Genomic DNA, 128,691 nt, shown 5'->3' on the forward strand with positions numbered 1-128,691 from the left:
GGAAAACTATTTATTGCCCAGTATGTATTGAAGAATAGACTGGTCTCGGGGTGGGAGGAGTCAGTGCTGACACTACTCTTCCCTCTGTACTGGACTGTACAATAAAACACACACTACACACAATACACTCCGGTTTATACAGAACTCTCAATACACTCCGGTTTATACAGAACTCTCAGTACACTCTGGTTTATACAGAACTCTCAATACACTCCGGTTTATACAGAACTCTCAATACACTCCGGTTTATACAGAACTCTCAATACACTCCGGTTTATACAGAACTCTCAATACACTCCGGTTTATACAGAACTCTCAACACACTCTGGTTTATACAGAACTCTCAATACACTCCGGTTTATACAGAACTCTCAATACACTCCGGTTTATACAGAACTCTCAACACACTCTGGTTTATACAGAACTCTCAATACACTCCGGTTTATACAGAACTCTCAACACACTCCGGTTTATACAGAACTCTCAATACACTCTGGTTTATACAGAACTCTCAGTACACTCTGGTTTATACAGAACTCTCAATACACTCCGGTTTATACAGAACTCTCAATACACTCTGGTTTATACAGAACTCTCAGTACACTCTGGTTTATACAGAACTCTCAATACACTCTGGTTTATACAGAACTCTCAATACACTCCGGTTTATACAGAACTCTCAGTACATTCTGGTTTATACAGAACTCTCAATACACTCCGGTTTATACAGAACTCTCAATACACTCCGGTTTATACAGAACTCTCAATACACTCCGGTTTATACAGAACTCTCAATACACTCCGGTTTATACAGAACTCTCAATACACTCTGGTTTATACAGAACTCTCAGTACAGTCTGGTTTATACAGAACTCTCAGTACACTCTGGTTTATACAGAACTCTCAATACACTCTGGTTTATACAGAACTCTCAATACACTCCGGTTTATACAGAACTCTCAATACACTCCGGTTTATACAGAACTCTCAATACACTCTGGTTTATACAGAACTCTCAGTACACTCCGGTTTATACAGAACTCTCAATACACTCTGGTTTATACAGAACTCTCAGTACACTCTGGTTTATACAGAACTCTCAATACACTCCGGTTTATACAGAACTCTCAATACACTGAGATTTGCACAGAACTCATAAACATGCAGTTTTTGCACATAACAGTTTTTGCACATCGAATCGGTCTGTAACCTTAAACACTTGTCTTGCACATTACTTGTTTTTCATCTCATTCTCCATATTTATTCCTAAATCTCTGTATTTAGCATTTTTCTGATATATTTTCTTATATTGTTGTATTCTGCTATATTTTGTAATATTTTATATTTTGTTATTTGATATATTTTTGTTATATTCTATATTTTGTTATTTGATATATTTTTTGTTATATTTTGTACCCTAATTTGGGTATTTTAGTATTTTTGTTAAATTCCTTCCTATTTTATTATTACCTGTGTTTGTGGATACTCCTGGAAACTGTGAATTTCCCTTTGGGATGAATAAAGTATCTATCTATCTATCTATCTATCTATCTATCTATCTATCTATCTATCTATCTATCTATCTATCTATCTATCTATCTATCTATCTATCTATCTAGGACTGTTGCACATGCACATTGGCACAAGTAACTTATTATTATTAATAATATTATTGGCACAAGTAACTTATAAACTATTATTATTTTATGTAGCTTATTTCTGTATTTATATAGTTAATGTTTTAATATTTTAAGGTTTGTTTTGTGTTTTTATGTTTATTCATTGTATATGTTTGAATAGTTGTTTTATGTAGTTGTATAAAATATAATTAAAATAAATTTCTCAAATAAAAAATGTTGTTCTTACAATTAAAGCTTATTTGTATATGTAGTTTGTCTGTGTGGCAGTGGGGTTGTGGTTAAGCAGCAGCTGAGGACTAAAAGGTCCAGGTGCATTATAGATCCCCAGACTGTTATATACAATGAAGAGACACTTTACTCAGGCCTCCAGGGAATTCTGTTCCCGCTGTGATTTCAGTGTAAGAGACTGTTCTATAGCTGAAACTTGTTACACATAATAAATGTATTGAACTTTTTTTAGATAAACAGTAAAGCCTAGTGCTTAACTGATATGAGAAACCTAAAATAACAACACAAACTGCATTTTGTCTACAAATTAAACACAAACACATTCATAATAATAATAATAATAATAATAATAATAATAATCTGTCCAATCAGGATAATGTTCCTAAAGAGCTAGGTATTTACAGTTTTAATTGGAATATATTATGTTTAGTTCATGAAATCTAGTTTAGTTACAGAAAACTGAGCCAAAGCTATAATTATCAAATATATTTGAAGCAACACTTCAGAACCAGAATCAGCCGTGTACCTGTATCTCAATGACAAAGGACACATATTTGAGAATGATAAAATACACATCTGGGACAGAGCATACCAAAGGTTTGATAGAGAAGTGAATGAAGTCAAGTCAGCCATATATAACTGGGGCAGTGCATAGTGAAATGAAACAAGGTTTCTCCAGGCTTGAAATTATGGGATGAGGTAGCTCAGTGGTTAATGTGTTGACCTAATGATTGGAAGGTTGTAAGTTTGAATCCTGAAGCTGCTGTTGGGCCCTTAATCCTCAAATGTATAAAACAAGATAAATCTAAGTTGCTCTGGATAAGGTGTCTGTCAAATGCTGTAACAGTAAGTTGTCCTAGCCACATAAAGTGTATTGTGTGAAGTCATCTATATCCTGATGAAAAATCCTTGTGGTGGAGGTCTCAGGCATAAACTGTCTCCTATTTTTCATGGTGATCTTTCATCCACCCCCACGAAGATCAAGACCTCTTCACAGGTCCACCAGGAAAGCTATACCTAAGGAGCCATCCACTCTCACGTTCTCTGATCATTACTCCTAATATTTCAGTACTCTCTCTCCCTGCTCTCCTTCTATGGGGTCGTTACATCAGAACGATTTCCTAACTCCCCTTGTTCCCTTAAAGCAGGGGTGTCCAGTCTTATCTGCAAAGGGCCGCCGTGGGTGCAGGTTTTTATACCAATCAAGCAGGAACCACACCTGATTCCACCTGCTTAATCACTTGATATTGGCTTTCACTAGACTTGGTTGGTATAAAAACCTGCACTCACACTAGCCGCACCTGGGTATGTTTGGACACCACTGCCTTAAGGCTATCCAGGGAGGGGAGGGAATCCTTGACACTGAAGGATGCAAGTTTGTGGAATCCTGCCAACTTCCCTCAGACTGAGGAAGCTGATCAGATGAGTAGGGAATCGTTTTGATATATCTAGAAAGAAGTCCAGCTGACATGAATCAACTTCCAGATAACTGCGCCTGGATGACTGAGAATCTTCACAGACAAGTATATTTGACTGGCGATTGAACCTCTTATAATAAGACACTGAAGTCTTGAGGAACTTTGAAGTATATAATTATGTAAACTATCGAACAAAGAACGCAAAATATACCTTTTGATAGTATAAAATACGCAATGATAACAACAAAGGTGCATGAAAAAAAAAAACCGAACGTCACGATTTCGCGCATGCGCACTAAAGGGGAAACAGGTGCGCTGAATTCTCTGGCACACCTGTATACCGTACAGACCAGAGAAGACATCATTGTAAGAATCGAGGATCACTCTAAACCACGCTGAATCAATACTGGTCTCGCAAAAAAAAACAAGATGCAGCCAAGATGGATCCTAGTTCCACTTCTCTGCGCAGGATGGAGTTTAATGATCATGACCGCGGAAGCATTAGACCCAGTCTCGACCAGCCTGGGTGTTGGTGTTGCATCTGCCTTAACCGGATTTCTAGCTCGGTTTCCAGATGTGCTGTGTAACTATCAGGAGTGTTGCAGACCAGAGTGGATCTCTTACAACAAAACAGGTGTGTAAGTTATCTGTCAGGTAAAGGCACTTAGTTTATGTATGTACAGGAAGTTCTAGTATGGCATTCTTGTATTGGATGTCATGACTGCGAGTATTTATTATCACCTAAAATCATTACGTGTTTTCAAAACATGTCTTTAATCGCAAATCATTTATTGACATGGGCACAGTGAGGAAAACAAGTTCCCCTGTACAATGAAATTATTTCTTTGCTATCTACAGTGAATGTCTGAACAAGTGTACAATATTGACTTATGTGCAAAACAATATTACAGTAACATGTGCAAACTGAATGCAACTGTAGATAATAATAGCAGCAGAAGTAACATTAACAAATGGGCAAAATGAGAAGGAGCAATTTCTGTTTGCAAGCTGATTCTGTTTCCAAAACAATCTTTATGTATGAGTTCATTTACAATGAAAGAAACAGCCCCATTGGTGTTCAATTCAAATCAATTCAATTTTATTTGTATAGCACTTTTAACAATGAACTTTGTCTCAAAGCAGCTTTACAGAACATAAGAAACAAAAACATAGTGCAAAAAGTCCTAGATGTTAGACAAAATCATCCCTAGTGAGCAAGCCTGAGGCGACTGTGGCAAGGACAAAACTCCCTTAGATGGTATGAGGAAACCTTGAAGAACCAGACTCAAAAGGGAAACCAGTGTATGTAGAATGTTAGTGTGTGTATTAATTAGGAGGTTGTTGTCGTCCTCGAAGTCCAAATATGGTTGGTATCGTTGCTTTGAATACCCAAAACCCAGCTGGAGCTGGTCCATCTCTGGATGCCTCAGGATCCTCGCAGGGTTGGCCTGTCTCCTAGAGCTGGCACAATCTACAGATGCCTCGGGATGGGTTGAAAAAGGTACAGGTGGAAAGGATTTAGTGTAGCTGCCATTCATGATATTAGCAACACTAGATGATGTGCATTTAATCAGATGTACTGGAGTACAAGGTTATGGGATGTATTGAGTGTATGCCTAGCTAAAGAGATGTCTTTAATCTACTTTTAAACTTGGAGACTGTGTCTGAGCCCCGGACACTGTCAGGAAGGCTATTCCAAAGCTTAGGAGCTAAATATGAAAACATTCTAACCCCTTTTATAGACTTTGATATTCTGGGAACTACCAGAAGTCCAGAGTTTTGTGATCTTAAGGAGCGTGGTGTATTGTGACATTTTAGAAGATTGGTTAGATACGTGGGAGCTAAACCATTTAGTGCCTTGTACATAAGTAGTGCTAGTTTATAATCAATTCTAAACTTAACAGGTAGCCAGTGCAGGGATGATAATTGGGGTTATATGATCACATTTTCTTGACCTAGTAAGAACTCTGGCAGCTGCATTCTGCACTAACTGTCGCTTGTTTATTGAGGATGCAGGACATCCACCTAGTAATGCGTCACAATAGTCCAGTCTGGAGGTCATGAATGCATGAACCAACATTTCTGCATCGGATACAGATAAAATGTTCCTAATATTTGTAAGGTGGAAGAAGGTGGTTTTTGTAATATTGGACATATGATTTTCAAAGTTGCTGTCTAATATTACGCCCAGGTCTTTCGCTGTTGAGCTAGTAGTAATAGTACATCCTTCTAAATGCAAGCTGAATTGCGAGAGCTTCTGTGTACTGGTTTTTGGACCAGTAAGTAATATCTGTCTTATCTGGATTTAGTAATAGAAAATTATTGATCTTTTATCTACCAGTCTTTGATATCTTTGACACACACAGTTAATCTTAAAATTTAGATTTGATCTGCTTTTGATGAGATGTATAACTGGGTATCGTCAGCATAACAATGGAAACTAATCCCATGTTTTCTAATGTTATCCATGGGAAGCATGTATATTGAGAACAGCAGAAGTCCTAAAACTGATCCTTGTGGGACCCCGTATTTAACTGGCATTACACTGGACAGATCTTCATTTAAATCTACAAAATGGTATTGATCAGACACGTAGGATCTAAACCATTTTAATGCCTGTCCCTGAATACCTGTGTGATTTTGTAAGCGATCCCCAAGAATATTATGATCTATATAATGCACCAACATTATACACCAATGCAGCATTAACAAGTAAGACTAATATTGAGATACAGCCATGGTCCAAAGCTAAAAGCAAGTCATTTGTGATCTTTGTGATTGTGAACTAATGCAGTTTCTGTGCTATGATGGGGCCTGAAACCTGACTGAAATTCTTCAAGGATATTGTTTTACTGTAAGAAGGAGCATAGTTGAGCAGACACCACCTTTTCTAATATTTTAGATATAAACAAAAAGTAGGGTCTAATTTAGTTTTTTTTAAGAAGAGGCTTAATGACTGCCAAACATTAGAGATTTAGGGACGTGACCTAAATATAGCGAGGAATTAATGTTCTATCAGCTGTATGTATCACTACTTTTAGTAATCTAGTTGAAATTGGATCTAACAAACATGTTGATTTAGCCGTGGTGATATGTTTATACAGCTCTTCCTGTCCTATACCTGTAAAGCATTGTAGCTCTAGATGTGGAGCTTTAGTCTGGACTGGATCACGGGGTGCTGTCAGAGGTTAAACACCCAATATTTTGTTCCTGATACTATCATTTTTTTCAGTAAAGAAATTCATAGTCCTCACTACTAAACTGTGATGGAATACTCTCTCTAGATATCTGAGGTTTTGTTAGCCTAGCCACTGTACTAAATAAGAATCTGAGATTGTTCTGGTTTATTGCTATCAGTTTGCTCAGATGCTTGCAGCTTTTAGAGCCTGTCTATAGCCGGACATACTGTCTTGATACACAATTCTAAAAACCTTCTAATTTAGTTTTTCTCCACTTTCACTCAAGGTTACGGGATGCTCTCTTGAGGGCGGGGTGCAGGTGTGTTCTGCCTTACCAAAACCTGGCTTAATGCATCAAGACTATAATCTGAGATCATTTCATTAACAATAAGTGCTTTAGGTGCAAGGCATCTAATATTGAGAAGCCTTTAGATTTTAGAAATAGTTTTTGGTTGCTTATTTAGCCTTTTTCTGGTTTTGTGGTGATGAGGTTATTTCGAGAGCTTTTAACAAATTTATTCTTTGATTTCACTATTCTGGGAACACAGTTTCTATAGGATGAGCTTTGTGTGCACTTGTATCAGTATGGTGAGTTGAACGGTAGCTATTATAATTGTGATCTGAGGTATGACTTACCAGTCAGATTGTGCGTAGTGTCCTGGAAATGTTGTCTGAGAGGACTGCTGCACCAACTAGGGTGCAGGCCATCAGTATGGTAGAGCCTAGGACGCTCCCAGAAAACATTCTGTTATCAACAAAGGCACCATGACTGTAACCATTCATTAAAAGCCTACTGAACCTCTCAATTTCTTGCTGGAACGTGGGAAGTGGTCCTGACACAATGATCCTCGTCATGGGCAATGTGCTGCTACCTTCTCAACCAGGCTCCTGAAGTCCTTCTCTGTCTGCCTCAGCCTGGTGTCGTTGGTGTTGCATTTTATCTTGATAACGGGCGTTATTGTACAGGCTTTTGAACCTATAAGTACAACCATTCTGACTGGAGCTGGCATGGCCGCTTTGGGAAAGAAATTGTACAATTATTTAGTTGAGACATGTAATGAGCACTGGGTCGGCTTCAGACTGGTAAGCACAAACGCATGATGTTATATAATTGTGTGAGTGTAAATGTTTTTCATTTGCTGGAGGTTTTTTGGTTTGGCTAGCTTTAGCTTATCTGTTTGTTTGGGGTGCTCTGGGTAGTATAGATTTTCTTTCAGTTTACTCTTCTCTTTACAATTAGGAAACTATTCAGGATTAACACCTAAACTTCTACATCGATCGGCCTTAACATTAAAACCACTGATAGGTGAAGTGAAATTGAATAGTTCCCTAAAATAAGGTGGAATATATTTTGCTATAAGTAAAGAGTCAGTTCTCAGTGTTGGAAGCAGGAAAAAATGGGCAAGTGAAAGAATCTGAGTGACTTGAGGCTCATTGATGTGCTTGGGGTGTGAAGGCTAATCCATCTGGTCCAGTCTCGCAGATATACAGAACTAATATAGCACAAATAATGCAAGAGGCATCACTGTATCACTGTTTAAATCTGCAGTGACGGAGCTTAGAGTATAGGAGACATTTACAAAAGACATCATTTACTTAGTACACGCACAAGGTAAGTATGAAGATGAATCAACAACGACCATCTTTTTCTAGAATATTCCATAGATTCCATCAGGTGTAGCAACCATGTTTCTTTCCTTACCTTTACATTTACAGCACTTTGCACACTTGCTTTTCCAGCACGATGTACGTATGTATGTGTGTTTTTGAAGACTCTTTCAGGAAACACACTGATACTAGTTCACTCTGTCACAGTTCAAAGAATTTTCCATGAATTTAAAAGCAGATAGGAAAAAATAAGTGCTAGTTTTAGTATTTCAGGAAGAGGTAGATCATCTCATCTATTGTGGTGTTGCATAATGGCCCATTCTTCATTTGTTTTCAGGTCTTGAAGCAGATCTGCAGAGCAAGCTGTTTGGCCAGCATTTAGCATCTCGTGTCATCCTCAAAGCTGTGACCGGCTTTATGAACAATGAGAATCCGAAGAAGCCCCTCGTCCTCTCATTGCACGGTTGGACCGGCACAGGCAAAAACTTTGTCAGTCAGATAATCGCAAATAACATTTATCAGAATGGAATGAAGAGCAGATTTGTGCACTTGTTTGCTGCCACTGTACACTTCCCACATGAAGCTGAGCTGAAACTGTACAAGGTACTGCACGAGTTACATCCTTTAAATCTGACAGACAACACTATAAGCTACACTAGCCTGGATCACAGGCTTGCGGTGTTCTGAGGTTGAGGTCAGGACTCAAGTTCCTCCACACCAAACTCACTCATCCATGTCTTTATGGACCTTGCTTTGTGCACTGGTGTACAGTCATGTTGGAACAGGAAGGGGTCACCCACAAATTTGGAGCATGAAATTGTCCAAAATGTCTTGGTATGCTGAAGCCAAGGGGCCAAGACCAACCCCTGAAAAACTACCCCTTGTATTCAATGATTTGGAGGGTTGTCCCAAACCTTTGGCAATATCGTGTATAAGTAGACTAAAATGTGTTTGGAGTATCCAAAATGTACCGAATGGAACACCAGTAAAATGCACACTCTGACATAGCCTTATTTATCGATGTACATATTTACATATTTATCTGCACTTGTTCATTTGCACAATTTCTACTATTTGCACTTCTGGTAGATGTTAAACAGCATTTCGTTGCTATGTACCTGTACTTTGCAATGGCAATAAAGATCTATCTATCTATCTATCTATCTATCTATCTATCTATCTATCTATCTATCTATCTATCTATCTATCTATCTATCGCTTTCTAGGCACATGGTGATATAAAATGACCATTACCTTTCTTCTTACGATTAATCACAATATTCCTATTAATTAATCTCCAAATTTATAATCCATGTTTTTACTTCTTTTCACGTGTGTGTGTAGTCCCAACTGCAGCAGTGGATAAAGGGCAACGTTTCTGCCTGCCCACGGTCCATGTTCATATTTGATGAAATGGATCAGATGAACCCGGGCCTGATCGACAGCATCAAACCCTACGTAGATTATTATGAAACTCTAGACGGAGTCTCCTACCGCAAGGCCATCTTTATCTTTCTAAGGTCTCTAACATCATCATTGGGCAGTTAAATAATACATTTTGTTGTATATTTACATACAAATAATTACATTTGTTGTACATTTAATTACATAATATTTTAGTTTAATGTAATGACGTTATTGTTGGCTCCAGGGTCTGTATGGATTCAGGCAGAACAAACTCATGAACTCTTTATGCCAAGATTCATATTTTCCATGTTTATGGCATTTTAAACAGCATTTTTAATCGAGTATATGAGGGACACTGACCTGCACCAGAAAACTGTTAATTGTAATGTAAATTGCTTGAATTTCATCATCTTTATATTTTCCCATAGCACAGCTTGCTTTGAAAATCCATTCAGATCGGATTTCATGCTGTCTGTCAAATTAGCCTGTACACATACACTACTCTCTTGTCACCCAGTATCTAATGGGCTCAGATTTAGGTATCAGAACTGTTTTAAGATAAACATAAATGAGTACAGTATTGGTCCAATACCAGTAATGATATAAATGCATCCCTACAGTATGTATAATCAGATTTAGAAATGTTTAATGAAAATAAATTGTAAAATGATCTGTTATCAAATGGAACAGGTTTAATGCCCCCTTTATGTTTTTGTTTCTACTTCATAGTAACATCGGTGGTAAAGAAATCGTGCAGGTGGCACTGGATTTTTGGAAAGCGGGAAGGGCTCGAGAAGAGATTGAGCTGAAAGATTTGGAGAAAGCCGTGTCACTGTCTGTTTTTAACAACAAGAACAGTACGTAGAGCAGGATTCCTGAGTGACATAACACTAGCTTGTGAATTTTAACAAAGCCACAATAACCCATGGGCAGAAGTCCAAGAGGCTGTGACTATAAAGCTATATTCATACATACAGTGATTTTATTACTACAAGTCTCTGTATTAAGTCAGCAGGAGGGCGTTCCTGTTACTGGTCGTCAGTGATGAGCAGTGGCGGCCGGTCAATAGGGGGTGCTGGTCAGCCACCCCCTTAGTTAGCCAAAGAAGAATGCTTCTTTAACATGTTAACGATAATTATATATTAAAATAACGAAATAAAATCATTTAGTCGTACTATTCCACTGTTACTCATATCTTTTATTTAAAATAAAAAAAAATCGAAACTGTATTTAGTTCATTTGTGTGTGCAGGGCGCCGGACAAATGAGTGTGTATGTAGGTCTGTAAACTTTTGAAAAGCATGTGACTTGAGGCTGAGCTCTGATTGGCTTGTTTCAAATTGTCCCTGGGCTGCAGCACTCTGCACCCCAAACCCTCCCACTTTTGTTGTCAGCAAATCAATATTGGTTTTATCTATTTGGCCTCATGTGATTGGGCCATTCTCATCGAGTCTCATTACTGCTCAGCAGATTGTCAGTTAACCGGCAAGTACTGATTAATGTTGAAGCAAGCGAAATATCTCGAGATAAAAGAAAATTTGGTTATACCTTTACAAAAATACCCTTTCAGGTGTTCAGATGAGGAAAAGAATCAAGGAGCTTGGACCAGATCAATCCAATCTGCAAATGCAGCAGCAGTCAGTTGATAGCGTTTGAGCTAACACTTTTCCAGCACTTCTTATTGAATGCATGGGCCATGCTGTCAGTGGGAAAAGAGACTAGTGACTGAGATGACTGACTTTAATCAGAAGGTCATTGAGAAACTTGCAAGCCAGAAAGAAGGAGAGCAAAAGTTCTTTTCAAATAGTGCTAGTAAATCTACATCATATCATACGAGATGAAGGAGAAGCAGCGTGTGCTCGTTGCCACAGATCACGATGCCCTCTTCTGTCTTCACTCCCATTGCTAGTGGCTGCACCGAGTCGCTCCACATTTGCGTGAAGGTCATGCTGACAACGGTCTCACTGAGATCACCAGGTCTTACTGAAAAAAATGATCAGCAGTTGGGGATTAGCTTTGACAAAACTAGGAGTGTTTCTGTAGAAAAATTAAGTAAAAGTAACCCTCAGGAAAAAATACACAGAATTAAGAATAATAAAACACTAAATGAACATCACTGACATTAAATTAACTAATTAAAATCACAAAATTATCAGTTTAAAAATAGATTGTTAAACATGATTGAGTCATGTATTTCAGAACGTGCACACGAGTGCAAACAGCCATCCCGGTTTAACAAGTTAAAATTGTCTCAACTTTGAGGCATCGCCGAACACGCCCTTGCATCTCATCGCAAACTTGTCGCTCATATCACTGGAAGTCACCACCTTTCACAGAAAATGAATGATCTCCAGTCACTTTGTTGCTGTGAATCACTGTATGTGTGTGAAAGTAGCATTAGAGTATGCTCAGCAGTTTTATTTTTCATATTTTCATGCAATGTATCATAAACAGGAAAGTAAGTACAGATGCTCTTTATTCATTCGGAAGCCAGCATCATGTATCCCTATGCCGAATGCAATTGCTTTATAAGTGAAGGCAATTCAACAAACTTCTTTCGTTAGTGAGCGCTCTTTTAACACACTTAACTTTAACTTTACGAGATGATGCCTTTAAAAATACAGTTTATAGATGGATGCTGACCTGAAAGTGATGTAGAATTTTACTAAGTTTGTGTTTGAAAGCTTTAGGAGGAACAACACATTTAAGAACATTCCACTCTCTCTGTCTCTGTTTTTCTAGGTGGGTTTTGGCACACAAGCCTAATAGACAAGAACTTGGTGGACTTCTTTGTGCCCTTTCTCCCCCTGGAGCTCAAACACGTTGTGCAGTGCGGCCGAGCCGAGATGATCAGCAAGGGCCTGAAACCCAACGAAGAGGCTTTGGAGCAAATGGCACGTGACATGAGATATTTCCCTCATGACGAGCGTGTCTTTGCAGAGCGGGGCTGCAAGGTTATCTCCAGCAGGCTGAACTACTACATTTAAAAAAGACGGAGAGACTCAATGCTGTGTGTGCTGTCCCTGAAGAAGTGCAGTGGGTTCGGAGGGAACCGTATCTGCCGTATCCAAGCAGGAAGTCCACCTGATCACTACTCTGATGTCATTCATCACATGTAGAAGGAAGGAGCAGGGTTTTTTTAATTAATTGCAATGGTTTATAATATTTCTGTTTTTAACATGAATCACTGATAAATGATGCAGGCTTGACCTCTTGGAGATTCAAGTCTCATTATTAATCTGGTGACTGCATGAATATGTTGAACCTTAAATGGTCAAAATTGTCATGCACTATTAATGAACTATATACTTTTAGTTGTCTTCATTTTTATATGTACAGTGTATATATGTATAACATTTTTAATGTCAAAATCCTGCAATACCTGTGTTACCTGTAAGTGCTGCTTTGCATGTGTTCTCTCTCCCTTTTTGTTCTTTTGGTGTCTTGCTCTGTTGCCTCTGGCTCCCTGTGCTCTGCTGCAGGTGGACAAATGGACCAATCAAGAACAGGAATCCAACCATAGGGGGTGGAGCCTACTGTTTATAAGCAGCCTAAGAAGCACTGGAGGGGAGAAAACGGCTTTGTTAGACTTTAGTGGTTTCCCCATCTGTTGTTACCCCTGAAGTTGGTGGTGTGGAGAATGCCTATGCTGTTTCTGGGACTTCAGGTGCAAAGCAGGTTGAGGTCTGTGCCAAAGTGCACATTGCACGTCTCCAAATTGAGGCTCAAGAAAAGCCAGAGACACGTGAAACAGAGATAGAGTTTAAGTTGGCAGTGAGCAAGATGGAACTCGAGGTAGACCGGAAGGTTTGAATACGGCGAGTGGACTTGGTAGATCTCTTCAATGAATTGTACCTCCTGTAAGACCAATCCCAAGGCCATATTCCATTTATAACACTCAGGTTGTTTTTGAGTGCATAGCTATAGTCCTAAATTGGCCAAAAGATGTCTGGTCCTCCTTGCGTCATTGTAAGCTTGTAGGAAAATCTCAGGAAGTGAGCTCATCATTATCCCTGCAAGACAGTCTACAGTATGCGCAAGTAAAAGCTGCTATACTACATGCTTATGAGGTCTCTGAAGCCTACCAGCAAAGATTCAGTAATTTTAAGAAAGTGCCTACACAAACATTTGTAGAGGTTGCAAGAGAGAAGGAGACCTTGTTGGACAAATGGTGTGCTGCAAGTTAAGCTAATGATTTTGACTCTTTGTGGGAGCTGTTATTGCTTGAAGAATTTAAGAATGGTCTACCTGATCGTGTCGTGGTCTGCCTGATCTGAATGAGAGAGAGAGTAAGAAGGTGTTCTAACAGACCAAGATGGAACCCCTTTTAGTAAATGATCAACCGTCAAAGGTGTAGCCTAGTCTGTAACAGTAACCTGATGAGCTTGATCTTATTCTTTACTGGTGTTCATGAGCTTTTCTTAATCTAAACAGAAACCAGAGCTCAGGAGTGTGTGTGAGTCAGATTGGTGACGGGCGAGGCAGCAGACCCATCTTTTTTCTTCTTTTTTTTTTAACCCATATAAAACTTTTAATAACTTAAAGTTTCTAATTAAGGTTTTAATGATTCTAAGTCATTAATTTCTAATTCTATTTAATTGAGTTGGAATGTTATAGCTGATTATTTCACCAGACTGTACTTCTGCCGCTGTGTGAGACAACACAAACGTTTATTTATTGTAATAAAAACTCAGACTGTTTGTGCAGAATTTTGAACAAGCGTTATGTCATCATCTGCTCATTAGCGTTCCTGCTGGGTCAGTGGAACAGAAAAACAACCCGAAAGAGCAATGAAAAATCATGTTCCTCTGTATATGTGTGCATATTTGTTTCACAGGTACAGATATGAGATATTTTTACACAACAATAATCAATAAGTCTAAATCTTTTTTCATGGTGTTAGCAGTCTCACTTACCTGGGTTAGAGAACTGGACCATGGTGCAATGGAAGAACACTGACTGGTCTGATGAACTGTGTTTCTTTTACATCATGTGGACAGGGAGAAAGAGATGGCACCAGGATAAAGTATGGGGGAAAAGGCAAGCTGGTGTGATACTATGAGCAGATGTTCTGCTAGGAAACCTTGGGTCGTGACATTTATGTGAACGTTACTTTAATATGTACCACCTACCTTAACATCTTGTAAGCCAAGTGCACTATATTGCCAAAAGTTTTGGGACACCCCTCCCAATCATTGAATTCAGGGGTTGGGTTTGGCCCCTTAGTCCCAGTGAAAGGAACTCTTAATGCTTCAGCTTCATACCAAGACATTTCGGACAAATTTCTGTTGTGGGAACAGTTTGGGGATAACCCCTTCCTGTTCCAACATGACTGCACACCAGTGCACAAAGCAAGGTCCATAGTTTGGTGTGGAGGAACTTGACTGGCCTGCACAGAGTCCTGCCCTCAACCCGATAGAACACCTTTGGCATGAATTAGAGTGGAGACTGTGAGCCAGGGCAAAACTGGGACATCTGCTTTTACATGTACATGAATTTAATATGGAGTTGGCCTGCCCTTTGCAGCTATAACAGCTTCAAGTCTTCTGGGAAGGCTTTCCACAAGGTTTAGGAGTGTGTTTATGGGAATTTTTCCTCTAGAAGCGCATTTGTGGGGTCAGGCACTGATGTTGGACAAGAAAGCCCAACCCCTGAACCCTGAAGGGGTGTCCCAAAACATTTGGCAATATATTGTACATCCTATGATGGAAATGGTATTCCCTAAAGGGAGTGGCCTCTTTCAGCAGGATAATGCACCCTGCCACAAGGCAAAATTTGTTCAGGAATGGTTTAAGAATTGACGCAGCATGTAGTGTACAGTATATACTGGTGTTCCACTCTATGCAATGGTGTCAGCATGCAAAGCTCCACTGATGTCATATGCCACTGGCTTGCAGCATTGGTGTGATGTATCTACATGCTGTTTTTTCATTTTGACAATGGAAAGGGAAGTAATTACGAACACTTTCAGTTCTCTTAAATGTAGAATGAGACAACATCATGCTTTTTCTGAGCAGGGTACTCTATTTAGCATTCAAATTTACTACTAATAAAAAAAAAAAAAAAGCTTTTTACATGAACCATGCCAGTTTAGCCTTAAATATATCCAGTTAAGCCTTTAAATTATAACCTGTACATTTTGAATCCAAAGGTAATGTGACGTTCTTGCATTATAATCTTTAACAAAGCCTAGAACATAAAAAGCTACGATTATTCTGTATATCATTACATATTTACCGAACAGTTTCTTAGTGTTTTATTCGACTTAAGTATTCTGTAATCAGATCATAGCTTTGAACAGATGCATGAAATCCCACAACATAAAATCTTTATTTCAAAAGATCTTTAATACAATCCACTGTATGATTTATTAATACAATGTTCCTCTGCACGAGCATAGCCCAGTATAGGGTTTTTTTTCCATATTCTAACACACCACTGAAAAATCTGCTGAGTAGAAACAATTGTGTTAGATCAGGAAAAATCAATAATAGGTGTAGTTTTGTGGCCCTTCAGGACTGCAGTCCAGACTCTTTTGTTAGCCAACGAACAGCAGTTTGGTTTTTGTTTTAGTTGTATCTCCTGCACTTTGGAGAAAATGTTGATAATCCAGCACCACTGTGTATCCAATGCTGCACATTTAGGCACAGTCCATTAATTCCCCAATCACACCAAGAGCACAGCGTTAATGCAGCCGTCGTTTTCTGGGTTATTGGTCACTTGTGCATATTTACCTACAAAAGAAACACATTACACACATGAATAGTGCGAGATTATGTTAAAACGCTCATCTCAGACATCACTATGACAATACATCATGATAAAGAAACCTAGGGCCAGAAGTAACAAATATTTCCTTGTTTATGTTTATATTAAGAGAATACAAATGACCTCATTAAATACAAATATTGTAATTGGAAAGTATTTAAAATAACTAAATAAATAAATAAATCACTCACCCCAGATGACCTTGCCACCTTGTGTGACCAGACCAAGCTCACTGATGTTGACCTCAATGACTGTTCCCTTGGTGATGACTCCAAGTGTTGTGTAGAGAGGAGAGGAGGGGTTCTTCTTCACACCCAGGATGGGCAGGTGGAATGTAGCCTTCAGCTCGGGGTGAGTTACGTGTGCCTTCTTAAACCTTAGACCCTGCGAGAAGACACAAACAGAAAAGGGTGTTGGGGTGAATTTAACATCGACACTACTCAAACTATCTAAATGATCAAAAGTGTAACTCTCTAGTAAAACTATATTGGCGTCTTACCATCGGCCTGATGAAGCGTTCGTATTTTGGTGGTTTGCGAGTGAAACCGTCTCCAACAAAGCACACTTTGGTCACCATTCTCTTCCAGGCTTTCTTTTGGCGCTTTCCAGTGCGAATCACCTTCAGGACCTCCGTCTCACCCTGAGCACGCACTTTGGGAAGAGGGACCTCCCACTTTCCCTACAAACACCACAAAAATATTGTCTTTAACAGATCACAGACTGTAAAAATACTATAACAGACATGAAAAAAAAAATTCAGTGTAGGGTTTAACAGGAGCTTATTGTAGCACAACATAACTATTTCAGCGCTACTTGTCTCAGTATACTGTCTAATGCTATGTTTGCACATACAGCAGATTGCAGCAAGGCGACTGGATTCCATTCAGTTTGAATGAGATCAGGCGACTTCCAGCAGAGAGTGACCGCTACCCTTGGTAACTAGATGTGGGTGTGTCCAGAAACATGAAAATGCTCTGTAATAGTTATTGGCCATAACTTACAGCTTTCTCTTTCCTCTTCTGTTTGATCATGTTAGACAGAACTTTGGCACGAGACTGGCCCTCTCTGTCCAGCAAATAAGCTGGCACTGCTCCTTCAGGTGTCTTGTCGTCATCTTTCTGTTTGGTTCTTCTTTGTTCGTGCATCTTAATTCTGCAAGCAGGGAAAAAAAAGCAGAATCCAGAAAAATGAGTAAACATTATCCATACAGACCTTAACACACAGCTACATGAATAAACCCCATACACTTCTCAACAGATTTCTCAAATATTAAGCACCTTTCCCCCCCCCAAGTCAGGCAAAAGAAAATGTGAATTTGTTTCAACAACATCGTGAAGCTTTCTCGACTAATTTTCATACTGGTGAAATACTAGTTTTCAGTAAACAAGTCTGCTTTTGCTTATTTTGAAAAAGGATTCATACTACGCACACATAATGCTATTTCAGACGCAGCTCAGGACAGTTTTCTCCAGCTAAACACTTGGTCCTTAAACCAAGTGGAACTATGGAACATAAAATCATAGCGTTGGATAAAAGAAATGTCATTTCTCAGTGACAAATTCAAGCATTTGTACTTGGATACAACAATGTGTCTATTCCTCCATCTTCACTGTGACCAATGAACACTGTACCACCACCTACCCCCCCCCACACACACACACATGAAGTGGGGCAAGTTTATGGAAGAAAAGCCACACTGAAAAGCTCAATTCCTGATTACTGACCAGATGAAAACAAAATGTAAAATGAATGAACGAGTGTGGGTGGGTCAGCGCTCTATGGGCTGTCTCACTTAAAATTTGTCAGTGATTCATTTGCACAGAGCATTTTGGACCCAGAGAGGATCCACTGCAATCTTGGCAGCAATATTTTATACTACAAAAAAAAATCTTCAGGATTTAAGCCACTGTATAGAAATGTGTCATTAAAATAAACCATCGAAATGTATACAAGCCTTCATTTATAGACTTCTGTGACAAAAATGTAGCTCCCAAAATCTGCTAAAATACTGTCTTTTTTTTTTTTTTTTTTTGGATTACAGGATTAAAGAATCATGAAGTTAATTCTAGGCCCAAATATTGTGCTTTTTGTGCCCCAACATCTCCACAGTCGAGAAGGGAGAGATATTGTGTATAGTGTACTCACGTTTTCTTCATCTGGATCTTCTCAGCATGCCTCTGTTTGTGGTACAGTTTGGCTTTCAGACCGATGAGCTTCTTGGCTTTGTGCGAGCGCTCGTGCGCCTCACGGCTCTCCTTCTTCCTTTTTCTCTCATGGTGGTCGAGCCGGTAACCGTGACGCTTACGGTGAAGCTCGATATGCTCGTTCTGCGGCTGTAGAATACGTAACACAAAAGGTCAGACGCTTGCTAAAAATACTTCAGTTTTTAAATGCTTCATTTCTCTTTGGTTGTGTAATAATGTCACTGCCTCAGAATGGGAGACTAAGCGAGCAAGACTTTACACATCTTTAGGCAGACCGAGTGTATTTATAGAAATGGCTCATTGCTCAACATGATCCTTGCAGTCAGATGCCATTGTTTACACTGTGGCTGTAAAATGTATGGATGTTGCCATAAAGTAGAGAAGAAAAACAAACGGTTTCCTTTACTTTTCTGAATTCGGACAGTGAATTCCGGTCTAAAGGTCCGATCAGTTTTCCTCAAACCTTCATCTGAGTGAACATTCAATTCCAGTTTTATATTTAATTCTGATTAAATATTTCTGATATATTTTTTGTTTTACTTTATGGGTGGGAGAGCAATACACAAGGTCACGTGATCACAATACAGCAGGCTTACGTCACAGGTCAGGTGTAAAGACCTGAACCTATTCACTCACTCGGTCTCGAAAACTATTGCTTAATTCACACAACTTTAAAGCACTGAAAGTAAATTCAAGTTATTATATAAAAAGTATATCCGCAGTTCACACATTACAGCTGAGTGTAAACTTTTCCATACTTTTAGGCTATAATGAAGACACATGTCACAGATGTTCCTTCATTATAGCAAAAATGGCCAAATTGTGTACGCAAAGATATTAACAGTGATAAACAAAAACGTATGTCATAAAGCATAAAAGGAACTTGTACAAAAACTACCGTGAGCTTGTTGGCATCAACATATCGCCACCATATGCGCGTGCTAACCATTAGCCGACCAAATAGCGTTAGTTCTTCTTGAAATTCACGAGATAAAAGACAACCTTTTGCTTCTTACCATGTCGTTTGTGGATGTTTACGTATTCGAGAAGCTGTAGAAATGTTACGTGGACTGTTTGCTGTGGTTAAACAGTTATTATAGGGTCTTGATCGAGCCGTTTGGGTTTCTGATGTTATTTTTCCCCCAGAGCTCGTGCTTGAAAGGAAGCGCAACCTCTAAAATCGTCCGTCTTGACATCTTTAAATATTGTAAAATTATAAACAAAACCCAACCTGGACTGATTTTTCTTCAAATATCCGTGAATATTTATGTGAATTATTATTGTATAAATGTGTTAAAGATCCAGAGACGTGTTTTGTTTGTTTGTTTGTTTGTTTGTTTGTTTTATTTCCGGAACTAAATACAGCACATTTTTGTTCTTTAACGTGACATTTGGAGGCGGCACAGTGGTAAAGCATGGAAGGTTCGTCAAAGAAAAATAAACTCTTCTCTGGAGAGGTTTGTACTCATGTTTTTTCTTGAGCAGGTATATGATTGATTTATAGCTCATTATGAGTCACATGTTGATATTAGTGCACATTTTGGACCTGGTCTTCATGATGTAGACCCGTTTTAGGAAAGCAACAGTGTAACATGAGGACTGATTACAAATACTCCCTTATTCCCTACGTACGAGCCCTTAAAAGTGTATGAAATATTGCACTTAGTATTGCGTTATAGTGTCCTATAGGAGACCATTTGGAATTGATCCGCTTGTTCTGTATATATGGTCATTCTAAAGGGCACAGGGTCCTGGGCTTGGAAGAGGAAAAAAAAATAGGTACTACATGGTACAACTGAAACAGGATATGATGTAATGGCTATTACACCTTATACTTCACAAAATGACAAAAATGATGGAATTCAGCATTCATGTAAAGATTAGACTTATGTTTAGGACTGATGTCGTAATCACGTATCACGTGTTTTTGTGTCACGTCATCTTGTGTCCTTTCATTTCAGGGTGACGAAAAAGTCAACTGGAAAAAACGGAAAGCAGAAAGTAGGTAACGCTTTGGTACAGCTGATCATTTTGGCTAAGTGAAAATATTTGACCTGGCGGCTTTCTGGTTTGCACATTTATCTCGCCTTGAGACTCGCTGTGTGCCTAGTGTTCCCTGGATAGATTCCAGGTTCCTTTAGAGCCTGAGAAGCAGTACAGAAAACAGATGGATAGATATTATCTGTGAAAATAAAGATGCAGTTACAAGTGAAAAAGTTGCATTATTCTGGTTTGTGTTTTGTACCAAACCAAAACCAAGATGCCAGGACAGCTGTGTAAGCTTAATCATATGAGATGATGGGGTTTTTTTTGTCAGTGCAGATGATTATATGTGGTCTACTTTGTGTGCAGAGAAAGAACAGAAGAGGAAATGGAAGGAGGCCAAGCTGATTCAGCAGCTGGAGAAACAAAAGCAAAAGGAAGAAGAGGCGAAGCAGGAGGAGCAGGAGGAGGAGACGGAGGAGATGGCGAAGACTAAAGGTATTCTGACATCTCTTGGTAAAGAGGAACTTCGGATTTAATAGTGGTTTATCCACCTCCATATTTTACAGGTGTGTATCAGGTGCTCTTTTCTATTTGTCACCAAACATGCTGATGGTATGCATGACCAAAATGGTATTCTGACCCACACATCATGCCATTTGTAGTTCTAATGATGCTTGGTGAAGTTCTAGCACTGCATTTTTTTTTGTGAGAATGGCTTCTCAGAAAACTGATCTTTGGGCCCTCTTTTTTCCTCCTTCACCAGCCTTCTCCAAATTCATTGTGCAGTCTTCTCAGAACATTATTAATATAGCTAGGTAAACAAATGCGTGCTGCAGCGAGTTGAAATGAGTGTGATTTTATTTGCTTTATTACGTGTTATGTGGTGTTGAACCTGAGGAAAGGATTATATTATTATTATTATTATTATTATTATTATTATTATTATTATTATTATTATTGACATCTTTTAAAGGGTGTAATATGTATATACATTCTATATATATCCATAAAAGGCAGTAAATAATGTAATGTAAATGGCAAAAGGCAAAATATATGCTTAAAAATCAGTTATAATTGGACCATCAGCTTCATCATTGCCTCTGGTTTGTTCATTAGGAATAAATTGTTAACTTTACCATATTTATTCTGAATTTTTATCTTCATGTAAAGCTTCTTTGCAACAAAAGCACTGAAGTTCACAGTTTTATACATAGACAGACATAGTTTATCAGGCATTCAGAGGTATTTGAAGGTGCTGTACTAGAAAAATATTTAAAACCTGGTTATCCAATTTTCTAGTCAGTTCTAATGATTCAGTACTTGGGATTCGATTGAATCAGTTTCTCCGTCTCCTCCTCAGGTCGTTTGTACACAGTAAGTGTGGCTCTGCCGGGCTCTGTGTTGGATAATGCTCAGTCACCTGAACTTCGCACTTACCTGGCTGGACAGATCGCTCGTGCCTGCGCCGTCTTCTGCGTGGACGAGGTGGTGGTGTTCGATGAGCAGGGAGAAGACACAAAGTGAGTCCTGTAGCATGATGACGGTGTGTCCTGTACCAAGTCACATCTGTGCTTTCTATGAGTTATTTATTACCTTTCGAGATCTGTTTAAAATAAAAAAAATAAATAAAAGATACACACATCTCATGATGCTTATTATTCCAGAGTATGATATTTAAAACTTTTTGCTCTTTGACAACTCCAGACATGATCCAATCCAATATTTCTAACCCAATAGGTTTTTTGGTATATGATAGTGTACAGAAGTGATTCTTGATGCTGCGCTAAGCCTTTTGGACTCGTCTATAATTTCTTTAACTTGTTTTTTGTTGTGGGATTGTAGGGGAACTGTCGAGGGAGAGTTTAAAGGAGTTGGTAAGAAAGGTCAAGCGTGTGTTCAGCTGGCCCGGATCCTGCAGTTCCTGGAGTGTCCACAGTGAGTGCTGTTTCCTCACAGTAACACAAACAATACATTCCTGTAGGCATGGTAGTTGTAAGCTCTATTTTACCTCACAGTGCTTTCATAATTTTGGACTGTAACAGTACATTTCACATAAGATGTACACATTTTAATGAACATTTAAATCACACATTGAATGTCAAATCCAACCATCAGATTTAAAACCACCTCAAAAAAGTGGCAAGTGGAATGGGACCGGTGCATTCATAACGAACTGCACAAAATCATCCTGGCATAACATTATGATCAGTGAGAGGTGCCGTGAATAACACTGATTATCTCCTCATCATGGCACCTGTTAGTGGGTGGGATATATTAGGCAGCAGGTGAACATTTTGTCCTCAAAGTTAGAAGCAGGAAAAATAGACAAGCGTAAGGATTTGAGTGAGTTTGACAAGGGCCAAATTTTTATGGTTAGATGACTGGATCAGAGCATCTCCAAAACTGCAGCTCTTGTGGGGTGTTCCTGGTCTGCAGTGGTCAGTATCAATCAAAAGTATCCTTTAAGTTCTGTAAGTCCCATGGAGGCTCCACCTCGCAACTTGCAGGACTTAAAGGATCTGCTGCTAACATCTTAGTGCCAGATATCACAGCACACCTTCAGGGATCTACTGCCTTGATGGGTCAGGGCAGCAAAAGGTGGACAAACACAATATTAGGCAGGTGGTCATAATGTTATGCCTGATCGGTGTACACCTATCTAGACATAAATGTAAATAACTGCATTGTGTGAGGCATGGTGGTGTAGTTGTGGTTTTGCATATTCTGCCCTGACTCCAGTTTCCAGTTCCCAATCCAAAGACATAGTGATTGTCATCTCTAAATTGTCTGCGTGTTTGATTGTGCTCTGTGATCAGTTGGTTCCCCCATCCAGTCTGTAACCCAAGCCCCTCTGGAATAGTCTCCAGGCTTGCCATGTCCCTGTGTAGGATAAGATATACAGAAAAGGGAAAGATTGGTTGACTGCAGTGTTATTTTTGTGGAATGTTGCTTCTTCTATGTAGAAAATGTAGAATTTACATACTTGATTCACTCACACTGAGATACTGAGTAAAAAGAATTTCTTTATTATTGCGTAGATATTTGCGGAAAGCATTCTTCCCCAAACACCATGACCTGCAGTTCGCTGGTAGGTGCTGCTCTGCTTTTCTCTCTCCATGTTAAAGATCATTATTATGATTACGTTGTGTTATCTAAATATGGGTTGTGTCTGTGTGTGTTTTCAGGTCTTTTGAACCCTCTGGACAGCCCACATCACATGCGTATTGATGAGGAGTCAAATTTTAGAGAGGGCGTGGTTGTGGATCGGCCATGTAAAGCGGGAAAAGGGTCTTTCGTCAACTGCGGGATGAGAAAGGTGTGTGTGTGTGTGTGACATTGTGGGCTTGATGAGCACAAATCATCTCATTTTAATTTTCTGCAGTATAAGTAGTTGCAGAGTAAAGCCTGCGGATGGTTTCTTGTACAGAAGGAGATGGCCTCACTGTATTCCTGTTTTTAGGAAGTTCAGATAGATAAGCAGCTTCAGCCTGGACTGAGGGTGACTGTACGACTTAATAAAAACCAAAACACAGGTAATGCCCACTAGCAAAAACACACATACACAAATTATTGAACTGTACTAAGTACAACACAAATTCTTGCTCAGTTTTAGATATATCTAAAATAATACTTTTGCCAATCTACCACAGTATATTGAAGATAAAATTAAATCATGACTCAAAGTGCAGCTGTAATTTGACTGTATTTACATTAGATTCAACTTTATTGTCTTTGTATAGGCAACAGAGCTAGTTGCAGTTAGCATCGAACCAGAATTGCACAAAGTAATATGTATATGTGCATGATGATATAGATATGGATATGAGAGACCAGCTCAATGCAAATTATTCTGAACACAATACAAGGTGCAAATGGAGAAGTATAAACACAGAGCGTATTTTACTTTGTGAAGCCAAAACTAAAGGCGAAATGTCACAAAAGCAAGCATCACTAAGGAAGAAACCAGTGTCTGGTGATGTTCTTGGATCTGGATTAAGGCAAGACAGTCATTAAGAGCAAATGATTTGAAAGTATTAAAATTAAATTTTTTATTTGTTCAATTACTTCGGGTCCCTTAAATGGGGTGTTTGGTGGGGGTGGGCCTGGAGTGCTGGTGTTCTGACACGTTTTAACTATGATTTGTATTTAAACCCTTTAAAATAAACCTGAAGCTCTGGACTTTGAGCTCATATTCAAGTATGTTGCAGTGAATTGTCATATTGGCTATTACTGGGCTTAGAACTATATCTTTAAAAGCAGTGTTGAAATGTTTTGTTGAATATTCACGGTTTATGTGTGTTTGGTATGCAGAGAGCAGGGTGTATAAAGGAGTAGTCGTGGCTCCTCAAGTTCCCAGGACAGAAGGTGGGCTTTACTGGGGCTACAGCGTACGCCTTGCTTCCTGCCTCAGTGAGTAACACGTTTCATTTTATTTTTTTAACAAAAAGAGCCCAATGTCAAAGGAGTCCTGTGTATATACAGCTGTTTATAACTGTGTTACTATTGAACCAGTGTTTAGTATATTTATACTGTGAACTTTAGGACATAATAATACCCAAATTATTTGAATGGCTTAGAAATGTTAGTAGTTTTACCTGAAATTTTTTACCACTAGTAACTGTTTTTTAATAAATAAATATAAAACAATAAACAATACATTTTTGAAAAATCCATAATCAACTGGAAGTGTGTGTGTGTGTGTACGTACCCTAGGTGCCGTAATGACTGAGTGTCCATTTGAAGATGGCTATGATCTGACCATTGGGACATCGGAAAAAGGCAGCGATGCTGACGATACGACTCTTCCTCCATTCAGGTGTGTAAGAGCTCTGAGCTTTCCAAGGTTATAATCACTGGTGTTTAGTTTGTTGTGCCTTTGGTTTGAGTTTGGCTTCATGTAATGAAGCTTTTGTGTTGTGTTCCTGTATGTGTATTATCACTGTAGTAATCACAACATCAGACCTAGGAGCCTTTATGCATTTTGAGGTAGAAGCAACACCTTTATGCTAATGTGTGTTATGCGCAATAGCAATAGCAAAAGCAAAATAGGATGCACAATAGCATCCTATTTTACCCCAATTAAACTGCGAGACGAGACGACTGACTCCTAAATGTGGACACACAAATCTTGATACAGCGGCTTCACTTTCACTTGATACAGCGCCATCCTCTGTCCAGGCCGATGCAGAATGTTTTGAGGATAATATAAAATAAAATTCATTAATGAATTTTCAGTTTGACATTAGACAAGTATACAGTTATTGTCAGTTCAGTGTATTTATTATGGACGTCACCGAATAATTTCAAATTGAAAGCAGTAACAAACAAAAAAACCTTTTTGGTCCAACAAGACCTATTGATGGGAATTCATAAAATCCTTAGAATTGTTATACTTCTGTGAGTTCATCAATAATTATATGCTGTGGTACTACAGTGTGTAAGGTTCCGAACCACATTCATAGTTTCCAGTCCCGCTTGGTTACTGTTGCTGTGTACAGTAAGCATTTGCTGCATGTCAACTAAAAATAACTCCAAGATGATTACAAGCATTTAATGGTTGTCCTTTAGCATGCAAGGTTTGTGTGTAACCGCTGTCTATTTTTCTTTTTCTTTTTTTTATTAAATATGATTGGTGTCTGCTAATAAACAGATGCAGACCTTCATTAATGTTGTTTATTTTTTTTACATTTTTAAAACTGATAATGCAACAATTATTAATCCAGATCAGATACACATCATCTCCTGAGGTCTACTAAGGCTTAAATGAGGGATAAGAACAATATACAGTCCCTACAGGATTTCATGATTTTGCACTCACAGAAATAAAAGCAAACTTTGTGATGTTCCAGGGGATGTTTCAACAGATTTCTCAACAGATTTGGGCCAAGATGTGTCACGTGAGATCATCACAACATTCATCCAACCAAATCCCTCCTGCTTTCACCTACACCGAACATGAGTACGGTTATCATAGGGTACAGGGTAATACATGTGTCTTCACTGGTAGTGGTTTAAAAGGAAACACTCTGTTCTTGCAATTTCACCGACTCAAATAGTTTTCCTCAAAAAAAAAAGCCACAAAAAAACTCCCTGAAATCCTTGAGGGACTGATTATACCAGAAACACATCTGCAAAATTGATATGGATATAATAGGGCTGCTAGAATCTTCCAAAAATGGAGTAATGCATTGATCCAGTAACACAACCATTTGCACAGACTACTCTGACTCCATATCTAATGAACCAAAGGTCTCTGTATCTGCGCATGTGTCAGTAGCTACCAATGTCTTCACCGGCAAGGCATTTGGCTTCTCACTGAGAGAGACAGACTTGCGCAATACCACAGACATATTGAGCTTTGCCTATTGTAAGCAATTGCTCTGATCTACTGGTACTGTCTCCAGTATCATACACACACCATAGCACCCTAATGTAGGCCAGAAATAATGATGTGCCTAGTTACAGTTGTTACACTACAATTAAAATATGTTTAGGGGCAAAGGTTTGATTAGATAAATATGTTAAATGATAACCTATTTGCCTCTCTCTCATCTCAGGCATCTGTTAGTGGTCTTTGGTGGACTTCAGGGTCTGGAAGCGAGTGTGGACGCTGACCCAAACCTGGATGTAACAGACCCCAGTGTACTATTTGACCTCTACCTCAACACATGTCCTGGCCAGGGAAGCCGCACCATCCGCACCGAGGTGAGAGACAACACAAGTGACACATATTCAAAATCACACTGAAATGAACATGCTTGTATTCAGGGTTTAATCACTTTTTTTTCACCCCTCTCCAGGAAGCCATACTGATCTCCCTGTCATCATTGCGACAAAAAATCGCCACTGCTATATCTGACCAGGCTAAATGGTAACTTCAGGAAGTGACATCACACACATGAGCGCACTAATGAAGCTGTGCGGAAAAGAACATTTCATCTGCAAATGTTTTAGACCCAGCCACTGGATTTGAGGAATATTCTGGACTGTACTATTGCATCTTTTATTCTGTAATATTGTTAATATAATTATTTTGTCATTCCACACACACACACAAATATTTCTAATACAATTTGATAACAAAAAAAGACGCTCAGAGGCTTGTTTTTTTTTTTTTTTTTAAAGATATATAATGCTTTAAACCATTCAAAGTACAGAACATTCATAAAGACACAAGAACACAATTTGGTGCAGACACCAAAAAAAGTGTCAGAATAATAATAATATGGATCATTTTATATTCATTTATTCATTTCATTTCATTCCTGTCTCTCAGGTCCTATTCACATGCCATGCATTAGGCAAGGTTTATTTTTGTTCACACATCCAATGAAAAACTGGAGTGTGTAAGAGTAGGGGGACATTGGTCATTTGTTCAGGGTTCTGGCAGCGCAGTATTGGAGGTCATTTATTTAAAGGTCATTTCAAGCGTATCGCATCCTTATCTCTATCTGTAGTAATACAGAAACATCCAACTGCCAGAGACACAGAGAAGGGTTTATAGTGTATGAAATAGAGACAGTGTCTGTGCAAATACTGAGAACCTCAGCTACTGTTATAGTGCAAATTGGAGTTGCTGTGCATCAAGCAAACCCTGAAAGTGTGTTTGCTGGAGATTGGGTTGCCAACCAAGACTAGTACAAAAGCACAAACTGATTCACAAACAGTACCGGACACGACTCCCCACCAACCAATAAGCATTTAACCTGTAGGACGGTTGACGCACAGCACCATAGAATCTCCCAATGCAGTTAACTACCTGGAAAAGGAAACCCCCAATTTTTGTCACACTGCAAATAAACACCAACGCTGAAGTATAACCAAGGTAAACCTACAAACATTCCCAATACTGCTAGATCTAAGGTCATGGGTCATTAGCAGGTGGGGAATATCCACAGCCAGGGAGATGGCTAACCCTCATCCAATCAGATAATTGCCAAAGCTCAGCAATAGTGTTTTGTGTAGTCAAACCCATTTAGTTTCGAAAGCTAATCCAAATAATGGTGAAGGACAGCAGACTGCTACAAACTCCAGGCTTTTACACACTCCTAATGTCCTGGACTGATTTCAAATGTTCTTTCTTTACTACACATGTTTGAAGAAAAGATACTTTAGCAAAGTTTTGAACAGAATCTCGGCTAGATGAAGCATCTTGTGAATAACACTGTTCTAGCTCTAGTGCTCTAGTTAATAAAATTAGAACTGGATTAAAACACTTGGTTTTTCAATGTCTTTGAATGTGTTGCTGGCACAATATACTGTAGGTGGGCAGTGATTGCAGTCTGTCTTGAAATACTGAAACATGACAGAGAATTTATCAGTCTAAATACTCTTAAAAAGGAATGCGGTAAAATAAAATAAATACAAAGGATAGTACACATAATAGTGGAAAGTAAAGGCTTGGTTAAATCTAAAAAATAATTAAATGTTTTTAACTCAAGTGCTTTTGGAAATGTTGGCAACAAAACATAAAATTCGACATGTGCATTCTCTCTCTCTCTCTCTCTCTCTCTCTCTCTCTTTCTCTAAACATCTTCTGCCCAGAAACATTAAATTGGGTGTCAGTACCAATTCCTTCCCCACATTGCAAATTTGTCTCGTCTTAAAATACCAATCACGGGAAGTTTTGTTTTTAAAATACGCATATGTAGCAATACTTTAAAATAGAATTTTATGATGCAAATGTTTACAAAAAGAGAAGTGCTCAGCACCATTTTGCTGATTATTGCAGTGTCATGAACTCAATCATAATCTTCACAGTCCGTTTGATTTTTTGACATTTTTAAAATCTAAAATCTGTTTTTAAGTAAAATTCTGAGTATATTTGCCAGGCTTTAGAATGACCTATATGTATAATAAAGAGATCGTATAATAAAGACACTCCCAAAAGTCTAAGCAGGCACCATTTTCAAAGCTCAGCCAGATTTCGAAGAAGGTCTGAACATTTGTCTGGTCTGACAGAAAAAACGGTGTGAAAAACAGCAGCCAATTTGTGCTTCTGCAGGTAATAAGTGTGAACCCAGCAACCGTTTTAGTTTAATCTCTCTTTAGGCTTTAGGGTAAAATAAGAAGCCGTTTTGAATTGATCTCAACAGCTTGGCCATTGTTAAAGCAGTTTCTCAGTTTGAGGCTGGACACCAGTTTGGATAGATATTGTCATTTGTCTGAGAGTGAAACATTTTTCCTTATATGGAGATTGAAGCTGTTGGCCATGTTGGACCATGCTCTGAAAGTGAGGCTGGCTGTTTACCACAGGAAGGATATTGTGGCTGGTGGTCATTTTCGTTCAGTGTCAGTGGCAGCCTCTCACCAAGTGGGGTACACAAAGCTGATGTTATAGAGTTTGGCCCAGCGAGCAAACACTTGTTTTTCGGTGATGAAGCGATGGTGATTTCCACGGCGACCCCTCTCGTTCTGCAGGTAGGTTACACACTCGTCCGGCCCTCGGGGTTTATAGTAATGATATGGCATTCTTTTCGGCTGAGGATGCCTCCTATACCACAGAGATCCCAATTACTTACAGGTAACATTTCATCACAATTTTCTAACAGTTGCCACCTTTCACATTTCACAGCAATTGACCTAAAAGTCACACATCATTTGCAAATGCTGAAGTACAACTGCAACAGCAGCACATGACCGTAATAACAACGTAGCCTCAAACAAGATTATTTTGAGAGGCAATAACACTTGACCTACATTATAGGCTACTAACTATTGAATTTAACCTCAATATGGGCAGTTTGCAAGATACAGTCATCAAGCACACACTTTAGTTTAGGTTTCAGTAAAATTTCAAGCCTAACTTTAATCAGCACAAAAGAGCATAGAAACTAGCCCAAATAATTCAGGTGCTGGAAAACTAAGACACATTTTCTCAACCTTTACTTCCTTAAAGAAACAAGGGCTCATATGTCAGAGCCAGCATAGGGCATTGTGTTTCCTGCCCCAACGGGTCTCTAAATGTGGTTGTTGCAATTCCCTTCTTTTAACCACTGGCTTACATCTGACATATAGCAACATACACTATATTGCCAGAAGTTTTGGGACGCCCCTCCAAATCATTGAAGTCAGGTGATATTTTTCATGGGTTGGGCTTGACCCCTTAGTTCCAGTGAAAGGAACTCTTAATGCTTCAGCATACCAAGACATTTTGGACACTTTCATGCTCCCAACTTTGTGGGAACAGTTTGGGGATGACCCCTTCCTGTTCCAACATGACTGCACACCGGTGCACAAAGCAAGGTCCATAAAGACATGGATGAATTACAGCAGAGACTGTGAGCCAGGCCAAAACTGGGACATCTGCCTTTACATGCACATGAATGTAATATGGAGTTGGCCCACCCTTTGCAGCTATAACAGGCTTTTTTTTGGGAAGGCTTTCCACAAGGTATAGAGAAGGCCTGGCTCGCAGTCTCCACTCTAATTCATCCCAAAGGTGTTCTATCAGGTTGAGGTCAGGACTGTGCAGGCCGGTCAAGTTCCTCCACACCAAACTCATGGTTTTATGGTCCTTGCTTTGTACACTAATGTGCAGTCATGTTGGAACAGGAAGGGGTCATCCCCAAACTGTTCCCACAAAAGTTGGGAGCATGAAAATGTCTTGGTATGCTGAAGCATTAAGAGTAAGCCAACCCCTGAATTCAATGATTTGCAGGGGTGTCCCAAAACCTTTGGCAATATAGTTTATATAAAATATAGATGTTATAGTATTTTAACAGGATTTCAAAGAGTTGTAAATGTGGACTTTATAAATAATGATTTTCTGACAATATTGAAATTCTATAACTGTATTTGGACAATACAGATTGCAGTGCATTGTGGGATTTATATGCTTTCACGCCACAAAATGGTAAATTGTCAAAATGGTGTAAATAGCGAATTAGCCAGATTTCTAGACATTTGAGGGAAAGAAAGTTTTCCTCACCCGCAGTAGCTGGGAGGCACCATCCCATAAACCTTAATTTTGTCACAGATCTCTATAGCGATGACCATGGTGAACCAGCCAGTGCTCAGCCAGGACTGAGACTTCTGTCTAAGAAAAACAGAAAACACAGTTCAGAGTTTCATAGATGGAGCAGCTTAAGCAATGTGTTGAGGGAAAATTAAATTCATATAGATTTCAGTATTACACTGAAGCTGCAAGTCGAAAGATAAATAAATAAAAGCTTCTGACCTCGAGTTGCATGATACAATCAATATCCTCACAGCAAACAGTATTTATGATTGTGATACAGTTTATCCTTAACATCATTTACATCTAACCTGCATGAAAAGGTGGTAAGGGTTCTACTTTGAAGGAAATATTTGAACATAATGCCATGATTGTTTCCCCAAGAAAAATAAAATGATATCTCACCCTTTGCTAGATGTTGCTTTTAGTTGTAATGTAGTCATTTTGTTTTGATTTTAGTCAATAAGCGTTTGATTTCTAATAATGGGAATGATTTTAATGCCTACTTGTTTGTCAGGATGTAACAGAGGAGTCTAATTCTAAACCTTTAATCCAGCTACCTTTAATCCAGCAGCCTGTCTTATCATTCCAAAAACAGTTAAGAGTTGCCGGAAGGTTTGTTCTCTCTCTCTCTCTCTCTCTCTCTCTCTCTCTCTCTTTCTCTCTCTCTCTCAATTTGTTTTTATTGCTAGCAATTGAAATCTTTATAATGCATTGAACTAAACACATTACAACTGACATTTTATAACAAACTGAGCAATTCATTTGCAGTAATATCAAAACAGATGGCCTAGGTCACATTCACTGATAGGTAATAACCCCAACAGTACAGTTTAAGTTCCTACACTAGCCAAAGACATAACTTAGGTTTGAAACAAAGATAGTACAATTTTTCCCCTCCAATCTCTCTCAAATTTGGTCCTCAAAGCTAGTTCCCAATAATTAGCCTGCTGCATGAGCTCATCGATTCCCAGGATCAGCTAGTGTTGCTGTGATTGACAGGGGAGAGAGTATTCCATCCCTTCCCACCCTGAGGCAAATCATTTTGCTCTCTTGGAGTCCCAGCGACAGATGCCTATGGCCATGATTAGTTTCTGTTGTGCCACTAAGGAGCGATAAATATGTGGCATTTTGATATAGTTAAAGTTCTACATTCCGAATGACCCGGTGTTAAAGAAATATGTCTTGCTTTGCTAGGAATATAACAGGAGGGTTAAAAGTGCTAGTGTGAGCCTAAAGGATACCTGTCTCGGCCTGTCTCTCTTTGAAAGAGTGTGTCGAACTTGTGCATTTTGCCCGGTGTGACAATGAAGGTTGAGAGATTGGTGTATGTGGCAGCAACACGATGGATCAGCCTGTAGAGAGCACCATTGGCATCACGTCCTATCTTTGTGGGTGGACCCCAGAAAATGATAGATGGGCAGTCAGTGCAGTTGAGGAACTCTTGGGGTTTTCGGACGAGACGAATCACACTGGAGTGAGCAACAACGCGAAGGCTAGTTTTATTACCCACATCTGCCTCAAACCCAGATGTAGGTGCATCATTCATGCGGATCACACACTCAGCACGGTCAATCTCTGCTCCAGCGCCAGTGCCCAGTACATGGCTTGAGCTCGTCACCAGGGCACACTGCTTATAATGTAAGGTCAGGCTCTGAAACACACACACACACACACACAGACAGATATTAGGCAGGATACTGGGAATTGTATTAAGATTCCCCTTCTTCTTTTTATTATTATTATTATTATTATTATTATTATTATTATTAGGATCCTTACCTTGTTGCCAAAAACTGGAACGTAGCCATCTTTTCCTGCCCATTTCTTCAGGTCAGTGTTTTTGGTGGCACTGTTATACCCTATTACTTTAAAAGCCTCATAAGACTCATTTACACTGTTGGAGTTGTAGAGAATGAAGAGGGTGGTGATGAGAAAGATCGCCACAAATACAACCATCCGCTTGCTGTGGTTCCCCTGTTTGTAAAAACAAAAGTTGGGTACAGAATCCCTCAGATACTTTCATTTTGTTTCATAATGTTTGTAGAAATGTTTGTATGTAAAAATACAACATTTTTACAAAAAACACTGACAGATTTTATCCAAAGTACATGTGTAAAATTACAAAAAGCTTTTTTCTACATGAAGAATTCCGTCTTCTCCACGGAACTGCACACAGCTCACTGTTGTATAGCCTAGCATACTTACATTTTATTCATACTGTTGTCAGATTTGATCAGGTTCAACAAAATGCACTTACACAGCAAATAAACAGTTGGAACGAAGATTGGATGGCTGCCATACAGTAATGTCAAGGGCACCCCAGAGTCACCTAGACTCCAGATTATGCAAGGTGAGCTTATTGTAACTCTGAATTGAATATCTCACTGAAGTGACTGGTAGCAAGAAAGCAGGTTTCACTGACACTCACTTTAAGTGAATCTCATGTAGGAAATTTCTATGAAACCGTGGTAGGTGGAGGAATCTTTATCACTTTAGAAAAGTAGTAATATCCTATGGCACACTAGACAGATGCCATCCATGGTGCTGTGCTGTGCTGTGATGGCTTACAACATTAGTGTAGGGGAACACCATTTGAAGAAGAACTTCCAAAGGACATAAGACCGATATCCTAGATACCCTTGAATGCAAAAGTGTCTCCTAGGCTGCTAGATTACAGTACTCTGCTGGCAATTCAGTCTAAATAGTCACAGGTGACCTGCCTGAGGGTAGCAAATCTTGCTGGCCATCTGGGACAGCAGATATGTTTGGGAAGGAAGCCGCCTGGGTGTTCTGAGAATGAATAACATGCATCCCCATGCTCCCTGTCTCTGGTGTCTCTAATGAGTCTCTTTGGTACTGAATCACTCCCAACTGGATTCCTGAGCTCAGACCAGGACATGTTTCAGTTTGTGATATTTGGATTGTGATATTTGTGATAGTTTGATAAACCACACCTAGAATAACCCCAGTTCTAGAAAGCCTGGGTGGGATGACGTTGTCACTGATGGTGGTGAATATGACTAGCAAACATAATAAAATACATAATTGGGGTGATGGTATGGGCACCCTCAAGAGGATGTGGTAGCTTAGTGATTAAGGTGTTGACCTACTGCTCAGATGGTTGTCAGTTTGATTCCCAGGTTCCCCCAATTTGCCACTGCAAGGCGCTTAACCATTTATTGCTCAGTTTTATAAAATAAGATAAACTGTAAGTCACTCTGGATAAGAGTGTCTGTCAGAAATGTAAATTTATTTTAACATATTTCAAGCCAAGAAACAGAGTTCTTATCTGCTGGAATTGAGAGAGGAGAGTACTTGGGACGCTCCTTGTTGGAAGCATTATCCTGGGTCCATTAAAGGAGCCATCTGTATACATCCTGAAAATACACATGGTGCTAGAGAGAAGCCAAAATGCAGTGAATCATTTCCTTTAACTTTTTAAAGGAAAGTTTTTTGAACATGAAAATCAGAACTAGTATCTCTATTGCACATCTGTTCAAGAGGGAATAAAATTCTTTTGGCCAGAGCAAGAATTTTGTTGGGGTTTCAGATGAAGGTTTGAGCCCAGGACCCATTGATCTGATGTAGTCACGATCTAATGAACGAACATGCTCTGTGAATTTGTGAATGTTTTTGGTTGTCACTATGGGATAAAGTCAGAAGGTGTGGCCCCACCTGCCTTAATGGCAGTATCTTCCTGAGGCACTGGAAGACAGAACCAGTGAGTGGCATACTAAAGGTGCTATACAAAATAGCCAAACCTGACTTGCTCATCACACCATAGTGCCCAGGCTTGGATGAGCTGCGGCCTTCCTGAATTCCCAATTCAATAAAGTCAATAAAGTGTCTGCTCTGAGGTAAAGCAACTCCTGCTGTCCCAGGTGCCATGCAGAAGAAAGTATATGGTATGGATTGCATTGTCCAAACCAACCCGACCCAAGCCACAACCATCTTCATGGAGACTGTCACAGTTTCCTTATTTGCCATGGCCTCATAAGACCTATCAAGGGCAGACCCACACCCTCCCATGATGCTGCTGAAACTGGAGTTAAAAGTGGTATATTACAGGAAAGGTCATTATCAGCCTGAAAGTACCACCCAGGCAGAGCTGTAATACTTATCAGCCTCATAAGGGCTGAGAAGAATAACTGACCACGAAGGGATCCGCTGAGAAGCGTAAACCTTGGACTCATCTCCTGGAACGTAGATTATTTACTTGTTTATCCCCCAAATATTTGCTCTAGAGAGTAGTTCAGACTTTCTCTGAGCCAGGAATGAATTGCCTGAATCGGACAGGCTGTGCCAACACTGGCATCGCCACTCAGTCGGGGCAAAGTGTGTCTGAAAGAAACAAAGCTCTCTTGACACGGTCAAATCTAAACCATGTATAAAAAACTGGATGTTTGTGTAAAGGGAATACCCTCTCCAAACAAAATGCTGCAAATAAACATAAATCCAGTTAAATATGTATGTGGTATATTAAGATAAAAACTGAGCAAATATAGAGCTAGCAACATCTCAGTTACCGAGTTGGCAAGGAATGTGGATTATTCAAAGTAAAGAAAAAAATTAATGGAATGTGCAGATAGGAGAAAGTCAGCTAACGGTCAGGCACTAATGCTTTATTTAAGTTAAGATACTATAGAACCAAATGCCATTCAGTAAATAAGGATTATAATAAAGATGAACAGAGAATGAGAAGAGGCTTTTTCAGGAGGAAGTAGAAAGGGAATTGTTTATGCATGATTGTGGTGTTTTTACTGAATGCTGGTGGTTAAATAGAGTATCCTTCCATTGGACAGATCATGTAATTATCCATTTTTGGTAGATTTCTTTTTTAAGGGTGTGTAGTATGAGCTAGCATGATTTTAGGAAATGTTAAAATCTATTTAAAATATATCTGTATGTAATAAAATAACAAAAAAAGACCTTTGTAAATCTCCTCTTACCTTTTCCACCAACCGTAGCCCCATTCTCCTGTTTCTGATTAACTTTCACATGATTTATTTGAACCTTTATGCCTAGAGAAAGACAGAAAGAAATAGCTTATATATAATTTTGAATATAATATATAATTTATTGGCTGAGTATAATGGTTAAACAGAGGCTAGGTTTGTAGAACCACAACAGTGTCATAATTAGTAAGAGACACCATTGCAGTTAAAGCACAGGATTTCTGCAGATTTAGCTTATCCACATTTAACTATCCGTACATAGAAACTGAAGATTTGAAATGTCCAAATGCAAAATAATTTCTGTACATATAAACTACATAATTGTACCACTGTGAAGTGACATTTACAGTAATTTACCGTCAACCTGTAAGGTAAACAATCATAAAAACCTATTTAATAATAGTATAAAGTAACATACAACCCAGTACGTTTGCTCTTTTCACCAATTAAGGACACTTGACTTGAATGAGCTGAAGGTTGATGCTCTTGCTCATAAATATATAAACAGTACATGCAGATGGTTGTGTAGTAGTGTGCTCATCTATCTAGCTGATGCAGGTTACAAGTGAGCTGCAGGTAGAGGGTCTCGCTTAACCATGGTAATTTACCAATGCTGGGATTTGAACACACAACCTATTGTTCTGTAACTACAGGCCCTGATTACTGCGCTACGACAACTGGCGTGACTTTGCTAGCACTGATTCAACTCATGATCGGAAATGTTGAATCAGTGCGAGCAAGTCACGCCAGTTGTCGTAGCGCAGTAATCAGGGCCTGTAGTTACAGAACAATAGGTTGTGTGTTCAAATCTACCACTCAAGTAACTTTTCTAGAAGACTGCACTGAATCAGTTGAGTATGTTGTGGTGACTCACTGGATAAGGCTTTGGGTTATGATTCAGACAGTCATGTGTTTGAACTCTAGCATTATTAATTTGCTGTGGTTGGTTCCTTGAGTGAGACTGTTAAACCTCAGCTGCATCAGCTAGACAGATGAATAACAGACTTCTATACATACTATTTGTCATATATTTGCTGTTTTTGTAGCTCTCTATCTATCTATCTATCTATCTATCTATCTATCTATCTATCTATCTGTCTGTCTGTCTGTCTGTCTGTCTGTCTGTCTGTCTATCTATCTATCTATCTTTACACTGATCATGCATTACATCATGCGCACTGACAGGTGAAGTGAATAACACTGATCATCTCCCCATCATGGCACCTGTTGGTGGGTGGGATATATTAGGCAGCAAGCGAACATTTTGTCCTCAAAGTTGATGTATTAGAAGCAGGAAAAATGGGCAAGCATAAGGATGTGAGCAAGTTTGACAAAGGGCCAAATTGTGATGGCTAGACATCTGGATCAGAGCATCTCCAAAACTGCAGCTCTTGTGGGGTGTTCCTGTTCTGCAGTGGTCAGTATCTATCAAAAGTGGTCAAAGGAAGGAACAGTGGTGAACCGGCGACAGGGTCATGGGCGACCAAGGCTCATTGATGCTTCGTGTGGAGCGAAGCCTGAGCCGTGTGATCCGATCCAAACAGACGAGCTAGTGTTGCTGAAAATGCTGAAGAAGTTAATGCTGGTTCTGATAGAAAGGTGTCAGAATACACAGTGCATGACGGGCCAGAGCAATTTCGGCAGCAAAAGGTGGACCAACACAATATTAGGCGGGTGGTCATAATGTTATGCCTCATCAGTGTATATTACAGATGTTAATGTACATTGTATAGTACTGTACTGGCAATTCCAGGACATGTTCAGATCAAATACAGAGATACGTAACTCACATATTCATTTCTAGTTTAACAGACCTTCTAACCCTGAATATCACAATATTAAAGCAACAATAAATAAATAAATAAATAAATAAGTAAATAAATAAATAAATAAATAAAACAGTACACCATATACTAATAAACATTATTATTGTTGTTGACCATGTGAACCATGCTGTCATTCAAAATGAATTAAAAATAATAATATGCTCTTAATAACCAAGAAAATGCACAATATCCATGATAATAACAATAACAATTACATACTGATGTTAAATAACATGGTGCAATAACATTAAGTACAACTTCATCATAATAAACAATATGTTAACCAACACATTTATGCGCATTTTACATTTATTATTATTATTATTATTATTATTATTATTATTATTATTATTAAATATTACAAAAGTAACATGTATTAGCACTATTAAGATATTGATCAAATATACTTTGGTGTCATAAATGATGAAGACTAGTATTAAACGCAAACTATAACAAAATGAACGGCCTTTCTCCAGCCAGCGCAGACAGGACCGGAGAAAAATAACGGGTTAAGGTGACGCTGTTACAAATAAATTAAATAAATAAACAAATAAATAAATAAACAAACCAAAAAGTTCATCCTCTGCTTCTCTCCGGAGCTTAAATATATATAGGCTCCTACAGACTACATGCCTTATGATGCGCTCAGTATAACGTAAATACAGAGGAATGATTTACAGATCCTCAGGTCAGAAAAACAAACCGTTCGGCTTTAGCCTTCAGCAAATTCAGCCCTGACAAACAATACAGCATTGTAACGTTAAGCTCATATCGTCAGACTCACCGATATACCGCCGTTTTTGGTGTTTATTTGGCGCATCGTCGCTGTTTTCTGCGCGTTGAGGTGCACGGGTAGTTAAGGCGTAGCTATGAGGAATGCGTAGGGACGTGAAGGGGGAGGAGGGGTGGTCGCTTATTGCGTCATCAGCCTGGGAAAAGACGCTGGACTCACTTGTCTTTTTGGTCAAAGACGGAACTTAATGTGAAGTTGGCCTGGGAAGGCTTTCCACAAGGTTTAGGAGTGTGTTTATGGGAATTTGTGACCATTCCACTAGAAGCACTCCATTTGTGAGGTCAGGCACTGATGCTGGACGAGAAGGCCTGGCTCTATCGGGTTCAGGTCAGGACTCCTCCACACCGAACTCGCTCCTCCATGTCTTTATGGACCTTGCTTTGTGCACTGGTGTGCAGTCATGTTGGAACAGGAAGGGGTCATGCACAAAGTTGGGAGCATGAAATGGTCCAAAAATGTCTTAGTATGCTGAAGCATTAAGAGTTCCTTTCACTGGAACTAAGGGGCCGAGCCCAACCCCTGAAAAAGAACACCTGACTTCAATGATTTGGAGGGGTGTCCCAAAACTTTTGCAATGTAGTTTATGTCACCCCACTCCTTCTCTCAAGATCCGAAAGGCTATTCCTGCTGGTGGTGAGATTGTGATGAAATTTATGGTAGATGACTTATGTCTTTATATATACACTACTAGTCAAAAGTTCTAATATCTTCTAATTCCATGGTCTTTCCTGATGCTTATTTCTTTCTACATTGTAAAACAATGCTGAAGGCGGCCGAAATACACAATAATGTCGTTGATATTGAGATATGTCTGCTACTGATGCTCTGTAAAGCCTTCATAACGGCTCTAATCTGAGGTGCTGTTAATTGGTGATTTCTGAGGCTGGTCACTCTAAATGAACTTCTCCTCTGCAGCAGAGGTAAGTTTTGGTCTTGTTTTACTGGGATGGTCTTCATGTGAGCCAGTTTCATCATGGGGCTTGATGGGTTTTGCAAATGCACTTGACAATACTGTTCTTGCAAGAACTATTCCAGAACACCTGACCTTCATGTCTTAAAATAACAACTGACTGTTTTTTGTTGTCATTACATATGGATTACTGAAGTCCATGTGTGTTATTTTATAGTTTTGAAATCTCCAGTATTGTTCTAGAATGTAGAAAATAAATCCCTAATCCCTAAACAAAAACATTGAATATATATATATATAATAGAAACCCTATCACACACACACACACATAATGATATATAACTATATTCTTCCTGGCAGCAGACAGTAATCTTTTTCCTCAGACCTCTCTAATCAACAAGGTGTTTCCCCTTCACAGACCACTTTTTTACCCAATGTTTTTCTTTCTACAATTTGCCGCTGTGTATGCAAATGAGCACTTTCTGAAATACTCAAATCAAAAGAGCAGGTGTACAGGGTTTCCTAATAAAGTGGATAGTGAGTGTAGTTTAGAGTGCTTTAATTAATAAATAGTATACAATCCTAGATAAATGGTTCCTTTGGGGTTTCTTGGATTAAGTGTTCTAGGCTCTAATGTAAAAGCTTATAAAAGGTTTCAACAGAAGGCCAAACAAATGGTGTAGAGTGCTAGATGAAATCTTTCTGAATGTGGAACTACATGGACTACTATTATACATTTATTTCAATTTTCATTTAGCTTTGTAAAGGTACACTGTGTTGCTAAAGATTTAGGACACCCCTTGAAATCTATTAAGTCTATTTTGAAGTCTATTATCAAAAGGCCTATTAAAATTGAATAGAATTGAGGCAATGAATTAAATTACTACAGAATGTATCTACAGTTAACTGGTATTTGCAAACACTAGTGACTGGGGAATAAACAGTCTGTTGATTCGGCAGAAAAAAAATGAAAAATAATATTTTGGCCAGAAATATATATATATATATTTTAGATATATACCAGCTAACAAAATTTCCACAAAGCATCTATACTGGTCATAATAGACTCTATAATTTACAATACTCTCTGATTCTAAAATACATAAATGACAAGAGCGAGTCAAATGTAAATTCTTTTTTTTTTTATTTTGCATTGTTTTGTTTTTTTACAAATAGGTATCACAAAAACGTATCAGGTTGAAGGTAGCAGTAGAAGGTGCTATTGACAATGAACCAGTTCAACATTTTTACTTTTGCATCTACAAACTGTTTCTTTTAATGAATAAAAATTCTCAAAACATTTGACCATATGAAGGCTTTTCCCATTCCACCACAACATAAATAATAAAAAGCTTTTCTAACATCATTTCAAGCAAATAAAGTGAAATGTTTAAAGGGACTCCCTGTAACTGAAAAGTGCAATGAATAAAACATACATGCAAATTCACACAAATTAGCTGATGCTCTATCCCAATAAATAAATAAAATCTTAGCTCAAAAAAAACTGTGAGTAACTCATAAAGTGGCATTAAAACAACAGATTGTTCTGTGGTTTGTAAAACGACACACATTCAGTAGGCATGATAGCATAAATAAAGAGTATCAGTGCTTTTAAAATAAAATCACACAATGTTTTAGTCCAAAAGAAGCTGAAAGGAAAAAAAAAAAAAACACATCCATAGAAGAAGTTACAGCTGAATAGTTAATAATTCATAAAAAGCTTAAAATTCTAGTGAAAGATCCATGACTGAGATCCGTGGCTGTGATCGCAGTCGGTACAGGTAAAGATTTTAGCAAGCGTATTTCCTGTTGAGAGTTTCATATGTCCACATGACAGCAATGTGAGGCAATGAATTAAACATTGAAGCAGAAGTAAAAGAGCAGCATGTTAATGGATTCCTTTGGTTTGACTAGAATGCATATGCCAATATGAATTTTTTTAGATTTACAATATTATCAAAATGATTAACTAAAAAAAAAATCTGTACCTGTCAATCAAGACCTTTTACCTGCAAGAAACCTGTGTCTTATTTCATATTTCATATGTTGAAGAAGTCTTGGACTGACTGGCACAGGTCGATTAAAACGGCTAATGCAAGTTAGGAGCTTACATACACTATATTGCCAAAAGTATTGGGGCACCCCTCCAAATCATTGAATTCAGGTGTTGTTTTTCAGGGGTTGGGCTCGGGCCCCTTAGTTCCAGTGAAAGGAACTCTTAATGCTTCAGCATACCAAGACATTTATGACAATTTCATGCTTTGTGGGAACAGTTTGGGGATGACCCCTTCCTGTTCCAACATGACTGCACACCAGTGCACAAAGCAAGGTCCATGAATAAAGACATGGATGAGTGAGATTGGTGTGGAGGAACTTGACTGTCCTGCACAGAGTCCTGACCTCAACACCTTTGGGATGAATTAGTCTTCGTGTCCAACATCAGTGCCTGACCCCACAAATGCGCGTCTAGTGGAATGGTCAAAAAATTCCCATAAACACACTCCTAAACCTTGTGGAAAGCCTTCCCAGAAGAGTTGAAGCTGTTATAGCTGCAAAGGGTGGGCCAACTCTATATTACATTCATGTGCATGTAAAGCAGATGTCCCAAAACTTTTGGCAATATAGTGTATTTTACTTCCAAAACCAGTTTATGATTGCGAGCTCATTTTCAACATGAGGATGAGGTTATGAAAGCTATGACATATAAACTTATCTTTTGTAAACATTTTCCTAAGTCAGAGCATCAGTTCTGGCAGGAATGGGATGTGACAGCATTTTAAAGGGTCTTTAATAATCGTAATAATAAAATATATTTTATATAATATATAAAGTATATTTTATCATATATTCAGACCTGCAAGACAGTCATCGGTCTGTAAACATCATCACACTGCAAGTGTCTGTATACAATTCAAGGATCCAAAATCAGACTTGCCAACCCCGAAGAGGAACAATACACAGTTCCAGCAGGGATGGTGTTGTTTATAAACACAAATCGCTTGCATATGGAAGAAAATGTAGTGTATAAATGGGATGGAGCAGCTGCTTGCCTTCTGATTACAGTAAAACTTTAAGTTAGTCTAAACAGACATTAGGGGTTTGATTACAACCTGTGTGTGTGGAGTTCTAGGCTGATGGGCATCTCTAAAGTTTCCACAGTGTGTGAAAGAGTGTGTTCACTATTGTCCCCTACAGTAAGTCCAGGGTGTCCACCACCTTGAACCTCCAGGTTCCCTGTGACTCTGTGTAGGATAAGCATTACAGAAAATGTATGGCTGAATAATCAATTATTTGTAAAGCGCGTGGTTTTACACTGTAGACATAGCATACTTTTTCGTTTGTTTATCTTCTCCTCTGGCTGAAAATGAAAATATTGGAACACTTTTGGACTAAATTTTAACTACACCGATCAGGCATAACATTATGATCACTGACATTTGAAGTGAATAACAATATCATGACACTTGTTAGTGGGTGGGATATATTAGGCAGCAAGTGAACATTTTGTCCTCAAAGTTGATGTGTTAGAAGCAGGAAAAATGGACAAGCGTAAGGATTTGAGTGAGTTTGACAAAGACCAAATTGTGATGGCTAGACGACTGGATCAGAGCATCTCCAAAACTGCAGCTCTTGTGGGGTATTCCCGGTCTGAAGTGGTCCGTATCTATCAAAAGTGGTCCAAAGAAGGTGGCCAAGGCTCATTGATGCATGTGGGGAGAGAAGGCTGGCCCGTGTGATCCGATTCAACAGACGAGCTACTGTTGCTCAAATTGCTGAAGTTAAGGCTGGTTCTGATAGAAAGGTGTCAGAATACACAGTGTATGACGGGTCAGGGCCGTTTTGGCAGCAAAAGGGGGCAGAAAATGGTCCTAATGTTATACCTGGTTGGTGTATAGCTGTTGTTGGCTATGTTGAACAAAACTTTGCACTTTAAACATTCTCCATTGTCTAATGTGAGATGGAGAAAGGGGGCGGGGCTAAACCTGGGGAGTGTTTAAAACCTGCAAAACTGTCAATCACTCCGTATTCCTATTTATTAAGAGGAAACATCCTATTTTTCTTCGCACGTTTTTTGCCATGTTAAAATGTGCCTGTTGAGGTATCAATTACATTTCAAACAGAATTTTACTAATAAATTCAGCACTCAATTAATGCACTGCTTGTCTCACCAATTCACATCTGACAGCGAACTCTTATGGATACACACAGGTACCTGATCGTGGAACAGACACATTTGGATTCAGATTAGTAACCATAACGATGGGTCAAAAAACTCATGACTTATCTTCATGAGAGCATCTCTCACAGAATCATGTGTCCTGTAACATGATCCAGTCGCATGTGACCTCACATGGCCAGAAATAAAGTACTATGAAAAGGAGTATTAATATCTGATTTCCTCTTTGTGTGTCCTAATGAAATCAGGACCAAAACAAACAAATAAAATAAAAAACAGACCAGCTGTAAATTCAGTAAATCAGAAGCCTAACTAGTTTCGAATGAATGTAACATGACCTCAGTTCTTATGTCGGCTTCCGTTTCTTCTATTTTTTTTGGATGTCTTACAGCCATCTGAGGAAGGAGGCGTGGTCTTCCTTAGCACAGAGGTGTTCGGGGTTCTTGTTCAATTCACCAGGCTGGATACTGGAATTTTAATTTTCCCTGTGATGCCCAGCGTCTGTAGATCTGCTTCTCCGTGATGAAGCGATGGCCGCCTCTCTGCACACGCTCGTGCACCCTGTACATGCCACACTCGTCCAGACGATTCGACTCGTAATAGTGATACGGCACTGAGGAGGAATTGGTGAGGCTAAACACACACACACACACGCACACACACACACGCACACACGCGCACACACGCGCACACACGCGCACACGCGCGCACACGCACACACACACGCGCACGCACACACACACACACACACATGCACACACACGCACGCACACGCACGCACACGCACGCACACACGCACGCACGCACACACACACACACACACACGCGCACACACACGCACACACACGCACTTTAGGCACAGTAGGTTTTTCATTTCCTTCAAAGAGCAATTTTCACTTCCACAAATGAACAAAAAACACATGTTGTGTATTTTCCGTTTTGTTTGTCAACAGTTTTACCAATTGTAGGAGTTATAGACATATAACTTCTCATATTTCCTGGCTGTGCATGCCTAATTTCTTTGTAATATTTCTAATAATTATTACAAACATTGTTATTATCATTATTATTATTATTATCATCTCAATACAGAATATAAAATGAACTTTTTCAGAACAATATTCAGACGTGTCTTCTCCAGGTTTTGTTTATCTCACAGATCTCACAAAGCGTAATGCACATGCCCACAACCTCACCTGCAATACGAGCCGTCAGTCATCCCGTAAACATTAATACTGTCGCACACATCCAGCGCAAAAATCATAGTGAAAAAGCCGGTGCTGAGGAACGCACCCGACTTCATTCTGAGAGAGAGAGAGAGAGAGAGAGAGAGAGAGAGAGAGAGAGAGAGAGAGAGAGAATTATGTGTCATGTTATACATGCAGCTGCCATTACACTCTGTACACTTGCTCTGTAGCTTAATCCATTGGAAATGGTGATTAGGATACACCATAATGGTGCTTGTTGTTGCTGTACATTTACATTTACCACAACCTCTGATAGTTTTGGACAATTTGTTAATGGAAAGGATCTACTGTTAGATATAGTTTGCGTGCTGGATAATTCCCCATAATTCCCTTGATATCTCAGTGTTCACATCAAGCAGGTTCTGTCACGATCCTGTCACATCAGCACTCCGATGAGGAAGAACCATCAGCATCTTTACCACCTTAGATACTTAAGAAACTGCCCTTTAGAGTGCTTTTACTTCTTTTTTTTTAGTGCAATGAGTTGAGCGTACCATTTTCTACGTTTCTCGTCTTCACTTCTTGTAGAGGGCAATTCTATTTTCATCACAACGCTACTCTTATTCGAGTTGAACTAAGCATGTCACCGCATGCCATACAGTGTAGGGTTGATTTGAATTAGATCCATTTTGCAAACTCGTGCACGTTTGTACGAATGATCTTATACACTACACCAGCGGTCAGCACCCATGTTGACTTGGGTGACCTTCAGGTCCACAAAAACCTCCATAAGTACTAACATGGTCAGAATCACTGCTGTGTTGAGAATTGTCCATCACCAAATATATTTTCCATTCGGAGCCGTTCCAATGTTCCCTTTCCGCTGACGAACAGAGTAGTTTGGAGGCCTTACTTGATTCTAGCGGGACATTCATTTTAGACATTGTGTTTTTCAGACATTTTAGACGTTGTTAGACACTTTATAATAACAACTTCAACAAATACAGAAAAAAATGGATATAGCGTAATTTTAAAAATGTGCAGAACTGGACCCTTTTTATAGTAAAGCTTGAAATGAGTTCTACATGTGCCTTCACAAAGTACAGACCACTAGCCTTTTTACAGAGTTATGTTATAACAACATTAATGTTATAGCTACCTGTTCTTGCCAGTCTCGTTCTGGAAGACGCGATCACACTGCTTCATCTTCTCCCTGCTCACAGCGTAGATGCGAGCACCTGGGTATTTCATTGTCAGTTTGACCAGCATGTTGAATACTCGGCCCTTGCCGTCTTGCCTCATGTTCCGCTCAGGACCCCAAACCACATACTGTGTGTTTGCCTCTTGGTTGAAGAAAAAGGCCTCACGGTGTAGCAGACGTCGCACGCTAGAGTGCGCGACCACACGAACTGTCGTTTTGTTGCCCACATCAGCCTCAAAGCCTTGTGTCGGCGCTGCGTTCATGCGGATCACACATTCATGACTGTCAATCTCACGCCCACGTCTGCTGCCTAGCACCTGACCCGAGCTGGAGACCACGGCACAGCGGGCACAATGCAGCGCCAGGTACTGCTGCAAAGAAATTTAAACAGTTAGTTTGTTTAAAAGATTGCCTCTTAACAACACACACTGATCAGGCATAACTTTATAACCACCTGCCTAATATTGTGTTGGTCCCCCTTTTGCTGGAGGCATGGACTCCAGTAGATCACTGAAGGTGTGCTGTGGTATCTGGCACGGAGATGTTAGCAGCAGATCCTTTAAGTCCAACTTTACAGGACTCAAAGGATATTTACCGGACTTACAGGATTTAAAGGATAATTTTGATGGATACTGTCCACTGCAGACTGGGAACACCCCACAGGAGCTGCAGTTTTGGAGATGCTCTGATCCAGTCGTCTAGCCATCACAATTTGGTCCTTGTCAAACTCGCACAAATCCTTATGCTCGCCCATTTTTCCTGCTTCTAACACATCAACTTTGAGGACAAAATGTTCACCTGCTCTCTAATATATCCCACCCACTAACAGGTGCCATGATGAGGAGATAATCAGTCTTATTCAACTGTCAGTGGTTATAATGTTATGCCTGATCACATTATTTTATCATACCTTTTTTGCCTTTGTTACCATTTCAATTTTTTTTTTTACAATAACTGTAAACATTTACAGTACAGTAGAGATTATTTTCAAATTCTCGCACACTTTAAAGTTGTACAATAATATTTTAGCTATTTTAGACAGACCTTTCCAGCCATAGAACCCATAGATTTGTAATAAAAGTGTTGTTGTTATTTTTATAGGCATAATAACTTTAAGGATTGATGGGCTCTGATTTCCACCACTAACACAAAAGTAGAAAATCACAGACAAAAATAACAATAAATCAGGAAACCTACTTGTGAACTTGACCTGAACCTGGGCGAAATTCTCACGTAGGCACGAAGTCCCAGAACGGCTTCTCCTTTTTGGGTTATGTGATTGTACCAGAGCAGCAGAGAGACGGTGATCAGGAGGAGGAGTATCCAACAGCACCTCTGTATGTAGATAAGAAAACCGGAAAAAAATGATTCATTTACAGAAATCATTATAATTAGGTAGCATTGACACTTTGGCATTCATCACATTAAACTATCAATAGCACATAAGGTTAGTTGATGCAGATCTATCAGGAAGAACATCCCTCAAAATCCAGATGTTTATATATTCTGAATGATACCATACTTATTATCTATATTCCCAGATTTCAGAGCAAATATAGAATATCATACCAGAGACTTCATATCCTGCTGGAGCCTGAGGGCCTCCCACCAGGTTGCAAACTGTTCTCGCTCAAGTCATCCTTTGATAAGAATACAACACACTGAATAATCAGCAATCATTATTAAACAGTAAGGTATTCAGAATAACAGTGGCTCATTATTTGTAAATCAGGATTTCATGCCTCACTTTAATATATAGTACACTATAGGAGCCATTATTCCAAACCCTATGTAGTGCCCCTATGTAGGGAATACAGAGGCGTTGTAGATACAGACAATGCTAGATCGTGACAGCAACAGGCGAAGCAATTCCGTATAAATCACAACAAAAACGATACGCAAGCCATCGTAGTTTTTTTTTTAGTATGTTTTGATATGATACGATACATTTCTGGATAGTGTAATTTTTTTTATCTCTTAAGTAATGGCAGATTAACATTTAATCATAAAAACGATAAGCTAGCTAAGGAAACAAGCATTCTTACATGTTCCTCAGCACGCTCATGTTTATGTTCCGGAGTGAAAAATTCACCGAGATACATAGTTCCGACATCGCCGTCATTCCGTGTAGGTAAATTAAAACGGGTCATGTTTGAATAACAGATGGGGAAAAAAGTTGAAAGAATATAAGGAGCGTGTATGCGATGGGAAGCTTTGTAGAAATTTAAAAAAAAAAAAGATGTGTATGTAAAGAGACGAGACCAGTATTCTCTCACCATGTCCCGATAGCACATAGCGTTGGACAGTCGCATTCCACGCGCTCGCGTCGCTTCTAGCAAGCGATTGGGTAACGCTTAGCAAGCCTCTGCGGCTATTGGTGGATTTGGTTGTCAATTGACTCCACAGCCCCGCCCTTAGTGACGTGGGACTGTGCGCGTGAAATGCGGCGTCGAGAATGTCCTTCTCCAGCGGTCCTTTAGAGTGAGTATGGTAATGGCTATGTTTATGTATTTTTTCTTCTTTTCAAAGATACTTCAGATAATAGGTTGGTATTCGTATTTGCATTTCCCCCCAATGAGACAGGAAGCAATAGTGTTAGCTTTGGAAGCTGCGGGTTGTTAGCAGTGCTAACTAGCTAGCATGTTGTGTTTGACAGGGGTGTGATGTCAGACTATCAGCCTGCACACAGTGTCACGGGAAAACTTCACAAAAAGTCCACTGAAGCTAACAACTCTCCTTTTTTTCCCCTTCTAACAAACCGTTTCCAAATATCTGCAATTGATAGCAGTCAAACTTCTGACATTTAAAGTCATGGTAGACATTAGAGGGTTTTTCTTATCTGGTCAGTTATGCAGTGTAGTTAATGATAATGCCCTTCTGTGTCGATAGTGTCCAGCTCTCTGCTGTTGTCTGAAAAGGGCTCTTCTACAATGAAATGGGTAAATAATGATTCAGTCCATTTACCAGGTTTTTGTGCAGATCAGATATCTCTGGGGAAAAAATATGGACGTCTTCCAATATCCTTCACTCATTTTTGGTAAGCGCTTTATCCAGGTCAGGGTCATGGTGGAACAGTGGACACAAGCTGGGAATAAACCCTGAATCTGTCCATGACAGGGCATCATGAACTGGGGTCATTTAGTGTATCCAGGTCACCTACTGGCATGTGTATTTCGGAGGTTAGAAGAAATCAGAGCATTGTGCAGAAACGTAGAGAGAGAACGTGCACACAGACAGTAACCTGAGCTCGAGACCTCAGCCTGAGCGTCGCTCCCACTTATTTCCAGACCTGGACAAATATGGATGTTCTGTTGTGCTATAATGTATTATTGATTCAAAAAACACTAATAGTCTAAATCCATTGCCTTTGGAGGTGGACGTTGCTTTCACTAGTGCGTGAAATTTTTTATTTCCTTTTGTAATGCTGTTTGTTCACAAAACTGAATATGTTCACTTTGTTTCAATTTGGAAAACAAAGACATGTAGTATTCGTGGTTATCTATATAAAACTAGCCAGTATGCAGTTCAGTTCCCTCCACAGTGATGCTGAATTCTTAAAGCCGATTTTTTTTAGAAGGTGTTGATTAACTTTCTATAATCACATGGCTATGATGTCTTTAATGTCACACTGTTCCTTTAAGTTTTCCAGTTTCAGGACAGAGGATTGAGGTTTCTAAGCTACAAGAGAGAGTAAACAGACAGGGAATGAGTGGCGAGGGAATGACTCCTTATAGCTGCTATAACATTACTTACAAGACGGAAGCACGTTGTCTTGTGTACGTGGCACAATAATTTATATAACTGATCGACCTGTTTGTAAGTAAATAAAATCTTGTAATAATCGGCAGTTTGCTGTGTAAAATGCCTACAGATGTGCTGTTAATTAATAATGCTTCACATCAGGCCATGACGCACCATCTCTTTGTTGAATAAGTTTCTAGAAACAGCACACCCTGAAGTTTTTCATTCATGATTTTTTACACATTAAATATATCCTGGATCTGTAACTGAATCAAGAATGAGTGTTCTCTTGGAAACACCATTAGATCATGATGTGAAAAGGTGCGATTGAAACGACTTAACCAATTTCAAATTGCCCAGATTGAATAAATATGTCTAGATTATACACCGCCCAGGAATAACATTTTGACCACCTGCGTAATATTGTGTTAGCCCCCCTTTTGCTGCTAAAACAGCCCTTACCCGTCATGCACTGTGTATTCTGACATCTTTCTATCAGAACCAGCATTAACTTCTTCAGCAATTTCAGCAACAGTAGCTCGTCTGATGGATCGGATCACACAGGCCAGCCTTCGCTCCTCACATGCATCAGTGAGCCTTGGTCACCCCTGACCCTGTCACCGGTTCACCGCTGTTCCATCCTCGGACCACTTTTGATAGATACTGACCACTGCAGACCGGGAACACCCCACAAGAACTGCAGTTTTGGAGATGCTCTGATCCAGTCATCTAGCCATCACAATTTGGCCCTTGTCAAACTCAAATCCTTACTCTTGTCCATTTTTCCTGCTTCTAACACATCAACTTTGAGGACAAAATATTCACTTGCTGCCTGATATATCCCACCCACTAACAGGTGCCAATGATGAGGAGATAATCAGTCTTATTCACTTCACCTGTCAGTGCTCATAATGTTATGCCTGATCGGTGTACATAAGATTGGCATTTAATATCTGCAAAGGTTTTGAATGCAGTGTTTGTTAAACATGATCTTTATTTATCCCCAGCTTGTTTATCGCCTGGTGTTATGTAAAAAATATCTTCAAGAACCCTGTTGCTAGTCTTGCTGAGTTCCTGTGTTTTTTAAAATGCATGTTGTATCATGTGGCTGCAGTAACATGGAGACCTGTTTATTTAACCAAAGCCACTGTGCACTGTTTTCTTGTCTCCCAGGCAGCATAAATGAATGCCATGGACCTGAGATGCAGGAAAGCTGATCATCAACCAGCAGCACCCCTATGATATTAGAAAAAGGGCAGATCTGGCATCTACGCTAATCAGAGGTTGGTTTGAAGGCAGGGTTGTTGGCTGACCCCAAAACAGGGAGCCAAGCTCTGGATGTGACAGCTCATTAGAAGGGAGTTAAGATGTCAATGAGGCATACGGAGGGCGTGTCCATCATGCAGGCCTTAGCCATGACCGTGGCTGAGATACCCGTGTTCCTGTATTCCACCTTTGGGCAGGTACATATGTGTGCATACACATACACACAGCACAGACATGCTCAAATCAAGTTTTTGTACTCTTACTCACATTATCATAGTTAATTTGATCTTGCCTTTTTACCAGCTTTATTTCATCATAGCACAGACAAGATAGAACAGTTATCATGTCCATGTTTCTAATGGTCTTATCTGTCAACTTTTCCTCTTCTCTTAGTCTATTTTCTCACAGCTTCGACTGAACCCAAGCCTGAAGAAAGTGCTGTTTGCGACAGCTTTGGGTTCTGTGGCCTTAGCACTCACTGCGCACCACCTAAAGAGACGAAGCAGAAAAAGGAAGCAGGTAACGGAGAAGGCAGCACCCAAGACAGTGGGCGTCCCGGAGCAACTGGTACGCTCAGGAAGACCCACGTCACTGAAGAGAGGTCAGAAACAGCATCGGAAAATGTGTATTACACACGTAACACACACATTCACATACACACCGTCCACAGTTCAAGCTACAGCATGTAGGATTTTTTTGCTGTGCAGTGACAGGTGATACTTGGTGGAAAAATAAGCATACCAAACTGCTTCCTGCTGTACTGTTATGTATTATGTCAGTACACTTTCAGCTTCATTTCTTAAGGTCGTCTTAAGTGCGGCATCTTAACTAGTGCATAGTGTGGGGCTTGGGACTTGAATTCTCTGTGAATGTATGAATATATTTTTATAACCATATACAAATTTATGATAAATGATGCATTTATTAGCTTGCCCACTGCTCAGGTAAAAGCTCCAGTGTATAGTGATCTAGTTAAGTGCATTAATATGGAGTAAGGGTAAGAAATGTGTATATGATCATGTAGCACATCATTTTTCCTCCATTGACAAAAGCAACCATTGGCCAGTGTCCAGCTGTAGGATTTAGCGTTCTGTTCTTGCGTCACCGGTTTAAGCTGTTTTTCCAGTTTGGCTAGCATCTTTATTTTCTTTAGATGTGTTTCACTCTGAGGAGATTTGAAGCAGGAGAGTTCCAGTATATGTCTGCTTGTTCTTGGTACTGAACAAATGGGTTATTATCTGTGCACCTAATCAATCCGCCTAGTGAAAACCGTGAGAATGATCACACCTGAGCTGATGTGTGTAGTCCAGTAGGGGGTAGGATTTGAAGTAGTAGTGTGCACTTTAGTTAAAGCTTTGAGGCCTGACACACCACCATGAAGCACCTTCAGACTAAACATAGCTAGCTATTTGTATATTAGAATGTTTGTCGTGTTGTGTTGTCCAATTGGTGTGTGTTAAATGTATTGGGAAAAATCCCATATACACCAGGCATAATGCCTGTCCTAATTATGACCACCTGTGTAATAGTGTATGACCACCTGTGTAATAGTGTATGACCACCTGTGTAATAGTGTATGACCACCTGTGTAATAGTGTATGACCACCTGTGTAATAGTGGTCCCCCTTTTGCTGCCAAAACGGCCCTGACCCGTCATGCACTGTGTATTCTGACACCTTTCTATCAGAACCAGCATTAACTTCTTCAGGAGTTCGAGCAACAGTAGCTCGTCTGTTGGATCGAATCACACGGGCCAGCCTTCTCTCCCCACGTGCACCAATGAGCCTTGGCCGCCCATGACCCTGTTGCCGGTTCACCACTGTTCCTTGCATGGACCGCTTTTGATAAGATACTGACCACTGCAGACCGGGAACACCCCACAAGAGCTGCAGTTTTGGAGATGCTCTGATCCAGTGGTCTAGCCATCACAATTTGGCCCTTTTCAAACTCGCTCAAATCCTTACGCTTGCCCATTTTTCCTGCTTCTAACACATCAACTTTGAGGACAAAATGTTCACTTGCTGCCTAATATATCCCACCCACTAACAGGTGCCATGATGAGGAGATAATCAGTGTTATTAACTTCACCCGTCAGTGCTCATAATGTTATGCTTGATCGGTGTATATGTAAATGTAAATGGCGAATCGAAAGGTTTAGATTCTGATATCAAATGAAAACTTTTGTTTTGCTAAGTGGTTGTTTGTCTGCAGGGCAACACTCAACAAAAAGATTAGATGAATTTGACATGGGATACATTTTGTGGCATCAGTTATTGAACATGCTGTATGGTTTCTGGAGCTTGACTGTTGAAATTCAACTTATAATGAATTACTACTGGCCACAAGACTCTAGCTGTATTGCTGTGTGGACTTTTTGCCCATATCATAAAACCTGAATATCTCAGTGCATTCTTTTATTTATTTATTAGTTTTTTTTATATTATATGAGAGACATTTTAAAACGAAAAGTAAATTTTTCAATGATTATTATTTTAATAATATTTTAAATCTGGTAATGTTTGTCTGTAGGTCCCTTTCCAGGCCGTCAGATGTTGAGCCCAAGTACTCGCAGCAACGACACCATGAGTGGAATCTCTTCACTTGCCGCCAGCAAACACTCAAGCTCTTCACACACATCCGTATGAGGCCCACACACACACACACACACACACACTCCAGTTTCTCACACAGACTTTTTACCTGCTTTTTCTCTTCTTTTATGCTAATGCTAATTAACAACATTGTAGACTCTTATTGAATGTCTGTTTGCCTTTATGTTTTTAAGGCGCGACTCCCTGCATCTCCCAACCAATCAGCCGCTGTAGCCTCAACGTGGGAGGCGGAGCCTGTGGCAGAGGAGCCAGGGGCAATGGAAGATGCAAATGCAGAGAACCTATACCTCATAGGTAATTAAATCTATAGAAGTGTTTGTAAAGAGGAAGTCTGTGTTTATGCTGCTTTAGATTAGATTGTGGGTTTGTAAAGTTCTTATCAGTAAGGTGTACAATAGAATCAGTTTCCTCATCAGTTCAGTCAGTTATTTACATGTTATGTCTGCTAAAAGGCTGACTGAACCCAAAAGCTGGCAAACTTAAATAATGCCTTTTGGACTTGCTTTTGTGCTAGAGAAGAAACATTAGAGCCAGAGCATGTGCTGTAGAAACTAGAGGTGTGGCAGTATGTGCATGTGATGCTCACTCACATTTATTATTGATAAAACTCTTAATGTCAGGAGTGCATACACTTACGCACTTACTAAGAATTTTTAGCACACTTGGCTTACTGAAGATTGGTTGCCTTGTTCCCAGTGAATCAAAACATCAAATAAGTGAAATGATGCTTGGAACATGCACTGAAATGATGTCCTTTTCTAAAAACTGGACAACGTACAGGTGACCAGGAATGCCAGATGAAAACCATAAAAACAGTGACAGTTATTGGGAGGAGGCTTCCACACAGGACCATTGACCACACTATCAAGTTACATTTTAACCATACAAAAACACATTTATACATTTGTTTGATATTGAGGATAAGTGTCAATATATTCTGTCAGATGGTGAACTTTGCTCTGTTGGTGTCAAATATTTAAAGCTGCCAGGTAAATAAAAGTGTCTGTGCATCCATAATTCAAGACAGTTTATCTGTTAAACTATAAATTTCCTAAACAACAAAATGGGTGTGAGACAAATTTATCTAAATGAGAGGTTCAGATTAAACACAAATGCCAGAAACTGACTGCCCATATACACCAATCAGGCATAACATTATGACACGTGAAGTGAATAACACTGATTATCTCCTCATCATGGCACCTGTTAGTGGGTGGGATATATTAGGCAGCAAGTGAACATTTTGTCCTCAAAGTTGATGTGTTAGAAGCAGGAAAAATGGGCAAGCGTAAGGATTTGAACGAGTTTGACAAGGGTTAAATTGTGATGGCTAGACAACTGGACTCCAAAACTGCAGCTCTTGTGGGGTGTTCCCGGTCTGCAGTGGTCAGTATCTATCAAAAGTGGTCCGAGGAAGGAACAGTGGTGATCCGATGACAGAGTCATGGACGGTCAAGGCTCATTGATGTACGTGGGGAGAGAAGGCTGGACCATGTGATCTGATCCAATCCTAATGCTGGTTTTGATAGAAAGGTGCCAGAATAAACAGTGCATGATGGGTCAGGGCTGCTTTTGCTGCAAAACAATATTAGGCAAGTGTTCATAAGGTTATGCCTGGTCGGTGTAACTTCAGGTTAAATATTACATTACACCCAGCCACTAGAGGGCATCAGAGACATTCTTTCTTCACTTTTCAACTGCTATCATGCACTCCACATTATATAGTCAGTGGTAATAAACTGTCACTCCCTGTAGGTATGGAGCTATTTGAGGAAGCTCTGCAAAAGTGGGAGCAAGCACTGAACATCAGACACCAGACTCAGTCCAACTCTTCTGCTAACAGTCTCACCCGACAGGGGGCGGCACTCACGGTAAAATCCATAAAATCCACTCATCTCACCATTACTCTGGTTTTAATGGCTCATAGGGATATGTGATAGTGTAGAGTTTAACATTTGATCTTTTACAATATGGCAGGGCTATTGGACTGATGGAATATTTGAAATAGTTGAACATAAATGTTACCTTACCTTGGTGGGAACATTTTAGTATTATATTAAGAATTTCATTGCTTCAGTTTAATCTGCATTTTAGGAAGCAGTTAAGTGAATGCACAAGATTGCAATGTCTTTTGAATAAGTTTAGCTCTAATTATTGCAATGCTATATTTCTAGAAAAAAATCATCTTTGTTAAATAGCACTATTAACTGATTAAGGTGTGTGTGTATATATATGTGTGTGTGTGTGTGTTATGATCATAACAGCCAGAAACCCGTAATCGAAAATTTGCAGAAAAACTGGAGTCCCTTCTGCACCGGGCTTATCATTTACAGGAAGACTTTGGCAGCACAATACCAGCAGATAGCCTGCTAGCTGACCTTGGTAAGCACATTTCATTCTGCAGTGAGTGGGGCAGCTGTGGTTTTATGTTTTTTGGATACAATCCTCCCTTTCAGGATGCATTTACAGTTAGTCCTGTTGGATGTGATTCATCCATCACGGTGATATGTCGACATGACCTTGGATAACGTGGCTCTCAAAAGCCTTATTGTCCTGCTCACAGATGTACCAGCAAGATGTGCACCAACATTTTGTCCTTTTTTAGAGCCTCCATTATATTGTGTGGATTACAATGTTTTATGTGCGGTTAGTGCTATTGCTCTGTGCCTGTGTGTTTCATTTCATTGTCCAACCCCTATATTATTTGTTACTGATTGATTGATTGTGTGATTAAGTGTTTTCAGTTTATTTTGTAATGCAGAGAGTGAAGGCACATTGATTCTGCCACTTGTGGAAAGCTCTCATGGTGTCCGGGATGATGATGCCGCTACCATCACGTCAGACGATTCCTTTTTCTCTGCCGCTGAGGTTGGCGAAAATGTACACCCACACACTTTTTTTTTTTTTTTTTTTTTTTTTTTGCAGCCCAGTGTAGTAAAGTATAAGAAAGCATTTTATTAATACAGAAAGATGAAAAATAAGTACAGTACTGTACAGAAATATGGCCTACCGGTATTTATTGTTGGTTATTTGGAGGCAAACAATAATGATGGGAAATTGTACAGTACAGTCACTCAAACAGTCAGGGAATTCTTATACAGGACAATTATTACAAATAAAGTTTCCATACTGTTTTTACTGTTGAATGTGTGTAACAGAAAACCATACAAAGGTCTTCAAATGCAAGCAAATCCCAATTACTGAAATTTCCCCAAATCATTTAAAATCATGAGCGCTAAATCTGGATTCTCTCTCTCTCTGTCTGTCTCTCCATGCTGTAGCTGTTTGATACGTTCAGTCCCGATGAGGTTTATCAGCCCCTAAAACCTGCAGCTCTGTATGAAGAGGCACTGAGTTTAGTGAGAGAAGGGAAAGTGGAGTGCAGATCACTCAGGTACTAAATGCTGAACAGTACACAGTTGTGGCTCTAGACATTTTAGTTAAAAGATTTTTAGAATTCGAAGTGTGCATGTGTTTGTATCCTCTTTAGAACAGAGTTACTGGAGTGTTACAGCGATCAGGACTTCTTGGCTAAGCTGCACTGTGTCCGACAGGCTTTCCACGTCAGTACACACGCGCACACACACACACACACAAACTATTTTCGCTTCTTCTGGTTTGGTTTTTGTGGTTTCTTCTCTTTCTTCCTTTCAGTTTTCACTCACTATCTGTGATGTTTCTTGTAGTCTGTAGGTTTTGACTGTGTGTGTGTGTGTGTGTAGGTGTTACTGGTGGATGAGACTCACAAGAATTTCTTCATGGAAACAGGCAAACAGATGATCAATGGACTCATGATCAAAGCCAACAAGGTAATATCAGGAGCCTTATTTATAACAACTTGTGTAAAATAATTCTAGAAATATTAATAAGCTTAATCCATTATTTTTTAAAACCACAAAGATGTCTCCTCAAACTGTCCCAATTGTGTCCTGTTTAGTAATTGTTAAACACTGTATAATAATATCTATATTTTAATAAGTGCATCACCTCCTTTTTTACGTGTTAAGACAGGAGTGGTATTAATGACTACATAATTAGTCATGGAAAGTAGTTAAATGACTCATTGGAGCTACTCAAAAAAGTAACAAAGCAAGTACACTCAAGAAAACTGATGAGCAGGAATGTGGCATTAGAATAGTAATCACAGCACTTTAATTTGTGGTTAAAAACACTGTCATATCTTAATTAACTTATTAATGTCTTCTTTTTACGTTCTTATTGTTTAATATAATATTTAATAACTTGCTCTTCCTCTAGCTTATGTCAACTTAAATGTATGGGTTTTAATTCTTTCGACTTCCAGAACATATTTGTAATCCATGTTAGATCAGCTGCACTTGTTTCCTAATATTCCTCACTGGCACAGACTGACCACCTCTCAGGGAAAAGTGTGGACTGTCCCTAATTTCCGGAATAGTTGTACTTCTTGAGTAACAAACATTTTTAAAATATTTTTGATCCAGTCAGGTCGGGAAACTTGAAAACAGCCAAAATTGTGAGTAGAGTACTATAGGGACTGTGGGCTTTGTATAGTTAATGAATATACGGAGCTTTACTATACGCTGAATTAGATGTATTACAATGATCGGCACAAAAAAGCGTATTTTTATAGGCTGAATGGTACAACAGACAATATGTAGCATTTTCCTAAATTACTCTGTGTGTGTGTGTGTGTGTATGTGTGTGTGTATGTGTGTGTGTATGTGTGTGTGTGTGTATGTGTGTGTGTATGTGTGTGTGTGTGTGTGTGTGTGTGTGTGTGTGTGTTTAGAGTCCAAAGGCATTTTTGGAGAGCTATCAGGACATGTTGCTGTACACTCAACGAGAGGAGACATGGCCAACCACCAAGATGGAACTTGAAGGCCGAGGGGTCTGTGTCTGTTCTGCTCTCTTTTTCACTTTTCTTTTTCATTTTTCTTCTCTCTCTCTCTCTCTCTCTCTCTCTCTCTTTCTCTCTTTCTCCCCCTCTTTATTCTCTTTGTGCCTATATGTCTACTTGACTCGCTTTTAAGGATAACTACATCTACAGATGAACATAAATGAACATTCTTGCATGCAATTGTTGGTTTTATCCCTAAACCTGTTGCTTGCATTGCAGGGCTTAGGGATATATCTGAAGGTTATGTGCAACTTTTATAAAAAAAATTGTCTAGTAGTGGTGACCTCTGGCCATTGATTTCTGCACAGGTGGTGTGTATGAACTTCTTCGACATCGTGTTGGACTTCATCCTCATGGATGCATTTGAGGACCTGGAGAACCCACCTACCTCCGTGGTGGCTGTCTTACGGAATCGATGGCTCTCAGACAGTTTTAAAGAGACGGTGATTTCTTTCTTGCAAACAGTTTATGTGGTAGAAGTTTCTTCCGAAGAAGAAGCTCTCGGGGTCTCTGGGGTTCCGATGTCGAAAGTAGATTTTATTGAAAAACAAAAAATCTTGGTTGGTCAATGGAGCAATTGTTAAACTCAGTCTTGGCACATTCTTATAAACAGTTTCAGAATGCTTATCTCAGCAGGTGGGGGTTATCTTTGCACAAGCTGCTCATTACCATTATCTCTTAAGTCAAGGTCCTTCCTTCCAGTACTCCTCCAAATTAAATGGTGGCACAACCTAAGCCTTAGTGTCTAATAGCATATTGTTACAGAACATAGTGGAGTAACTGAAACGCATCGTGTCTTAATTATTATGATTAGTATACACCTTTTTGTTTTTATAAAATATTCTATATTTGCTGCTAGAATTTTGAAGTGAATTACACAGTTGTTCCCTTTACCACTACTGGTGTGCTTGTCTGTAAAAACACGGAACAGATCCAGCAACAGTGGCAGATTTAGTCAGCAGTTGTCCAGACATCATTGAGAACGACCCGTGATTCATCGTGGAGTGAATCAGGTTTTTAGACGAGACTGCTCTGAATGTCCAGTATTTCTAAAGCAACTAGGTTTTGATTCAGTAAAGACTGAATGAGAGTTCAAAACAAGACTCTGATATTGAATATTGGAGATCCATTTGTAGGGATATTTACACACAAGACGCCCTGATTTGGATTTCATTTAGCAAAAAGGCATTGTTTCACCATGCACTTGACACATGGTTGCAAGATCGCACAGGATTTATACATTGAGATACAATATCGTCACATTACATAATAACTTCCCATCTTTCCATGTAGGCCGTCTGTCTGGACTTATTAGTATTAGTGAGTTTCCTGAATGGGCTGGATGTGAAAACATTTGGCCTTGTGTGCAGATCTCTTGCATCCAGTGCATGTTTCTATAGTGCCTTATAATGTTCAGCGTAGTGTCCTCAGGATTGACAGTTGCCGCTTTATGTGTAATATTCTGTCTGCTAGTGATGTTATTTTACTGAATAATTCATGCATCAACCACTTAACAACTCTCTTTACCTCTCAGGCTTTAGCTACAGCATGTTGGTCAGTGCTGAAAGCCAAAAGAAGGTTACTGATGGTAAGCTATTATAAAACTTAAAAAGCCACTCCTCAGGTTTCATACACCTTTATTTACAGTCTGCCTGTTGTCTGTTCACAATGAGAAAAGAAAAGTTCATTATCCTGTTGTTATTCTTTGTTTATGTAAGATAATTGTGTGCCACCTTGTATTAAAACTCTGCTAATTACTAAAACTGGAGAATTTCCAGAGGTTTACTCTGCCACATTTTTAGGCAATTCAATCAAGCAAATTGATGGAGAAAGATGAATGAATGAATATGTAAATAAACATTTGTTCCTTTGTTTAGGTTCCAGATGGGTTCATATCTCATTTCTACGCCATCTCGGAACACGTGAGTCCAGTTCTGGCGTTCGGCTTTCTGGGGCCCAGACAGCACCTGACTGAAGTGTGCACTATTTTTAAGGTAGGATGTGCACTTCAAGTCCAACACCTTTTTTAAAGAGAGAGAAAAGCTCTACACCTCATCATCAGGGTATTGTGAGTTAGAATCCTCACAATTTGGTAGTGCTATCTGGATCTGAGAGATGGAGATTCTCTTACCAACATTAGACGGCCAGTTGTGGATGTCTGTGAGATGGTGTATGTGGATAACACTTTCCTCCATGGGTGTTATTCTGCCCAGTGTCACAGCATCAGTTTGAAACAATGCCTTTGGCTAGTTTTGTATGTCTTTGAGGAAGCATGAGCAATGTTCTAAAAAAAATAAAAATAAATAATAAAACTCAGAATATATACATTTTTCCAATGACTTCCAATGCTACTTTTAGTGCTATGTGTAAACCCCTCTTTCTCTCGTAACAGCACTGTGTCTTCTGCTAGAATTTTTTGATGAGATCTAGATCTTCTCTTTTAGACTCCCCTCTTCAGCTCACCCCAGAGAAGAAAAAAAAAGTCCCACATCACCATAGATCCTCCACTACACCCAATAGTAGCAATTAGGTGCTTTTCTGTCTAACCGTCCTTATTTTAATGCCAGAAACACATTCATTGTTTGCTGCCACCAAACTCTATTTTTGTTTCATCTGACAGTTGAAGTTCCAGTGTTGTCTAGAGAACTTCAGACGTATATGTTTGTGGTTAGATGACAGAAAAGGCTTCTGTTTAGCATGCCTTCTGTATAATTTGCTGGCACGGAGGTGGCGTCTAATTGTATATTTGAAAATTTGGTGACTCCAAAACGGCACCATCTTCTCCAAATACAAGTCCGACCACAATCCTTAGAGAAATGCTTGCCTCTCTTACCTTAGTGCCAATCTTTTTTTCTTGTTTTAAACTTCATCATTATCGTCATCACTGTGGATATGGCCATTTTTTATTTGTGCAGTTATTTTGCATTGTTAGATTTATAAAGGGCTTTGTCTGATTTTATTTATTTAGTATTTTCTGTAATCTTCCCCATGTTTCACTACTTAAAAAAATTAAAATTGCTCCAGTTACATTTTGTTGATAGGATTTTCTAGTGGTGCCAATATTTGACACATGGTATTGTGAAGAAAAATAAATATTTAGTAAGGGTTTTTTTTTATTTTCGTAAAAAACAAATTGACTCCTAGATAAAGATTCCTCTCATTTTGAGGGCTAATATAAGCTTTTATCTTTGTAAATTAATGCTTTTTCTTCTCCTGTGTTTTAATAGCAACAAATTGTGCAGTACCTGAAAGACATGTTTGACCACGACAAAGTGCGCTTCACATCAACTCAGTCACTAGCCGAAGACGTTTTGAGTTTATCTCATAGGCGTACCGACATCCTGCTGGGCTACCTGGGCATCGACAGTCTGCCGGAAGCTAACGGGGCACTGCCTGCTAGCACGGGCACACAAGACTGATGATGGTATACATGGAAATTTCTATTAGAAAAAAGGAAATATCTTCAACTTCTTCAATTCCAGCTCCAGAGGCACATCTAAGTTCACAATCTTTAGCAGACTGAAATGTAAATTATTAGTAAACAAGACCCGAGTGCTTGAATTCAAAAACAGGCGCAGTTTGCAGAACCACAATTTCTCTGCAGACATCGACACTCGGTCTGGATTCTCTGGCTGAAACTACAGATCCGGAAGTAGCAGTTGGCGGTAACTCCTGCATATGATATACTGTATTAATCAAATTGTCTGGCTGAAATGGATTTTATAGGAGTCTCCGTGTTGTATCTGCACCATGCAGATCTAATTGATTCACAGCTTGGCACCTGGCACAACTGAAGACTTACAGTTTCTGTAGCCCGACTGATGAACTCTAGAATCAATGAAGTGATGTTCAGATCTACAATCAATAACTGAAAATCTTCAGTGCATTGCAAGATATTCTATAGTAGGGGGACAAGGTGGGTTAGTGGTTAGCAATTTTTGCCTTGCACCTCCATGGTTGGGGATTTGATTTCTACCTCCCCCATTTGTCTAGGGTTTGCATGTTCTCACTCTGCTTTGAGAGTTTCCTCTGGGTACTCCAGTTTCCCCCAGTCCAAAGAAAAGTGTTGATTGGCATCTTTAAATTGTCTGTGGTGTGTGTTCGAGTGTGCCCTGCGATGGGTGTGCAGCACGCCTTGATGTACGCTCCAGGTTCCCCATGACCCATAAGCAATACAAAAACGTACAGGTGGATGATATGGAGAGTATCTGCCAGCTGAGATAATTGGAAATTGTCACTTTGTCTCACCTTTAGCCAAGCGAGCACTAAACGAGTAATATTGTGTTTTAACTAAACACAAGACTCGGATGTTGATCCAAGTTCCATCCGTTCGTCAGATCTCCAGCTAGATCTATTATAGATTTTTCGAGTGTACTTCAGGTCTGCAGTCTGCTTTCCGAGCCTAATTTAATCCCACAACCACTGAAGAAGCTGCACGAACAATAACGCCACAGAATAACACTCAGTCCAACACTTAGTCCAAGTTGGTTCTTGCTGCTAGGGTTTCTGTTTCTCTTGGTCCTTAACACACCCTTGCACATAATTATGTCTCCTGTCAATGCATAATTTATATGTCATATGTGTCACAGAAGATCTGAAAAGTAGAACAATGTGTGTTATGTGTCCTCCCAACAGTCAGAGGTGGTTTCTGTTCTAGCCTAGATCAAGCTCTTCGGCAGGCGGTTACTGTCTGTTCGATATCAGCAGTCTAATTCCTGTAATTGTACTGTTCAAACAGGTTATAATTATCATTCAGGACAGCTAAACGGGTATTTAGGTCACTGAAGAACGCGAGCGACGCTTGTAAAGGGTGAATGCATGGGTCGGCTAAGACTGGGTCTCGTGTACAGTCGAACTTGATGGTTTATTAGTAAGGTAAAGCTTTCTACTGTGAATGAACTGCAGGTCACAAAAGTCTGACCCAATAATAAATGATATATATCGTTATGCTTTAGTTTACATTATGTAACATTTAAGTGTTCCCTAATCCTGCTCTTATAATTTTCATTGTACTTTTTTCTGGGTTAAAATGCTACTCTTTTTCCTAATGCAGGATTAGGATGCATGCCCTATGTTTTTTCCAATGCTATTTTTAACTTGCCCTTATCAACTCCTCTTTTTTTTTTTCCCATTTATGACCTGTATGCATTATGTTGCACATATGTAGTGTGCACCAGGAGATTTCCCCTGTCTTTTCCCATATCTCACAATTTGCAACTGAGCAAAAAATACGATGGAACGGGTGTGAAGATCGATAGATAGAGATGGGAGATGTCCCTGAGAAAACGTAGGCAAGACGTTTTGAACACCCTGCAGTTGTGTTTTCTAGTCAGTCGCTAGAGTAATCCCAAATATGTAACAGAAATAGTCTTTTAATCGAAGCTACTGACTCTTAAGTCATACTCCCTCCAAGATAAACACTACTTTTCTGTAGGCTTTCAGGACTAGCTAATTAAACTCAGTACAAAAAAGAATGATGTATTATGTAATCCATACTCAATACCAATGACACACATCTGTTTGTGTTTAAATAGACGACACAATAGACGTGTAATAGTCTTTCGCTTTCAAGTGTTTTTGTGTTTTCCCATTTCTATTTCCTTCTCTGTAACTCCGACCTATGTTCTGGCCTTCGTTTGCTGAATTTGCACTTTATTTTTTAGATATTATAACAAATCCAACATAAACTGTTTCGATCTATTTTTGTGGAAATACTGAGTAGTCATATAGGTTGCCTTTAAAGCATTGCCTGTATTTTTGGGTGTTTTTCCTTTCTTGGAAGTTGATGTTGGAATGCTGAAGGCAAAATAATGCACAGACGTGCCAAATAAATAAATAAACTGGCCAGAATTTACAAGTAAAATGAAGGGATTTCTAGTTCAGTTTGTACATGATTAGCATTCAAAGCCTGGGGAATTGCATTGGATCATTTGTGCCTGTGTTCTGTATGACTTTCTTCTCTATCTGTTTATTATGGTCCTGTGTTTATATCCGTGTGGGAAATCCCTTCACATGGAGAAATGTTGAGGTTTTGTGTTATAGCTCTGAAAATATACACTTTACTGAACTCAAATATTTTTCCACGTTCCTCAAAACAAATTGGTGGAACCCAACAATAAATAAAAAAAACTTTGCATGTAAAGATTTCATACCAACTGGGGTTTTGGAGAGTCACGGACATATTGAGAGCTGAAGCCTGGTTATGATTAGGCTTATGTCAGCTTCACTGTGGCATCTTACAACAACTTGGCCCTCTTTGTTTAAGCGAATCAGCTCACTAGTGAGATTTTAGACTGTTTTTATCTATTGTGTTTCTTAAGCTGACTCCTTACCTATTTACAGGATGATGGCACAACCTTTTGATGAAATATTATCTGCCATGAACCCCCCCAAAACAGTGATATCCTAAGTGTTTTCCAAATTCATTCTCAGTTAAAGTGTTTATCAGTTATCCAGAGACACACTAGCAGGTGACGAGTCTCTAAGATTGCTTGTAGTCTCTTTTGGGCATGTGAGTGTGCACTGTTTCAGTGAGATTATCTAATAGCCAAAATATTTAGATGTATAGTTACATCACACTGTATGATTTATACACATTCAGCTTCGCGCTAGACTACGTGCTAGTTTTGTTGGCAGATTCGCACCTGTAGTAGCTACACAGATCAGGCATAACATTATGAACACTGACAGGTGCTGTGACTAACACGCCTCATCATGGCACCTGTTAGTGGGTGGGATATATTAGGCAGCAAGTGAACATTTTGTCCTCAAAGTTGATGTGTTAGAAGCAGGAAAAATGGACAAGTGTAAGGATTTGAGCGAGTTTGACAAGGACCAATTTTTGTGGTGGCTAGACCACTGGATCAGAGCATCTCCAAAACTGCTCTTGTGGGGTGTTCCCGGTCAGTATCTATTAAAAGTGGTCCAAGGAAGGAACAGTGGTGAACTGGAGACAGGGTCATGCACAGCAAAGGGTCATTGATATACATGGAGAGTGAAGGCTGGACCGTGTGATCTGATCCAACAGACGAGCTACTGTTGCTCAAATTGTTGTTAAAAGTTAATGCTGGTTCTGTTAGAAAGGTGTCAGAATACATAGTGCATGACGGGTCAGTGCTGTTTTGGTGGCAAAAGGGGAACCAACACAATATTAGTCATAATGTTATGCCTGATCGGTATATATACTTACCAAAGACCCTGATAATTCCTTCCAAGTGTTTATTTTTCTACATAATGTATCTTGTATATTATAGTATAAGATGAATCCATGCGATATATATTCCCCCTAAAACTAGTCAAAGTGTAAATGGGAACTAATCTGATGTCAGAAATTACGGGAAATGTCAAAAACCGTTGCGCCTTAGGATTGGTCTGTGAAACCATTTGAGCCTTTTGTTTCGTTTTGTTGTTTTGCCACATCATCTAATTAGTATAGAATTGAGAAAATTCCAATTGTGCTGACATCATGGCTCCATGTCTCACATTTACTTAGAAAACGAATCCTCTCTCGCCTTTGTTGCTTGTTGGTATGATGAACATAGGGTCTAGCGTGGAATCGAATTTAAGTGGTACAACTCAATATAATGCTTTTCAGTACATCGCACTCCCTGTTTCTTGCTTTCAATTGTAAAGAGGACACTACTTTAGCTTAAGCAACCTGCTACACGTTTTTGTTTCTAAACTTGTTAAAAGCACCGCTCTTAAGGAAAGGATTGTAGCCTACAGTGTGATGCCTGAATGATTCCACCTTAATTAGTTAGTCGTTCTTTTCTAAAACACGCTGATTGTATCTTTTGAGTTGACTGAAAGGTGTTAAATGTACTGACGTTTGAACTGTAATGATCATTTTTCTTTAATATTGTTGCATATTATTTGTATGGCTGTACTATGTTCTGATGTATATTTGTTTTCCTGGCATGTTTATGATGGTGGTGGTGGTGGTGGTGGTGATGATGATGATGATGATGATGATGTGACACTTTACACAGAGCACATGGGAACAATTTTGAATAATGACAAAAACAAATGCGATGACTGATGTGAGCAGTTTCAGTACAAGCTCTGTGATGGATTTTGACTTTCTGTAATTAAAACCAGCCACGTAAACCTGACGATTGTGCAAGATATAGATTTTTTTTTTTTTTGCTACAGGACACATTATGAATTATGTAGACATTTGAGAGGAATGTTTGGAAAGCTTGTAATGGTTTTTGTTAGTGAGAAATACTTCATGATCATTCATTAACAAAACCAGAAATGTGTAGTCATTACAAGAGAGTTGAATTTAGTCATATTGGTACTTCTATGCTCCAGTAACAGCTAGAAATCAATTCCAAATGGCATCAAAATGATAATACCATCTGCTCTATGTGCAGTTCATCACATGCTTCTGTGTCATGTATGTTGATTATTTCACTGTCCTTGTAAAAAAAAAAAAATTTTTTAGACACAAGCAGTGTATGGTTTTAGTCTAAGCAGTGCTTTCTGAACATTTTCATGGCAACGTTTAAGCGGGGTTAACATTTGCAGTGTCTGTTTCATCTAGAAGGTTGTTAGAATTTGGTTAGCCTGAATTGATCTGTTGAGTTGTACCTTTTTAAAGTGCACTGAAATCTTCTAGAAAAGGAGTGAAGAATCATTCTTTTGTGAATCATGGACTTTTGTCTGGTAAACATCTGTCAAACTTTTAATCTGAGTTAATGTACAGGAGTCAGAATATATATATATATATATATTCCTTCTTATTTCCATTTGCCTTTGGTGTAAAGCCTGGTTATGAATTCCAGCTCAAAACTGTTGTACTTGTTTCTGACATTTGTATTTTGTTTTTCATGTATCTGTACTTTTAATGGACATAAAAAAAAATAATTTTCGCTGTTCGTCTCCTATCTCGTCATTTCCGTTGCCGTTGATGTTTCTCGTGGAAGCTTTGTGGTCTGAGCCTCTTTGCAGTTTTTTTCATACACTGACCAGGCATAACATTGTGACTACCAAATGTTCTGTGATTATTGTGTTGGTCCCCCTTTTGCTGCCGAAATGGCCCTGAATCGTCATACGCTGTGTATTCTGACACCTTTCTATCAGAACCAGCATTAACTTTTTCAGTAGTTTTGAGCAACAGTAGCTCGTCTGTTAGATCGGATCACACGGGCCACCCTTCACTCCCCATGTGCATCAATGAGCCACGGCTGTCCTTGACCCTGTCTCTGGTTCACCACTGTTCCTTCCTTGGACCACTTTTAATAGATACTGACCACTGCAGACCGGGAATACCCCACAAGAGCTGCAGTTTTGGAGATGCTCTGATCCAGTCATCTAGCCATCCCAATTTGGTCCTTGTCAAACTCGCTCAAATCCTTACGCTTGCCCATTTTTCCTGCTTCTAACACATCAACTTTGAGGACAAAATGTTCACTTGCTGCCTAATATATCCCACCCACTAACAGGTGCCATGATGAGGAGATCATCAGTGTTATTCACTTCAACTCTCACTGCTCATAATGTTATGCCTGATCGGTGTATTTCTGGCTCTTAAAGTGTTAAATTAATAAAAAATATTTTGGTTTGAAAACTTATATTTTAAAAGCTATGCTTTCATAAACCTCATAAAAAGTCGTTCGTAGCTTATACATGTGTCAAACCTCTTGTTGTTAACACCTAACCCCAGCTTATGATCTGCAAGCGATAGAGAGACTGGTGAGGGAATGATTGTTTATAACTTGTGTGTGTGTGTGTGTGTGTGTGTGAGAGAGAGAGAGACAATGAGTGAGTGAACGACTGTTTATACCTTCTATCATGTAAGTGATAACAGGAACTAACTTGTCTCTCAGCTGTTTCACAACATTAAATGAAACATCCATGAACAGCTAAAAAGCAGTCATTAATAAATTGTAATAGTTGATGCATTTCTCTGGTATAAGAGGAATGAAACATTTCCAGTATATCCTATATCACAAATATCAGCTGTTATGTCCCTGTCGTCTTTTATCCATCACTGAGAACGTGCAGTGACCGATCTGTGAAGGATGTGTAAAATATTGCAGACTGTTTTATACAAATCTTCCCTCCACAACTGTGAGCCACCTAAACCCAATCCGCTGGTGAATGAATGAACATTAAATGCAGTACAGATGTTTTTTAACAGCACACACACACACACTAACTAGATGTCCAGTAGGATACTTTCTGGTGTAAGACTCCATGAGAACAAGGGCAAAGTCATAAAGGCGCATTTAGCTGGTGTTTAGTGTATTTCAGACAATATTACAAGATATCTATGGGATTGAAATAGTCCGTGATTATTGGCGACTTTGCGTAATGTATCAGCTGAACAACATTTCTTCATTCAGTTATTTTCTCTCTCTCTCTCTTTCATTTGAATTAGCCCAGTTTTCATATGTCCAGTTTGTCGCCCGCTGATTGGTCGAGAGCGTTCAACTGCACGTGTTTGATTGGACGCTGGTTCCTGTGCAGACTTTTTTCCCCTCTGAGAATCTCCATGGTGAATGGCCGATTATCTTGACGGCGCGCGGTAAGCGCTGATTGGCTGAAGCCGCACAGGCGTTCCATGCTGATTCGTCGAATCTAGATGCCCGGTGTCCGGGTAAGATGGCGGCGGAAGAGCAGTGCTCGGCACCACCTCGATGGCAGTCGATATCTTTAACGCACGTAGAGTATCCAGCTGGTGAGTGTAAATTTCGATTCTTTGTTTTTCACTAAAGTGAGTCACGTCGTCGAACAGCACTTTGTCTTCGCTGGAAACGCTGTGCGAGGTTTTACAACTGAATGGACACGACTAAGGGATTGCTTGCCAAATAGTGATACCATAGGAAAGCGCGCATACTTCGTTCAGGCGATTTGTTTTTTTCTCCACTCATATTCCGACAAAACCCAACCTCCTGCTTTGCGATTGGTCAGAATTCCGTGGCCGCGCGTGTAATTATTATCTGGGATACTATTGGAATTACATGCAGTCTACGCTAACCCCACCTAGGAGGTGGGACACTGCCATCCAATCCTATATTCGAAGGGCGTGGCTAAACGGAATACGGGTGAGAAAGAAAATAACGATCGCAGGGAGTTTAACTGGAGCTGCCGAATTGTGCATTTGATGCGCGCATGCGCGTTTATACATGTACTCTCCCTACTGTGTCTGGGACTCCCTTTTGCTGGCATTAGACATTTAACTGTTAATTGCGTCTAAACTCACAAAACTCAAAAGTATCGCCTTGATTTTTTTCTACAGTCTTATTAGTAATATTTATTTAGTTACTTTCTGGCCATCACTTTTGAGGAAAGCCTTTCAGAGTGCGACAAAGCTAGCTAGCCGGCTAACTTGCCAAGTTGTTTTTTTTATGTTATTAGCTAACCTGCTAAGATGCTGTCGGGGTGCATCGCTCATGTTCCAGTGTGAGCTTCCATACCTGTCTGTAATTTTGTTTAAAAAACGAATAAAAAAAAACAGACTTTTAGACACCAAGGTGTTTTAATATGAGCTAGCGTACTAGCTGTTGTTGTCTTTATAATCATATCAAGATTACCCAGAAACCCCAACGAAAGAACAGCCCTTTTTATTTTATATCTATATATATTTATAATTTGGGTGAATGAATGAAACTATAACCTGCAGCAGACTATTTTTATTTTTTTTATCCAGACGCGTATGCTTTGGGGATTTTATTTCTGCATTATAAAGAACTTTATCTGTTAGGTCAGACTAGACGTGGTCATTGACCTCGCGCACGTTCGGTGTAATAGCACGTGCACTTTAGTCTTCATCTGTAACATCCATGTTGTTGTTTTCTGAGGAAGGTGTGGCCAGCCTGCATACTATTATAGTAAACAGTATGTCAAAAATAGTGCGACCCATAAAGCCTCCTGTCTGCACTGTTACTATTTAGTAGTGTTATGAGGATTTGTCATAGACCTGTGCTTCCGTACTATATATATATATATATATATATATATTGCATATTATTTAGTACGCTATCATGCGGTTTCGGACAGTAGCCAGCTAGCGGGATTCCCTGGCACGTGACGACAGATAGGAACTAGCGGGGAAATATGAGCTCGTGCTGGTGGGCAGTGGAGCCTGGCTTGGTCCTGTTCAATGCGTCGGAGTGAAAACATCCATGAGCTATCCAAGAGGAGGCTGTCGTCCCAATTATTGTTATTTTTTTAGGATGGCTATATTAAGACAGACTAAAAATCCACCCACTGAATATCCTGGGACGTGAAATGAGGACACGGAGCACGAGGATTTACTCAGTGTTGGTTTCTGTGTAGTTTTCTGACTACTAAAGTCTGAAACGGTCATGTCATATTATCTGACACGAAGATCTTTAACACACAGGTTCTTAAACCCTTTTCCTGGAGTACTCGCTTACCTGTAGGCGTTATTGTTTTGTCCCTGCTCACTAATCAGCAAATCAACAGGCCTTACTACAAGGAAAGTACTGTAGTCCAGGGACACTCCAGGAACCTTGACCTGCGGTTGCAGAAATATACTACATTTTGTGTACATAATCAAACAGCATGATCTGACCGCCTTAGTCGAAAATGGCCGTGTGAAAACCGACAAGTGAACTTGACTTGAGCTGTCTTCACACATACAGTAACTTTATCACTGCAAGTCCCCAGTTGTTGTACTATTAAAGTCTGATATCTGGAGACATTGTGACTTTGGGTTGTCATGGTAATAACATCAATTTTCTTCCCAGTAAAATGAAACGGTCTGGTGGCAGATTTGGCATTTTTGTATAAAATTCAGCAGTGATTATCTGCACCATATCCTGCACCATGAGATGAAGGAGAAGCATTATGCGCTCTACTATCTTCACACCCATTGGTAGTCGCTGCACCGAGCTGCTCTATATTTGTTAAACTTTTGTTAACTTTCTTACAACACTGGACACTCCCACATATAGCCGCAAATGGTCACTATCGCTAATGTCACTGAAAGTCGCCAACTCTCATTGAAAGTGAATGGACCCCAGTCACTGGTTGTGAGTTGTTGAATGTGTGAATGTAGCATTAATAAATGATTCTGGGACCTTTTTCTAGGTCCATTATCATGTTTCATTTCCATTTTGTCAACTGCATGGCCATGTTTACAGCAATTTATTGTGTAATGCTTTAAGCTGGTTTTACAGTGATGCACGTCATTAGAGGAGCTTTACCCTATATTCTAACATGAAGAATGTGTGTTGTAGCACAGTCTTGCAGAATATGGCCAAGAATTTATTGGGATCGGCTTGTACACCGTGAGTAAGGTATAACGTTCAAAAGGGAAATCTATAAACACGGATCAGACATAACATCAATACCAGTGAAAGGTGAAATGCATAACGATGATTATCACGTAATAGTGACACCTGTCAATGGGTGGGATATATTAGGCAGTTGATGTGTTGGAAGTAGAAAAAATAAGCACGTGCAAGGATCAAGGGCCGAATTGTGATGGCTAGGTGACTGAATCTGAGCTTCTCCAATTCAGCAGGTCTTTTGGGTGGTATGCAGTGATTAGTACCTAGTGATCCTAGGAAGGATAACCGATGAACTGGCCGCAGGGTCATAGGTGCCTAAGATTCATTGATGTGCATGTGGAGCAGTCCTACAGAAGAGCTACTTCAGAACAAGTCTCTGAGGATGTTAATGCTGGCTATGATAGAAATGGGGAATATGAGAATTAATTCATGTTTCTAGGCCTATCCCATCCATGGTGCAGGAAAGATAACACAACCGCAGCTTAATTTCCCTTCAGTGCAGGTGTATTAAATCAGTCCCCATAGAGTACAAAAAGAATCCCTCAAGCCTAGAGCCGCCCTTAAGTCGGGCCTTCAAGGACGTCTCCCTTCATCTTTACACACAAGCCTAAATAATAATAAGCAGCTGCGCTACACCTCTAGTTACTAACAGAAACGCATGATTACTGGATGACACAGTTTTAATTATTGACAGATTTAAATCATCCACATTAATAACAGGCTAAGACAAGGTGTCCATCAGCTTAAAGTCAGGATTGCACCATAAGAAAACACTATCCAGTCGGAGAGCTTGAAGAGCAAAACATACGCTGTATCATTGCACATCCAGTATGGCACAGCATAGTAGCTATATTCTTCAAGAACATTGGACAATATTTTTTCGGAATTCTTATTGGGATCATTTTGTACAGAATAACAAGAAGAGTGCTGGAGAACATACTGTAGATTTTCCTGCTCAAAACAGCTAACTGTATAGTCAGTGTATAGATTTAGTTTTTTTTAAACCAGTAACCGCTGGCTTTCCATTTCACCGGTGGAGTGGAAATCACCTAATGGGGCATTTTCTTCAAATAATAAGTAAAAAACAAAATAATTCTTTTCTTTAAGTCTGATCTAAAATGAGTCAGGACACTGCTGGCTTTCAGTGTGAGAGGTTTGTTTTTCCCTCTGTTGGGAGAACCTTATACAGAATTTTCTTAGAGAGCAGAAATGGGTTTGGTCGTACCATTTTGTTTGTTTTTTGAAAGTTTTCTATGAAAATATTGCCTCCAGTAGGCTAGGGGAAGAACAGAAATACTTATTTACAATAAAATAAACATAAACCCCTTAATGTCTAATTTCGTTGAGTTTTAAGTTGTTTTTATTTGTCACATATACCTTACTGCACAGTGAAATTCTTTCTTTGCATATTCCATTCTTGGGGGTTGGAGTCAGAGCGCAGCCATGATACAGCACCCCTAGGGGCAGGGTGGGTTGGGGGCCTTGCTCAAGGCCCCAACAGTGGCAGCTTGGCAGTCCTGGGGCTTGAACCCTGATCTTCCGGTCAACAACCCAGAGTCTTGACCACTTGTGCTACCACCGCCCCCATGATAAAAGCTTCATATTAACCAGCACTGTGACATGACAGACATTCAATGCTGTATATGGACACAACAAAACAGGCGTCTGCTAAAAAAAAAACAGTTAACAAGTGAATATGTCTTTGTGTCGATTGATCTGGGGTGTCCAGTCTTATCTGCAAAGGGCTGATGTGGGTGCAGGATTTCATCAAGACCCAGCAGATGCCACACGTGAGGTGGAATCAGGCGTCGCTCCTGCATGATTGGAAAGAAACTCTGCACCCACGCTGCTTCACAATAAAATGCTTTCATCTGTATGCTATATAATATATTTTATATGTAATATATACATTTCCCTCAGATCAGAATTTAGACATTTAGGTATAAGCCTAACTCACTGATGGCTGGCGTTCAAATACACCAGATAAAGTCTTGCTCAAGGTCAAAGTTGTTGGGGAATCTCCATAGCCAACAATCTAACAATTCTGTTGTTAGATTTATTTATTCTTTCTCTTTAACCAACAGGTGATCTGGCAGGGCAGATCCTGGCGTATGCCAGTCTGCTGCCGATGGCGATCCTGGTTGGATTTGTCACGCTCATTGTCTTCAAGAGAGAGCTGCACACGGTGAGTCTTCTTACCTCTCTATAATATTTAATGCCTCATCAGGGTATTGCTCTGCTGTGGTAGGTCTGAGCATTTAACACTTCAGGTGTTCCTCTAGAAGTGGATTAAGCCTTTGACAGAAAGCAAAATCATTTCAAATAGTATTGATGCAGCTTTTGTGCTCAGAAATGAAACTTTAGGTCTCGACTGTATGTACGTTTAAAAGTTTGGCTGTTAGTAGACATTGTTCAGATAGATGACTGTAAATGAAAGAGCTAGTGGTGTTAGAGCAAAGATCTAATCATGTTTGTACTAAAGCGGATCTTTTACACGGTAAGATCAGTGACTGAATCCAATGTCTCCTGCAGATCTCGTTTTTCGCCGGTTTGGTGATGAACGAAGGGCTAAACTGGTTGCTGAAGCACATCCTACAGGAGCCCCGTCCATGTGGAGGTAAGCCCCTCCCTTCATTTTTTTTTTTTTTTTTTAATTATTATTGTTTATCAGGAGCTTGTTCTTCATACTTGGCTTCCTGAATCAGCTGCATTGGATTTGACATAGTTTTCAAAACTGTTCTTGGATTGTTGTTACCAAGACGGCATGTCCACAAGCTCAAACCTGCGCAAGAGCTGGCTTTGTTTAGAGTTGGGACAAAAATTAGAACCAACACATTCACAAAATCACAACGGTGCATACTTTCATCCGCCCGCTTTGAACACCCGTAGCCCTTGCTCATTGTCTAATCAGGAGGCTGAGCTGGCAGGAAGACCACAATAACTCAAATAGCCATTTACAAGCATGGTGTGCAGAAAAGCATCTCCGAATGCATAACTACAACAGCAGAAGACCACATCAGGTTCCACTCCTGTCAGCCAGGAACAGGAATCATATGCTACAGTGGGCACAGCGTTCCTTAATTCATGTCTTGGACAGTTTGTTGTATGTACGGAGACATTTAAGACACCTGTACAGGAAAAATCTAAGGGTTTCCACTTAAACAGGATGTCCCAGAAGTGTCTATACATTGAATATAACTTGATTTACAAAACATTGTGTACATGATTTCTTCGTAAACACCCAGTGATTTCAATACATCCTTCTCTTGACAAATGCATTCATAAAGGCTGTGTGGAGACTCGTGGAAGGAGGCACACCAATGCTTCACCAGTTGCAGTTTGGAAATCAGTTTTAAAAAATGAATTTATAGTTCATTATGCCCAGAATAACATAACTGTGTTGTAGTGAGCATGCCTGTAGCTTATGCTGTATTATGTTATTTCAGGAGGCCACAGCACAGTAACCACAGAGTATGGCATGCCGTCCAGCCACTCACAGTTCATCTGGTTCTTTGTCGTTTATTTTTTCCTCTTTCTTTATTTAAGGTGAGTCATTATCAAGGTCAGTATAATGCATTTGAATATAATAAGACACAAAACAGAACAGATAGGACACATTCTATACAGTAACTTTCTTGCCATGATGGATGCATTACAAAACAGAAATATTAAACTATTAGATATTAGTCCTTTTGCTAGAAATAATAAAAAAAACAAACAAATCTGAATGCTAGACCGTTTTTCTCCCCCTGACAGAATGCATCAGACAAACAATGCCAGATGTGTGGAATTGTTATGGAGACACGTGCTGTCAATCATCCTACTGGGCGTGGCTTTGTCTGTGTCATACAGCAGGTAAGGCTTGTGTTTATTTACTATAATCGTTTTAATATTGCATTAGCGGTCAATGTGTTTATCATCTGTTTGTGTTTACAGAGTTTACCTTCTCTACCACACCTGGAGTCAGGTGATATATGGGGGCATAGCTGGAATGGTGGTCGGCGTGGTCTGGTTTTTCATAACACAGGAGGTGCTGACGCCGATCTTTCCCAAGATAGCAGCCTGGTAATGCACACACATTCTCATCATTTACAAGACGGTTTAATATCTATACACATGACCCGAAAACTTTTATTTCTATTTATGAAAATCAGATATGTAATATTTGTATTTGAGGAGAAGAGGTTTATGTATATTGCACAGACTGTAGGATTCATTTTTTAAATCGGGAATATTTTTTGTAATGAACAAAAAATTGTATATGATGCCTGAGTGTTTTAGAAGCATTTTTACATGGTGCTAAGGGATTGTTACATTTGGAGCCTTATAAATAGCCTTAGAAAGGTGCATTATACAATTCTGTAGTTATAAGCATGATTTCTTAATTCTGATTGGTCAGAAGGTATTGATTCCGTTTCTGTGTAGTGGTGTTGCTGCAAGGCAAATCACAGGTGTCTATAAATTTATTCATTTTAATACAGTCTTATCTTTATAGTAACTACTTAACACAGGGACTTATGGCATTCATGCGACAACATTGAACACATACACCGATCAGCCATAACATTATGACCACCTGCCTAATATTTTGTTGATCCATCATGCACTGTGTATTCTGACACCTTTCTATCAGAACCAGCATTAACTTCTTCAGTAATTTTAGCAACAGTAGCTCGTCTGTTGAATCGGATCACACGGGCCAGCCTTCGCTCCACAAGTGTATCAGTGAGCCTTGGCCGCCCATGATCCTGTCGCCGGTTCACCACTGTTTCTTCCTCGGACCACTTTTGATAGATACTGACCACTGCAGACCGGGAACACCCCACAAGAGCTGTAGTTTTGGAGATGCTCTGATCCAGTCGTCTAGCCATCACAATTTGGCCCTTCGTCAAACTCGCTCAAATCCTTACACTTGGCCATTTTTCCTGCTTCTAACACATCAACTTTGAGGACAAAATGTTCACTTGCTGCCTAATATATCCCACCCACTAACAGGTGCCATGATGAGGAGATCATCAGTCTTATTCACTTCACCTGGCACTGCTCATAATGTTATGCCTGATCGGTGTATATAAAGTAGGTAAATTTAAAAGGAATAAAATGTTTTGGGAGTGTGCTGCTATTGAAAAATGTACTCAGCTGTGGTGAGTATCAGCTAAATAATTGAATTAAGAAGTTGAATTGTGTCTCTCTTTTGCACTCTGTTTTTCTTTCTGTCTCAGGCCCATATCAGAGTTTTTCCTAGTGAGGGATACAAGTCTCATTCCCAATATTCTGTGGTTTGAGTACACGGTCACCAGATCAGAAGCCAGGTAACATTCACCTGTTGATTTATTCATGTAGCCTGTGCTTTCATAGGTTGTTTTTTTTTTTTTTTTTTCCCTTTAAACTTTTATCATTCAGCAAAACGCTTTTGCTCTATTACAGAAACAGACAACGAAAGCTGGGAACAAAACTCCAGTGATCCGCACTCTCCGCTGGTTCAAACTGACAAAAAGGACCACAAACATATACACACACACATGCACACACACTCACTCACACTCTCTCTCTCACTCATACACACACTCCTACATTCTAACACACTGGAGATCGAACGTCTGGACTGTCCGGGTTGAGGCTTTCCGTTTTCATGCGGACCAAAAAAAACGAGATTTCGATCGAGAGGTCAAAGGGGCGGGGCCTGTGTAAGGGGATCAACCCTCTCCTCTCGTCTTCTCTTTCCGGTGCATGCTGACCGTGCAAGAGGCAAAGCTATTTAACAAGAAACGTAATATATATTTTAACCATTTAACGCACGAGGGTACCTGGGAGTGAGAGAGAAAGAAAGAGAAGATTTCTTTAGTGACGTATAGCTGGTTTTTGTTACAGCATGACATTTTTCTTTTTAGAAACCGTGTAAGGGGGAACATGTGTGGGTGGGGATTTGTAGCAGAAAAGGAAAGAAATGAAGGGGGAAAAAGTACTTTTTTTTTCTCCATCATTCTTATATTTTGGAAACAAGTTTCCATATTCTGGTAATATGTAATATCAAGTTAAAATAATTTGCACTTTGTGAATCAGAAAAAAAAAAAAACCATTTTATTATGCTTAACACTAGTTACATCTGAGAAAATGCTTTAATTTGCTCCCTACTTTGTCTCTTCGTGAACGGGCAACATTCCAAATTTTCATCTTTATTGACGTTATGTACTTCCCATGTAGATCAAAATGATTGGTCCAGTTTCACACTAAGAGCCCTGATTGGTCAGAAAGCGTGGATTGCATTTGCTTTCAGATGCATTTCTGTTTTCTCCACATTAAATCGTTTGTACTGGAGGTGATCACGAGCCTATGAGCTAAAGCAGGTGCGTTCGAGTACAAGGGTCGGGATCTGCTCCGTCTTTTTATGCCCCGTATGTTTAAAAGGTACTTTTATTGTCGTTGTTGGGAAATTTTCCCTCCAAGAGTAATATTAATAAAAGTTTACCTGACCATTTAGCAGCTTTATTTCACTTCAGGAAAGCTGAACTGCATATCTCTACAACTATAATCCTCATACATGCTGGAGCAGGGACACTGTGAGAGCCTGTCCCGGGACAAAATTCACTGGTTTACACTGCAATATGTTCAGAGCTTTTTTTTTCTTTTTATTTTAAAAGCAAATAATAAGGAAACTCCCCCAACTTAGTGTTTGAAGAACTCTACAAGAGTGTATCCATGGGTGTACACAAATTGGGGGCTTCGGAAGCATGAGAAATAATGTGACTCGAATCTGAATTACTTTAAATAGGCAAATGATCCTATACTTAGTATAGGAAGTCTGGATCAATATGGAACAATTTCCTAAATTTTCTCCACCCAACAGTGTTCAGGAATGTTGGTTGCTGGGCAGTTACATATTCCCTCCATTTTCCTGGTCTGTTTCAACACTAACCCCACCAACCCTAAAACATTCCACTTTATTTGGTAGCATCAAAGGAAAATCCCTCAAAACCCAAACCTCAGGTGAACCATTAGCATGTGGTGGTGATGGCGATGCTGCTCTACAGCTACTATGCCTATTAAAAAAAAAAAATGTACCCATGTTGGGATGGCCATAAATGGAAGGGTCATTACAGAATAGTGCTTTGATTTTATTTTTTTTTTATGTTTTTGTGTAATTCAATTCAGGCTGAATAAAGTCAATTGGATATAGGCGAGTATGTCTGTTTCACATCTGTTTGCTATGGATCATGAGCGGGTGAGATTCAAAACACCATATAGAAGGTTAGCGGAAATCAGTTCAATGTTAAAACATCTGATTAAATGAACCAATCCGACGTTTCCAATTCAATATGATATATAAAGCCCAAGAGGACACTGGACTTGCATACTATATTTGTGCTCATCGATTCACTATAAGGGCTGTTGCTTTACTTTTAGCAACTTACAGTTTCTTTGATGACCATCAGATGGATGAGGGTCAATCAGTCAACATCATAAATATCAACTGTTCCTGGAGACCTACACTACCAGTCAAAAGTTTGGACACACCTTCTAATCCCATGGTCTTTCCTGATGTTTATTTCTTTCTACATTGTAAAACGATGCTGAAGGCGGCCGAAATACACAATAATGTCGTTGATATTGAGATATGTCTGCTACTGATGCTCTGTAAAGCCTTCATAACGGCTCTAATCTGAGGTGCTGTTAATTGGTGATTTCTGAGGCTGGTCACTCTAAATGAACTTCTCCTCTGCAGCACAGGTAAGTTTTGGTCTTGCTTTCCTGGGATGGTCTTCATGTGAGCCAGTTTCATCATGGTGCTTGATGGGTTTTGTAAATGCACTTGACAATACTGTTCTTGCAAGAACTATTCCAGAACACCTGACCTTCGTGTCTTAAAATAACAACTGACTGTTTTTTGTTGTCATTACATATGGATTACTGAAGTCCATGTGTGTTATTTCATAGTTTTGAAATCTCCAGTATTGTTCTAGAATGTAGAAAATAAATCCCTTAAACAAAAAACATTGAATTAGAAGGTGTGTCCAAACTTTTGACTGGTAGTGTACCATCCTGTAGACATCATCTCTGACTATAATCTAACACAACTGCACCAAAGATTAGTCTCCTGATCAGTGGGGTGTTGGTAGAACTGGAACTAAATAATGTAGGAACTGTGTCCATGATCATAAGGGCAGATCTGGGAGCAGAGCACAAAACAAAGCATAGTTATCTGATATTGTCTTTCTTTTCACATTATTTAAAAAACTTACTTGCCTTTTATAACACTAGCTATGCCTATTATTTATGTGACTTTTTTTTTTATTTTATTTTTTTTACTCTGCGTAATGCAGTTAGGGGACCCTTTATGACATAAATGCTAATGGGGCTAGATTCGATTGAAATTTATTCATATAGTGCGTGTGACAATGCTAACTATCACACAGTAGATTACTTAAAGATCCCTAATGAGCAAGCTAGAGGTGATGGTCTCGCGGAAAAAGGCCCTGAGTAGACGTGAGGATAATTCTGCGAGGAAACCAGACTGAAAAGGGAACCGATCTTCTTCTGGGTAGCCTCGTTATGAATCGTTACTCTTTCACAATCTGCAGTCGAGCAATATGAGGGTTCATTTTTAAGCTTTACATCATTTTTTTTTTTTATTATTATATATCTTTACATCTATAATATCCATGCAAGGCCATCCACAGCAATTTTAATGGCAATAGTTAGGCTGTCCTTGTGGCGCCATCCACAGCAACAGCAAATGATTCTCACGGGTCGCTTGCTTGTCAATACAGAAATAGAAGAAGGATGGGCCAGCCAGATCCATGGCCCAGAATGAGTCAGGATCACTGGCATATCATTAGGTAGAGCAGAGAGACACAACCTTGATTTAAGTACTGTGTCTCAGTACTGTGACGATGCCTAAACCCTAACTGAAAGATTCTTATGTAATTATGAACCTAAATTCTGAACTAGTACTTTTTCTAGGATGTTAAAAGAGAGATATGATATTGGCCTAATGTTAGACAACTGAAAAGGGTCAAGTTTTGTTTCCTTTCTTTCATTCTATAGCTAAAAAGTCTCTTACATGCAATTAAGAATACAACCAATTATTCAGTCTAATACTATTTACAATAAAAAAGGTGGATTATTTTCCAATGATAGCATGTCTTGGGATGTTCTAATAGAGTATATTACAACATTTGTAATTTATTAATGAACATGTTGCACTTTTTATCCATTTAATGCTATGTTAATCCCCTGTGAGACAGATTATGTCCTATAAACAGTCTTTCCTCCACCATCTTTTTTGTTCTTTCTTGAAGTTACTTACACTGAAAAAACACAGCATGTCCTGTTAATAGGAAACTCACAAAGCACAGAAGTCCCCTGTCTTGATGACTGGCCAGTGGCAGGAAGACTTACTGTTACAAAGTAAGGTGAAGTGAATAAGACTGATGATCTCCTCATCATGGCACCTGTTAGTGGGTGGGATATATTAGGCAGCAAGTGAACATTTTGATGTGTTAGAAGCAGGAAAAATGGACAAGCGTAAGGATTTGAGCGAGTTTGACAAGGACCGGATTGTGATGGCTAGACGACTGGATCAGGGCATCTCCAAAACTGCAGCTCTTGTGGGGGTGTTCCCGGTCTGCAGTGGTCAGTGGATATTAATTTCACTTATCTTAATCTGTGCTTAAGCAATAGAATTATTTAGTTATCAGCTATGGCAAAAGTTAACCAGTGGTGAAAAAAAAGCTACACAAAAGCTTTCTATCTACACTACTCTGCTAACACTTTGTAATGATTTGACTCCCAACTCCACATTGACCCGACAGCTCAGTTTGAGCAAGACTCTAACTAAAGAAGACGAATCATGCAGACTGGATGAATGCAGATACAAGGTTTTATTTGCAATCAGCGCTGGTTACAAGAATCGAGTTGCTCACCAATGAACATCCCCACAACCTCTAACAAAACATCTCAAAACACAGTCCTTTTATTCATTTTTTCATGTGTTTCATATTTCATATCTTTTCATATGTTTCATATTTCTTATCTTTTCATATGTTTCAAGCCAACACCTCTTTGCTGAGAAAGTCCCAACTATTTTCTTTTTGGACCATCAGGTTCTTTTTGGACACCATTATCTTTTACTTTCTAACTTTTTTGAATACCATTATAATCAAATTTTCGAGAATTATTATATAAAAAAAAATATGGGCATTTTCACCCTTATCAGTAGGAGCTCACTTTCATCAAACAGCTCATTTGAACACAGAGGACAGCATGGGTAAGTTCTCAGGGCCACGGCTCCATCTTTTGTTGCTTAATTTTAATTATCATTATTCTTATTCGATTTTGTACCAGTTATGTATCTTTCTGCATATTTAATCCTAGCCATCTCCCCTGCAACTATCGCTTCCATTCGACGCGCTCTATTTGCGCCCAGGGACGAGCTCTATTCTTCTATCAGACGTTCTTCTATCAGTCTTGAGGTATCAACACGTCTGTAACTGGGCACGATGGCCTTGGGCACAGCTCCAACCCTGGCTGTTCCAAATTTGGCACTTCTGTCCAGGTTTTTCCTACTTTTGAGAAGGCCTGTCGGACTGACCTCACTACCACTGTCACTCGCTCTACACAGGCCGTTCAGACTAAATACAAAGTTAACAAACGTACCCAGACTTCTCGACCTTCATGTCCCATACAACCTGGTCAATAAATGGTGCCTGACAACTCAATCATGCTGTCCCCTGGTTATTCTACACAAGTTCAAACAAGAATCCATTCAGATACACTCTAAACTATAAATACTATATATAATGACAACATCTATTGTCCATGTTTCTAGCAAATTCGAGAAAGGAAAGCCGGTCAGAGAGGTCGGTCAACACGGCTTGCGTATATGTCCTCGCTAACTAGATAGGGAGCTAGGAACAGAGTGTGCCTTGAGCATAGGAGAGAAGAAGGCCACAACAGGCCACAGATATGACAACAATAAGATGCAAAACAAGCGGATGTAAACTTAGAAGTAAAATTCATATACACTATAGAAACATTATGCAGAAGCACAGTATAGACGGACATCACAGAGTGATGAGAAGCTGAAGAGATGTGATGTTTATGTAAGCTGTGTATCGAAAAAGAACCATTCTAGTGGCTGGTAAGAACTAAGACAAGTGAGAAAAACACCAAAATACCGTATTTACTGTATATGGTGAATGACATTCGAGCAGATGTGGTGAAACTAGGGCATGATACGTGATAGTACATGAAGTAAAAACCTTTTTTTTTTTTTAAGTTTCAAGTTAAAATTAAGTAAGTTAAGGTAAACTGACAGAAAAGAACAGGCTAGCATTAATGAGAGAGCCATAACATCGATAAGAAGAGCAAATAGGTTTAAACAACTAAGTAAGAAAATAAAGATAGCATCCTCCCTTAAGAGTTGGGGAAAATAATTAAATTGTCAGGTAACCACAATGATCCTCACAGTACAATTATACAAGTGTACGGGATATAATAATAAGAAGAAGAAGATGAAGAAGAAGAAATAAATTCCTGGTACCATTAGTAGTAACTAATATTAATAAATGATCCTGACTTGTAATAATAAGGCACTTATATGATAAACAGTACAGTGTCTAACTTGAAGGTATCCACAGGGTCATCAGTTAAAAATGAAAAGATAGACAGACGCTAAAGGAAGGAGGGGTTGTTTTTATAGGGTATCTTAATTCTCAGAAAAGGTTGCTAAGGAGGCAAAACAATCATGGGACAAGCGCTAGGAGGGGTAAGGATGCCAGTATAAATGAGGATTTTTCATTCCACATCAGGCCTGACGCTCGAGTGCCATTTTGGTGTATTTGTCTTGCTACAATAAAGCCAGTTGCTTCTTCTCTTCCAAGCCTGAAGAAGTTTCTTTCATTTATTTTTATGGATTCAGTAAAGTTTTGTAAGTATTTGGTAGTAAAAGGTAATTGGAGAATACTAGTGTGTCCAAAACCCGAACTGGGACTGCATGGCTACTGGAATACGAAGGCTGGCCACGACAGAAACAAGGTAAGCAGACACTTGTTTAATCAAAGTCTGTTTTATAATTGTGTCTGTGGAGTGGGAGGTTAGAGGTGGCCCTGATGGCTTCGAGGTGAGAAATCTAAAAAGGGTGGTGGAGAAAGGAGTGGATGAGAATAAGTAACTAATTTAACTCCCACACTTGCAAAAGACTGCACAGTTATCCCTAGATACCTCTGTTTGGGGTAGAACAGGTCTGCTTGATATGGATGAAGCGGGTCCTCTGGCTGGCAGGTTGGTCAGTAGGAGTAGGAACTCCTCTCCTTGTGAGTTGATCATTTATGCTCATGTTCTGTTGATGGTCATATTGATGGTCGAACAAAGTAAAATTAATGTACTTAATAATGTATACAGTCAGTATAATTAAGTATATATTTTCATGTGTATTGGATGGAAGTGCTATTTGTGATATTCTTAACAAATATTAAATAAATGTTATTGTTAAATGAGTGGTTAAATATGTTGTGTAGAGAATTCAGTTGGAGTGGTCAAATAATGTGATATGATATATAGTGGTAATAATAAACGCTTTATTTTTAAATCTTGTAATAATTTGTATTTTTAATATTATACTTTTATGTACTTTCTCATGAAGAGAATGAAGAGTGCTGTGTCCACTATGTGCTCAAGTAATAGGAAAATAAAACAAAGTGTGTGTGGTTTGTTATGACTTGCTGTTCAGGCTTTGTGTGTGTGTGTGTGTGCCACTCTCCTGATACCCAAGGCCAGAAGTCAGAAGCACAGTTTCCCTACACATAGTTATTAATTGCATGTGTGAGAAAGCATGAATAAGAATAAACTATACCATTGAACCTATACCACTCCTGGTCACCTCCCAGTAGAGATGGATGGGATCGGTATCATGCTGACCAGAGTGAGTGATAGATGAGCTCCATAAATAAGGAGACAAAGTGTGAGTGAGAGATAAGTTCCAAATGAGGCGATCAATGAGCTCCGTAGATAAGGAGACAATGTATGAATGATGAGCTCCAAAGCTAATTTGGAGACAAGAGTGACTGCATGATTATTATGTTTCATAAATGAATACTCCCTTAATAGTCCAGCAGAAACGAGTGCACGCGATATTCCCGGACGCGGACGCGCGCATCGACACAGGCAGACTGATTATCGTGCGCGCACACGCACCGTTCATGCGCGCGCTCTTCGCTCATGTGCGCTTGCGCCCCCGCGTGTACTTGTATGGCGCACACACATACACGCGCACCGCTCATACCCCACACATAAAGAGAGCAGTGCTGCCCCCTGAGGGAAATGGCAACAATTGGGAATTGTACTGGTGCAGTAATATTGTACTGGTGCAGTAATATTGTGGTGGTGCAGAAATATTGTAGTGGTGCAGTAATATTGTGGTGGTGCAGTAATATTGTACTGGTGCAGTAATATTGTGGTGGTGCAGTAATATTGTACTGGTGCAGTAATATTGTGGTGGTGCAGTAATATTGTGGTGGTGCAGTAATATTGTAGTGGTGCAGTAATATTGTGGTGGTGCAGTAATATTGTACTGGTGCAGTAATATTGTGGTGGTGCAGTAATATTGTGGTGGTGCAGTAATATTGTGGTGGTGCAGTAATATTGTAGTGGTGCAGTAATATTGTGGTGGTGCAGTAATATTGTGGTGGTGCAGTAATATTGTGGTGGTGCAGTAATATTGTGGTGGTGCAGTAATATTGTACTGGTGCAGTAATATTGTACTGGTGCAGTAATATTGTGGTGGTGCAGTAATATTGTGGTGTTGCAGTAATATTGTAGTGGTGCAGTAATATTGTACTGGTGCAGTAATATTGTAGTGGTGCAGTAATATTGTACTGGTGCAGTAATATTGTGGTGGTGCAGTAATATTGTACTGGTGCAGTAATATTGTGGTGGTGCAGTAATATTGTACTGGTGCAGTAATATTGTACTGGTGCAGTAATATTGTGGTGGTGCAGTAATATTGTGGTGGTGCAGTAATATTGTACTGGTGCAGTAATATTGTGGTGGTGCAGTAATATTGTACTGGTGCAGTAATATTGTACTGGTGCAGTAATATTGTGGTGGTGCAGTAATATTGTGGTGGTGCAGTAATATTGTACTGGTGCAGTAATATTGTGGTGGTGCAGTAATATTGTGGTGTTGCAGTAATATTGTACTGGTGCAGTAATATTGTAGTGGTGCAGTAATATTGTGGTGGTGCAGTAATATTGTGGTGGTGCAGTAATATTGTACTGGTGCAGTAATATTGTGGTGGTGCAGTAATATTGTGGTGGTGCAGTAATATTGTACTGGTGCAGTAATATTGTGGTGGTGCAGTAATATTGTACTGGTGCAGTAATATTGTGGTGGTGCAGTAATATTGTGGTGGTGCAGTAATATTGTGGTGGTGCAGTAATATTGTACTGGTGCAGTAATATTGTACTGGTGCAGTAATATTGTGGTGGTGCAGTAATATTGTGGTGTTGCAGTAATATTGTACTGGTGCAGTAATATTGTAGTGGTGCAGTAATATTGTACTGGTGCAGTAATATTGTGGTGTTGCAGTAATATTGTACTGGTGCAGTAATATTGTAGTGGTGCAGTAATATTGTAGTGGTGCAGTAATATTGTGGTGGTGCAGTAATATTGTACTGGTGCAGTAATATTGTACTGGTGCAGTAATATTGTACTGGTGCAGTAATATTGTGGTGGTGCAGTAATATTGTGGTGGTGCAGTAATATTGTAGTGGTGCAGTAATATTGTGGTGGTGCAGTAATATTGTACTGGTGCAGTAATATTGTACTGGTGCAGTAATATTGTGGTGGTGCAGTAATATTGTACTGGTGCAGTAATATTGTAGTGGTGCAGTAATATTGTACTGGTGCAGTAATATTGTAGTGGTACAGTAATATTGTGGTGGTGCAGTAATATTGTACTGGTGCAGTAATATTGTACTGGTACAGTAATATTGTGGTGGTGCAGTAATATTGTACTGGTGCAGTAATATTGTACTGGTACAGTAATATTGTGGTGGTGCAGTAATATTGTGGTGGTGCAGTAATATTGTACTGGTGCAGTAATATTGTACTGGTACAGTAATATTGTGGTGGTGCAGTAATATTGTGGTGGTGCAGTAATATTGTAGTGGTGCAGTAATATTGTGGTGGTGCAGTAATATTGTGGTGGTGCAGTAATATTGTGGTGGTGCAGTAATATTGTACTGGTGCAGTAATATTGTACTGGTGCAGTAATATTGTGGTGGTGCAGTAATATTGTACTGGTGCAGTAATATTGTGGTGGTGCAGTAATATTGTACTGGTGCAGTAATATTGTGGTGGTGCAGTAATATTGTACTGGTGCAGTAATATTGTAGTGGTGCAGTAATATTGTGGTGGTGCAGTAATATTGTACTGGTGCAGTAATATTGTGGTGGTGCAGTAATATTGTGGTGGTGCAGTAATATTGTACTGGTGCAGTAATATTGTGGTGGTGCAGTAATATTGTACTGGTGCAGTAATATTGTGGTGGTGCAGTAATATTGTACTGGTGCAGTAATATTGTGGTGGTGCAGTAATATTGTACTGGTGCAGTAATATTGTGGTGGTGCAGTAATATTGTGGTGGTGCAGTAATATTGTGGTGGTGCAGTAATATTGTACTGGTGCAGTAATATTGTGGTGGTGCAGTAATATTGTGGTGGTGCAGTAATATTGTACTGGTGCAGTAATATTGTGGTGGTGCAGTAATATTGTGGTGGTGCAGTAATATTGTGGTGGTGCAGTAATATTGTGGTGGTGCAGTAATATTGTACTGGTGCAGTAATATTGTGGTGGTGCAGTAATATTGTGGTGGTGCAGTAATATTGTACTGGTGCAGTAATATTGTGGTGGTGCAGTAATATTGTACTGGTGCAGTAATATTGTGGTGGTGCAGTAATATTGTACTGGTGCAGTAATATTGTGGTGGTGCAGTAATATTGTACTGGTGCAGTAATATTGTGGTGGTGCAGTAATATTGTACTGGTGCAGTAATATTGTGGTGGTGCAGTAATATTGTACTGGTGCAGTAATATTGTGGTGGTGCAGTAATATTGTACTGGTGCAGTAATATTGTGGTGGTGCAGTAATATTGTGGTGGTGCAGTAATATTGTGGTGGTGCAGTAATATTGTACTGGTGCAGTAATATTGTGGTGGTGCAGTAATATTGTGGTGGTGCAGTAATATTGTACTGGTGCAGTAATATTGTGGTGGTGCAGTAATATTGTGGTGGTGCAGTAATATTGTGGTGGTGCAGTAATATTGTGGTGGTGCAGTAATATTGTACTGGTGCAGTAATATTGTGGTGGTGCAGTAATATTGTGGTGGTGCAGTAATATTGTGGTGGTGCAGTAATATTGTACTGGTGCAGTAATATTGTGGTGGTGCAGTAATATTGTACTGGTGCAGTAATATTGTGGTGGTGCAGTAATATTGTACTGGTGCAGTAATATTGTGGTGGTGCAGTAATATTGTACTGGTGCAGTAATATTGTGGTGGTGCAGTAATATTGTGGTGGTGCAGTAATATTGTGGTGGTGCAGTAATATTGTGGTGGTGCAGTAATATTGTACTGGTGCAGTAATATTGTGGTGGTGCAGTAATATTGTACTGGTGCAGTAATATTGTGGTGGTGCAGTAATATTGTACTGGTGCAGTAATATTGTACTGGTGCAGTAATATTGTGGTGGTGCAGTAATATTGTACTGGTGCAGTAATATTGTGGTGGTGCAGTAATATTGTACTGGTGCAGTAATATTGTGGTGGTGCAGTAATATTGTGGTGGTGCAGTAATATTGTACTGGTGCAGTAATATTGTGGTGGTGCAGTAATATTGTACTGGTGCAGTAATATTGTGGTGGTGCAGTAATATTGTACTGGTGCAGTAATATTGTGGTGGTGCAGTAATATTGTGGTGGTGCAGTAATATTGTGGTGGTGCAGTAATATTGTACTGGTGCAGTAATATTGTACTGGTGCAGTAATATTGTGGTGGTGCAGTAATATTGTGGTGGTGCAGTAATATTGTACTGGTGCAGTAATATTGTACTGGTGCAGTAATATTGTGGTGGTGCAGTAATATTGTACTGGTGCAGTAATATTGTACTGGTGCAGTAATATTGTGGTGGTGCAGTAATATTGTACTGGTGCAGTAATATTGTACTGGTGCAGTAATATTGTGGTGGTGCAGTAATATTGTGGTGGTGCAGTAATATTGTACTGGTGCAGTAATATTATACTGGTGCAGTAATATTGTGGTGGTGCAGTAATATTGTACTGGTGCAGTAATATTGTACTGGTGCAGTAATATTGTGGTGGTGCAGTAATATTGTACTGGTGCAGTAATATTGTACTGGTGCAGTAATATTATACTGGTGCAGTAATATTGTACTGGTGCAGTAATATTATACTGGTGCAGTAATATTAAGTCTGCTTGTTGTTTGATTGCCTATTAAATCCTGTATGATTTTTTTTATTCATTAGCTTTTGATTTATTGATTTAATTATTGTCTCTTGATTGATTTATTGCATTGGTTGATTTGATTGCTGTTGATTCATTGGTTGATTTGATTGCTGTTGATTCATTGGTTCATTTGATTGCTGCTGATTCATTGCGCTGGTTACTGATGTTTCCATGTGATTGATGCATGAGCTGCTGATTGATGAATGAGCATTAACCCATTGAATTATTGATTTGAATTATTTATTTAATTATTGAATTATGATTAACTGCTTATTATTGGAATATTAATTGATTATTAATTTACTGATTTTTTGCTGATTATAATTTTTCTATTGCAGTGAATTTTAATTCTAATTTAATCGACCTTTTGTGGATTTTACTGCATATATATCACTATCACGCTTTGTTTCCCCTTTCCTTCCTTTTTAGCCTGTTGCTAATGGTCACTTCAGACTGTGATGATAAATTGATTGATAATCGATTAAAATAACATTATATTATAATACCTTGCAATATTATTAACTTTATTTTTGGATTACATTATATTGTGATACTCTACTGTACTGATAACCCTGCTTAGTATAATTGCATTTAAGAAGTACCCAGTGAAACCAGTAAGGTGGATAAACACACCCTTCCAACGTGGTCGGTCATGAACAGAAACCCAGGTCCAAGATTTAGTGAAAAGAAGATCTAAACACACTAAAACACATCATGGAGACAGGAAGGAGTCTTCTGGCACCTGCTAATGGCAAAACACATGGATGCAATTAAAGACATCAAAAAGTACATGAGGAAATGGCATGATTGGACAAGGGGAGAGTTTTGAATTGATGAAATGCATGAAAAGGAAATCCAGGATAGAGCACTGGGGAGAAGCTAAAAAAACAAAACAAGACAAAGAGGAAATTAGAGATTATACAGTGGTTTGAAAAAGAAGGAAGAAAGGAGGGAAAAGAAAAGGGAAATGGAAAAAAAATCTGAAAAGCAGGAGTGGAAGGCAAGAAAGAGGCTAGGAATTGGACAGCAAAGGGAGAGGAAAGGAACAGAAATGTGGGGCGCACGGATGGCCACCACCATGTAATCAGGATTGCACTCTTGCTCCTGCCGTGATGGGAATATACCCCAAGTTTTCATGCTCAAAGGAAGTGGAATTGGAAATAGTAGCGGGGCAAATAACAGGAGTAATGAGAGAGACAGTGCCGGAGGGAGACAGCTGACAGTCAGGTGCTAAGGCCAAAATGACGAAGCCAAGGTAGTGAAGAAAGAGAACATAGCATCCGAAAAAAGGGAAATAAAAGATGGATGCAAATAGCAGGAGAAGTGGAAATGACACCGCTCTATGAAGAAGAGGATGAGGATTGAAAAAGGCGAGAGAAACAGCAGAAAGAGCAAACTTTGGGGTTTACAGAGCCACAATGGATAACAGTGGAAGAAATTATTCATTACTTTATTCCCAAGATACAGCAGCCAATCTCCTGGAAAGAGATGTGTTGTGTAAACTAGGAGCAAAAAACATCGTAGACCTACAGGAGTATGGGTCACATTACTAGAGGTGATAGCTGACCAGTATGTGGAGATTAAGAACAATGCACCCTGGACAAAGTATACTGGCTGGAAATTAAAGAGAAAGAAACATCAGATCTCTGGAAAGAGTGTAATATATGGAAGCCATGGATGGCACACATACACCCGGACTGCCAAGAGGCAAGAGACCCCCGGCACTGTACTATAAAACATGATGAGGAAGGATCTCTCTGGGAGGAACAGCAGGAAGGACAAAACTACAGCTTTAACGTGATGGACATTATAATAGGCCAACAAGGATTTGCGTCTGGAGTGGAATTCCCAGAAAAACTGGAAGGCTGGTATCATAGATGCAGCTCCTCACATCATTTTGATGATCGAATCAATAGACATAGGGCCAGTGATGAGGGAGGCAAGCCAGATGAAAGACTGGAGGCAGACACAAAATCCAAAGGTAGAAATATCTGCAGATAGGATATATCTTAGAATAAAGGTGACAACAGTAGAACAGGTAATAGCAACCCATGTATTGGTCAGCCAGCAAACCAAAGGTCAGTTTAGAGTAGAAGCAGTAGAAGTACAGGTGCAGATGCCCAAAAAAGCAGGATCTTACTCCACAGGAGAAAAATGAAGCTTTAGCAAGAGTCCCAGAGCAGTTATGGATGAAACATTCCACAGATGTAGGATTAGTAGTGGGAGCAGTGGTGGCTCAAGTGGTTAAGGCTCTGGGTCGTTGACCGGAAGATCAGGGGTTCAAGCCCCAGCACCGCCAAGTTGCCACTGTTGGGCCCTTGAGCAAGCTCCAGGGGTGCCGTATCATCTCTGACCCCAACCTCCAAGGATGGGATATGCGAAGATAGAATTTCACTGTGCTGTAATGTATATGTGACAGATAAAGGCTGTTTCTGTTTCATCTCATTAGTAAAATCGTCAAGGGTTAGTAAAAATTCAAGTGAAACCACACATCTCCCATATCAACAGCAGTACCCACTGTCACAGCAGGCTATAGATAGCATACAAAGCTGGATATACAGTATGATGCAGATAAGGATGAGTTTAAAACAGCGGCTGTGGCGACAGTTCCACAACCCTACTCAGCAAAATCTCACAATTTAATTCAAAATTAGAGAAGTGATGTTCGATGATGTAAGAGGCAATCGGAACACAGCAAGCCCAGAGGAAATGTGGAAGAGAAGGGGAGCAATCCGAGACCCAGACACAGGAGAGTGGAGAAGTGCAGATGGGTTGTGGGTAGCTTTACTCTCTCTCCTTTTAATGTTGATCAAAGATGGAATAGATGGAATAGATCATTGCAACAAGAGAGATGTAATAAAAACAATACAGAAAAACTAGTGGCCACCTTATTTGGCTAGCATGGTAAACAAAGCTCTGAGGGAGTGTGATCTTTGTGCAGAACAGAATGTGAATAAACACTTTACAGACCCAATAAGCTACAGAGCCCAAAGGTCCTCCCCGACACTTTGTAATGGATTTTGAAGATATGGCAGAGCGACAAAAAAGACGTTATATTCTAGTTGTGGTAGAAGTTTAGGCAGTAGCAATGGCTAAGAATGATGCAAAAGCTGTAGCAAAGTTTTTTGGGCAGAGAAGTAATCCCACGATTTGGCATTCCAGATAAAATTAGTTCAAATAATGGATTACACTCTGTGAATGCAGTAATCAAAGGCGTCACAGAAGTAGTGTGTATAAAACACAAGCTGGGTTGTGTGTAGGTCTGGAAGAACGAAAAAGGATCGAACGTCTGTGGCTTGCTCCAGACCAACCACATGCACTCATATGCTGGCATTCTTATCCGCCATTAAGCATCCTCCATGGACTCCCACACTCCGGGACAACGTCGGCATTTGGAGGCTCTTCTGAAACCTCCTATGTTTTTTCATCTGTGGAAAGAAACTGATTCAGAAGTACTTGCTGTAACACAGAGCTTAAGGCCTTTGCGTATGGATGGGAATACATGGTCATCATTGCGTGCAAAAAAGCAACTGCGACTACCATCCCAGCTACATCCAATACACCACTGGTGGTGGACCTGAACTACTGACGATAATGCACACACACGCACACACGTTATTTGTTAATGTCTTATATGTATGTTTGTTTATATCTTTTCCTAGGTCGGTGACCCTGGTGATATCTATATACTGTCGTGCCAAAGTGCAGGCAGAGTGGGAATGAACAACCATGAGGCAAATAAGCAGGAGGGGTAAGGAATCCAGTATAAATAGAGGGGATTTTTGTACGGGGGGGGGTTGGTGCACTTGACCGCATCATGCCTGACGCTGTGTATTTGAGTGCCATTTTGGTGTTATTGTCTTGCTGCAATAAAGCCAGTTGCTTCTTCTCATCCAAGCCTGGAGAAGTTTCTTTAATTTATTTTTATGAATTTAGTAAAGTTTTGTAAGTATTTGATAGTAATAGGTAATTGGAGAATACTTCAGAACCACCTGGTAGTGTGTCCACTCAGAGTTCTGACATCAGTATCTATCAAAAGTGGTCCAGGGAAGGAACGGTGGTGAACCGGCGACAGGGTCATGGCTGGCCAAGGCTCATCGATGCACTTGTGGAGCGAAGGCCGATCCAACAGACTGTTGCTCAAATTCCTGAAGAAGTTAATGCTGATTCTGATAGAAAGGTGTTAGAATACACAGTGCATGATGGGTCAGGGCTGTTTTAGCAGCAAAAGGGGACCAACACAATATTAAGCAGGTGTTCATAATGTTATGCCTGATCGGTGTACTTCATTTTAAAATGAGTTTATTACCACATGCAGCTGATTGTGAATGAGGTGTTACTACAGAACCGATAACGCATTCATATAAACCTTGCAGCAGGATCTACTATTAGATCTGCTGTTATGAAAAAAAAAATGGATCTCCTTTTGACCAATCACAACGGAGCGCCTACCAAATTACAATAAGCCTTCGGATATTGCGAATTAAAATGGTTTCTTAATTACTTTGTAACCTCCCATTAGAAGAATGTGTGTTATTACACATTGTTAACATTTCAGCTGAATTGAGGTCACGCTGATTGGTGCGTTATAAACGGAAGCAGCAGCCACTTCCTCCGCCACAGCCGGGACATGGTCGAGGCGCGCTGACGTCATGAGTGGGCTGAGCGTATTTCGCTAGGTTGGGAACCAAAACACGAAGCTAACTAGGTGTTTCTTACCTTTTTATTTATTTTGGATGAGGAGCATTACTAATGTCACGCAGGGGTTAAAGCCTGAAACCAGGTAAGAAGGCATTTTTTGTCGGTTGTTAAGACTTATGTTTGGCCGCACGTTTATAATCAGCACGACGTGCTAACTTCGATAGAACCGCAGCCTTTATCACCAGATAAGCTTTATTACTAAGAGGGAAAGGGGGGAAAGTAGGCGCTGATTTGATAGAAAGAAGAGATAGAAAGAGTAGGCGCTGTCTCTGACGGAACTCTCAATTAAGTTTCAAGCCGGAGCTTAAAGTAAACAGTGACACAGGATCTGAATACAGACCTAGTTTGATGCGCGTGCGTGCGCGGGCGTGTGACAAAGCTTTGAGTTACCTTCATTAACCTCAGTTTTAAATCCTCGCTGTTCAGAAACGGACATTACATTTAACTCGCATGCATCGCGAACGGAAGTGTTTACACTGGAACCATTTCACCAGTCTCCTTTAATAAGTGTGGTTTCAGTCGTCATGCTAGTACACTAGCTCAGGGGCTGGACTTTTTTTTTTCTTCTTTTTTTCTTTTTTTTTCTTCTTTTTTTCTTTTTTTCTTTTTTTTTAAAACATGTAATTGCATACAGCATGTAAAGTCTGGACGAGTGCTTCTTCCTTAGCTTTAGCTTTAGCTTAGCAAACGTCCAGCCTTCAGATGCTGTCTACGTTTAGACTTGGTATCAAATGGTGCACGATACACTTCCTGCCTACATTTTATTAAAACACCCGTACAGCTGTTCCACCAGCCAAGCACGTGGCCACAGAGCAGTGCAGGAAAATGCACATGGTAGGTTAAGGCTCTGGCTCAGTGAAGCTGGACAGCTTTCCAGGTTTTTGTTAATAAAAAAAAATGATTATTAATCCAAACCAAAGTCAGTCTGCAGAGTAAACGTTCAACAAAGCATTGGTAGAATAGAAATAGCATTTATTTATTCACGTATACATTACAGCACAGTGAAATTCTTTCTGCGCATATCCCATCCTTGGAGGTTGGGGTCAGAGTGTAGGGTCAGCCATGATCCAGCACCCTGGAAGCAGAGAGGGTTATGGGCCTTGCTCAAGGGCCCAACTTGGTGGTGCTGGGACTTGAACCCAGAGCCTTAACCACTTGAGCCACCACCGTCCATCGTTTTATATAGTTCTAACACCGCCCTGTGTGTGTTGGCTCATTTGCATCAGGATTTAAAGTATCTGACTCCTGGAATGTTCTTCTACTCACTGTGTTTTATGTTTCTTTGTTCTGGAGAAAAAAAATGTAAACAAACCCATGTGGCACTGACAATTCCTCTAACAATGTCGCCGCTATTACAGAATTTTTCAGTTTTATGTGAACAATAACCTAAGCTCTTGATCTATATCAGTATGATTTTATGCATTGTGCTGATCCCGCTTGATTTGGCTGATTGCGATGTGGTGTTCAATCAGTTTTCCAACAAATTTCCAGACGATCGAAGAGTCGTAAATTCTATTTGAATATTTGTGTCAATCATGTGTTAGTGTTTGAATTTTTTGTTTTCAGTGTCTGCCGGATTTCACTGGAGAAGTAAAGTCCATTTGCATTTGCACCTCCTAGGTCTTGGGTGTTATGACTGACAATATGAAAATGGCGATAATCGCATCATTTACATTTTCACTTCCTCATTGTTGAGAATGGCGCCTGCCAAAATGCACCTGCAACTGCGGTTCACTTGCAGTGCATTTCTCATTTTCCATTTGCATTTCTAAGGAGTCACAGAGAAACATCGGCCAATGTTGGGAGGGCGGGCGCTTTGGCGGGCGGGCACGAGGGAGGGCGGGCGGGAGCTTTGGCGGGCGGGCACGAGGGAGGGCCGGCGGGCGCTTTGGCGGGCGGGCACGAGGGAGGGCCGGCGGGCGCTTTGGCGGGCGGGCACGAGGGAGGGCGGGCGGGCGCTTTGGCGGGCGGGCACGAGGGAGTCGGGGCGGGCGGGCGCTTTGGCGGGCGGGCGCTTTGGCGGGCGGGCACGAGGGAGGGCGGGCGGGAGCTTTGGCGGGCGGGCACGAGGGAGGGCCGGCGGGAGCTTTGGCGGGCGGGCACGAGGGAGGGCCGGCGGGAGCTTTGGCGGGCGGGCACGAGGGAGGGCGGGCGGGAGCTTTGGCGGGCGGGCGGGAGGGAGGGCCGGCGGGAGCTTTGCGGGCGGGCACGAGGGAGGGCCGGCGGGAGCTTTGGCGGGCGGGCACGAGGGAGGGCCGGCGGGAGCTTTGGCGGGCGGGCACGAGGGAGGGCCGGCGGGAGCTTTGGCGGGCGGGCACGAGGGAGGGCCGGCGGGAGCTTTGGCGGGAGGGCCGGCGGGAGCTTTGGCGGGCGGGCACGAGGGAGGGCCGGCGGGAGCTTTGGCGGGCGGGGACGAGGGAGTCGGGGTGGGCGCGCGCGCGCGCGAGGACGAGGGAGTCGGGGTGGGCGCGCGCGCGCGCGAGGACGAGGGAGTCGGGGTGGGCGCGCGCGCGCGCGAGGACGAGGGAGTCGGGGTGGGCGCGCGCGCGCGCGCGAGGACGAGGGAGTCGGGGTGGGCGCGCGCGCGCGAGGACGAGGGAGTCGGGGTGGGTGCTCGCGCGCGCGCGAGAGGACGAGGGAGTCGGGGTGGGTGCTCGCGCGCGCGCGAGAGGACGAGGGAGTCGGGGTGGGTGCTCGCGCGCGCGCGCGAGAGGACGAGGGAGTCGGGGTGGGTGCTCGCGCGCGCGCGAGAGGACGAGGGAGTCGGGGTGGGTGCGCGCGCGCGAGGACGAGGGAGGCGGGGTGGGCGCGCGCGCGCGAGGACGAGGGAGTCGGGGTGGGCGCGCGCGCGCGAGGACGAGGGAGTCGGGGTGGGCGCGCTCGCGCGAGGACGAGGGAGTCGGGGTGGGCGCTCGCGCGAGGACGAGGGAGTCGGGGTGGGCGCTCGCGCGAGGACGAGGGAGTCGGGGTGGGCGCTCGCGCGCACGTGCGAAAGAGGACGAGGGAGTCGGGGTGGGTGCTCGCGCGCACGCGAGAGGACGAGGGAGTCGGTGTGGGTGCTCGCGCGAGAGAGGACGAGGGAGTCGGGGTGGGTGCTCGCGCGAGAGAGGACGAGGGAGTCGGGGTGGGTGGGCGGTTGGGTGCTCGCGCGCACGTGCGAAATAGGACGAAGAAGTCGGGGTGGATGCTCGCGTGCGCGCGAGAGGACGAGGAAGTCGGGGCGGGTGGGAGCTTGAGCGCGATAGGACGAGGGAGTCGGGGTGGGTGGGAGCTCGCTCGCTCGCGCGCGAGAGGACGAGGGAGTCGGGGTGGGTGGGAGCTCGCTCGCTCGCGCGCGAGAGGACGAGGGAGTCGGGGTGGGTGGGAGCTCGCTCGCGCGCGAGAGGACGAGGGAGTCGGGGTGGGTGGGAGCTCGCTCGCGCGCGAGAGGACGAGGGAGTCGGGGTGGGTGGGAGCTCGCTCGCGCGCGAGAGGACGAGGGAGTCGGGGTGGGTGGGAGCTCGCTCGCGAGAGGACGAGGGAGTCGGGGTGGGTGGGAGCTCGCGCGCGAGAGGACGAGGGAGTCGGGGTGGGTGGGAGCTCGCGCGCGAAAGAGAGGACGAGGGAGTCGGGGTGGGTGGGTGCTCGCGCGCGAAAGAGAGGACGAGGGAGTCGGGGTGGGTGGGTGCTCGCGCGCGAAAGAGAGGACGAGGGAGTCGGGGTGGGTGGGTGCTCGCGCGCGAAAGAGAGGACGAGGGAGTCGGGGTGGGTGGGTGCTCGCTCGCGCGCGCGCGCGAGAGGACGAGGGAGTCGGGGTGGGTGGTTGCGTGCTCGCGCGCGCGAGAGAGGACGAGGGAGTCTTGGGTGCTCGCGCGCACGTGCGAAAGAGGACGAAGAAGTCGGGGTGGGTGGTTGCGTGCTCGCGCGCGCGAGAGAGGACGAGGGAGTCGGGGTTGCTCGCACGCGCGAGAGAGGACGAGGGAGTCGGGGTGGGTGGGTGCTCGGTTGCGTGCTCGCGCGCGATAGAGAGGACGAGGGAGTCGGGGTGGGTGGGTGCTCGCACGCGAGAGAGAGGACGAGGGAGTCGGGGTGGGTGGGTGCTCGCGCGCGCGAGAGGACGAGGGAGTCGGGGTGGGAGCTTGCGCGCGAGAGGACGAGGGAGTCGGGGTGGGAGCTTGCGCGCGAGAGGACGAGGGAGTCGGGGTGGGTGGGTGCTCGCGCGCGCGAGAGGACGAGGGAGTCGGGGTGGGTGGGTAACTTGGGGGTGGGGTAGGGTGGAATGGGGGTTTAAGTGCAGTGTGAAGTCGTGCTGCTTTCAGTCTTTTCAGTCCATTTCAGTTACATACACAGAAACAGATCTTGTGTTATTGAATATTTTGGTGTATGTTAATCATAATCAAGGATAATCAATACATGTGTTCCAGTTACTATGTACTTGGGTTAAGAATGTAACCATTTGTTATTTGTGTGTGTGTGTGTGTGTGTGTGTGTGTACGTGCACAAAAGCTGGGTCTGGAACACCAGTCAAATGTAACAGTGAGGACTGCTGAATGGAAACTTTCTCTTTATCTAAAGAGATATGGGTGGTGGGCAGATGAACAGAGTTGCTTGTTTGTGCAAAGATAATCCCTACCAGGAGTTCAGCAGCTGCTCCCTGGGCCAGCTCGGCTTTGGTGAATTTAAGAAAACCTTGAGACTCTTTAGGAAGCTCTTTTAGAACTTCAGCCTCAACATAAACACATGCACATTTCTAGTAGAGCATCACTGTCTCTTTACACCGACGTCAATTATGGAGGTTTATTGGAAGATAAATGCTGTTGAAATGAACTGTTGTTAACCAAGAAAATGTTATAGATCAACCAAATCACTAATATCCAGCTGGTAATATTCAGAACATGGTTGCTTTAATGAGACATTTGTCTTGCGTCTCTTAAGTGCACTGTTTGTAAGTAATGGAAAGTGTACACTGTTCTGTTTAACACTCTGTGGTTTGAGTAAAGAGACTAGAATAAAGAAAAGGATTGAAGTGTGAAGTTGTCCTTGTGGGCACACGGTTTTATTTGCGACCACAGAGCTTTCACAACTTGTGGGGTTTTTGTTTTCCTGTTTGTGTGGGATGCAATGCTTGCTGTACTATAGCATAATTTCCAAGCAGCTTCCTAGTATGAGAAGCATGATTATATATGTTCAAAAGCTCTTTTAAAAATTGTAGGTCAACACAATTATGGTTGGGTGGTGCACAGCAAAGACAACATTTGTCTCTTTTTATTTATTTATTTATTTACAGCTATGGAGACGTGTCGGTGGTGTACAGCATCCCCTGAAAATGATGTGGCCGTCATAGAGGTTCTAAAGCGCTATTGCACCGGCCAAATGTCACCGAAAGAAAAGGACGATGCTAATAGCGACTTCATATACTGTCTGGAGTGTGTGGTGAAGTACCACCAAGCAAGAGAGATGGTTCCTGCACTGCACAAGGTATAAACATGCTGCAACCAAACAGGGGCATGTTCAGACTGCCCAAAATACACTTTAGGCACAAAGCAAGAAAGATCATACCACAAGGTACAAACAGAAAATAAGCAGTTATTTACACTGCACTCACCACAGACGTGCTCCCACAGCACGTAAGTGGGTAGCCACACTGCATGTGGTATAAAAACTTGCGTGGAGCAAAAGAGTAGGTCACCACATTGCCACAAAATACACACAGATCACAAGAGATCATCTGTGATCTGCAGAGCAAGCGAAATTACCAAATTGCAGTAAGCAGTCTCACCTCGGTAAATCAGTGGCGATGGATGTCTCAACCCTCCACATGATGCACACTGCATATGAGTTTGCACAACTGCTAGAATTTCTAAACAGTTCTGCCTGCTGCGTCGTGAGACAATAGCAACAAAGGTGTAAATATATAGACTAGAAAATTGTCCTTTATAATATAATTAATTTTGCATAATTTTCTTTCTTTCTTTAAAAAAAGAATCGTTGGCATTACACCAGGACACCATGTAGATCTGTCTGAAGAAAACATCAGATTCGTCTGTATAGTCCTAGTCACATTAAATGAAAGCTAGCTTTATATAGTGTTTTCTCTAACATTAGCAAGTTGGTTTTCTTTATAAAAAATGTTTTTATAATACTTGTGGAGACGGGTCCAACTGCAATGGTTCAAGCTGTTTCAGATATTCTTATCGGTCACTGGTATAACATTAAACTCTTGGGTATAGCGGTACCTTCACCCAGTTATACTGTAATGTTTTTATAACTAGCTGTTTTGTTGATTTGTTTTAAGTCATAAATGGTGATGGAAGAACTCAGTGAAACAATTTGTATTAAAAACACAGTTAAAACCTAACACGGATGATGCACTATCATAAAAACATGTCCTTTAAAAATCGTAAAATACGTATGGTCCAGTTTACATGATCTACTTATCAGTATTAATATGTCTTTCAATTAAAAACTATATACATGCTCTCGTTTTCTGCTTCAGCGTCTCTGGGAATTGGAGACGGCTCGTCTGCTTGAAGTTTTCCGTAAAATGTTGGAGGCCGATCTGGAGGACGATGACCTGTTCTTTGTCGAAAATGGTTATGAGCAGCGCGTCTCTGCGGTTACACCCGAGGAATTTCACAATCAGCTGAGATTCCCGCTCATGGAAGTGCTGAAATACCCTTACCTGCTGTGCCACAAGGAGCTCTGTAAGTTACTCCTAAAAGTAACTTGGGACTTATGACTGAATATACTACAAAGGAAGAATGTTTGAAAAATTGCTGCTAACATTAAATCTGCTAAATGCCACTTCCAGTACATGCTGGGATGTTGATGTGGGCATCTTGTATTGGAAAAACTGGTATGGTAAATAAATTAACCGTGTCCGTAATTACGATCTGCAAAGTGTCTGATGTACAGTGGGGATTGGAAGTTTGTGAACCCTTTAGAATTTTCTTTATTTCTGTATAAATATGACCCAAAACATCAGATTTTCACACAAATCCTAAAAGTGAATCCAATCAAACAAAGGAGATTAAAATATTACATTTTTTATACATAGATTTATTTATTCAGGAAAGTCATTCACTATTACAAATCTGTGAGTGGAGAAAGAATATAAACCTCAAGGATTAGCAGCAAATTTAAATATTGCAGTCAATATATTTTCAGTCAATAGCATGACTATCAGATGGCATTGAGTACCCCGTTTTATTTAAAGAACAGGGATCTGTCTGAACTTGTTCATGAGTCCACCATCTGGAGAACACTGAACAATCTTGGTGTGCATGGCAGAGTTGCAATGAAAAAACCACTACTCCTCCAAAAACAGCATTGCTGCCTGTCTTAAAAAAAAAAAAAAAAAAAAAGTTTGCTAAAGATCATGTAGACATGCCAGAGGACTATTGGATGTTTTGTGGAGGGATGAGACCAAAATAGAACTTTTTGGTTTAAATGAGAAGCGTTATGTTTTAATGAAAGGAAAACGCTGCATTCCAGCATAAGAACTTGTCCCATCTGTGAAACTTGGTGGTGGTAGTATCATGGTTTGGGCCTGTTTAGCTGCATCTGGGCCAGAACAACTTGCCATCATTGATGGAACAATGAATTCAGAATTATACAAGCGAATTCTAATGGAAAATGTCAGGATATCGGTCAAGCCAAGTCAAAGTCCTGACCTTAATCCAATAGATATGCTACGCAAGGACCTCAGTTCATTTGAGGCAACCCAGCGACATCCCAGAGTCCCAAGCCTTTATGCAGGACTGAGCAGCAGTTACTGGAAACGTTCACTTGCGCATATATATATATATATATATATATATACACACTACCAGTCACAGTCAGTTTGGACACACCTTCTAATTCCATGGTCTTTCCTGATGTTTATTTCTTTCTACGTTGTAAAACAATGCTGAAGGCGGCCGAAATGCGCAATAATGTCGTTTGAACAGTTGATATTGAGATATGTCTGCTACTGATGCTCTGTAAAGCCTTCATAACGGCTCTAATCTGAGGTGCTGTTAATTGGTGATTTCTGAGGCTGGTCACTCTAAATGAACTTCTCCTCTGCAGCAGAGGTAAGTTTTGGTCTTGCTTTCCTGGGATGGACTTCATGTGAGCCAGTTTCATCATGGTGCTTGATGGGTTTTGCAAATGCACTTGACAATACTGTTCTTGCAAGAACTATTCCAGAACTCCTGACCTTCATGTCTTAAAATAACAACTGACTGTTTTTTGTTGTCATTACATATGGATTACTTAAGTCCCTGTGTGTTATTTCATAGTTTTGAAATCTCCAGTATTGTTCTAGAATGTAGAAAATAAATCCCTAAACAAAAAACATTGAATTAAAAGGTGTGTCCAAACTTTTGACTGGTAGTGTGTGTTTTTTTTATATATATATATTTATATATATATAAATTCTTGTCTTTAAAAAAACAAAACCTTGCCCTACCATGGCAAAAAAACCCTTTAATTTAGCCTGGTTTATTTGTCTGAACTGCCACTTGGTAAAGGAACTTTTTTTTTTTTTTGTTACCTAATATACCCAGTTTATAAAACAGCATTTCTTGCAGTTAGAAACTCGAAGAAAACAGAAAAATCTGATCAAAATTTAAATGAAAAGAAAATTCTCTTGTGAAGTCAACTGATTTTTGATGACAATAGTTTTGCAAATTACTTTTGTCATCAGCACAAAGTGATCATCCTTGCAATTTGCACAATTCTGAACTGGTATCTAGGGTTTCAATGACACTAACTGTGGACAGCCAGCATTTCTGGTTTGTTCTGCACCCGGGGCAAATGCAATGTTCTCAGTTTGTGATAGAACGGTTTGAAATGCCCCATGATCACTGCATAAAATACAGCCACAAATATGATCTGAAATATCAAGTACACATCCACAGGTTTCTAGGACAGTTCTGGCATTATACCGAAACTGAAATTGGGGCTAACTTTGCTAAAACAGCATGCTGTTAGATAATATCATCTAGGTCTTGCTTATTGATGCAACGTACTGAAACCTTAGGATGTTCAGTAATTTCCAACAGAAAGGTTCACCCAATTTGACTTGTTGGATTTTTTTTTTTTTTTGTCCAACTATTTAAAAGCCTTGTTTTATTGGGTAGGGCAGCTGATGAGCATGTTAAATGCTTGTCATATATCAATGTTTTACTTTCTTCTTAAAGGATTTCTTTCTTTTTTCTCTCCCAGGTGAAATGGTGGTGGATGTGATATGCAAAATGGAGGATATGAAGAACCCTCTACCAGTTCATGACCAGTATCAGGGAACCTACCTGCTCATGGTGCACCCAAACGAAATAGTAAGTCTTTATGTAGTTTTGGGAATTATTAGTACATCTCGGTGTATAAATTGGAGTTTGTCTGTCTGTCTGCCTGCCTGCCTACCTCTCTGTCTGTTTGTCAGAAATGTAGCCAACACTACAGAAAAGTTTGGTTTGCCCCTGTAGCAGTTATTAAATGCCGCTACTTTTAATTTTCTTAAAATGCATGCATGCACACATGTACGTTCATATACACTGATCAGCCATGACCTAAAGTCCATGGACTGGTGAAGAAAATAACATTGAGAACGTCCTGTTCACATGCACCTTGACAGATGCCATTGATCAAAGACAAAGTTGATGTGCTAGAAACAAGAAAAATGGGCAAGTGTTTATTTGAAAGGCTTGACTTTGATGCTCACGTTGATGGTTAAATGACTGAATTTGAGCATCTCCAAAACGGCATGTTTTGTGGTGTTCTCGGTATTCAGTGGTTAGTACCTACCAAAAGTGTTCCAAAGAAAGACCATCGCTGAACCGAAGATGCCCAAGGCTCAGTGATGCACATGACGAGTGGAGGGTAACCCATGCACCCATTGTCTGATGCACCAGGAAGAGCTATTGTCACACAAATTGCTGAAAAGTTTCATGCTGGCTATGAATGAAAGGTGTCAGGACACACAGTGCCTCGCAGTAATAGGCTCGAATCCCCATAGGCATCTAGTGAAGAGTGAAGGCATTTATATAGCATCAGATTGTGAACAGTGAGCATTTTAATACCCCTGGTTTTAATGAGGATGTTCAACAAGCACATACAGGTCTGATGGCAGGTGGTCCATGGAATTTTGTCTGTGTAGTATATCTATTTATAATTTATTCACTAACTTCATTTTTGTCCTTGTCCCCTCTTAGGTGCGTCGCTGGGCAATAGCCACTGCCAGATCGTTGGGCAGGGTGGACAGAGATAACTATTATGATCTTCAGGAGGTCTTCTCCTGCATGTTCTATGTCATTGATTTAGGAATCACTGTGGACTTTCTGAACATGGATGACTCTTACTACTCTGGCAAGATGAATGTGCTACAGCCACATCTCTTTGACTCCAAAAATAAGAAGAGTTACTGGCTAGGTATGCCCCCCCCTTCATCCCTGAATGCTGCTAGTTTTTGTTCAAGGGGAATAAACACTCTATGAAGAAATCGGTTTGTCATTGCGGTCATGATTTTGATGATTTGACGAGATACAGTTGCTCTAGCATAGTCTAAGCTTTGGCAGACATTTTCTAAATAAGAAAAACAGATTTTCACACAATTTGTTGTTCTTAACATCTGCCATGTGGATTGAAGAACACAAATCTGACACAAATACCACATAAATTAATGTCATGTGTCCATCACACATTTGAATTCATTTTGCACCACATTCACTTGCACCACAGTTGTAAGGCATTACAGCTAGCTAGATATGATTCCCTAACTAGTTAGTCTTTAGTAAATATTTTCTTATTTCTTTTATAACAATTGCATATAATGCGTCTATGATAGATGTATCTAAAATAAGGGTGACACATTTGTGATGCTGACTTGCCTCACACACCAAAAGTTAGACAGACCTTCTAACGGCAGGATTTCTGTAGCTTTATGGAATCGTCTGGTGCCATCTGAAGAATGTATGATTAGCCTCTGAGACAATTTTTTCAGGACTAAATCCTTCATATCTTTTTTTAAAATTTTTATTTTTATTTTTAAAGGTATTTGTATGTTGCTGATGCAGCTGGACTCACAAGCCATGGACTCATTGTTAATGGGGCCAGAAGGACAGACCAGCATTCCCCAATGTATTATCAATACCATGAATGACTGCAATAAAGGTGAAATACAATCGCAGAATTTTATGCTTTATAATTGTTTAATGCACTGTTTATTATAACACAATGTACAGCTAATTAATAAGAGCATACACTGCCATGCTTCGGTTTAGTTTTAAGTAGTCATTAAGTAGTTGCTGTGCTGTTTTAATTGACTTGCATATTTGTGTTTTGGGCAAAAATAACCTACGCTCATATGAAAACAGGTGGGTATTGTGGGAGTATTTCTGAGCCTGCACAAGTTTGAATAAGTGTAACAGACCTTATAAGTAGTTTCAGACACCACCTTTGTTTATTGATTTAATAGTGTAAGGTTTTACACGGACAAGAGGGACGTGATGCCTGAGTGCCCTGTTGAGGATAGATAAGCTTTTGAGCAGCCTGCTAAGTAACAGTAACAGCATTAGTTGGCAAGCCTTACCAGGAAAATCTCTAGTTGAAGTTGAGTTCAAGGGTAGGCAGACTGATCTCAGTACTGTTATCTAGGAGACTTGCAACTGGAATCTGAGGAAGTCCACACTTTGTTGAAAAGGACGCTATTATTGTATTTTGGTTCGGTGCCCAAAACCTTCCAAACGGTTTTGAGAGTTGATATGAGTTCTGTGGTGACATAACACAATGAAATTCTTATATCTGTCTTAAGGACACATCATGCGCCTAATTTCTACCATCATGTCCTTGAGGCTCCCTGTGGGTCTAGACATTGACATGATGTTAGGACTCAGAACACCATTTGGAACAGGATATTAGTCAATATTCGAGGTGTGGAAGGTACAACAGTAGTTGCTTTCAAGCACTTAAGGTGAACAAAAAAATTGAAATTGGGAAGTCAGAAATATTTCACAACGATATTCATTAGCCTTCAACTGTAAATCTAGAAAATTAACTAGCTAGAGTAACTAAAGCTAAAAAAATTAGCTTTTTTTTAGCTAAAAAAGCTAAAAAAATTGAAATTGGGAAGTCAGAAATATTTCACAACGATATTCATTAGCCTTCAACTGTAAATCTAGAAAATTAACTAGCTAGAGTAACTAAAGCTCATTTGTGAAAATGTCCAAATAAACTGGATATTTAATGTTTCCCTTTTCATCTGTTTTGTTTTCAGATGATGACCTAGATCCCTTCTGGCCTGCTTTGCATTGTTTCTTGGTCATTCTAGACCGACTGGGCTCAAAGATCTGGGGTCAAATAGAACCACTAGATGCTTTCAAGGCCATCACTAAAGCAGGCAGCTACATAGCTAAAATTGAAAATATCCGAGAGCAAACTGCAGGGTATGATGTCTGGCTTTGACCTTATGACAATAAATTTTATATATATATATATAAAATTTTATTATTCTGTTTTTAATTGTTGTTTTTGTCTAACTATAATCAGGACAAGGGTGAAAGTGGAGCCTGAAAATCATGATGATCTGATGTCCTGCAGTCAGATTGTTTATGGCTGTTATACTACGGAGCGAACAAGTAGAGTAAGACATTGTTTTCTTAAATGCATTACAATATTTATATTTCTGATATTACTAGTAATCCACACACTTTTGATGTATTGAAGAGTGTTTTGTTTTTGTGTGAAATATATACATTTACCCACCCCTCTTCTTTCTCTGTTCCATGTATGCTGTGACCTGTAGTTATTGGACTGTTCATCTGGCAATAGTGACACCAGTGGCAATGCAATTTTTGAAGAAATGAGCTGCCTAGTTAATGTCCTACAGTCTGAAATGGGACAAAGCATGCGTGTATATGGTAGCACCTTTCTTTGGTTCATTCCTTTTGTTCGCTCTCTCATGGAGTTGACCGCACTTAATAGCATATGCATTGGGGAGGTTATCCACTATCTGGAGAACAATGTTGACAAGAACGTGCTGTCTGGGCGGATACGCACCTGCGACAAAGTCACAGAGTTCTTCATCCGCATCCTTGTTGATGTAATTAATCTGCACTTAAGCAACGGCTGCATGGAAAGACTGTCCTATTTTACCCATATATGGGTAGATATGGTAATGCAGTGTGCTACACTTTCTGATGACTTTTGTACTACCAGGGGGGTCTATTCAACTTCACATTTTGGTAGAGGCACCCAGATGCCAGCAGTGGGTGTTGGTGCAATGAGTCAAGCCTGCACGAAGTTGATTCGCTCTCTGTTGAAAGAAGGGGGGCGGACAGGAACAGTTCCAGAGTCTGCACATTTTCTGGACATAATTAACAGACACTTGCGCGGTTTATCTTCTAAAGGTTGGAATCTACCCAAATCAGAATATGAGAATCTTAAGAAATGCTTAGTCAGGCTAGTAAAAGTAATAACAGAAAGGTCTGCAGTTTCAAATGATGTACTGCCGTGTGCTCCACCAACACCACCATCGGATCCCTTTGAAAATGTAATTTCCTACCCAAGTTCCACATTGACCCCTCCTCTGCAGCAGGTAGAAACCAAAGATGCACTTGTTGGTCCATGTGGTCCAGCAGGTACAACTAATTTTATTAAGGATGAGCCACCGTGGGATCATGGGGAGTGTCAAAGTTTCTTTGATGGCCATGAAGAAATGATTAATGTAAAGAAAGAACCTTACAACCAAACACCAATTTCAGAATCTAGACCCCATACTGAGGGGATTCATATAACTCCAGGGAAACTACAAGAAATTAGATCTAGGTTAACTGTTCAGAATCTTTCCAAGATACAAGCCATTGCAAAGAGAAGATTTAAAACTGAAGATGAACAGGGTGAATGCAGTGGCATGAAAGAGATTGTACATGCCTCAAGTGTAAGCCCTCAGCCTTCAACCTCAAAATCCAAGGTCCCAGACACTGCCAGGCTTAGCAAATCCCTAAAAAAGGAATTGAATGACGACAATGATGATGAGCCCCTTGATGTCCAAAGGAATCGCCTAAAAAGATCTCTTCAGTCTAGTAAAGAGGATTCAACTGATACCAGACAGATTTCAATACAGTTGTCTAGCACTGCTAAACAGATCCATGAGAGTAGCATAATCACCATTTCAGATGACGAGGTTTCTTCAAATGGCCAAAACCTTTTAGAAAAAATGGATGCGCGCGACCCAGTTTTGGATCTTGACTCTTCTAAGAGCCCAGGACGTGATTATGATGATTTGAGTGAATCGCAGGTATTTGAGTTTGAAACGCAAGCACACATGGCATCTGTCTGGAATGAGCCGCACAGTGACATCACAGGTCTGACCAAAAAGCACGAACTTGAGAATGATTCCAAAGCATGCAGTAGTCATCATGCTGTGGAGCCCATGCAGACTCAGCCTGTCTCAGATGAAGACACTGAAAAAGCCTGTCTTCATGTAGAGGCACAAATCTGTAAACAGCAACAACCACAGAAACCAATTTCATCAAGTATGTGGGAGCCACCCATGCGTAGTTCCAATGAAAATTGTGATTTCATTAAGTCTAATCATTCCAAAGGTCCCACTGAAAAAACTGCCCTACCTGAAAAGAAAGGCAAACAATGGCTGAGCAAAAAACCTCCTGTTATTGCACCCCTGAGTCAAAAAATCAAGAAGCGCTGCTGGTCACATGACACCATCTCTAAGGACCCTGTGAAACCATGCTCTTCCACAATGCTGACTTCAACCTCTGTTGAATCACCCTCTACTGCTGCCCCTTCCAGAGGCTCCTGTGCATCCTTTGTTGTACCACCCTCTACTGCTGCCCCTTCCAGAGGCTCCTGTGCATCCTCTGTTACATCACCCTCTACTGCTGCCCCTTCCAGAGGCTCCTGTGCATCCTCTGTTGCATCACCCTCTACTGCTGCCCCTTCCAGAGGCTCCTGTGCATCCTCTGTTACATCACCCTCTACTGCTGCCCCTTCCAGAGGCTCCTGTGCATCCTCTGTTACATCACCCTCTACTGCTGCCCCTTCCAGAGGCTCCTGTGCATCCTCTGTTACATCACCCTCTACTGCTGCCCCTTCCAGAGGCTCCTGTGCATCCCCTGTTGCATCACCCTCTACTGCTGCCCCTTCCAGAGGGCCCTGTGCATCCTCTGTTGCATCACCCTCTACTGCTGCCCCTTCCAGAGGGTCCTGTGCATCCTCTGTTGCATCACCCTCTACTACTGCCCCTTCCAGAGGCTCCTCTGCATCTACTGTTGCACCTTTACGATCTACCCCTGCAATAGTTCCACCAAAAAAGGTTCGCAAACGTGTTGCACCAGAACTTCCAGCAGAGCTTCTGGGGTTGAAAAAGAAGGAAAGAAAAGCTTTTGACTTTTCACAGCGTTCCTTGGTCAGTTTGGGTAAACTTCGATCACATGGCCAGAATGTGCATGTTGAGCCACAACAGAAGTCAAAAAGACTTCGTAAACATAAGGTTGGCGTGAAGAAAGGAAAGAAGTTGCTTGCATCACAAGATTTGCAGTACTTTAGACAGCGCCGTAGTATGCTCCAGAAGCCAACGTCAGCCACTCCTGTTGTTGCCAAATCAAACCAACGTCCTGTACCAGAGAACCTACCCAAATTAAACTCTGCAAATGAAACCGTGGAGGAGCCAGAAGATGAGGAGGATGACTACTCTTTCCTTCCCTGCTCTCAGCCTGATCCTGACAGAAGGATGGACAATAAAACGGATACCACTCAAGTCAATACTAGTTTGTCAAATGACTCCAAAAAAGCAATCAGTGATTGGGAGAGCAGTAAAAGTAAAGATTTCAGTTCCCTTCAAAACAATAAATGTGCTGGTGGTTCCATGGCAGAAGGAGCAGAATCCAGGGAAGAGAATTTTGATGATGAGTGGATGTCCTTTACACAAAATGAGCCAACAGACATGGAGTTATGCTCTCAAATGGAACAAATGGAGGAACAGTATTTTGAGAACATAATGGTTACAGGCTGTGCGCGCATGGACAATGACTCTGGCAACCAACCAAATATTTCTGAAGCAATAACAAGTGTACCACTTAAACCAGTAACTTGCAACACACTTCAGAAACCACTTCCTGATGCTTCCACTTCGACCACTACAAACGACCACTTGTTTGTAAATCCTAACATGCTCACAGAGTGTCAGAAAAAAGCAAAGCCTACCACAAAAATTTATAATAAGTCATGTTCCCGCACTGCCTTTTTGGCCAAAGAAATGGGAAAAGTAGCCAACCCTGTACCTGCTGCTAATGTTGCCAAGGCAAAGGTTGCACGGCCGCCACCATCAATGCCGCCACCACCAGCAATGTCCTCATCAGCAATGCCTCCGCCAGCAATGCCATCACCGCTACTTCCAAAAACCACAACACTTCTGCCCAGACCCATCCTGCACACTGCAAATCAGGCTTCCAAATCATTTTCTAATGTAACATTTGCTTCCCACGTACCTTCCTATAAGACCTACGCCAGACCAGAAACGCCTGTATCAGTACAAACACCCACAATGGATCAAGGTCGAAGATTTGATAATTCTCCAGTGTATGATCAGTTCTACCTAAAACGGGCTATTTTGAAGTGGGAATTCCGCATGTTCGAGAACTACAAATCGTTTGGGGCACCCCAAGACTTGTGTCCATTTCGCCTTAAGGAAGTACCGACGACGTTCTCAAGCTGCACCGACTACTTTAATACCTTGTACCCACTTCTGCTCCTTAATACATTTGAGGAGGTGAATTTATTATGTTTCATTTTGCACTACCATAAACACGAGCCTGTTTTGTGTGCTTTGCACTATGCACATTCATAGTTTGGAATTTGATGCATAGCCTATGTATTTCTGTTCAATTTTCCCTTTAAAAATGCACATTCCTTTTTCAACAAGTTTGCCTCAGAACAAGACTCAAAAAGAAATTCCTACAGCTTCAAATCTTTTATGTGTTTAATAAACAAGGGGTCATATATTCCTTGTTCCCTTAATTTAATCAATTTGTCTGTCAAATGTTTATATAGTGCATTGCATTCTACATATTGTATTTCAGAACAGTTTTAGTTTCCTCTGTTTTAACTCATGTTTTCCCTGCTGTATTTTTCGTGGTACATTTTAAAATACTTTCTTTCCTCCTGTAGATGGTCAACGAATGGTATGTTAGGAAAATTAGAATTGAACTGAAGGTCCAGGGAATTGAATACAGCAATCGTGTTGCCACTGCCAGTTTCACAGGTGAATGCTTTTTTTTTTTTTTATTGCAAAGAATTGTCTCAGTAAAATGTTGATATACACTTGTTAACCACTTTAATAGAAACACCTTATTGCTGTTATCCAATTGGCCAATCATGTGGAAGCATTGTAATGCAAAAAATATGATGGGTACAGGTCAAGAGCTTCAGTTAATGTTCACATAAGACATCTGAATGGAGGAGCATGATTTACTGTGCCATGGTAGTTGATACCAGATGGGCTGTTTTGAGTATTTGAGAACCTGTTGATGTCCAACAATTTGAGGAAAAACAAAAAACATAGACACTTCTATAACTGATCTATAACTTGATATGCAAAGTCACATTTCCCTAAATTGTGATGGATGATGCGAATATTAATTGAAGCTCTTGACTTGTATCTGCCTGTGGCAGGTTTTACAGTTTTGTACAGATTTTACTACTCTGTTCTAGACATATGTAGTACATGTAATCATGAATTAAATGTGTTTGTCACAATGTATAGCAAGCCTTAATGCAGAGCAGGAGGTGAAGCAGTTGTATCCTAAAGATGAAGACCTTGTGCTCCTTTATCTGCCGGAGAACATTGGTGCATATGCTAATGATGAGCAAGATGTTCCTGATCTTTGTCCCCACTTTGGATGTGTGTTGCGATCCAGCGTGCTAAATAATGGAGGTGTGTATGTGGTGGTGGTGTGTACTTTAGTTCACTGTCTGTATGACTATGTCCTGAACTCATTCGTGCACATTTGGAGGTTTGTCTGCTAGTCATTCAAAGGTAACAAGCTAATGTCAGTGTTAACAAAAATACAAAGATTCAGCAAAGTCTTTTTTTCCCCAACCTCAAGTTGTACATTAAATACAGTTGTTAAATTAAGGGGACAGCCTGGGTCCGAGTGTTCGGCTGAATAATTATGCTGCTCAGTATTACAACAGGCTACCCAGCTGAGGTTTTTGCCGTTTTCCCATATAGGTCAGTTCTCTACACTGAACATTACCATTCAGACGTTTGGAAACGTGTCCTCTGTTAACACCCAAAGTGTACGCTGTGAACTGATTGGTTCCCTGGTCAGTACTTTGCGGGAATTCAGAGCGCTGAATTTGCTACCTAAGAGCAAAATGATGCATCCGCTGATTCTCAAGCCAGACATCAAGTTCTACGCACCCTGCCAGGACGGCCTGCCGAACATAGATATGCCTGTAAGTAGGTGATGAGGAACAATAGGTTGTCGCACCACTTGTTGGCACTGGGCTAGACTTTTTAACTGCAACTGGAGCCTAGTTTTTTTGCTGGTAATTTTTTTATTTTTTTTGTCGTCTGTGGGCTATTTGGTCACTTATGCTGTCAGATGTGATGCTGAAAAGCTGATTCAGTAAAGCTAAATATAATTATCAGGTATGAAGAACAAGTCATTCTTATTGTACATGAAAAAGGAAAGTTGGAAAGTATGTAGTAAAAAAAATGTATTTCCTATAGGAATATAATTCTGAGCAGGCCAAAGCAATCAGCTGTGGGGTTGCAATGGTGAAAAGAAAGCAGAATACTCCAAAGATTTTGTTAATACATGGACCACCTGGAACTGGCAAGAGCAAAATCATAGTTGGCATGCTGCACAGACTTCTATCTGTAAGTTTTTTTATTTATTTTTTTTTATTGGTGTGTGTTGGTTGTGTGTGTGTTTTTGATACTTTATGTTCTTCCTCAACCCCTCATTCTCAGTATGCATTGGAGTGGTTATCCTTATTTGATTGTGTATGTTGTATACTCTTCAGGATCCAGTGAGTCTTTCAGCGTCTCGAAGACCCAGAATTCTTCTCTGCACTCCATCTAATGCCGCCATTGACAACTTGATGAAGAAAATCATTATTGTCTTCAAAGAAAAGTGCATGGACATCCGTTCTCCACAAGGTACTGGTTGTGCTCATACAACCATATCCTTCCTTGTAATTGCACAGCGATTTTGTAGTTGCTTAGACAACTTGTGCAAACGTTGCTTGGCATGGGGGGAAAAAAATAATGAATGCAGCAGTGTTTAACTGTGTGATCTACTTGCTCATTTTGTATTTTCATATTTTACCTAATAATAATAATTTAGGTTTTCTTGGCAAAAATGCAAGTCTTTCACTTCTACCTCTGAGAAAGTCCATTTGAACTTTGAGCTTTGAGCTTTGCCTTGTATGGAGTTTTAAGCGCTTCACCAGATGCGAATCTGCTGTGCTATTTATTTGTGATTGCCGTTCTTCACCAATATGAATGAGAGTACGAAGACAATCAGGGTTTTCTAAACTTTTTAAACATGTTGGGAAAAGTTTGGTTCGGTTTGGTGTATGCACACATTACTTCAAGATTGTATGCACAGGGAACTGTGGTGACATCAAACTGGTGCGACTCGGGAGTGAGAGGGCCATTTCTAAAGAACTGAAACCCTTCAGCCTTGACTGCCAGGTCAGGAAAGTATTGGGTGAGTAAAAGGATTGCACATACAGTTGAGGTGGAAAATGGTACAATCATGGCACAGTAGAAACACAACCTAATATCCTATTGGCTTCATTTTTTCACTGCAGTTATACATATGCACTGTAATGGTTAAATTATTCTGTTTGGGTGATGATGGTTGGAATGTTTTTGTTTTTTTTATTAAAATTGATTTTTTTAAAAAAATAATACATACATTTTTATTTGTCACTGGTGGTTCAGTGGCAAGATCAGTACAGGGTGCAACTGAAGGACGACAACATCCATTTACCTTTTATTGCATTTGGCAGACATCTCTAAAGCAACTTAAAGAAGTGCTTTGTAGCCTCAAACAAAAACACATTACCATGCTAGCTCACTAAGGTCAGGGACTAGCTAGTTCGGAGTATATTTATATTTAGTATATAATGTAATAGCTTACATTATGTATTGTACTTTAATGCTATGTCATCGCTCCTCATCACAATACATCAGCATGTTCTTGTATCGGCAAACCCCTCGCAGTTCTTCACCTTTCATTTGGTCTGTAACGTCGTTTATTGTTGCTCCTTATGTGATTGATTTTTATTTATTTTTTTGCAGAGAAAGCGCAACACAAAGGTGATTTGGATATCCAGAGGAAGAAGGAGGAACTGGACAAGAAGATTGAAATGGTGTCTCAGCAGTGTGCTCTGACGGACAAAAAATCAAACATGGTGAGGCACTATTATACAGCTCCTATTCCAACATTTCTCCTTCTTAGTAATAGACGACATCTTTGCTTTTCCAGGACAGGCATGATCAACATCCTTCCACATGCACAAAAGCGATTTATTATTTTCCATCGCAGCCTTATAACCTGTGCTAAAATCAGACAAATAACTTTAATCTTTAATATTCAATTCTTGCTCTTACTCCATGTATGCTATGGTCATTTGTCTTTTCTGCAGTTTGAACAACTGAATAACAAAAAGATGTTTTACTTGAACGAAAGGAAGAACCTCAGTCGACAATTAAATGAGGTATACGTCTTTTGAACTTTCAACCAAACGTGTATCTAAAAAAAAAATCCCCATTTGTTTAATGCGTCAGTCATGCTGGTATTCCATTTAAAAGTATTACATTATGCTGACCTGACTAACATCAGTTACATTAGTTTTATAATCCTTTTACCTCACTTTGCCCCCGTGCTTGTTATTAAAATTAATCTTTGTCTTTAGCTTCGGAATAAAAAACAGTCGGTGCAGTCACGTCTTTTGCTTGACGCTCATGTGATCTGCTGCACACTGAGCACAAGTGGTAGTGGTCTCCTTGAGTCCGCTTTCCGCCGTCTTGGACACGAGCCATTCAGCTGTGTTATCATTGATGAGGTCTGTACGCTTGACTAAGATCATTTAAATATCAGTGTGTGTTTCTATATGCCTTCCACTAAGTAGGTTTCATAGGAGGGACGGTATACTGATATAAGTGTTCTGTGTGTGTATCCTCGTAGGCAGGACAAGCTAAAGAAACAGAAACGTTGATTCCTTTGCTTTATCGATGCCAAAACCTCATCCTGGTGGGCGACCCCATGCAGCTGCCACCAACTGTCGTATCTCAGGTATTTCAGACTGCCATAAACGGGATCACCACCAACGGGATTCCACCACTCAACAAAATTCCCTTTAGTGAATTTACTTAGCTACAGTGGATATATAGAGTATACCCACCAGTCTTAAAATTGTATGTTTTTGTGAATTGAAACCTAGATAAATCATGTCGGATCTGTCCGACCTTTTGCTGTGTGAGATCAACCAACAAACTTCAAGTGGAGAAACAACAAAACATTCTAGTAAAGTAAAAAGTAATTATCATGCAACTATCATAAGGGAATTCTTATTAACCCCAAATAAAGGTCAGTTCTTTCTGTTGGATTTTCCTGACAATCCTCTAGGTCAGGGGTGTCCAGTCTTATCCAGAAAGGGCCGGTGTGGGTGCAGGCTTTCATTCCAACCAAGCAGAAGCTACACCTGATTCCAACTGGCTAATCAACCGATCTTGGCTTTCAGTAGACTCGAGTGTGGCTTCTGCTCAGTTGGAATAAAAACCTGCACCCACACCGGCCCTTTGCGGATAAGATTGGACACCCCTGATCTAGGTGAAGCCATGGTCTACAAAGTGCTTAGGGACGCATGTATGAAATCTCAGTGTCTAAAGGTGTACTGATCAGATTTAGGGGTACATAAGAATTTCCAAAACATTAGATGTTCCATGAAACACCAGCAGTTACTGCTCACTCCCGATTTGTGGCAAAAGTCTAGATTATGTGACTAGACTGAAGCCCTTGATCACCAAAAAAAAAAACAAAAAACCATGCCCTTTTACATTCTGCCAAACCAACCATGTGGGGGAAATTTGTCATGGTCTTGGTAAAATATTTTGGGTATAATTTTAAAGGATGTTTTAGCACAAAAAGCAAGACACCTTATTGTCCAAAGAACCACATAGCAGTACTGAAACCTGGTGTTGGCAGCATCATGCTATGGGGCTGTTTTCCTTCACTTTGGACTAGGGCTTTAGACATGATTGAGAGAATCATACCTGTGTTTTTTTGTTCAAAACCTGATGGCTTCTGCTAGGCAGCTGAAGATGAAGCTAAATTTCACATTTTAGCACAAATCCAAATCTTTTGGCAAGGAAGAGTGGAATAAAATTGTATCCAAATGCAGCCAGGTGACCTATAAGATTTATATTAGAATTTTTCCACATGAACTTTGTTGGTTGCTATATCATATCAAAGGTGGAATGACTGACATGATTTATTTTTGTTTAATTTTTTTTTAAAATCTCATAAAAATCTAATGCAATTTTTTCAGGGGGTGTATAGACAGTTGTGACACAATTGCTAGCTTTTATATTTTTTCCAATTAATTTATATTTTTGTAAAAATATTTTCACATTATCCTTTGTGGACAACTTGTCATTATGTAAAAAGCTACAAGCAAATCTGGGCTATTACTATTCTCAACTTGTTTTTATGTTTGTTTTGTGAAATCCTAGAAAGCCAAAGAGCTGGGCTATGACCAGTCACTGATGGCTCGGGTTTGGAAGAGTTTGTTTAACCTGAACACACACCTGTCCCCCAGCATCTTCCTCCGTGTTCAGTACCGCATGCACCCAGATATTTGCGAGTTCCCTTCCAAGTACATCTACAACAACAACTTAAAAAGTGACCCGTAAGAGATCTCACCCTCTCCCACACGCAGATTTTTTTGGACAAATGATTAGATTTACTTCCTTTAGGGCTCCTTAACCTACTCATCCTCTAGTTCCAGAATATTAAGACAGTCATTTGGCTCATTATGGTTATACATTTTTCAATGCAAAAGGGACAAAAAATATGCAACTCTTATAAAAAAAAAAAAAATAACACACTGGAAATTTCCACACAAAATGGCATTATGGATTCACCCAAGTGGGCATTTTCATGCATGTGGATGGAATTATTTGCAGTTGGTAATAATTTACGATATGGTTCACTTAAATAACATTTTATTTTTACATTATTATTTATTATTGGATTAACATAAGACTCACATGATGATAAATTTGGAAATAATTTGCAGTAGCCTGCGATGGACTGGTGACCTGTCCAGGGTGTACCCCTGCCTTTCACCCAATGTGTGCTGGGATAGGCTCCAGCAGATCCCCGTGACCCTAATTAGGAATAAAGCGGGAATAGAAAATGGATTCTATAAGAGTTTCAGTATTAAGTTTGTATAAATACAATACAATATATAAACAACAGTTAGAAAGTCCTGGTGTTGCCATTTTTCTCCTTCCATTGGATCCATAGTAAATTCACTATGAGGAATTTTAGATGTTGTGTATTGACCTGTTTTCTTCTTTTTTTTTCCATAGTGAGACTGCTCAGAAGCTGTGCTCAATTTCCTGGCCGTTTGAAGCCTACAGAGTGTTCGATGTGACCGATGGAAAAGAAAGAAAACAGGGAGAGTAAGTTTGGGGAAAATGGACACCGGGCAAAAAACTGTTTAAATTCCAGGAACTTAAAAAATATTAATTAAATGCACGATCAACGTGATCAGCAGACCTTTAGCTATTGATATCTTGAATAATATGTTTTTAAATATAATAAAATCTGTAGAGACTTGGATCCAAACAAAAAGCAGTTATTTGTGACATTTGGCTTTGTTTAAGCATTATTGAGCACACACACGAGTGTGGGTTATACCCTTGGCTTTGTGCCGATAGCGAATCCCAGCCATAGCGATATTCACTATAACAGCCTGATTGTGAATGCGATGCCAGGTCTGGTGGTGTTAATGCCACTGCAGCAACTGTTTCAAACTAGGAAATGAAATTTAATGTGGTGAACATGGACGAGTGATGCACATGGTGAAATATCCCAGTACGGTTATACTAGATATAAGGACACCAATTGAATTAGTGGACCAGAGCTAACTTTTGTATAAATAGAATGCATAGAACCAACTAAGTTTTATTAGCATATATTAAAGGCATATCCAAGCAAAATAACCATGAGAACAGGCAGGATTTGTAACCCTTTCTGCACAGAAGGATGGGATTGGTCAAAAGTGTATAGGAGCACATAAGATTGGTCAGCACTTCTTTGGTTGTGGGATTTTAATATTAAACTCCCGACATGCACGCTTTATAATATAACAGCTTCTGTATGGCAATATGACCAGTGACTGTACTCTTTTGCTCTATATCTCTGTATTTCTATCAGTTCATATAGTAATGCCAAGGAGGTGAAGCTGGTGGTGGTGCTTTATAAGCTGCTTGGGGAAAATCATGCCAAGCGCAAGGAAAAGCAGCAGATGCGCATTGGCATCATCACACCATATAACGCCCAGAAGCAACGCATCACGGAGGCCCTTGACAACGATATAGACAAGGAATTAAAAAAAGGCATACAGTAAGAAAGAAGATTAAAAAGTGCATTCCTTTCTTGTTAAGTCTGTAAACTATTTCTAAAACTTCTTTTTAATCCTCATATTAATGTCAAAGGCGTTATACACCACCATGAAGTATCATTTTAATGCACCTGGAAAATCTAATCTAATTTAAAACTTTCTTGTGTTCGGCCAGTGTGGAGGTGGACACTGTAGATGGGTTCCAGGGCCGGGAAATGGACTGCATCATTGTGTCTTGTGTAAGAGCCAGCAGTGAAAACGGTTCTATTGGGTAAGACTCTTTTTGAGAGCTTTGTGTTTATTGTACATGTTCTAGTCTGCGCCCTGTTTGGTTTATCTGCATTTTGTCTTTTAAGGTTTGTCGCAAATCGCCAGAGGATGAATGTGACCATAACTAGAGCCAAATCCAGTTTGTATATCCTGGGACATCTCCGTACACTCACGGTAAAGGGGGTTGGGGGAAGGAAAACTATACATGACACAAAGGATCATGTGTATTAGAGCCTGTTGTGTTCGGATTTGTTGCTTTACCAGGTCATACCTACGTTGCATAGAATTAAGTAATTCAAATCTTACTTGTTTTATCACATGCCCTTGTTGGAATTGTGATGGTTTTGCACATGTACACAAAATTACTGGTCACATAGATGGTTACTTGGTTAACGGTGGACACATCTGTGTGCAATTTGTAAACAGAGACGTGACTGTTAATCAAATCTGTAATATAAAATGTTAGCTGAAAGGGAATGATGGCAACAACAAAAATTTCCCCATCTTTTCTTTCCCACAGGAGCACAGTGACTGGGGAGCACTGGTAAGGGACGCAGAGAAACGTGGCGCCAGAATAACAGTGAACGAGTCCAACTTTCACAAGGTTGTGAGGGAGGTGCTGAAACCGAGTCGCCCTTCTCGTAGATCCACGCACCCCCCCATCCCCATGTCCAATCCTGCATGTTCTGATGGGCAAAGAGACCCCAGAACACACGATAGACCTTCAGACCCACGTCTACCAGCACCTTTGCCTGCCAGCAGAGAGCAAGACATTGGGAACCAAGGCTTCACTCGACCAAGGCCACCCGGTCGCAGTCCTTTAGATCCACGGCGCGACCGAAGCTTCACACGTTCCTTTCGTTCGACTTCAGAACAACATCACGAACATCACTCCTCTTCCTCTAGGACACACAGAAAATAATATTTGCGTTTTACATCCCTTCTGCCTGAATGACTGTCAGCGTCTCGTGGTAGCTCTGACTAAACAGTGAGAGACTTGTTCGGTCTGACCTAGAAAATTGCTAGCTGAAATATTTGTGTAAAATAAAGGTGACCGACCTTTTTTGATTAAAACCACATTAGCATTGTAACCAAGGTAACGCTAAGCAGCCTTTATTTTAGCCATTTGTCTTCATGTTCATAAGTGATAAATAATATTGACTTTTATGTATTCAGTTTTTCATGTTTTTCAATACAAAATTTCGCATCTATGCAAAAATCCAACAAATCTGACGCGTGTCTATCTAACCTTTATGCAGACAGAATTTCATTTGTAAAAAGCTTCAAAACATTTAAGTGGCAAAGCGAAGTGGACAAACTGCTTCTTTTATTTGTTTTTTTTTTGTTTTTTTTAATAGTTTCAGAGTATGCCAATGCCAGTCCAGAGAAAAGCTGCACTCTAGGTGAAGATTTGGGACATCTTTTTTTAGTTTCTGTTCTTAATGGTTAAAATTGAGAACAAAATAACTCTACTGTCTAAAAAAAAAAAAAAAAAAAAGCTCTGAAATTGTAAACAAGAAATATATTTTTCATATTTTGAGAATGCAGGTTTTTTTCTTTTGTAAATATTTTAAAATGTACAATTGTAATACAGATTTTGTATGGAACCTTGTTTTAGTTTTTCCGTCTTCCTTTCCATCGGAGTAAATATCTGGTATGTTTGCTTCATTCCAAACTGTGTATTGTTGTCCCACTGAATTGCATGGCAGTGAAACTGTGGTGCAGCGTTGCATCCGTTTCTTATGAGGTGTCGGTGGGGAAAGTTTCTATTTTTGTAACTAAACATTCAATAAACCAGCCTTAACCAACTGGCCAGGAAAGTGCGGGTATTAATGTGTAATACTGTAATACACCACCAGAGTGCGCTGGTATTCCACGTTGTTTATAATACAGTGCAGTCTGAGATGCTTGGGGTCCTACATTGTGATCTGAAATTATTTTATAGCAATACACATCTACAAGTCTCAAATGCATATGAATCCTATACTGTCAATATTGCCATTAGGACAACAATGAAACATTCGTGTTTTTGTACGATTGATTACCCCCTCCCCCTTCTTCCTTTTTCATTTTCCTTTGCATCATAGGTCACTGCTAGCTAGCTACTTCATCACCACCATTAATAACACACAACGCTTCTTATCGTGTAAGTTATGGTACGAACATTTTTTTACGAAAGTTTTTTATACTGGGTGAATGTTGTGCTCCGTCTTCCTTTATCCCAATTTCCATTCCACACTCATAGCTAAATGAAGTCTGCACTTAAATACGGTTTAACACACAGTCATCAGTATTCTCTTTATGACCGTGCATCTCAAGATAGATATCCCTTTAGTAGTAAACCTCAGATCTCATGTGCAGATATTGCACTGGGCACAAGTTAAGAGAATTCACGCTAGACTATTGCAGAGCATCTCATGCACACATTCCTATTCAGGGGCAATACAGCATAGCCAACCCATCTGTGTGTATGGTTTGGGAAGTGGGAGGACGAACACCGGGAGAACATCTGCAACTTCACACAGACAGTGAACTAAATTCAAGAGGAACCTTGGTGCTGTGAGGCAGCCCTACCCGTTATGCCACCCTGCTGTATTTTTAACTGTATTAAGAAAGAAATTGAATCAGACTGTAGTGTCGTCTGAGTAACTCCTGGTGAAGTTTCAATCACTTGATCGCATTAGTGCTGTGTAATGCCACAGGACAATGAATTGGACAATCTTCTCTGCTTTAAACTGCACTCTAACATTGATGTAGCCATCAAAAGTAGTCCCTGAGGTGATTTTTTTTTATATATATATATATTTCTTTTGCAGGTGAATTGGACTTTTCTAGCTGTGACACAGCGGTTTTATTACATTGTGTTCCTATTCATAAACTCACTGACTCAGCTGGAAAAGTTCTTCCTCTTTAGGAAATACACTTCCTGAGCATCTTTTTTTTTTTTTTTTTTAGGAACACCTTTACACCAACACCATTATGCAATTATCTAATCAGCCAGTTGTCTGGCAGCAGTGGTGTGCATAAACCATTTAACCCAGCAGCTTCAGCTGATGTTCACATCAACCATTAGGATGGTGGGAAAATGTGATCTCAGTGATTTTGATGTAGCATGCTTGATGGTGCCAGACGTGCTGGGTGTGTGTTTCATAAACTGAGATTTTCTCACACAACAGTCTCTAGTGTTCATGCAGAATATTGTAAAAAACATCAAGTGAGTAACAGTTCTGTTGGTAGAAACCCCTTGTTGATGAGATGGAAATGGCACGATGGGTTCAAGCCAAAAAGAAAGCTGTAGTAATTCATAATCACTACAGTTGTGGTGAGCTTAAACGTATCCCAGAATGCACAAAACATCAAACCTTGATGTGGATGAGCTATAACAGCAGAAAACCATGCTTGGCTCCACAGGAATCATGAGCACAGGCTCACCCAAACTGGATGAATTGAATTGAAGGTTAAAAAGAATCGCCTGGTTATTTTTAACATTGTTCATTGGTCCAGTTTGGGTGATCCTGTGCCCACTGTAACATTGTCACGCACTATGGTAGTGCACTGGAAGTATATTATAGATAGTGTAGATTCAGTTCCTCTCTGGCCTTGATGACAGAAATGCTTAATCATTTTCACTAAAACGTGTTACAGCTCGTCATTGGCTGTTCATGGTATGTTATAGTAATAGTTAATATCTTATGGTTTCTATGGCATCGAAGTACACAGTGACTTCTGGGGGGTGGACATTCCTTTATAAACCGATTTAAAAAGTCCCAGTGAAGTTATTTGTGAGCAGTGTCCAGTGTCAGTGCTTTGTAATTGTCAGAGATAAAGCTGTCCCTTTAAACCTTTTTAAACAGGGGAGCATCTTATGGGTTCTTGGTAAAAATGTGGGGTTTTTTTTTGTGGTCCTATTAACTTTAAGCTGCTATAACATAAGCCAAGTTCCACAAACTTAAATGTAACATAGACAAAAAAAAAATACACCGATCAGGCATAACATTATGCGCAGCAATAGGGGGACCAACACAATATTAGCCAGGTGGTGATAATGTTATGCCTGAATGGTGTATATATATATATATATAATTGTTTGCCTTGGCTAAGAAAAATAAAACACTTCGGCATGTACTGTTACAGCAAGCGAATCAGTCGTGTCATTCTGCATCAGTCACCATATTCCTGATCAGTATCCTATAATCTTCTTTACCTGACTGGCTACTTCACCTCGGGTACAGTCTAATCTGAATTACTGAAATCTGGGAGAATGTTGATCCATTCTGTTGTAAAACAGATCCTCTTCTAATGGTCTTATTAAAAGGAAATCTTTCAAACAAATAAAACACACAGCCACGATCTTGTCCAAATAACAGTCATATTTACTGTAAAGTTTACAACAGTGTCAAAATCTCTCATAATGAAAGTCTCTCTGAAAGAGTTAAATCCATCCTTGAATAATTATTGCATTTCTGTAGTTTATAGTGTGTCCATTGTTTCAAACCATGAACAGTTAGATAAATTTCTTTCTATTTCGATAAATATAACTGTAATCCCCCATGAACCCCCATGAACCTCCTTTTGTGTTATATAGAATATCCTTAATTTATTCCTTATTTCATCCCTGTATTGTTTGCAAGGTCATATCCTCATCCATCACATCTCGTAGCACCTCCAGTGTAGTGCAAGTGTCTCTTTAAGTTATTATTTAAGTTATATTGCCATATACAGTATAATCATTTCCTTCTATCTATCATATTTAACCTGAACTTGTTGTCCTAACTGTCCGGTGTGTTTATAGATACAGGAAAACTAGATGTGGCATTGTGCTGAAACACACTTCAACTACATTGCGCTCTTTGTGTACGTTTTATTTTTTTTACAATGATGTCAGCATCTGCATGTAGGAATCACAAAACAAGAGAAACAGAAACCAGGAGAGTGTGTGCCGAAGGATTTTATTCGGGAGTTAAGGCAGCCTGGCATGGGAAGCATACTGTTTATTACTGTTAAGCTTCCATTACCATCAGCTTTAGTGTTTAGCTAATGTTCTGATTTGATTTGGTTAAGGATATTATGTTTAAATTTTAGATTAGTAGTTGGATTGACTGGTCTGGGTTCGATGTAACTAATCTGGTTTGCATTATATTTATCGTTAATTAACATAAATGCTTCATCAGTCAACAATATACAGTACAGTGCTATGTAATTTTATGTGATATCTGGTTTGCTGATCGCGGCATGGTCATGGTGGTGCTGTGGGTAGTGTTACTGCCTCATCGCTCCCCTGTCCCTGGGTCATATCATGAGCTGAGGTTATTTCACGCCCCTTGTGAAGAAAATCCTAAAGCATTCCAATAGGAGACTTGTACAATGATTCGAATTGGTATTTCTATACTATTTTTGGAACCTTTCCTATAAGATTTGTCTCAACATCCTGTAGGTGCACTTTTTAATGGTATCCGTTAGAATTTCCAAATCTATATGGAACTGTTTAAAATTTTCATCTATTATTACTTTATAGAATTATAGAAATAGATACCATCCTTATTCTGTTTTGGTCATTCATGCTTAATAATTCATGGAACGAAACCATAGGAAAACTCCCAAAGCTTACTCGGTCATTTCCAGCCACTTTCCATAAACAAGGCATTATTTCAAATGAAACAGAAGTAGCGTTCCAGTAAGAATCTTAAAATCAGATAAGATCCTACAGGACAAACTGATTTGTTGATAACGTGTGAGCGAACGTTCTTATCTGAGTTATACTCCCTTGTTTCCTTCTATTTCTTAAAAACACGGCAGTAGCTGGATTAGCCGAGATAAACGACTGAGAGCGTGTGTATGCAAGGTGCCTCTGATAAAAATGGATAAAAAGAGGTGTGTGTAAATGCTTTCACAGGCCAAACTATTGACACTTATGAGTGACGTACTGAGTAAGCAACAGAAAGAAGTGAACATACTGCAATGCTGCATCTAGATTTCCTTTACCTGTGAGTTAATTAGTCCTCACATTTTATTTTAATTATTCAGGAATACGTTAATAATTATAAGCTGTGCACACAGAATAAACATCTGTGATATATCAGTATTTAACGCTTATACTGTAAGACACGCTCCGTCTGATTAAAAAAACAAACAAACAAAACATTGTATTGTATCCTGACTCAGCTACAGGCCAGCTCAGGTGTGATAACTCCTCCCCCTTTATGTATAGGTTTAAATGCAAAGAAAAATAATTTGTACCAAAAATATTTGAAGGTGATATGTAAGCGTCATCACTGCTTTTTTTTTTCTTGTCCCCGCCGTTCCTTCATAGTGAGCATCTTGAATACAGTGTTCCTCTAACTGTAGTGAGTGACAGTCCGACTCAGAACAGTGTATAAACCCCTTAATAGTTCTGAGCTTGCAAATACTAGATTACTGATTTTTTATATATATATATATATATATATATATATATATATATATATATATATATATATATATATATATATATATAACTTTTTAGCATTTAACAGTGAGTTTGTTACATACAGCAGCACAGCAGGGTGATATAAAGGCAGAGCCTCTCTTGCTCGTCCAATCAGAGTGCTGAGATTCCTGTAGTTCTCTCCCTGCTACTATAAATGTTTTTTTCCTAAATCATTAAATGAGGATAGTGCCTAAACTTCTTCATATCTGTTATTGATACTTGTATAGTATATATATATATATATATATATATATATATATATATATATATATGTGTGTGTATAAATATATATAAATGTTTGATACATGTATATATTATTTATTTTTGGGCTATGGTTTTTCTTTTGTGAAAAAGAAAAGAAAACAGAAAAAAAATTACAAATCTCTCATTTTGAGTCATTTATCTTCCCTATTTCTATGTCCAGGAAGTCCTAGGTTCCTTGAGGGTGCAGAGCAGAGTAATGGCCAGTGCGCCGTCACAGGTGTGTGTCGATGTGTGTGACGGTGGGAGAAAGACGGGCACTGTTTCAGGACGCAGGACTGCAGAACCCAGCAGGAGGGTGAGGAGCGGGCACAGCACCAGCAGTGCCAGGCTCAGAGCAGGCACAGAGGCGCCATTGTGGTCGCCGTGGATGCACTTCTTCCCGTCTTCGCAGCGTGAGTGCTGGCATAGGACACCTTTAAATTCATGTGGGCAGATGCAGCGCTGGTTCTGGTGGCATGTACCGCCGTTCTGGCACATCAACAGCTCCTCATCACACACGTTTGCTAAGGAGAGAGACAGCGAAGTTCGTTTGTTATGTCAGCGATGTGATTATGCAAGGATCAAGTAGCAATAACTTAATAATAGCTACAATCTGTAATGCTGAGTAGGGAAACAAGTGAAAGTGTTTCAGGGAGGAAAAACAAACAAGTTCAGTTAAGGTTGAGCAAAACACTGCTGCGATATGTTATAGATGCTTACAGCTCCCATATGGGCAAATTGGATTATTACACACACACACACACTTTGATAATCACACATTTACTGTATATTTTATGTTGGTGATAAGCAACTACGATCACCAACCGTGTTCCAGGAGATCTGCCTTCTTACTCAGTTTGCTTTCAATTCCAATCCATTACACCTGGTCCGAATAATGTCTTAGCTCTCACAGATTAAAGCTTGGACTTGTAATCCTTAGGAAGCTCGATCTTCAGACATGATTAACGTGTTCCTTCTGGTCAATCTGTGAGTCCTTAAAACAAGTTACTTTGATATTCCTGATCTGTAAAGCAAGCTATGAAGATTCTGACTCAATCACAACAGAGAAGAAGAGTGTGTTTGTCTTTTGTTAGTCATCTAATTGTGTTGAGTGATGTAGGCTTTCTTTTTTGTATGTAACTGTTTTGTTTTTGATAATTTAATCTGGTCAGATGAAAAGCAGATTAGCTCACGCAAATTGAAATAACCTCCACTTTGGGTATACTATTACAGCAATATATAATATCAATGATCTCACCAACATCTCCCATGGGCTGCACAGGCCCCAAATCTGAATATTATTGAGACACTTTGGAGTGTTTTGAAGGAAACAGCCAGGAAACATTTTCCTTCACCATCATCGTGTAGTGACCTGGCCACTGTTCTGCAAGAGGAATCCCTCTGGTCACTGTGCAGAACTTGTATCTGTCATTCACAAGATAAGCTGATGCTGTATTTGCAGCAAAAGGAAGCTTTACACTATACTAATAAGTTATTGTGATCTAAAAAGAGTTGTTTTAGTTTCATTGTCTGCCTCCTGCATATATATATATATATATGTATACTGCTGGTGTGTAGCCATGTTGATTTTATGTCACCTACTGAACTCGGGCTCAAGGAGACTCCGAGGTGGCGTTTCCTTTGATTTTCTAGTAGGAGGTCAAAATTCTAGCTGAATGCTCTATAGCTTTATGTGTTTCCGTATAACCCTGGTGATTTAATGGGAACAATGAAGCATCCCTGTTGGTCTCCACTGTTAGAGATTTGATTAGCTGATTAGCCGTTGTAAAATGTGGCATTATGAAAGGAAAGACAGAGTCAGGAAGGTTATAATTAACTATTAGTTGGTCAGTTGAGGTGACAAGAAAGAATAATACAGAAAAGTTGCTGAAAAAGCATAACTCTCAAATACCTAATAAAAAACGAAACATGTTGCTCTGTGCTTCATAAGTGAATACACACAGGAATGGTCGTATTCTCTTCTTTTGCCAGCAGTAAGCAGTTCTAGCTTAAAACCCATTTGATCTTATAGATGCAGTTCTTTAAGGCAGCTAGGGAGTTGCGTACAAATTTAATCATTAACCTATAAACAAAAGCTTCTGTGAATTCATAAATCTCACTTCTATCTAAAAAACTTTTGATGTTATTAAGGAGGGGGATGAGTGTTTAAAAGTTGCACGGAATATATAGGGGATACAGTGCAGTTGAAGACAGGTCCATAAAGAAAAGGGGCAAACTTTGGAATAACAAACGTTTTTATATTGTTGCACAACATCGTGCTTCTGATCCTGTATTAACTGTATGTTAAATGCATATGAAATGTTAAGTATTTAATAAATTAAGTAGAAACATTGTTATGGCTGATATAATGGACATCCAAGAAGCAAATCGAATTTTTTAAAGCATTAATTATAATAATAAAAAAAAAAAGATCCTAAAGGTTTTCTTTTGGTTACAGGGGTTAAGGCATAACCATTAATTAGCTAATTAATTATTGTGTGTGTGTTGTACTTACGTTGACAGCCCTGCTTCCAGTAGTATCCAGGCAAACATTCATCACACTTGATGCCCGTGGTGCCTTCTTTACACTGGCAGAATCCAGTGTCATTACAGCGGTCATGTAGTGAACCCATCTGGTTACAGCCACACTCTAGAGAGA

At 40.1% G+C, this 128,691-nt stretch overlaps 9 protein-coding genes across 15 annotated transcripts in view; 5 read left to right on the forward strand and 4 right to left on the reverse strand.

Moving 5' to 3' along the window:
- Positions 1-3,574: 3,574 nt before the first annotated feature.
- On the forward strand, positions 3,575-14,204 carry LOC131368754 (torsin-1A-like). Its single transcript, XM_058414848.1, has 5 exons — positions 3,575-3,920; positions 8,411-8,676; positions 9,418-9,593; positions 10,210-10,337; positions 12,222-14,204. The coding sequence occupies exons 1-5, from the start codon at positions 3,716-3,718 to the stop codon at positions 12,464-12,466; spliced, it is 1,020 nt and encodes a 339-aa protein (XP_058270831.1). The 5' UTR covers positions 3,575-3,715; the 3' UTR covers positions 12,467-14,204.
- A 1,581-nt stretch (positions 14,205-15,785) lies between these two features.
- nsa2 (NSA2 ribosome biogenesis homolog (S. cerevisiae)) lies at positions 15,786-19,622 on the reverse strand. Its single transcript, XM_058415062.1, has 6 exons — positions 19,468-19,622; positions 18,393-18,580; positions 17,249-17,399; positions 16,747-16,926; positions 16,439-16,631; positions 15,786-16,213 (listed from the first exon to the last, which is right to left on the reverse strand). Exons 1-6 carry the CDS (start codon positions 19,468-19,470, stop codon positions 16,146-16,148), a joined length of 783 nt encoding a protein of 260 aa, XP_058271045.1. The 5' UTR covers positions 19,471-19,622; the 3' UTR covers positions 15,786-16,145.
- A 186-nt stretch (positions 19,623-19,808) lies between these two features.
- spout1 (SPOUT domain containing methyltransferase 1) lies at positions 19,809-27,508 on the forward strand. The gene is made up of 12 exons (XM_058415059.1): positions 19,809-19,908; positions 20,413-20,452; positions 20,804-20,932; positions 21,798-21,957; positions 22,280-22,372; positions 23,476-23,525; positions 23,623-23,753; positions 23,898-23,970; positions 24,749-24,847; positions 25,151-25,253; positions 26,995-27,142; positions 27,238-27,508. Exons 1-12 carry the CDS (start codon positions 19,867-19,869, stop codon positions 27,310-27,312), a joined length of 1,143 nt encoding a protein of 380 aa, XP_058271042.1. The 5' UTR covers positions 19,809-19,866; the 3' UTR covers positions 27,313-27,508.
- Positions 27,509-27,609: 101 nt separating this feature from the next.
- On the reverse strand, positions 27,610-39,105 carry st6galnac6 (ST6 (alpha-N-acetyl-neuraminyl-2,3-beta-galactosyl-1,3)-N-acetylgalactosaminide alpha-2,6-sialyltransferase 6). 2 transcript variants are annotated; one of them, XM_058415060.1, is made up of 6 exons: positions 38,963-39,105; positions 36,347-36,418; positions 33,177-33,371; positions 32,639-33,048; positions 31,368-31,475; positions 27,613-29,930 (listed from the first exon to the last, which is right to left on the reverse strand). In XM_058415060.1, the coding sequence occupies exons 2-6, from the start codon at positions 36,368-36,370 to the stop codon at positions 29,744-29,746; spliced, it is 924 nt and encodes a 307-aa protein (XP_058271043.1). In that variant the 5' UTR covers positions 36,371-36,418; positions 38,963-39,105; the 3' UTR covers positions 27,613-29,743. The 2 variants fall into 2 exon arrangements, with proteins under 2 accessions (XP_058271044.1, XP_058271043.1); XM_058415061.1 differs by lacking the exon at positions 38,963-39,105 and having other exon boundaries at positions 27,610-29,930; positions 36,347-36,401.
- Positions 39,106-41,027: 1,922 nt separating this feature from the next.
- Positions 41,028-48,716, reverse strand: st6galnac4 (ST6 (alpha-N-acetyl-neuraminyl-2,3-beta-galactosyl-1,3)-N-acetylgalactosaminide alpha-2,6-sialyltransferase 4). Of its 2 annotated transcripts, none has more exons than XM_058415005.1 (6): positions 48,492-48,716; positions 48,016-48,086; positions 47,644-47,781; positions 46,405-46,814; positions 45,255-45,362; positions 41,028-44,691 (listed from the first exon to the last, which is right to left on the reverse strand). In XM_058415005.1, exons 2-6 carry the CDS (start codon positions 48,025-48,027, stop codon positions 44,511-44,513), a joined length of 849 nt encoding a protein of 282 aa, XP_058270988.1. In that variant the 5' UTR covers positions 48,028-48,086; positions 48,492-48,716; the 3' UTR covers positions 41,028-44,510. The 2 variants fall into 2 exon arrangements, with proteins under 2 accessions (XP_058270988.1, XP_058270987.1); XM_058415004.1 differs by having other exon boundaries at positions 46,405-46,817.
- Positions 48,717-48,795: 79 nt separating this feature from the next.
- On the forward strand, positions 48,796-67,817 carry miga2 (mitoguardin 2). Of its 2 annotated transcripts, none has more exons than XM_058415002.1 (16): positions 48,796-48,927; positions 51,361-51,650; positions 51,847-52,054; positions 53,983-54,092; positions 54,239-54,359; positions 55,821-55,936; positions 56,330-56,447; positions 56,827-56,933; positions 57,347-57,459; positions 57,556-57,628; positions 57,788-57,874; positions 58,837-58,935; positions 59,253-59,387; positions 60,479-60,532; positions 60,822-60,938; positions 62,172-67,817. In XM_058415002.1, the coding sequence occupies exons 2-16, from the start codon at positions 51,555-51,557 to the stop codon at positions 62,361-62,363; spliced, it is 1,746 nt and encodes a 581-aa protein (XP_058270985.1). In that variant the 5' UTR covers positions 48,796-48,927; positions 51,361-51,554; the 3' UTR covers positions 62,364-67,817. The 2 variants fall into 2 exon arrangements, with proteins under 2 accessions (XP_058270985.1, XP_058270986.1); XM_058415003.1 differs by having other exon boundaries at positions 48,870-48,936.
- Positions 67,818-69,483: 1,666 nt separating this feature from the next.
- dolpp1 (dolichyldiphosphatase 1) lies at positions 69,484-79,740 on the forward strand. Its single transcript, XM_058415006.1, has 8 exons — positions 69,484-69,628; positions 74,294-74,394; positions 74,742-74,826; positions 75,656-75,755; positions 75,966-76,064; positions 76,146-76,274; positions 77,432-77,521; positions 77,637-79,740. Exons 1-8 carry the CDS (start codon positions 69,553-69,555, stop codon positions 77,671-77,673), a joined length of 717 nt encoding a protein of 238 aa, XP_058270989.1. The 5' UTR covers positions 69,484-69,552; the 3' UTR covers positions 77,674-79,740.
- A 4,329-nt stretch (positions 79,741-84,069) lies between these two features.
- setx (senataxin) lies at positions 84,070-121,134 on the forward strand. Of its 2 annotated transcripts, XM_058414997.1 has the most exons (26): positions 84,070-84,245; positions 93,391-93,479; positions 99,696-99,886; positions 100,905-101,112; positions 103,619-103,728; positions 104,602-104,818; positions 105,440-105,559; positions 106,662-106,830; positions 106,934-107,027; positions 107,190-111,173; positions 111,572-111,665; positions 112,167-112,337; positions 112,635-112,861; positions 113,139-113,288; positions 113,435-113,570; positions 114,022-114,123; positions 114,720-114,832; positions 115,067-115,138; positions 115,337-115,486; positions 115,609-115,716; positions 117,156-117,331; positions 118,017-118,109; positions 118,867-119,055; positions 119,229-119,324; positions 119,410-119,497; positions 119,844-121,134. In XM_058414997.1, exons 2-26 carry the CDS (start codon positions 93,458-93,460, stop codon positions 120,243-120,245), a joined length of 7,482 nt encoding a protein of 2,493 aa, XP_058270980.1. In that variant the 5' UTR covers positions 84,070-84,245; positions 93,391-93,457; the 3' UTR covers positions 120,246-121,134. The 2 variants fall into 2 exon arrangements, with proteins under 2 accessions (XP_058270980.1, XP_058270981.1); XM_058414998.1 differs by lacking the exons at positions 84,070-84,245; positions 93,391-93,479 and adding an exon at positions 94,353-94,511.
- A 4,648-nt stretch (positions 121,135-125,782) lies between these two features.
- Positions 125,783-128,691, reverse strand: part of ntng2b (netrin g2b) — a 104,433-nt gene continuing 101,524 nt past the window's right edge. For all 3 annotated transcript variants that reach the window (XM_058415001.1, XM_058415000.1, XM_058414999.1), the window contains 2 exons: positions 128,548-128,682; positions 125,783-126,556 (listed from right to left, as the gene is read on the reverse strand). In XM_058415001.1, coding sequence (XP_058270984.1) covers positions 126,204-126,556; positions 128,548-128,682 — 488 coding nt within the window. In that variant the 3' untranslated portion in view covers positions 125,783-126,203. The remainder of the gene's footprint in view (positions 126,557-128,547; positions 128,683-128,691) is intronic.

Source organism: Hemibagrus wyckioides, linkage group LG18 (genome assembly GCF_019097595.1).
Source record: "Hemibagrus wyckioides isolate EC202008001 linkage group LG18, SWU_Hwy_1.0, whole genome shotgun sequence".
Lineage (NCBI taxonomy): Eukaryota > Metazoa > Chordata > Actinopteri > Siluriformes > Bagridae > Hemibagrus > Hemibagrus wyckioides.

What these genes read in the sequence shown, in the direction of transcription:
- miga2 (XM_058415002.1), top strand. Translation starts at nt 51,555, where the DNA reads ATGTCAATGAGGCATACGGAGGGCGTGTCCATCATGCAGGCCTTAGCC. An exon ending in TCATGATCAAAGCCAACAAG is followed by an intron (nt 57,875 to 58,836) that starts GTAATATCAGGA and finishes GTGTGTGTTTAG; the next exon opens with AGTCCAAAGGCATTTTTGGA. An exon ending in AAGTGTGCACTATTTTTAAG is followed by an intron (nt 60,939 to 62,171) that starts GTAGGATGTGCA and finishes GTGTTTTAATAG; the next exon opens with CAACAAATTGTGCAGTACCT.
- st6galnac4 (XM_058415004.1), bottom strand. An exon ending in GGTTCAGGTCAAGTTCACAA is followed by an intron (nt 46,818 to 47,643) that starts GTAGGTTTCCTG and finishes ATTTCTTTGCAG; the next exon opens with CAGTACCTGGCGCTGCATTG. An exon ending in AACGAGACTGGCAAGAACAG is followed by an intron (nt 45,363 to 46,404) that starts GTAGCTATAACA and finishes TCTCTCTCTCAG; the next exon opens with AATGAAGTCGGGTGCGTTCC.
- spout1 (XM_058415059.1), top strand. Translation starts at nt 19,867, where the DNA reads ATGGAAGGTTCGTCAAAGAAAAATAAACTCTTCTCTGGAGAG. An exon ending in GAAAAAACGGAAAGCAGAAA is followed by an intron (nt 20,453 to 20,803) that starts GTAGGTAACGCT and finishes CTTTGTGTGCAG; the next exon opens with AGAAAGAACAGAAGAGGAAA. An exon ending in ACGCCTTGCTTCCTGCCTCA is followed by an intron (nt 24,848 to 25,150) that starts GTGAGTAACACG and finishes TACGTACCCTAG; the next exon opens with GTGCCGTAATGACTGAGTGT.
- nsa2 (XM_058415062.1), bottom strand. An exon ending in AAGATCCAGATGAAGAAAAC is followed by an intron (nt 17,400 to 18,392) that starts GTGAGTACACTA and finishes CCCTGCTTGCAG; the next exon opens with AATTAAGATGCACGAACAAA. An exon ending in AGAAGAGGAAAGAGAAAGCT is followed by an intron (nt 16,927 to 17,248) that starts GTAAGTTATGGC and finishes TGGTGTTTGTAG; the next exon opens with GGAAAGTGGGAGGTCCCTCT.
- LOC131368754 (XM_058414848.1), top strand. Translation starts at nt 3,716, where the DNA reads ATGCAGCCAAGATGGATCCTAGTTCCACTTCTCTGCGCAGGATGGAGT. An exon ending in GATCTCTTACAACAAAACAG is followed by an intron (nt 3,921 to 8,410) that starts GTGTGTAAGTTA and finishes ATTTGTTTTCAG; the next exon opens with GTCTTGAAGCAGATCTGCAG. An exon ending in GCCATCTTTATCTTTCTAAG is followed by an intron (nt 9,594 to 10,209) that starts GTCTCTAACATC and finishes TCTACTTCATAG; the next exon opens with TAACATCGGTGGTAAAGAAA.
- setx (XM_058414997.1), top strand. Translation starts at nt 93,458, where the DNA reads ATGAGGCAAATAAGCAGGAGGG. An exon ending in GCTGTGCCACAAGGAGCTCT is followed by an intron (nt 101,113 to 103,618) that starts GTAAGTTACTCC and finishes TTTCTCTCCCAG; the next exon opens with GTGAAATGGTGGTGGATGTG. An exon ending in TGGTGCACCCAAACGAAATA is followed by an intron (nt 103,729 to 104,601) that starts GTAAGTCTTTAT and finishes GTCCCCTCTTAG; the next exon opens with GTGCGTCGCTGGGCAATAGC.
- dolpp1 (XM_058415006.1), top strand. Translation starts at nt 69,553, where the DNA reads ATGGCGGCGGAAGAGCAGTGCTCGGCACCACCTCGATGGCAGTCGATA. An exon ending in GCACGTAGAGTATCCAGCTG is followed by an intron (nt 69,629 to 74,293) that starts GTGAGTGTAAAT and finishes TTTAACCAACAG; the next exon opens with GTGATCTGGCAGGGCAGATC. An exon ending in TTCCTCTTTCTTTATTTAAG is followed by an intron (nt 75,756 to 75,965) that starts GTGAGTCATTAT and finishes TCCCCCTGACAG; the next exon opens with AATGCATCAGACAAACAATG.
- st6galnac6 (XM_058415061.1), bottom strand. Translation starts at nt 36,370, where the DNA reads ATGGGGCTACGGTTGGTGGAAAAG. An exon ending in TTCCAGTTTTTGGCAACAAG is followed by an intron (nt 33,049 to 33,176) that starts GTAAGGATCCTA and finishes TGTGTGTTTCAG; the next exon opens with AGCCTGACCTTACATTATAA. An exon ending in GTGCCTCCCAGCTACTGCGG is followed by an intron (nt 29,931 to 31,367) that starts GTGAGGAAAACT and finishes TCTGTGGTATAG; the next exon opens with GAGGCATCCTCAGCCGAAAA.